At 42.5% G+C, this 121896-nt stretch overlaps 2 protein-coding genes across 3 annotated transcripts; both read right to left on the reverse strand.

The window, feature by feature from the left end:
* Window positions 1-36297: 36297 nt before the first annotated feature.
* Window positions 36298-41706, reverse strand: ADRA2A (adrenoceptor alpha 2A). The gene has a single exon (XM_081861696.1). It carries the CDS (start codon window positions 40995-40997, stop codon window positions 39636-39638), a length of 1362 nt encoding a protein of 453 aa, XP_081717822.1. The 5' UTR covers window positions 40998-41706; the 3' UTR covers window positions 36298-39635.
* Window positions 41707-70792: 29086 nt separating this feature from the next.
* Window positions 70793-121101, reverse strand: SHOC2 (SHOC2 leucine rich repeat scaffold protein). 2 transcript variants are annotated; one of them, XM_081863083.1, is made up of 9 exons: window positions 120980-121101; window positions 98737-99716; window positions 93059-93196; window positions 85182-85312; window positions 81663-81851; window positions 78384-78506; window positions 77348-77485; window positions 76447-76564; window positions 70793-75517 (listed from the first exon to the last, which is right to left on the reverse strand). In XM_081863083.1, exons 2-9 carry the CDS (start codon window positions 99437-99439, stop codon window positions 75309-75311), a joined length of 1749 nt encoding a protein of 582 aa, XP_081719209.1. In that variant the 5' UTR covers window positions 99440-99716; window positions 120980-121101; the 3' UTR covers window positions 70793-75308. The 2 variants fall into 2 exon arrangements, with proteins under 2 accessions (XP_081719209.1, XP_081719210.1); XM_081863084.1 differs by lacking the exon at window positions 120980-121101 and adding an exon at window positions 119881-120125.
* Window positions 121102-121896: the final 795 nt, after the last annotated feature.

Raw genomic sequence — 121896 nt, forward strand, 5'->3', positions numbered from 1 at the left:
GAGAAGTAAATTTACTCAGTAAATCATCTGAGGCAGACCTCCCTAAAGCAGAACACTTTTTCCCCTGTGAGATTAGCTGCTCCAAGCAGGCTCCGTATATCCTTATTGCAAGCAGATAATAAATGCTTGCTGGATTAGGTCAGTAATCTATCTAGTCCAGCATCCTGTTCTCACAGTGGCCAACCAGATGCCTCTGGGAAACCTGTGAGCAGAACCTGAGAGCAACAGCACTCCATCCTCTTGCATTCTTCAGAAACCAATATTCAAGATCATACAGTGGAGACAGAACATAGCCATCAGGGTGAGAGGCCACTGATAGCCCTCTCCTCCAGGAATTTGTCTAATCTTCTTTTAAAGCCATCCAAGTGGGTGGCCACCACTGCCTCTTGGAGAAGTAGATTCCTTCATCTGGTGAGCTGCTACTTGCATGGTGCTGTTTAAAGCTGCTCCACATAAAATATGCCAGCTATCCCAAAGAGGACTTACATAGTACAACACAAAGAGATAGTAGCAGAGGTATCACCATCAAATCCCAAATTTCAGCCCTCTATCCTACCAACAAGTCTGCACAGACTTTAGAAAATGTTCACCTAACCACTGAACTGCAGCCTACCCTGGAATGGAATCTGAAGGCTCAGAGGGCAAAAAGAGGTGTGACATGATGGGAGATCTGTGACTGTGGATTCTTTAAGACATGGACTACTTAGCAACATTGTTGAGCTTTAAACTGTAAGTAGAATAGAAAAATCTGCTTCCAGACTTTGATTCTAGATGGGCAGTCCCCTTTCTTCAGTGTTAGGTAGGGGAGACAATGGTGTAGCACAGAGGTAGTCAAGATGGTGCCCTCCACATGTTTTGGACTACAATTCCCATAATCCCTGTAAATTGGCCAGAATGGGGATGGGAGTTGGGAACCCATCACATCTGGACGGCACCACATTGGCTACACCTGGTGTAGGGAGAACAGGTTAAGCACTTCTTTCAACTCTTGCTGCACTCCGGATCATGATTCAGGGAGAGAAAGACTTGGGGGGGGGGGAGAAAGGCAATTTGGAAAAGTAGGAATTAAAGCGATGAGCTTATTCCTAGAAGAGACTATAGAGAAGGAATAGAACAATATATACAGGCCATAGCTGACCAAACAACCTGCTGAAAAGCTGTGTGATGGGCCATCTACACCTGTGGAAATGGTGCAACTATTTTTTTGAACATCAAATTTTCTGAGTTGCAGGGGAATAGAAGCTGAACAGAGGGGGGGGGTGAGAACAGGACCATGCAGATGCTCTATAAAAAGCGAGTGAACAAAATGTGGCAATTCCACTGTAAATGTCACGAGTGGAAGCAGCCTCCCAGAGCACTGTTCTTTTTTACTTTAAAGTGAGGCGAAGATTGCTGCCATTTTGATGGGAGTAGTAATTCTTGGAGATGTCCAACCCTTTCCTTCTCTACCATTTCTCCAACATACATTTTTGTTTCCCCCTCCCCAAAGAAGTTAGGGTGGATTACAAAATCTGTATTTGCCCCCAAATGAAGCTAATAGCAACATGGGGGGGATTAAGACCAGGGGGATCAGTGGGAAGACAAGGTTAAGCCCTCTGCTCTTAATTGGTGCCTCCCACATTGCTTTAAAGTCAGGAGAGCCAATCAGGGCTCTACCATGCTGTGTCAGCCTCTGACTTCCTACAGAATACTTTATTTCAATGAGTGAATCATACAGAATCCAAATTGTGAAGGAAAATGTATGCGTGTGTGTCCATTTGGACTGCAGAATAAGCTCATGGTCCATTCATCTAGCTCCGTTCAAGATTTGATTGCTAGGCTCTTCTGTATGTTAATTAAACTAATGGTGTACCAGATTTATCCACGACTTGAAGCTGAAACAATTAATCAGTCAAGAAGAAATATCACAGTGCCTTTGCTCTTTAAAGGCAGTGACAAGAGATGATTCTTCAAGGGACAGCAAGGCTATAATTTCCATCAAATTGCACAAGAATCTTATTAATATTGCCAAATAGTTCTTTCCTTTTCAACAAGCCAGGATGTCAGCTATGGAGCAGCCTTTTGAAATGCAGCATAGCAGATCCCAGAGAGAGTAGGAAACTGGAAGCAAGCAAGCGACTGAGTTTTAAGAATAAAAAAAGACAAGTGGGTCCTGGGGAAAAAATGTTGCCATGCAGAGGGGTTGTATTGATTGTTTCTATCACTCACTTCTACAGTACTCCACTCCATTCATCTTTCAACCCAGTTTTCATTGTCAACATGGTTACTTAGAATGCCAAGAGTACTGAGCATGTTCCATACATATTGAGCTCCAGCTGAAGCCCCGTTACGCGCCCGTCATGATGCCCATGGTGCGCCCAGACCCGCCACTCACCCGCTGGTGTCTCCATCCATGGCCGTGCCAGGTTTACCTCAGCAGCAGGTGGTGAGGCTTCAGATTGGCTGCAGGAACTTCCGGCAGCCAATACGAAGCCGCGCCAGCATCGCCGCCCGCCCAGAGGCATCTGTGCTTCAGATTAGCTGCAGGAGCTTCCTGCAGCCAATCCAAAGCCACGCCAGCATCACAGCCTGCCCAGAAGCCATGCCACGTCACGGAAGTCAGTCCCCACGTGGCGAGGCATCTGCAGCGTGCAGGGACTGACCAAGCTGGCAGCAGGGCCCATGAGCCAGATTTACGAGCCTGGGCGGCTGCATCCAGCCCCCAGGCATTAGTTTGCTGACCCCTGATCTAGTCCAAACCCCTGAAATGCAGCAATCTTTTGCCCAACGTGGGGCTTGGACCCATGACCCTAAGATTAAGAGTATCATGCTCCACCAACTGAGATATCCCAGAGTTCCATTGGCCCAGACAACATGACAAATGGCCAGGGATGATGGGAGTTGGAGTCCAGCAACATCTGGAGGGCTACAGGTTCCCGTTCCCTGTTTAACTCATCTGCTGCTACCTCCCCCTTGTGCTTGGATGGTGCTGTTTTGACTTCCTAAGTAATGGTGCTCACACCTGAACACTGGAAACAGAGAGAACAAGCAAGACTCATAAGAAAATGTTGCAGTGTGGAGTGCGTCTGTTCCCTGGTTGAGTTAGCCATGCTGTCCTCCATTCCATTCCGTCTCCCAGCTGTTTTTCTGTTTTTCCCCCCCAACAGCCACTGAGCACACATCCTACTCATTCAGCTATTTGGGATTCTATCCCCAAACAGACTTTGGTTATTTCTGCAAACTTTGGGTTTCCACTAGAACTGTGCATGGGTGGCACCACTGGTGGCTACATAAGGATTGGTACTCATGCCTGAACATCAGAAATGGAGAGAATAAGTAGGGTTATCAACAAAATGTTGCACTGTCTAGTACTACTGTTAAGGGTTCCAGCCACTCATGCCATTTTCCAGACTATTCCATGCCATTTCCTCTCTCCTTATTTTTCCTTCTCCCCCACTAACCATCAGTTATTCTGCAACTACTGAGCATGCTCCATTTTCACTGGACTGGATTGGGGTGGGTTGAGGTTGCTCCATTGAGGGTTCCCCCCCTCCATTCTAAGCATGTTTTTGCACTTCTGCAAACCTTCAGGTTCCCTTGAGCTTGCTGGCGCCTTTCTTGGGCATGGACGATGTCACTTTGTTATATAAGTACCAGTGGTTGGAGAATAAGTTTGCTATTAATATGTAGGATAATGTGCTCTAAGTAGAGGTAAGCTAAGAAAGCTTCTGGCTTTTATTTTTCTCTGGCATGTCAAGGGAAAAGATCAAATACATTTAAATATCTCCCTTGAAAAATGTTTGCTCCTCATGGTTGTGGAGGAAGAGAATGATTACATGCAGCTCAGTTGTGTCTCCATACAGTTAAGAAAAGATAATTATAAAAAGAATAATTTCAATTCTTAGGGAACCCACCTTAATATTTTAATCTTACTCTTTTCCTACAATGTAATTATGTGAAAATACAATGCCTACTTAAATCATACTCTGAAGATTGCAAGTAGTGGTTGAGAAATCCTCTAGATTTTTCAAAAAGGAACGGATTTGTGCCCTTCTGGTAATCTGTCCATGAAGTTCAACTTTCCAGTCTTAAATACATCAACATGGGGATTTGTCATGCCTGAAGCACCAGCTAAGTTCCATAGTTTATTTACCAAAACGACCATGTCCCAAACCTTGTTCATCTAATGATCAATTGGAGGGCCATTTTCTCTTTCTCCAATATTGCGCTACAATATTGCACCTGCTAAATGACTGCAAATTAACTCAAGGGTATTATTCTTTCAACATGAAGTTTCAGATAACTTAATAATACTACCACAGGATCTGTGGTATTGACATAAGTTTAATAACATTTTCCTAAAATTTCGCTATGTCGGAGCAATTGCATCTAATGTGTGCAAATGTATATAGCTCCCCTCTGTCATTATGGTTTGTGCAGCTTATACCAATTTCAGGACAAAATCCTCCAAGGGCTGAAGTGGAAGCATCTAAATAACTTTGTAATAGCTTTAACTTATATTAACACACATGGAGAATGGCTTCACAATGATCAAAAATTACTTCCAGGCCCCTGCTGAAACTGGCCAGCCAATCCCTTTCCCTCCATTTCTTTATGTAACCAGAACTTGCAGTAATTCTGTTACTGCAAGTCACACATTATTGACAGTCCCTGATGACTTCTTGCTGTCATTGTTTCCTCAAGCTCTGCAAGATGTCTTAGACCACGAGCCCAGCTAATTAATCAACTGACAATATTTCTGACTTTAAAAGTCCCAGGAAAAAGGAAGTCTATTATTATTCTGTTCTGTTCAGTCTTTCTGTAATGACATGGCCCTTCCAAAACAACCCGTGGTTTCTAATTACTTACGGAACCCTGAAATATTTCAACTTTTCAACTATGCATTGACTGCCTAAAACAGTATCCCCCAATCTGGTGCCTTTCAGGACTGCAACTCCCATTTCATGGGTATATTCAAGTTTTGCTTGGAGTAAGCCCTTTGAAATGAATGGGCCTAATTTCATCATGTTTATTAATTTCAGTGGGCTACTCTGAGTAAAAGCTAGTTGAATATCACCCCATATATTGCACCCACCAGGTGGTAAAAACTTGTGTAGGAACCCTAGAGGAAGCCAGTGGCGTAGCGTGGGTTGTCAGCACCCGGGGCAAGGCAAGTAATTTGCGCCCCCTAACCCATGGATTTGCGCCCCCTAACCCGTGGATTTGCGCCCCCTAACCCTAACCCTAACCCCCAGATGTTGCGCCCGGTGCGGCCGGCCCCCCCTGCACCCCCCATGCTACGCCACTGGAGGAAGCCAGCTGGGGAGGGACAATCTGAGGGTAAAAAGCTGCAGTAACAAGTGACTAGACATTTACATTTTATCACTAAGGCTTAATTGCTTTACCAAATAATACACCCAGCAGCTCAGATACAGGATCAGTACAGGGTTTTAGAAGTCCCTGTCAAAGATAAGTATAGTGCAAAATTGTGCAAGGACATTTGTTCACTGTGTCTTCAAGCTACTCGGGAGCCACACTGGCCAAAAAGAGGGTTCCCCAAAAAAACCCAAAGTCTTGCAATGCCAGAGTTACGCACAAAACGTGGCAGGGCAGCGAATGGCCAAAAGACAGAAGCTGTAGCTTGGTCTTGTCTACGAATCAATTGAGGAACTATATGATGATAATTGCGCATCATTTGCCTCATCTCTGAACATCAGTGCCAAATTATAGCCATAACAATCTGATCCAGCTTTAAGGATTGGGGCTGGGGGGAGATTTATAAAATTCAGTGCTGAAATTATGATCCAAGACAATATTACATGCAACTTTAAGACTATAAAGGTATGGAAACAGCTGTTATTTCATCAGGTCGCAATCTTTTCTTTTCAATTTAAGCAAACACTGAGCTAAGCTGAATGAATTTCACCTTTATGTGCAAGCCACATGGCAAAAATGTTCCTAGGTGGCTTGTGATTAGTGGCACAACAGCTGTGCAATGACTGCTTAATTGCACGGTCGAGCTGGCCCATTTCAGCCTTTAAACTGGGCAAGTTCCTTCCTCCCAAAACAAAGTGAAGGATGCTACAGCAGCAATGCAACCCTTCTCCTCCATTACCAATTCTAATTTGCGTCCCTGACTAATAAACATTAGTTTTCCGCATACAAAACATTTCTGTTGATTATGAATTTCAAATAATTGGATTGTTTTCTCTAATCAAATGGGCTTGTGCCATCTGTTTGCACTCCAGATCATGTTCCAAAGGAGCCAACAATGGGACATTCTAGAAACAGCTGGCAGGCACCTCTATTGTCTGCCCCCGAGCACTCTTCAGTTTCCAGGAAGTGAATTGTGTTTTCCCAGCAAAACTGAAACCTGGCACCTCTCACACCATCCCTTTTACTGCATGACCAATGTGTGAGAAAGATGGCATGTGGGGAAGGAGGGCCTGCCATGTTCCATTAAGCCCCTATGTCATGCTTTAGGGGCAAATGGACAATCAGAGCTTCAAACTGTAAAAAAAAAAGAAAAGAAAAGAAATAAAAGTCGAACAACAGCTTCATACTCTGGGAACTTTATCTCAAGTTACTCCACTGAAATTAATCGCCTCAGAGAAAAAGAACTCCTCACACGTACAGCTGAAGAGTCTGTTGTACATATGGAAGTTTTCAGCAGCTCCTCCCCCTCGTTGCCTGTCCACTGAAAACATTTCTCAGCTCACACTATTAAAAAAATATTTGTGCACCTCAAAAGTTGATTAGGAAGTAAAGAAGGCAAAGAAGTGAATAAGGAAGATTGCCAGTGTACAATCTCCTGAGGTATACAGCACATACCACATTTTTCGCTCTATAAGACGCACCAGACCACAAGACACACCTAGTTTTTGGAGGAGGAAGACAAGAAAAATATTCTGAATCTCAGAAGTCAGAACAGCAAGAGGGATTGCTGTGCAGTGAAAGCAGCAATCCCTCTTGCTGTTCTGGCTTCTGTGATAGCTGTGCAGCCTGCATTCGTTCCATAAGACGCACACACATTTCCCCTTACTTTTTAGGAGGGAAAAAGTGAGTCTTATAGAGCAAAAAATATGGTAACTATATGGAGGTCAGACATTCAGGAAAATCATAGTAACACAGGGAGGAAAGGGTTGAAATGTTTAAAGCTGCAAGGTCAGAACTGCGAAAGTGCTTTAAAGATCATGTGGTTGGCAGGTGCTCTTTTTCAGTGGCGTAGCGTGGGTTGTCAGCACCCGGGGCAAGGCAAGTAATTTGTGCCCCCTAACCCATGGATTTGCGCCCCCTAACCCTAACCCCCAGATGTTGCGCCCGGTGCGGCCGGCCCCCCCTGCACCCCCCACGCTACGCCACTGCTCTTTTTGTTTTTAATGCTTACAGCACTGGAAGGGTAGAGCATTTAGGGAACTCCATCACACCAGAGGCACAACATGGTAGATCTTCATCACACAGAGATAGCCCATCTGTATTCTATCAGCAGCAGGAAAGTGCCATCTGTGGTCTGCTTGTGACATCGCCGCCACCACTCAGTCAACCACTGAATACAGCATCAATGGGGAACCTGTGGCCATCCAGCTGTTGTTGGACTACAACCTCCATCATCCCTGGCTATTGCCCATGGTGGCTAGAGCTGCTGGGAGTTGGAGTCCAGTATCTGGTTAACCACACCTATATTAGAGAATTGTTTGGCAACCAGTTTTATGTTTCACCTCTTAATTCTCTATTTGGTTTAGTTACTGCCCAATATTTGTAAAGATATTAATTCCCCCACATTCATTGCTGCCTGCTATTTTAATAAAGAAGATCTGCAGGGTTCATTTAGAGGATATTCATAGTACCTGTTCATACAGGAGTTCATACAGGAGTTACTTGCAGAAGGACCATAGCACACTGGTGCAGCACATGTAACCATGCCCAGGTTCATCTCCAAATAGGGTTGGGAAATTCTCTTGCCTGAAATCCTAGAGGACCATGGTTCCCAAATCCTGGTGAATGACATTAACTCTGCAGAAGAATCACAGAGTGTGTGTGTGTGTGTGTGTGTGTGTGTGTGTAATATAAGATTTGAAAAACAACTAGGGATTCATCCCTAGGGTTCTCTGCCTTATTGACGGTCCTGTTATCAGCCTGTGAAAAGAGCATCATTACATCTGCAGAGTAACAGAACTGTGTAAGACATCATAAGATTTGAAAAACTAGGGATTCACATCTACTTTATGGGATTTTGGAGGGGGAACCATACAGTTTGGAGTCTCAGATTTCCAACAGGAGTTTGTAGAACTACAAGTGCCTTGATGGCTGCAGACAGTTCACCTGCCATATGTCGCTCACAAGAGAATAATAGAAACCCTGAAGCAAATCATGCTCAAAAGCCATTCTAAGCGTGAAAGGAGGAGAATTCTCCCCTCTGTTGTCCCTGCCCACCCACAAAATTATTGGTACTCATTTCAGCTGAGAGGGGCTGAAATGCACATGCAATCTGTTGTTGTTGTTTAGTCGTTTAGTTGTGTCTGACTCTTCGTGACCCCATGGACCAGAGCACGCCAGGCACCCCTGTCTTCCACTGCCTCCCGCAGTTTGGTCAGACTCATGTTGTAGCTTCGAAGACACTATCCAACCATCTTGTCCTCTGTCGTCCGCTTCTCCTTGTGCCCTGCATCTTTCCCAACATCAGGGTCTTTTCCAGGGAGTCTTCTCTTCTCGTGAGTTGGCCAAAGTATTGGAGCCTCAGCTTCAGGATCTGTCCTTCCAGTGAGCACTCAGGGCTGATTTCCTTAAGAATGGATACGTTTGATCTTCTTGCAGTCCATGGGACTCTCAAGAGTCTCCTCCAGCACCATAATTCAAAAGCATCAATTCTTCGGCAATCAGCCTTCTTTATGGTCCAGCTCTCACTTCCATACATCACTACTGGGAAAACCATAGCTTTTACTATACGGACCTTTGTTGGCAAGGTGATGTCTCTACTTTTTAAGATGCTGTCTAGGTTTGTCATTGCTTTTCTCCCAAGAAGCAGGTGTCTCTTAATTTCGTGGCTGCTGTCACCATCTGCAGTGATCATGGAGCCCAAGAAAGTAAAATCTCTCACTGCCTCCATTTCTTCTTCTATTTGCCAGGAGGTGATGGGACCAGGGGCCATAATCTTCGTTTTTTTTATGTTGAGCTTCAGACCATATTTTGCGCTCTCCTCTTTCACTCTCAATAACAGGTTCTTTAATTCCTCCTCACTTTCTGCCATCAAGGTTGTGTCATCTGCATATCTGAGGTTGTTGATATTTCTTCCAGCAATCTTAATTCCGGATAGGGATTCATCCAGCCCAGCCTTTCGCATGATGAATTCTGCATATAAGTTAAATAAGCAGGGAGACAAAATACAGCCTTGTCGTACTCCTTTCCCAATTTTGAACCAATCAGTTGTTCCATATCCAGTTCTAACTGTAGCTTCTTGTCCCACATAGAGATTTCTCAGGAGACAGATGAGGTGATCAGGCACTCCCATTTCTTTAAGAACTTGCTATAGTTTGCTGTGGTTGACACAGTCAATAGTCAATGAAGCAGAAGTAGATGTCTTTCTGGAACATCTTAGCTTTCTCCATAATCCAGCGCATGTTTGTAATTTGGTCTCTGGTTCCTCTGCCTCTTCTAAATCCAGCTTGCACTTCTGGGAGTTCTTGGTCCACATACTGCTTGAGCCTTCCTTGTAGAATTTTAAGCATAACCTTGCTAGTGTGTAAAATGAGTGCAATTGTGCGGTAGTTGGAGCATTCTTTAGCACTGCCCTTCTTTGGGATTGGGATGTAGACTGATCTTCTCCAATCCTCTGGCCACTGCTGATCCCTTCATGGATCCCTTCATGGATCACTGCCTTGCCGTGGCGAAGGGGCTTGAACTCGGAGAAGCTATGAACTATGCCAAGCAGGGTACCCAAGATGAACAGGTCATAGTGGAGAGTTTTGACCAAACGTGATCCACCTGGAGGAGGAACCAGCAAGCCACTCCAGTATCCCTGCCAAGAAAATTCCATGGACAAAGACAACAGGCATGCAATCTACAGTCCTGCAAATTACTTGATTCCCACAAGTTTTACTTCACACCCCACCCCATTAAAATACATTTTTATTTTTAAGCAAGTGACCAGTTATCAATTAGAAAACATCACTTGAGAGTTTATATGGTTGAATTTATTTTATTTAAATATATGGTTTTTCTTTTAGAAAATGCAGCTGTAAAAAGTCAACAGGATGTACAGATGAGTAAAAAAACATAGGTATGGCTATGGCTAAGTGAAGTAGAGAGGCTGTTTATAAAACCTTCAACATTGAGAAATAGATATCGGGTGATAAGTCAGACCTTACATCAGTTTGCATCAGATCAGGATCTATTAACAAAAAACAAAAAACCATCATTTGTTTGGGGAAGGGGACAATCTGAAACATGACTAGGCCAGGCAAGTAGAGAGTCCATCAGGGAGGAGGCAAATACCTGCAGAGGACCAGGTGCCTATGGAAAGCCCACAAGCAGGACCCAAATGCTAGCGCACTCTCCTCAGTTCCCAGAGATTCAGAAGCATCCTGCCCCTGAAACTGCACTTGCAAAGGGAGGCAGAAAGGATTGTCTGGTGTCATATGATGTAGGCAGCCCCGCCCACCAGTCAAAGTGGGGTACAAGGACTGGAGGAGCTCTGGGTCTGGCCAGCACTGCCTAGCAGCAGTTCTCCAGATTTCAAATAGGGGGAACTCCCAGCCCTAACTGGGGCACAAAGCTTATGCGGAAGATAAGAAAGCAAATAAGAAAAGCCTAACAGTGCTTGAGCCTCGTTTCACTGCTAAGTGGTGACTATACCCATCAGCAGCACTATTTATTCTGTTCCACGGCTTCCTACACATGCCACAGTTATAGCAATAAAATAAAGAAGCCTGTTTTGTGGTTTGAAGGAGTCATTTTCTCAAAAAACAAAACAAAAAAATCCCTCTCTTTCCCACATGAGAAGCTCTAACAAGTGACAAAAATAGAAACAAAACTCTTGTTCAGTTATACAACTCTGTTCGGGTTGTTGTTTTAATATATTTTTTTAAAAAAATCAACCAAACGGGATCAAACTTTCTGAAAGAGAGAAGTGGAGTAAATGAAGTTTGGGTTTTAAATAAACAAACAGTTCTTTAACTAGATATATATTTTTAAAAATACAGTATCCGAAGTTTATTCCAAGAGACTGCTGGCCACTTCACTATGCAAGCCTTATGTTTTCTGCTTATATACAGACCAGCTGCAGGGGAGTGGGTGGCAAAGTTATGAAACTGTGACCAGCTGTGATATTTGCATTCAATGAGTGTACAATCTGTGTACCTGCGTACACATTAGTTGAGCTGTACAAATCAACAAGTGTATACTCTTTCACACAGTACGTATGTAGAGGCAGCTTGTACCTGTGCTCAGTGTAACAGCAGTTCACCTGTAATGTTCATTAAGCATAGTCTCTGACCCGGGTACACAATAGTTGAGCTGTACAAACAAGCTGGTGTACACAATTTCATGCAGACACTTGTACATGCTTCTACCCGTTTTTGCTGTAATGCACCAACAGCTCTAATGGGAGGGTGGCAGAGTTCAGAAAACCTCTTTTGAACCCAGAGATTCCCAGCTTCTGTCCAAAAGCAGAGAGTTTTCTGGCCATCCTGATTTAAGGGGCAGATGGAAGCTTAGAAATGGGGGGATGTGGAACAAAGTAATTTAAACAACAATAAGCAGCTATTCATTCAACTGGAAACATTGCAAAGTTCCTGAGGTTCATTTGAAGAAAATGCTGGCAGGCATCTCTTCGTACTGGCAGTAAGTGAGGCATCAGCATTTGAACACTTTCCTAATGTTTTGCTACATATACTCAAGCCATCCTATTCCTGAGCACTGTTGAGAGTATTTTGGAGAGCCCCTAGAAAACTCATTCTGGACAACAGCTAAGACGCTTAACAAACCAAAGCTGTGCAAACATATAAGGCAGCAGCAGGGAACACATCTTGCCAGTGTCAAAACAACCCCACTCACTTCCAATCTGGTTAGTTCAAGACCCTGGTTTTAACCTTTCAAGCAATGATGGGGTCCCCCAGTGAGGCTCCAAAGACAACTATTTTCTCATAACAAGCACTCATGACAACAGTAGAGCTATTCAGTTCTGAGCCAACTCAAACCCTACCATGCCTCCAATCATGTTATCAAGAATACAGAAGAATCCATGTCTTCCTCACACTTAGGCTCATCCATCATCCAGTGTGGTGTAGTGGTTAAGAGCGGTAGTCTCGTAATCTGGGAAACCGGGTTCGTGTCTCCGCTCCTCCACATGTAGCTGCTAGGTGACCTTGGGCCAGTCACACTTCTTTGAAGTCTCTCAGCCCCACTCACCTCACAGAGTGTTTGTTGTGGGGGAGGAAGGGAAAGGAGAATGTTAGCCGCTTTGAGACTCCTGAAGGGGAGTGAAAGGCGGGATATCAAATCCAAACTCTTCTTCTTCTTCTTCTTCTTCCTACCTGTCATGGTCCAGTCTAGGGGTGATTGAAGTCCTGGCTGAGGAGGTTGGGACCTGGGGCAAGATGATGGGGTGTGAGCAGGAACGAGAGTCCAGAAGCCAAGGGTCCAAGAGTCGAGAAGCAAGGAGTCACAAAGTCAAGAGTCCGAGGATCGAGGAGGAAGGAGTCAAGAAGCCGAGGTCCGAGGATCAGGAAGCAAGAAGCCACACGCAACAAAGCAGGGAATGTGTTGCTGTAGCAAAGAGCCAAAGGGAAATGCTGACCTTATATCCCTTCCCGGCTCTTGCCACCAGGTGCAGTGAATTACCAAGTGGCCTCACCTGTACGGCCACTCCTTGCCTCTCCAGAACAAACTTAGGAAGGCCCCAGTCCTGCAAAGCCCTACTAGTCACAGGGACCGGATCCTGCACACACTCCTGACACTACCTGGCCTTCAAATCCCCTTCCATCACCCATCCAGTGACTTCAATCTTTTGCTGACTTACCTTGATCTTGATGCAGCAGGCGAGCAGAGATCAGGCATTACCCCTACATGTGCACTGGACTGCTTCCATCTGCAGAGGGGGCACTGTTAATAGTACCACATATGACTTGTTCTGCATTTGTAAGAAATCGATCTTTTTGTGTGGCAGAACCCATGCTTTGGAACTCCCTGCCTATTGACATCAGGAAGATGCCTTCACTGAACTCTTGTCAATGCCTGCTAAAAACAGTTTTGTTTAGGCAAATCTGTAGAACACTGACATGTGTTTTAATCTGGTTTTTAGCTTATTGTTCATTTTTACCATTTTTGGAACATTTTAAATAGTTGTTCTTACCTGCTTTTCAAAAGTTGATAATTCCATTGTGTTATTGTTTCATAAGCTGCTTTAAGAGTGAGAGCATAAGGTTTATTTGAAATCAGCAAATTCTGGGCTTGTTTAAAACAAGCAGGACTTCGGGGAATGAAAAGGTCTTCGTCTGATGCTGAAAAGGCCATGCAAGCCTCTCTGGGAAGCCTGGTCCACAACTGTGGAGGCACCACTGAGAAGGCCCTCTCCTTTCTAGCCAGTCATCTCACTTGCCCATGGTGCACAGAGCAGGACTGCCAAGCTGTGTCTATTACAGTTCACATAGGTGTGTTCAGAAGGAGACAACCTTCAATGTAACCAGTGGCGGAGCTTCATGCTCCAGCACCGGGGGGCAGAGAGCAGGCGAGGGGGTGGCTGGCATGCGTCCTGGGGGCGTGGCAGCCGCAATGGCAGCCCACCAGGATCGTGCTGCTGGGGACGGTGTGCTCCCCCTGCCCCCCTCTTCCTCCACCAGTGAATGTAACCTGGTCACAAAGAGCTTTAAATTGAGCCCAGAAACAGACTAAGAGCCAGTGAGAGAAACACACCTCACCCGTATTTAGAGGTACTTTCATCTTCCTTTCTGATTTGCAGTTGCGTAGCTCCACTACAGAGTCTAGGGATAAGGTGTGAGGAGCCCAACCTGCAGCTCTGCCCCTATGAGTCTGATTAATTAGGAGGGAAAGTGGAGGAGGGAAATCACAGCGGAGAGAAGAACTCAAAGACACGGCTCACCCAGACGTCCTTTTGTGCCTTGTTTTTAGGCATAGGCCTGTGCTTTAAAACTCTGTGTCTGAGCAGTTCCACACACACCCCATGAAAACCCACTCTTTGCCACTGAATTAGAGCAAACAGCAATCCATAGAAAACCTGAATTTTCATTTGTTCTGATTCACCAGGTTTTGTCCTCTTTCTCCTCCTGGTTGAGTTCTTCCAAGGCAACACTGAAACCAAGGAGGCTGACAGCCAATGTCACCTCCCAGACTGGTTGTAAGTAAGGAGGTAGGCAGGTTGGGGGCTGGCTGAAAGCAGACCAAACTTGGTGGGGCACTGCCCCACTTGCCACAATTGACCAGCAGTGGTGGACTATGATTCCCGGTGCAAGGCCAAAATCCACACACACACCCCAGCCTCTCGCTGCTTCCCAAAGGCGGGCAAGGAGGTGTGGGGCTCTGGGAAGAAGGTGTGGGGCTCTGGCAGGCTCCTACAGCCCTCCCACCTTCTTCCCAAAGCTGAGAAAGTACTAACTAGGCTTTGGGAAGGATGTGGGAGGACTCTAGGAGCAAGGGAAGGTGGGCAGAAGCAACTCAGAATGGCTTTGTTTACTGGAATTTGAGATGGCATCCCCTCAGCTCAGCACCCAGTGCATGCACACCACTTGAGAAGCCTAAAATCCGCCCCTATTGACCAGCCTGGACTATTTGATCCTGTAGTGCAGTATTGTCTTCTCTGCAGCTCTCCAGGGTCCCAAGGAGCTGCCTTCCCTAGCCCTATCTGAACATGCCAAAAACTGAACCTGGGGTCTTTTCTTGCTCTGCTAATTGTAAATATTTTGTAAACTGCTTTATGCCAGGTCAGACTGACTCCCTCTGCTCCACTGCTGTCTACTCGGACTGGCTGCAGCTCCTAGCAGCGTCTCAGGCAAGCACCACAATTTGAAGCTGGAGAACTTCTGCACACAATGGCTGGCTCTGAGCTGAGCTTCTTCCACCTTCCAGCTGGAATGTAAATTTTGGAGGAAGGGAAGGCGGGGCAGAAGCAACTCAGAATGGCTTGCTGAGATTCAAAGGGATTTGGGTTCAAATCCCTGAAAACTTGTTATTTCTAGGAGGAGAGGGAGTCTATTTCTAAAACGTTTCCCAGCTCCAAAAGTCGCCATTATTAATTTGGCGTCTGAGTCTGAGTGCCTTTCATAAGGCTTAATAAAGGCTGCGTAAAGTTCTGCTTATAATAGCTCCCTCGTTAATAACACCGCAGAGTGAGACAGCTGATTAGCGTGTGAGAATTAATCATGGCTAATCATGGAAAGAGGGGAGGGAGACTTCATGACCTGCTGTTTGCTTGCCAAGCTAGCATTCTTTTCTAAATTTTTAAGCAGTCAAAGCACAGCCTAAAGAGCCGCAATTCACAAAATCAGAAACTTTGTCCCAGGGTTTATTGTGCTTGGTTCAAAAGCTCCTTCCTGTAACACACAGCTTGTAGGTTTGGAGGTTTTGCACTTTGGTTTCGAGGCAACAACGCCAACGGAGCAAAGAGAAAGCTTGGAACAGAAAAGATGAGTGGAAGAATCATGAAAGAACAATGAATTTCCGGCAGTACAAGGACAAGAGCACATCTTTGGGACTTGCTCAGACACGAAGGGGCACTTTTAACAAAACTTTAGATCAAATCTAATGGATAGCTTAGTTGATTAGAGTGTGATTCTGATAACAACAAGGTTGCAGATTTGACCCTGTGTGAGGCAGCTGCATATTCCTGCATTGCATGGTGTTGGACTAGATGATCATGAGATTCCCTTCCAACTTGCTTCTATGAAATCAATGGGGTGAGGGAAGCTGTGCACTGTGAATTGATTCTAATAGGCTACTTAGTAAAAAGGAAACAGGTGCCATTCTCTCTATGAGCTTCTTGGAATCAGTACACAGAAAACACAAGATATCATGGAGGAGGGAAGAACATTATGGAAGACCCCATCTGCTGTGCTGAGTGCTACAGTCCAGAACCAACTCTTCCACCTCATCTGCCTGTTTCTTGTAGTTTGTCTCTGAACTAAAGCATATTCTCGTCCTTATTTACTCTGCCTCTATTTCTTTGTGTTGAATTTTAGATTGCATGCACATTGGGGCATGGGTCTCTCCCCTTTTACCACCTTGCACATTGTTGTTGTTGTGATTTTTTATTTTTTTTTAACCCCTGTAGATCGCATAGCAGAGCAAGGATTTAAACTGACTTCTACAAGCCAACTAAATGTAAGACTTTCCATTAAACCCTGCTAGCTTTTCTCATTACTGGAAAAAGTTGGAAACGGCAATTTCTATTAAAAAAAAGTGGAAGTATGCAGTGCAGCTAATGGATAATCTAGTAAAAGAATGCTTTGGAGGCAATCTTATGATTTCAAGAACAGTGCCTCGTGAAACTGAACATTCAGGACTGACAACAAGGCTGAATTACATTCCCCTGGTGCAACCCTACGATTAGCAAAGCTGGGGGGGGTGGTGCTGCAATTTATGTAAGTCTCTAGGATTAGTGACCTAGAGCTTTTCTTCTCTTACACAAGGTCAGCATCACATTCAACAAGGAACACAAACACCACACAATGGCCCCTCCTGGTCCTTCTTGGCTATTTCAGTTTGTTTCCGCCATCTCTTTCCATGCCAAGTAATGGCAAAAATTGAGTGACAAGAACAAACAAAATTCTCTCATGAACCGAAATATTTACATTGGGAGGAATTCTGTGTAGCACACAAATCCCTTCACACTGTTTTAGTTGTGCAAGCAGAATAGCTTGTGCAGGAGAAGGCACAGGAAGCCAGCATGGAATTCAGGGCTGGATGCATAATAGATTCTGCAGCCCAAATGCTTCCTGTTGTGCAACCTGTTGCAGAAAAAGCTTCTGCTAGTGCAAGTGTTGCACTGAATTTCATATTGTGCAACCATTGTTTTTGCCCTTATGCTAGCGCAACAGCCCTCGAGTTGGCAGTCAGAGAACATGGAATCTGAGCCATTGTTCCTTTTACCAGAGTAAGAAATACATTGGAAATGCAGATTATCCAGAAATGTGATCTGGGACTAATGTTCTTTGGCATTAACAAGAGCAAGAGTCTTCATATCCATCAACGCTTTGGGCGAGGATGTCTTGATTGCTAATGTTGTTCTTGTCATTATTTCTTAAATTTCTATACCACCATTCATCCCAAGATCACAGGACGGTTTACAATATAAAAAACACAAAAATACATGCCATAATAACAAACAACAACACAAAGTTATTGTCCCCCCCACACACACACACACACACAATTTAAAAGGCCATAGACTTTAATTAGCCAAAGACATGGGATTTTCCAGTATGCTGGACGCATTTGGAACATTGCTGACTCCAAGTGAAAGGTGTAAAACTGTGGATTTGATGGCAGAGTTTTTGCTATACTCTGGCTACTTTGCATGTATCATGTGTGCGGCATGCAAATCAAGCCAGGCCTTCTGATCTTGAGGCACATTAGTATTCGCTTACCTAATCTGTGTGCTGTATTCTTGCTCGCACTTGGGAGCAGATTTTGCAGAACCTGCTGCCTTTTCTTTCAATAGGAGTGGGATGTTCGAGAAGAAAGTAAAAGGAAACAGAAATTGCTGGCTGGGATTACTGAAAATCACAAGTGTGTTGGAATTTCATTTAGGTGTGGCCAACCTGTGTCCCTCCACATGCTGCTGGACTGCAGCTGTCCTCATCCTAAACCATTGGCCAGGCAGGCTGAGACTGTTGGGAGTTTGAGTCCAACATCTGGTCATCCACCTATTTTAGAGCAGAAGTGGACACAAGGCAGACTGCTGAAATGAAGAAAACTTGGGGAAACCAGAAATGGTTTATTTATGCATGCCAGAACTGTGAACTCAGCTCAATTCTGGTGCTCAAAACAAATTTCACTGCTCAGCAGCTGCTTAGAGGCCCTAAGTCCTTATATTCCAAGTGTGTGTCTTTTGCACCTGGCTCTGGTTGCTCGGGATCTTAGTAAAACACAAAGTAGATCCCACAAGCCTGAAGTCTTCCCTCCCGCTTTTATTTGAGCAACCAAGTGTATGCCTTGTGTTTCGCCTCCTGCTTCTGTTTGATTGTAGCTACTTCCCTGCATGCCAGATGTCTTTTGAATGTTGTTGGACTCCAGTTCCCATCAGCCTCAGTCAGCATGGCCAATGATCAGGAACAATGAAAGCTGTAGTCCATCAACACCTGGAGGACCACAGGTTCTCCATCCTTGCTGTATAGGCTCATGTATCAGTTCTCACATATTTGTAGCTATCTACGACTCTAATTCACATGCAATACAGCCCTAGTCTACCTATGTGCTATGCACTAGAAAAAACAGGTCTAAGAAGTGCATTGTGGTGTTGGTTTGCGATATGATACAATACGATATGATAATCTTTATTGTCATTGTCCCATACAGAACAATGAAATTTTAAAATCTACATCACACATTCAGAAACCAACAAGCCTATCTCAGCTATCCCAGCCTGGTTAGCCACCTAAAAACTCTGATACCCCATAATTAAATACAAGATACTCCCATAGAGACTACCTTACACTGCGTTTAAAACCAAAATCGCATTTGAATAGAAACTGTTTCTCGGGCAGCTAGTCCTAGTCTTTATAACCCTGCACCTTCTTCCAGAAGGCAGAAGCTGAAAGAGATCGTTTCGGGGGGGGGTGCACTATCCTGCACTATCTCTGCAGCTTTCTTATAGCACCTGGAAACATAGATTTGATCCAAGGTAGGGAGAGTGCACCCAATTGTTCACTCTGTAGTCTTTACAACCCTGGACAACATTGTTTTTCCCCTGACCATGCAGCTTCCAAAACACACACAGAGACCATAAGTTAGTACACCCTCAAAAGTACAGTGGTAAAATGCCATCAACAGGTCCTTTGAGAGATTATTTTTCCTGAGGATTCTCAGAAAATATAACCTCTGCTGTGCTCTCTTCATCAGGTCTTTGCTGTTTTTTCCCCAGGTTAGGTCATCTATCAACTCCATTCCCAGAAATGGAAACATCGAGACCTGTTCCACACACTTCCCCTCAATAATAAGTGACTGAATATTCAATTTACATTTCCTAAAGTCCACAATAATCTCTTTTGTTTTCTTTAAGTTAAGGAGTAAGTTGTTTTTCCTGCACCACTCCCCCAACTGCTCAAATTCCTTCCTATAGGCCGCCTCTCCCTCTCTAGCCATGATTAAACCAACCACTATTGTATCATCTGCAAACTTAATGATCATATTACTGGGGTATTTGGGGGCACAGTCAGCTGTATAGAGCGTATATAAAAGCGGGCTCAACATGCACCCCTGCAGCATCCCCGTATTCATGATGAGGTCCACAGAGACATGGGAACCCATCCTGACCCATTGGGAATGGTTTGATAGAAAATCTAATATCCACCTGCACAAACAGGTGCTATAGAATGCAAGTACTGGTCATCACCACATCCCATTTTCCTTCAGAAAACACCACATTAGAGGATTCAACGAATAGCAGAGATGCAATGAATTGAAAAGGTGATTAACCATTTGCCTGCAAGGCAGAATGACTAATATTTTTTTATTTCTGATGGTATCAGTGAAAATTTTGCTCATGTTAAGGTTGTGATGTGGAACATCAATACTGCACGCATATGATATTACAGGGCGGGGGGATTAATTGAGTATTTAGGTAATTGTCTTTTCAATTACATTGTTTGCTGCTTGGAGTACCAGGAAGGGCAGGTAAGCAATATTTTTATGTCAATAAAATATCCACATATGCTGTATTAAGATGGAGACATGGCAAGGGAGCAGTAGAATTTCTAATGTGCTTTCCTTGACAAGGGTAGAATTGCTCAGGGAGACAGATATCTAGTCATGGAGACGAGAGCTTCCATCGAATATAAGCAAAGTCTTCTTTTTTAAAAGACTAACCTACTACTGTTAATCAGATGACTCATACAAAGAAATGTTCTGTCTGAGGGGTTTAAAAAAAGATTATCATCAGATCAGCAGTGCCTGCACTAAAGTTGCTGGAGAACAATTTTCTGGCAGGAATTTCATCCATCCTAACTCTCTTCATCCCTGTTAGTGGTATCAAACTTTGGAAACTTCTATAAAAGAGAAAGGACTGAAACAACTGATACCGTATTAAGCTTGAGGCTATACAGGCCTGCACATAGCAGGAAGCATTCAACACCTAAGGCTTCATAGGGCAACTGACATTGCACCAATGGATCTGTAACCACAGCAGCATGAGTTATATGTATTTGAAGCCATACTACATGAAAAGTGAGTAGCTGGAGGAAAACAATGACCTAAATCATCCAGGCAGGCTTTCGTTTTTTGACATGAACTTTGTGCACATTCATCCAGCACTGATCAAGAATCTCATATGAATTTACACATGAAGCACCTTTTTCTTAAATCAAAACAGTGTTGACCATCTGATGCTGGTACTGCTACCATTTCATCACAGTCTAGCACAGTGAATGTGAACCATTGGCAAAATATTCCTATCATTACCAATTGGGTTGGGTTGGGTTGGGTTGGGTTGAGTTATCTTCCACAAAACTGCCAAAAATACTTTGCAGTTTAGAGAATGGCAGACAGATCAAGGGACAACTTAGGGTGGAGACGAATGATAGTTTTTGAGGATGCTACAGATGATATGAAACTGCATACTCATGATTTGCTCTTCCAAACTTCATCCATGGCACCATCCACATAGACTTCTTCTCCACAATCCGGGAGGGAGAGCCTTGCTAGCTAATCTATGGGCTGTTCAACATCTGGTTGGCATACCAGCATCAGATGATAGGGCTGGCATTCCTTTGGTTTTTATAGTGCCCTGAAGTTTTAGTGTGCCAGGTGAACTCAACTGTTTTTCCAATTCAGGTTTCCCTTATGTGCCCTCAGTCTCTGGGGGCAAACCAAGTCTGGGGTGTGGCAGAGAGAACCATTGATGTGGGGCCTTGTAAAATAATTCATACCCTCCAACATTTCTCCAATGAAAATAGGGATGCCCTAAGGAAAAGTGGGACATTCCGGGATCAAATCAGAAACTGGGATGGCTTCTGTAAATCCAGGACTATCCCTGGAAAATAGGGACACTTGGAGAGTCTGAAATATCCTTTTGCCTCCATCCACATTGGTGAAGTCTTATGGTGGGGGGTCAGAAATGTTTGCATGGAAGGGGCAGCTACACTAGGCCCTTTCCCCTATGCCTCTTTCTCAGTTTCAAATAGCTTTATAAAAAAAAAGAAGGGGCCACCAGGGCTTTTTTTACACAGAACTGCAGTGTAATGTGTAGCTTTTCTTTAAGCATTGCTAGAGCACCTTCTGATCTTCCTCATGGGGCATAAAATGTTTGATAAAGTACAAATGAATATCACTGTTTTCCACGTTGTTTATATTAGGAATGGGGAATGTGTGGCTCTCCAGATGCTGTAGGACTCCCATCTCCCATCAACCCTGATCACTGGCCATGCTAGCAGAGTCTGATGGGCGTTGGAGTCCCCCAGCCTCTGGAGGGCTGAAAGTTCCCCACCCCTGGCTTCTATCTTGAGAGTGAGCCAGCAGGCAGGCAGGCCTGTGCATGTAATTCAGGCACAGTGCCCAGTGTATTTTGAGTGCTTCTATAAATTATGATGATGAGTCTTTCAACCTAAAGGAACACTCTTTTCTACAGCCCGAAGACAGCCATCCCACTTCATGGCAATGCCAAGATGGCATTCGTGAAGGATCACATTTGGTTTTCATTTTAACTGAACTATATACAAGATAGTATTTTTAGAAATAACTATATTGGCATACATGAATGCAAAATAACCTTCTGTGTCAACAATTTCCAATATGGAAAGTGCCAGCCATGATTTTTTAGAGCTCAAGTCAAATTTGGAAGAGGAACAGCTTTCAGCAGACAACTGTGTATTTGAAATAGTGGTTTACAAGAAATGTGTGCATAGATTGCGACAGCCAGGCCAAGGTGCATCCTTTATGGTTGATAATAATTTCAATAAGCCTGGATTCAGTATCTTGTGGCAAAAGGTAGCATAATCTTTTTTTATTAAATGGCAGTCACAGCATCTAGTTTTCTCTTAGAGCTCCTTCAGCCAGTCAGGCTTCATCCTCTCACACCATTTTCCGGAGATCATATCAAAACTCCCATCCCAATGTTTCTTGTAAGGAAATGTCTCTAAATTGCTACAATCACTCCAATAATGATCAACTTTCAAAATCTGAAGTAGGTGGTAGGCTTGCTTATTATAAAGGGGGGAGGTGATCTAAAATGTGTATTATAGAGAGTAAAGATGAGAAACCCTGTGGCCTTCCAGATGTTCCTGGACCCCAACCCTGATCTCCATCCATGTGCTTTTTACCCTTCATGCTTTCCTTATTGTGACAAATATCACTAATTTTAGGTTAAAACATGGCAAAGCCATTGGTTCCAGTTTTCCGTGTCTTTTCTGAACCACCAAGCCACCTGAAATGGGTTGGCATATCCTTTGTAACCACAAAATGTTCTCTCACACTTTGTACCTTCGCTACTATATCCCATTTTCTGTTCCAGCCCCCTGATGGTTATGGTTAAAATGCTCCTAAAAGCCTCTCACTTACGTCAAGCTTCCTGTATCAGAGTCCATGACAGAGTGGTTTAATACTTGAAACAGCTCTAGAGAAGTCCCTGTGATCATTATATCTGATTTCCTATGTCTACCTAAGCTCACCACAAATTTAGCTTATTGTTAAAGCTTGTTGCCACAAAATTAAGAAATCTAAAGGCTTAACACAGTGCCCCTCTGGCTCCCAGTTATGCTTGAAAGCATAAGGGATTCCAGTGGCATGAATACTAGATGCATCAGAGAATCAGAATGCCTCTAATACCTGCTTTCCCCCTCTTTATCATAAAAATAGTGTGAAAATAGCTTTATGAAGAACTTCCTGTGGTTTTTCTTCATAACCACAAGATTTCACTGTTAATGTACAACAGAAATTAATATATCTAAAAGCCTAACAAAAAGGCCTGCCAGCTTCCCATGGCCTGGGTGGGGCTTTTCCTTGGTTTTTCTTTTGTCAGTTTATCTCACTGTAGTGAACAGCAGACAATTAATTATGTCAGCTCAGAGCTAGAATAGTTAAGGGCTCATTGTGGAAGGAATGGCACTTAAGATCCTGTAAGTCCTCAGCCACTCCTGATACCAGAGGCACCACCTTCTGTGGAGGTTGTATGTGATGCCACAGAACTTCCTGACATCACACGGAGGGGCCCTCTGAACGTTGAGGGGGCCCAGCTCACAAGGTCCTGGTAAAGAATTCCAGCCACATTTTCATTCCTGAGCTTCAGTAATATATAACCACAGCTTGAGAAGGAGCCATTATAATTTTTTCTTGGCATGCTCCAGCTTGCAAGGTCTACATTTAGAAGGGCCATTGTGTTTGACCTCTCACAAACTTTTGTTTTGAAGCAGGGGTGGTTTTCACTTGACATGAGAGCATCCTATCTGGTAGGACATTTTGTGTTCCTCTGGGTCTTATTCCTTTCCTCTCCCCTCCCTTGTTTTATCAGATTGTGAGCACGCAGACAGGACTCACCTTGTGTTTTAAATCTGTGCATCATTTAGACCTTTGAGATGCTTTGGAAATAACAGATATCTTGACATGCAATGCATACCTTACGTATCTTTAACTGAGTGCCCCTCCAAGTGTCCTTTTTACTGCACATTTGATTTGTTCCAGTGATGGTATTGGGGTGGTAATAATCCCTCTTTCAGTACTGTTTGGTCCTGCAAAAATTTCAGGATGGGTGTAATGCTTCATTTCCAATCAGTGCAACTTGATGCTGAAGTCCTGTAACTTTCTATACCACAAATGTTCCAGTTTATTTTTCACTCTGTTTTTGTTGTGCTATAGTGCAAGAGTGCCACTACATAAAGCAAGAAAGCAGTAACATTGGGGAAACATTGCAGAACAACTAATAAAGCAGAATGATGTGTGGACAATAGAAATCCACCATTAATGTGCTCTCATTGCATCAATTACACGTTGCAGAATACAGACACACACACACACACACACACACACACAAACACTAGAGGGGCTCTGAATCAGTGCTATGGCCAAATTCTGTCCTCTAGTTTATGAAATAAGAAATTTGTTCACGCTTCCTAATCTGAAAAAAGCCCATGGGAGAGATTATCTCACAATGGCTTCCACTGGGGTTTGACTGAAATGGGCTATGAAGTGCCTGAGATCAGTGCATACACTTTATTTTAAAGCAAGGTTCTTTAATCTTAAAAAAAATAAATCTGACTTCTTTTAAAATGAAATGACTTTGCTTTAAAAAAAGGTAACAATCAACAACTGTCAGGGGCATGGTAGACAGCCTCCCTGGCTTCCTACACTTACAGAAAACCCCAGCTGAGTATGTCAAGCACCCAGGAAGGCTGCAAAATGCAAATCTTCAGAGAGATGATTTGCAGAATGTAAGAAGGACATTCAGAAAGCCCTTCAGCCACCTCAAAATAAGGTAAGCACAAAACTATACCCCACCCATGAAAAGTTTACTGTCGTTTTCTCTCTCATTTCAATGCAATTTCTTTTCCCACTAATTCATAGAGAATGGTCGAAAATAATGCAGAATAATTTTTTTGGCACAGCACTGAATATGAATATATCCATAATAATGAGGTGTTCCCTTGATCTTTTTGCATTTTAAAGCAGCAAACACTACATATCCCAAAGGACCTTCTGTGTCAAAGGCAAGCTGAGAGTGCAGAGGCTACTACACTAGACTGAATATGATTTCCCAAGGCAGGAAAACTTTATCTGTAGCTCTGATCTGGATGTCAACACAAAGATAGGTTGAGGCGATGGAAACCATTGTTCCGACTCAGCCATGCATTCTTAAAGTGGCCAACTGAGATCAGAAAAGGTATGTGTAATTGCAGTGTCTGATGTCATACCATAGACAACATCAGAAATGCCACACACTAACCATCCCATCCCAAAGCAAATAAAGGAAGGAAGGCAGCAACGAGTCACATGCCCCAGAAGGCATACCTGATTACCATGCTATTCTGTGGCTTCTCTGCACTTGAGCAGAAGCTGAGACTCTCAGCTTGAGAGCATCACTAGGTGCACTTCAGGCCCTCTCCCAACCCAAACTCTGAAGTGCCAATTCCATGTCCTTAGACCAAAATGGGCATCTGCAACATCTCTCATCTCTTTTGTTAGATTCAGGAAACACCACTCTCACACATTCTTCTGCTACACAAAAATAAAATGTGTACACTTTGTTCAAGGCAGTGCTATGTGACCAGAGGTGCTCCTTTAGTTTCCTTATCCTTGCTGTTTTTCTCATCCTAGTTATAAAGGTTTTCAACACATGCTGTTAGAAAAACTGCACTGATATAAAGAAGTCTATCTCTGCCACTGGCTCTTGAACTGCCCTTTACTGCCATTAATCATGCCAGGCATGGCTGTTCTCCCTGCCCTCCTTGGACTCCCAGTTCCCTCTCTCTGCATCTACTTTTTCTCTGAGCCTTTTGGGTCAGCCATGAGGAATCCACGGGCCTCCAGCTATTCTTTGACTACAGCTCCCATCATCCCTGACCAATTATTGTGTTGGCTGAGGCTGATGGAAGTTGAAATCCAACAACACCTGAAAGGTTGCAAGCTTCCTATCACTGCTTTCAGTGATTCTGTTTATTTATCTCACTTTTCCCAGAGCTTTGTCCTCTTCTTATTAATCTTTAGAACAAATGTGGCAAACCTCAGGCCCAGAGGACAAATGATGCCCCCAAGGTCTCTCTTTCTGACCCTCAGGACTCTCCCCAGGCCCACCTCCACTTTGCTACACCAGCCAAGATGAAGCAGGTTCTTGCCTTGCCGATCTGGCAGTCCAACAGAAGCTGCTTTTCCGCTTTGGCAATACTGAAGCTAAAAGCCAAGGGAAAAGAACCACACATTCTATTTCATTACGTTATGGTTGGGGAACCTTTGGCCTTCTGGAAGTTGTTGGACTATGTAGCCTATCATCCCAGACCATTAACCCATGCTAGGTGTGGCTGATGACTGCTGAAGTCCAACATCTGAAGGGCCACAGATTCCCCAGCCGTGCATTACATCTATAGAGAAAGGAGCTGCATGTGATCTGTGCTACATAACTAGAAGCAAACTAACCCAAAAGCCCTGATTTAATTGGTTACCTTGATAAGTTGTCTGGCTGCAACTCTGAACCCATGTTTTCTAGGGTATATATTTCGTCTTTCTGAGTGAGTGGAGGCTATTCCCAAGTCAAGTGTTTTGTAGAATGCCATCTCTATGGGGTTTTCTGTGGTTTGTTGTCTGGTTGAAAAAATAAAAGTTAAGCAGCAACGAAAACAGATGGGCAGTTTTTATTTGTTAAGATACCAAGTGTGAAAGGAGAAAACACATGGAGAACACACATGTCTCTCATCCCTGGACGTAGCTATAAGTTCTGGACAGAGATGAAAAGAACTAGGAAGCCCTGTCACCTATTCTTTGTCAAAGGGTGAGGAGACAACTTCATTCCTTCAGCGTGTAAATCTAGTTCCCTTCCCTGGCTGATAATTCACATGAAAGTAAATAATTTCAATCTTTTAAGTAAACAGAAAGGCTCTGTTGATAAGGATGGAACATCCCTATTCATGTGAGAGTCCAACTGATTTGTTTGCCTGCTCTAGGCTATGAATCAATGCTGGTCTCTCATGGCTACTGGGGACAGAACTGCAACATTTATAAGAGATCTGGATAATTTTATTAAAGAGGGGAGAATCCTTATCTCCTTTATAAGCAATTGAGCTGTCTGCCAGAAAGCTTGATAGCTCCTATGATGGAAACAGAACACACTTTCTATTATACATGCCTGGGCTGAATAATGAATGCATCAGGAAGCTGCAGACAGTCTTAACAGAGCAACACAGAGGAGAAAACACAATGAGCTTTTTAGGCCGTATGAACACAATACTGAAAATGGTAGCTTCCCTGTTAAACTGCTGTAACATTGTGTGTGTGTGTGTATGTGTGTGTGTGTGTGTGTGAGCGTGTGTTTTCTTGCTTGTTTACAGGTGTCAACCCTAATAAATGACTAAGCTCAATAAAACCCAAGTTGCAGGGGCTCTGTCAGCTCCTTTTCTGGGTACACAAGAACCCCAATAATATTGGTGGCTATAAAACCTTTGCTATTTAGCATAACGTTGATCTGGTTCATGCAAGCATTCACTGCCACGTATGGTCAGTAGTGTCCACCATCCCAGGGAGATCAAAGCTTCCTTTTACTTTCCTAATATACATATATAGTACTCTAGGGTGTTGAATTATTTGTGCATAGTTGCTTTTCCTAGGAGACCTATTACATCATGGCTTGCGCCTTCCAAATAATGAAGCCCTAGATTCCTTTTCTTTAATTTTCCATTTAGGACGTGGGGAAAGAGATTTTAATGCAAGGAAATACCTTGCAATGAATGAGTGGCTAAGGTTTATCTGTGCCACACCTCAAGCCATTTGCTTTTACCAAGCAGGCATTGTGTATTGATATATACTGCTTGTCTGAGGAAGAGAACAGCCCACACACCCAAACCACAAAAAGCCTCTCAAACCAGACAGCTGACACTTTCAATGAAGTAAAATCTGAGGAAAGCAAATGTTATCAGATCTGGGTCTCTTTGCCTGAAACACAGATTCAGTGCATCAGAGATAACAAGGTTTGTTGGAAATGGATTATTATAGCCTAAGACCACATTCTTGTTTCATAATATCCTTTATGCCTCTTGCTCACTCATCCAAAGTCTGCAGTTAGAGGGTGTGGGGGTGTGCTATAGATCAGGAAATAATACACAGAAATCTTTTTTACAGTTGTGTACTGATTGTGGTTCACAAAACCTTGGCTTAGTAACCAGTTAGGTTTCATCCAAAATTAAAATAGAATTCTGTAGATACAAAGGGGAATATACCAGAAGCTCATCCAGTGAAATGTTTTGCACTACCTGTTCCTCAGCAAAAACCATGAGCCACTTTGTTGAGTGAATGGTTCGGTCATCATCTATCTTGAACACCTATAAACCTTGCTTCGCACATCCCTATGTAGCTTCTGATCCAACTGTTATACTGATGCTTGAAGCCAGGCTTCAAGCATCAGTATAACAGTGAGGACCTCAGATGGTTCAACCCACTGAGATGATCTGGATGAATGTGATTGTTAGATTACATAGTCACTGGAGCACTAGAGGGGTATATCATCTTCAGATATCAGACTTGAAAATGTAGTTCCTTTTCTCCTTGTAAATGCAAGTCTTGTATGTTCGCCAAACTCCCCAGAATCTTCCCTCTAAGCAAATAAAGTCCATTACAAAACCTTGTATGTGTGTGTTACACTCTGCTTGGGAGCTACTGAAATCCCCCATTGATTCTCTAATTTGCTGCCCTTTCACTAAGTCTATTAACAGTGACCATTCATCTGGTAACATTGCTAATCAAACTGCAACTTTACAGCAAAGTGCAAGGGAGCAGAAGAATGGTTTTAGGGAAATTACTACTTTCTCCCTTGAGATACCCTCTCTCTACTATACCCCTTGCAACAAGCAGACTCTAGCTAAGCTATAGCCCTCCAGATGTTAGTGGACTACAACTCCCATCATCCCTGACCATGCAGGCTGTGGCTGATGGGAGTTGAGCAACAACTGGAGGGCCACAGTTCAACCGTCCTCAACCCACATTACACACACCATCCTGAGGGCACATTACCTCTGGTGCAAAATCAGTATGGTGTGAAGCAGGGATTGCAAGATTTGGTTAGGATCCTGATTTGGAGCTTTGTAAAACCATAACATTCCAAAGTATGTCATGATCTGGCCAGTTCAACTCAGATTAGACTGTTTCATTTCCCCATCTCCATAACATTTCTCCCCTTTTGACAGAAGTGGATTAAATTAGCAGGCACTATGGTTGATGAAGCCTGACAAATTACAGGCAAGAGGTCTATGGGCTTTTGTGCTGGATATATCTAAAATGCTATTTCTTTTCTCAAAAAAGAATGATCTCTTTTTAATATTTTGGCAAGAGTTAGGTAGAATTTGCAGGCTAAGTCCCCACTCCTGAAGGCATGAATCCTACCAAATTTCAGAAGGATATCTGCAGAGTTTTCCTGCAAGAGCAACTAATATAGAAATCGCAAGAGGGGTGAGTTCTCTTGTGCTCGAGTCTTTCTTGGGGATTTCCTATATGACGGGCTGCTATAGGAACAAAATGCTGGACTAGATGGGCCTTTGGGATCCAGCAGGGGTCTTCTTAGGTTTAAGAAACCTGTCAGATTGCAGGCAAATAGATGCAGGGGCTTTGTGTTAGGTTCCTTTCAAGTTGAGGGAGGGAGGAATTGTGTTCCCTCTGTGATTACAGTACTGTACTTAGAAGTAGGGATGGGCAAATCTGTCACTCTTGGGTCCTCTCAGTTCCTCGTTTTTTCAGTATTAAATTCTGTTCTTCATATTTCTGCAGCAATTTGCATTTAATAGAAAATCCTTCTGAAAATTATTCAGCATGTTAGTTTGAATGTCTCCTAGTAAACATATCTTTATATGCCGTTTTTAAAAATATACACATTTTGGCAAGCATTTTCCCTTAATAATCCATGCCCTTTGAGCAATTTCAGTCCTCCTGGGGTGGGTTTTCTTTCTTTTCCCCAGTTAGGTCCCCCTTGGATATTTTTTTATGGTGCTTCTGCAAACATCAGGGTTTCCCCAAGCTTTCTGATTTCTCCATCTTTTATGTAGATGGTGCTGTTTGGGTTACATAAGGAGCTACACTCAATGAATTCACTATTATTATATAGAATAGGGACTAAAGGGCAAATGGGCAGATTCATCCATTTTAGTTCTCTGGGTTTTTTATTTTCCCAATCTTAAATTCTGCTCACATTTCTGCAACAATTTGCAATTTAAAAAAAATCATCATAGAAATTCAGTACTATTTTAGTGCAAATTTCTCCTAATAAACATATTTTGCAGGTAGCTTTGACTATTATACACATTCTGCAAACAATTGACCCTGATATAAAGTATTTTGTAGTATATTTTCCCCTAATATAAGCATTTATATGCACACTTTACCCTTTTATATGCATTGCTTGTTCACTTCACTTTTGGTACACATTGCTTGGTTGGAGAACCGCATTGCAAACTTCAGAAACATGCAAATTTCAAATGATGTCTGTGTTTCACTTTGCATTTTGTTTTGGAAAGGGCTTCACATATGAACTGAATCAAATTTGTCCCCCAACTGCACTTACAAGCTTGAACTGACAGTCAAAATACAACTCTCTTTTCACCCTTTCTTTCCCTAAACTCAGACCTTCATTTCACTTTTGCAAAGCTGTTCCCTTCTCCCAAAAGCACTGAGCCTATAGAGCACTGGTAACAGCATTCCCTCTGATCACAAACTAGACCTGTCAGTCTCAAAAGAAGCCCTCCCTCGGTCCCTCTCCTGATCCTGGCATCTTCTTTAAGCTAGAGGTCTGTTTAAATTTTACAAAGCTTCTCCCTCTTTCCCGTCCTGTCACCCCCTGAAATCAAGCTCAGAGACACACTTTTGTTTGCTACAGACAGCTGCCTGCAGTGGAGCTCTGATGTCTGGATTGCTACAAAGTACTACACGGGTCCTGCTTTCGCTTGTGCCCACCTTCTATAGATCCTGCTTGACCTTACAGTAGCCCAAAATCCCTTCCAGGTACCCCACCTCATCTCTATTCAGAATCATCTGGATCCAGTGAACACCCCTAGATTGAAGAACTAGGAACCAGAAGAGCTAAAACAGTATGTACAACCTTTCAGAGGAGAAACATCAGAATGGTCCCTGTGTGCTTTCCAAGAATGTAAAAGCAGCCCTGTTGTTGGATCAGATCAAGAATCTATAGGCAAGCAGTTCAGACAGATGCTTTCAGGGAGCCCACAATCAGGACATGAAAAGCACATCCTAAGTGTACTGTTATAGATTGAGGGGGGACCCCAAAATCCCAGAAATTAACCTGTTTGAAGGGCAGGTTGCAGGCCAGGGCCTCCTGGCATTAACATGACAAAAGGTGTTGATGGCCCATCTGAGTGGAATTTTTGGATATGGGCAGACATAGGTTGCCGTGGTGATGGGGTGTGTGCTTGAGGTATCAGAAAAAGAGTCTTTAAAGCAAGGTGTGCTGGGAAGAGGAAGCGGAGGAAAGAGAGAGTCATCTTGGGCAGGCTGGCTGAAGGCTGACCAGGAGAGATTTCTTGTGCTCCAGTGCTGCACTGTTGTGGGGAACCAGCCTCTCTTGAAACAACCATGCTGTAAGATCTAGACTCCCTCCATGCAAACTGAAGGTGTAAATAGGTGAGTAAATCCTATTTCTTAAAGCTGCAGCACTCTCTGCCATGTCTTCAATTCTCCAAAGGAGCGCAAACTCTGGGTGAGACCCTGGAACCTTACTACCACTCAGCAGAATGGGGTTAGTGCCCAACTTCTGTATCAGTATATTCCCAGGACCTGGTACTGAGAGCCCACTGCTTTTGGATGCAGAGGAGGTGCCACTGACAAGCCTACTGTCTATGAATTTGTCAACTCTCCCCTTAGACCCACCTCAGCAACTGACTCCTCTATGCTTCCTACATTTTCAAAGCTTTCTCAGAAACACAGAGATCAGCATTTGTACCACCACCCAATGAAACTGTTTCTCTGGTAGCCCAGATTGCTGTAAGAAAATTATTCCACTCTGTGCTTAGTTTTGGAAGCACAGTTATACATACAGGTCTCACTGCAACCAGCATGTTCTATTCAAGCAACCTCCAGATGTTAGCCACAGTTCAGTCCTTGACAATAAAACAAAGGTTTGAAATCAGTTTGTTACTCCTCTGATAAAAGTCATGCTCTTTGGCTATTCTAAATGATTAACGTAGAGGTTATATGACTGTTGGTTTTCACTCTCCACAGAAACATTCCCCATGGTATTGTGAGCATATGCGATAAATAATTCTGCCCAAGGCAGTTCTAGGTTTATTTGCAAAATATGTGCATGACTTCAATGTATTATTGAAAACTTCAATACAAAATAAAAATGGAGTTAAAAGGGAAGAAACCCAAAGGACGCTATCCAATTTACTTAATGAATTAATTTAAATGTAGGAATGAAAATGCTGAGTCCTTGTGCAATTTTAGAAGTGCTTCAAGTTGAGTAATTGATCTTAATTCCTGGAAAAGGTTATTTTAGCACATACAAAGAACAATCAAGTGTGGTAGAATTTCCTGCTGAAAAACAACAAAGAAGATTATTGTGGTACATTAAAGATTAACAAATTCATTATAGCTTCTGATGAAGTGACCTGTAGCCCATGAAAGTCTGAGATGTTCAATTCTAGTGGACATTTTAAAGGAACTACACAATTTAGAGAAATGAGAGACCCCCCCACCCCAGGTTTCTATGGATCAATTCATATTAATTGTACTCCAGAAGCAGAACAAAAATGTTTTATTAAACTTTCTTATTGGATGCCAAGTAGACCAAACCTCCACTAATCATGCAGTTCCCCTGGTAATCAGTTTCATGCTCAGTAATCAATTCTGTGACAATGACTGGAGCTACACAGCATAAAATGCTTAATGTTAGTTGTCAATATCCATCGGAAATTACATCCATTTCGGCAGAGAATGTCAAAAGTTATTAAGGCATTTTGGTTGAGAAATGTATTCTGTCACAGAAGTTCACTGCCAGACAGTTCAAACTCTGCCATCAACTTTGGTGGCAATTGCCCTATTTCTTCAGAAGACTTTGGGGGTTACTGGGACCCCACTTTTCTTCTGTAAGCATGATGGAATATCTGTTTATTGCCCCTGAACTGAAGCCAACAGTTTGCATGTTGCAGTGGTATGAACAATGCCATCTTTTCCTACAGGATAATGATAGGAGCTTGGCAGGGCCAGCCCAAGACAGTTTGCCACTTGAGGCAGATCCCAAAATGGTGCCTCCCTCCCCGCCATGAAAGAAGGCGTAGGTGAAGCTCTACATCAGGAAAAGCCGGGGGAAGAAAAATCAACATTGGGATCTGCTGCCCCTGGGGATCTTGCCACCTGAGGCAGTTGCCTCACCTGGCCTCATGGGTGGGTTGAATCTGAACATTGATTCACAGGAGGCTCAGGAAGCGTGGGTGTCTCCTGCTTTTGTTTCCTACATTTCGGTTTTATCCATGAGAGGATTTATCCAGCATCGTCTCTTCCTTGGTAGACATGCAAACTCCCTCTACAGCTGGACTGGAGAACCAGATGCATCCCTCCAGTCCATGCTGTCTAGTTCATTGGATTCTCTTCCTAGTGACCCTGCTCCCTGGACTGGCTTCCTCTTGCACTTCAGATCAACTTCAAGCTGGTAATCATTACTTTGAAAGCTCTTGACCTTTGAGTATTGCCATTTCCTCACCATCCCTCACGTGCTACTTCTGCTAAATCCAAGTTCATCTATCTATGCTCAACTTGTCTTCCTCTTTTTTCATTGCATTCTCAAACCTTCCAGTTTCTGTCTCTCGGTATGTATCCAAGCACTCAAAACCTACTTCTTTAACAAAAGATTGCCTCCACCATCCTAACCTCACCCTGCCGCCTTCTCCTTAGCATTTGATTTAGTGTTTCCATTTGAAAAAAGAATAATTAGTGTGTGGCGACACCATATTGTGGCAATAAATGTGGACCGTAACCCACACTGCCCCAAGATGTGAAGACTTTCCCCAGCACAAACAGTTGTAACCAGTTGATGCTACCAAAGTCTAGCAGTAGTGTTCAGATTCCACACTCTGTGGGGCACGAGCCATTCTAAGCTGCCAAAATGCAAAAAATCAGCCCAGTTAAGGCTATATTATGTACCAGCCCTGCCATCATTAGAGAGCAGATGAGTGGTGACTGAGAGGAAAGGGCTGTTCAGTGATGGCATCCTATTTCTGGAATGCACTCCTTAGAATTGCTTTCCTGGTGCCTTCATTGTTGAGTTACAGACTTTCAGTTGAGTGTTTTGTATGTGCCTGCATCATGCTGTTTCACACTATTTCATAGAGGTTTGGTGCTTGAGCCTCTTTTTCATGTTGTAGATTTGTATTGATATGCTTACAATTTTACATTTTGGCAGTCACTTTGAAAGCTTCAGATTAAATAATCATGCTGATTACAAAGAGCTGTTATAGTTTGTCCTCATGTTGCTGGATTCCAGAATATACCATTACAAATAAGGGAAGTGTCCCATGAAGTCTCTGGGAGCTTCCATCATCCATTCTGCAGATAGTCTTCATTCAGGCACTGAAAGTATGAGGCATGTTAAAAGACACATGGAACAAGTTGTTTGTGCAAGCTCTCATTCAACAGTGCCTGAAGTGAAAACAGCAAACATATTCTGAGTGGGAAAAAATCAGGGAAGTCTTGCAGAAATGTTTGATTAACTTGTCACTTGAGATATCCCTGAGATCTGTTATCTCTGATAGTCTATTCATGTTTATTGTAGGTATAGTCAAATAGCAACCAGGATTTCCTTATCATCCACTTACACTTTGATTTTTGTGTTTGTGTTACGAAGGGAAAGACAATTTCTGTATATGCTTCATCTACTTAAGTGCTATATTTTCACTGATTCTTGAAACTCAAATCAAGTTTAGCTCAAAAAATATTGAAGAACAACAACAAAAATTATGTAGCATGAGGCAAGCGGTTGGGTGGAGAGGAATCCTAGAGGAACAATAACAGGGATACTTCAGCCAAGACACTGCAATAAAGAAATAATCAACAAGAGATGAAGAGATGAATGAACAGAAAAAACAATAGGTTACTTTTCTAACTCATCCTTCACCCTTTTTCATCTGGTTAGTGGAAAATCTTAGCCAGAATCTAACATATTTAGAATTCCCTTTTGAACCCATATGCAGTGATACAGACTATGTATTTTGTACCTATACATAGTGGTACCACACTTAATTTAGACTCTGGACCTAATGGTCTTGAAGCAGACTCCAGATTGTATCAGTCTCAGAGTAGACGCCATTGAAACGAATGGACGTAAGTTAGTCATGTTCATTAACTTCAATGGGTCTCTGAGTTGAACTAGCATTGGATAATGAGCGAATTGGCCCTTCATCACCACCGGTTGTGGTTATCTGTTCAGAGTCAACCAGCTTCTTGGATTAGGAAGAAGTGTACTATAAATAATGTGCAATGCAATTTGGACATGGGAGAGACAGAGAGAGAGAGAGAGATAACTATAGATAGATATAGAAATAGATATTACACACAGAGACACAATAATGAACTATATATTCATTATAGCTATAGCACTTCACTCATGCTTCCTCTGGGTCCCTTTTGGATTTTGGTTAATCACTAAAATACTTGTGTGTGTGTGTGTGTGTGTGTGTGTGTTACTGTGATAATCAAATACAGAGATTTTATTTTGTAACAAAATTTTTCAGCTTCTGGTTGTTGTTTTTTTATCAGAGAAGCTGACAAAGGCAGAAGCCCAAATCTTTTGCCACATTAATAAAATTCCTGTTCCATTAATCACAGTAATATCTATTGCAGGGGAAATGCCCAGGAACCAACTATAAAAACCAAATTGCTGCCTTTGCCCCATTCATGGCTTTGTTATCGATTTCTGAGCAGCTGCAATCTTTTCTGGCTTGCTCTAGCATGAGCCCCCATCTCCCAGCATTGTGAGAATGTCCCTTTCCCCAGCACTAGCAGGTGCCTGGTAGAATTCAGTTTCTACTTTTCTTCCTACTCTTAATAGCTGCTTCTTGCACTTGTAACCTGGTTAGTCAACAGTCTGTCAGCGGCTTGTAAATACTACATGGACACAATATTTCACTTGAGAGACAGAGAGAAGGGAGGTGGAAACACGGCCAGCTTAAATAGGCAAAGGATAAATTGCCCACACAGTAAGCCCTAATCCTTGTTCTTTAAGAGGTACATGAATGGGTTTGCTGTGCCAGCAAAGAAGAAAGCAAAATAATATCAAAGGCTTGTTTGTCAGTCTGTCGGTGCACAATGAAGCAGACCATTGTTCACATTAACATGAGGCAGAACAATGACTTATGCAAACTACAAGAGGTGACTTCAGCAGGTGCTTTAAAAGGTCAGTTTCCCATTTCCATGTAAGTCCATAAAACCTGGAAATGGCTGAAAATACAGACAAGTTGAGATGTAACATGCTTTTTAATGTGTAAACTTTTTATTCTTATTTTTTGTAAATAAAAAAAACATTCTGGCCATATCTGTTTACAGATATAATTCTCTTAAAAAGCAAAAAAAAAATGGCATTGATGAGGTGGTTGTACCAGGTGCAATTAAAGTTTCAAAAACACATTCCAGAAAAATCAATATTATCCATTTGTTTCATGAATGCATACATTAACTTAATATTGAAATCCTAAAAAAGAGGCAATTCTTTAAAAAAAGAATCATCTGGCAACGGTTAGTTAACTTCTTACTTATGCTACTTCAGACTGGCTGTTGAAAAATTGTGATTTATTCTGCCTTAAAAACTATCAGCCCGAAAGAAGAGTCCCATGAGTGCTTTATCACACATCTGGACATGGCTCTGGCCCTGTAAATGCCAATGGTAGGAGAACATCTGTATGTGCACACCAATGGGTATGCATGATTCCTTCTCCCACTGAATAACAGCAGAGCAGCTTTGATGGGCAGGGAAGCTCCACATTTGAACTAGAACTCCATACATAAACTAAAGCTATACCGCACTCATAAGAAATCAGTTTCCAGGCATGTGTGCACAGGCTGGAGACAACTTTGGTGTTCCAGCTAAATAAGCCTTAACCACTTCTAACTTCTTCTGGATTTGTGCCTTGTGGTGTTGTGCCTGCTCTGATATCCTAAAGAAGCACAGAACCATAGAGTTGGGAAGGATTCCCTGAGGGTCAACCCCCTGCAATTGCAGGAATCACAGCTAAAGAATCCCTGACAGATGCCATCCAAACTCAAGAATCCCTGACGCCATCCAAACTCTGTTTAAAAGCTTTCAATGAAGGAGAGTCCACCACCTTCCGAGTGATGGACACCAGACACCAGACTGTGCTTTCCATTTGAAGGACCATTGAACTCCTTGCCAGCCAGAATCTGTCAGAGACTAATACCCCAGCTCAGAAGTGGCCAGTCTGCCCTGAGCACTCCTATGAAACCTTGAGAGAAGAGGCCCCATAATGTGTCCCAAATGAGGTACCTTATTCAACTAGCACAGGACATCATTGGACAGAGCCACAATGCAGGCAGTTTGCCTAAAACGGAAATAAAACTCCTCCGTATCTAATCCTCGTCTTTCTCTAGCAAATAGGGAATAATTAAGATTCAGGCGTTTCATATTTTAGTAGCTACAATGAGCGGGGAAAATCACAAAGGTTATAATGGTGGGGCCTTTCTAATTGCATCTTTCTGCAAGGAGTATTATCACACCATTAAAAGAAAAAAAGGAAGGGAAATACAAATACCAGTCCAAAACCCCTGGTTCATTTCTAAGCGTTTTCTCCCTGCGTTGCTAAAATGAGTCATCTTTGCAACAGGTTTGCAACGCCATTGTTAAGACTGCCGTTTTGTGGCACTGTGCTGGCATAGCCAATGGCATGTCCCACTGTGTAAACATACGTGTGCACCTGCACACTTTAGAAACACACCACAACTTTGTATATACCAGTATGCAGTTCTACGGAAGGGTCATCATCTCTTCTCCCTAGAAAATTGCTTCGTTTTAAAAGGAAGTTCTGTATTTGAAAAGTCAGGTGTAGCAGGCTCTCCAACAAGAAAACCATTTCAAAGCTGGGCACAAGTAACACTTTCAGTGTTCAGTGGCTACCTCTCCTTCCCTTCCTCTGGTTGTAGCATCCCATCTGACAGCTGTTTTGTTTCACTGAATAGAGCTGTCACATTCAAAGCTAAGAGGCAGCGCTGAGACTTGCTGCCTGTTTCTACAGTCAGAAGAGGACTGGTCTGAAAGGAGGGGCATCAGTTGTGTTCTGTAGAATGGAGACATTTTTTAATTAAAAAGGGCCAATTCAACTAAGAAATTTGCCTTCAAGGAAGAACTCGGGTAACCTTAGCATTGTGAATATATGTCTGTTTTTAACCACCATCACCAGCCAGAAACTATCGTGATCAGTTTTTATTTAAACGAATACTCTTTTTATAATGTTTAAATGTCGTCCCCAATTGCTTTCCCATCCTACACCCTTTTAATCATATTCAGGATGTTTGTCTTATTGGACAAGGAAGTTATTTGCCATCAGCTGGGACAGTGGGGGGGGTGGAATCAGGAAGATGTTTTCCTCCCTGTGTTGCTATGAATGTTTTTTACATATGGTGTAGAATAACACCAATAATTTGCTTTTTCTCTAGGACAAATCAAAGAAAATGTTTATAAACCAAACCTGAAATTAGAAAAAAAAAATGAAAGCTGACATGCTTATGGTTACTCCAAAATAATAATAATTTAAGAATTCCATACCCACACTGAAGTGTCCTTGTGCACGAAAGAAGGTTTTCTTGTGCAGACACCTTGCACAAATGAAAATGTAATCAATGCAAATCAGGTAACACTGTAAAGTAAAACAAAAAGGCTGCATCTATCATTTTATCTATTTACAGTCACAGGTAGGGGAAATAAGTTAGCATTGAACACAGTCAGTGGAGTAACTTCAAGGGAAGAGCACCTTATCTTAACCCTTTAAGAACCCAGTTGCTCTTCAGCATCACAAATCTGAAAGGAGCTCATCCTTTTGAGAGGTACTATGCTTCTCAGTTGTGAAACTTTTAATGCTTGTTTCTTTCAGCTGATGGGAAAAGAGGAAATAAAGCTTTTTAACAATACTGCATAAACAAAAAACATAAACATTGTTGTTTTTTTAAAAAAATACATATAGGGTGTATAATAAAACACTGGCCATGGTCAAGCTTATGCTATCAGTTTACAAAGCCAAAACCACATTGGAAATCTTAGCATTTAATACTGTCATTTTTAAGATGGATGAGATGGCTCTGAAGGTTCATTCTGATGTGTCTTTGTTTATTTTTCCCCACCCCACATATATTTCAAGTTCTCAAGAAATATTTAAAGTGGTTTCAAAGCTGCTTTCTCCTACAAAAGTTAAAGATGTACAGATCTCAAAGATGCAATACTGTAGTTTTGCAAGGATGTCAGGGACATATCGTCCAAAGGGCAAAAATAGAAAGAAAGTGCTTCTGAAATATATGACTTATATTTTCATCTTTGTTGCTTCCCTGGCTTACACACTCCAATCAGTTAATTTCAGTTTGCCATAAGCTCAGCTTGTAAGCGTATAGAAACAATACCTACAAACAGGTCTCTAGAGCCATCACTGGGCAGAAACATCTCCACCTGGGCCAAGGCCAAAGTCACCTGAAGTCTTTGAGAAGTCAAAGGCCAGTCACTGGATAAGACACCACCCACTTCCAAAGCCTGGCCAGAGCTGAGCCTCTCTTCTGTAAACAAGTCTTGTAAACAAACTTGAGTCCACCCCTCACACAATCCTTTTCCGGTCTATCCTGCAGAGAATCTTTTTAAAGGATCTCCTGAAGTCATGGTTGAAGATGGTGTAGATGACAGGGTTGAGGGAACTGTTACAATAACCAAACCAGAAGAAGAACTTGAAGAGTGTATCGGGCACGGGGCAGCTCTTACAAACGGCAGTCAATGTGTAGGTGAAGAAGAAAGGGAACCAGCAGACCACAAAAACCCCAATCACAACCGCCAGCACAAAAGTGAAGCGTTTCTCTCGGTTCTGCCTGCCTCTCCACCGGGAAGCTTTCGCATCTCTTTCCTCATCAACTCTGTTTGGCAAAGTGTCCCCAGGCTTAATCTGGCTTAGCTTGGTCTTCCCCTTGCCCCTTTGCGGCCTCTCCTGCTTCCTGGTCTGATGGCTCTCATTGTGTTCCGATGAAGAGGTGTCCTCCAGGTCTATACCATTGACTTCTTCCCTCTCCTGGCTTCCTCCTGCCACGGCTGCCTTCTCCCCATTGAGCTTGGTCATTGCGGGCATGTCATCCTTATCTGCCAGACCATTCTGCCTCCTCTCTGCGGCCTCCGCTCTCTTGCCAGGAGGCACCCGAGTCCTCCTCTTGGCAATCTGGTAGATACGCATGTAGACCAGGATCATGATAAGGCAGGGAGCAAAGAAGGAGCCGATGCAGGAAGAGATGATGTACCACGTCTCTTTGTTGATGCTGCAGCTGGGTTCCTTGCTCTCTGAATTCAGCTTCGCTTGCTGACTGTCAGGGTCGCCCTGTTTCATGATGGAGATGAGGGGTGGGAAGGAGATGACCGCAGAGATGATCCAGACAAGGAAAATGATGCTCTTGATGCGGCGCGGCGTGCGCTTGAGGTTGTACTCAATGGCTTGGGTGATGGACCAGTAGCGGTCGAGGCTGATGGCACAGAGATGCACGATGGAAGAGGTGCAGAAGAGCACGTCCAAGGCCAGGTAGATCTCGCACCACACTTTGCCAAAATACCAGTGGCCCATCACCTCGTTGGCCAGAGAGAAGGGGATGACCAAGGTGGCCACCAGGATATCGGCCGAGGCTAAGGAGACCAGGAAGAGGTTCTGAGGGGCCTTGAGCGCTCGGCTGGTGAAGATGGCAATGATGACCAAGACATTGCCAAAGATGGTGACGAGCATGAGCAGCGTGGCGAGGGTGATGAGGGCCAAGGTGGTGTACATGGGGTAAGGGAGGCCCCCTTTCTGCCCACCGTCGCTCCCATTCAGGCTCCCGTTGCCATCCATGTGCTGGGAGTAGCTGCTTTCCTCCAGCAGCGGGTGGTGCAGGTGTGCCAGGGAAGAGATTCCCCCCCTCTCGGTGAACGGGCTCCCCAGGTTAAACATCAACCCGAGCTCGGTAGGCTGTTGGCGGATGTGACCCTAACACACACCCTGCGAGGAAGGGGAGCTCTGGCTGCCCGGCGGATCAAGCAAGTCCGGTCTGGGGAAGTCAGAAAGAGCAGCCTTAATCCAGTCAGCAGGAACAACCGCTGCCTTCAGCTTTCCCAGTCCCCGCTGACGATAACCGACGAGAGGAGGAGCAGCAGCAGCAGCAGCGATCTCCACTGGGGAGGGAACCGGCTCCGATTCTGCCGTCTCCGGGTCTCCCTTCGGCCAGGGAAGCGCGCGGCTCGCCTCTGCCCTCCCAGCCCTCGCTAGCTCATCTCCGGGCGGATCGACGGGACGAAGTCGACCCCGTCTTCCGCCTCTCCCGCAAAGTCGCCAATAAGTCCAGCCTAGAAGGGAGGGGCTCCTCAGGAAGCCATTCAGAAGCCGCCGGGGCCGGGAGACGACGAAAGTCCCGCTTACCTTCGCCGGGAGGGTCCCGGAGAGTTGAAAGGGCGGCGAGGCAGGTAGGACCTCCCCACCCACGAGGGGCGGCTTCTGCTCCCAGTCGCCGGCGGAGCAGATCCCAGACGGCAGCGAGAAACGCCGCGCGGTTCGCTGAAGCCAGTCGCGGGGCGCGAGGGAGGCGGAGGAGGAGGCGGCGGCGGCGGCGCAGGGGGCGCGCCCGGCAGACTCTCGTCGGTGGCGGAGCCAGCGCCGTCCGCAGCCAGTGGCGCCCGCTCGAGCACTGCCTTCCCCGCTCCCGGCTCGCTTTATAGCCCGGGCTCGGTCCGGTGGTACCGAGCAGCAGCGTCAGCGCCACGTGGGGACGGCCCCCTGCGCGCTTCTCCGCCTCTGCCTCGCAAGAGCGCCGCGCTCCTCGCTCGCTCGCTCCCCAGGCGGAGAAGGGAGAGCAGGAAACTCCGACGGGCCACTGGCAAGACGCGCGCCCTCGCCCACCTGCGCCCTTCTGAGGGCGCTCCCGCGGAGCCCAGCAACTTCCCACGGAGCTGGCTGGACGCGAGCGAGAGCGCGCCCCACCCGCTCGGCTACAGAGACTTCTCGCTCTCTCGCACACTTTCGAGCCACGCACACACCCAAAACAGAGCTATCTATCATCTATCTTTCTCTCTGTCTCTCTCACACACATGCACCTGACAGCTATGGATATCCTCCCTCCACTGTGCATAGCATTCACCGGGGTACAGTGCCGCCGTCTCTCTCTCTCATATGTTCGTCTCCCTCATCCAGGGAAAGTTAGGCAAAACCAACAAGTAGTATGTTGCTTACACTGGCTCTTGAGGAACTGGTCTGGGGCCACCACACAACTGCTAGCCTACACAAGAGCAGCATGCACCTTGCACAGCCATTGCACAGTCACAAGTCCCTCCTTGGGTCACTTCTACCACCTCTGTGCACAAAGACAGATAACAGCTGCAGAGACCAGCACAGGCCACTTGCACCCCTTGCAAATGCACACAGCACCTGCCCTTGGCTAAGGAATGTCTACATATCTCCCCATACAAATAGGCACCTATTTATTCTGTACACAAAGATCCTACCATGGGCTTAGCCGGGATTTATTTTGGAGGGGCAGCCTTTATGTGGGAAGGGGCAGAACCGAGTTATCTGCGATGCAGTTGGTCAGTTGAGTATTTTTATTTTTTTACTTGATTTAGGGGGGGCAATTGTCCCCCCCCCCGGCTATGCCCATGGATCCTACACCCACTGCTTACATCAGGGCTAGCTAGCCAACATGACACCTAACGGATGTTGTCAGAGTCCAAATCCCATCATTCCTAACATTGGCCATGTTGCCCGAGACTGATGGCAATTGGAGTTGTGGGTAAACAACATTTAGAGGTCACCATGATAGCTATTCCTTGCCTTACAGTGTCCCCATTCTCCACTCAGACATACACACAAAGGACAGTGCTAAAATAAATCTATGCACATGCATGCGTGCGCACACACAAACACATATCCAGATTATGCATAGGGATTCCCAAAAGACACTCAAGGCCCAATTCAGGAAAACGTAAGCATTTTTGTAAAGTCCCATTGATTTCAATGGGGAAATTTAGCACTGACTCGTGGTTTTTCACTAGGAAAAGCCATGTTAAGTTCTTAATTCTCCCACTGAAATGCATGAGCCTTTAAAAGCGTGCTTAGCTTGGGTTGCATCAGGCCCTGTGTTCTCAGAACTAGCCTACCTTCCTGGTTCATCACTGAGCATCCCTGTTTCTCTAGAAAAACCTAGTAATCCCTTCATAATCAAGGCCCACCCACACCATATATTTCAAGCATATCCAATGCACATTTATAGTGCATTACGGTCTCCAGAGGTTCCTGGGAACTATAGTTACGGATGCTGGGAACAGTAATTGTGTGAGGTGGAAACTGCTGTTCCCAAGGATTCCTGGAGGAAAGTCTTGCGCTATAAATGTTCATTGGATGTGCTTTAAATGCGTGGTGAAGATCCAAAGCTTCAGTGTCCACTTATTCTCAAGTATGACCTGAAGAGATGAGACTATTCCCAAGTAAGCAGCCATCGCAGCCTTAGTGTGTCCTGTTGAATTCTACACGTCTTTCCTCTGTGTAGACATGTATAGGACTGCACTCCCACACTTCCTGTTGCCTCCACCCCAACATCCCATCTCACCTTTCACAGCAGACTGAGCTTGGGGCACCCCATTTAAGCCTCTGGTATATACGCAAGTCAGTTTGTAGGCACAGCAAATTGTACTTATGGGTTAGTGAATAGTCTGCCTTCAGTTATTCTGGCATGTGCAGGGAGGCTGGGTGAGATGCTGTTTAGGTCCATAGTCCCTTTCCAATCCTGAGGTTCAGTAAACTGCATCAAAACTCTAAACAAACCAGTGTTTCCCTGTTCACAGACGGTCCCTACAAGAAAGCCTGTTGCATTACAAGACTCCCCAGAACACAAACACACCCACCTGCTGCGCAGCTTGATGCTTTGAAATAAATATGTCCTGGTTTGTTTCAAGGAATGTATCGGCAGGGCTTCCTCCCAGGTAAGTGGGCTTGTACAATCATTCCTACCTTATGTGTGACTTACTTCAGAGTAGACATGCATAGGATTCTGCTTTACATCTTCATTGCACCTCTCTCTTCCTCACACAGACACATCGCCTATATCCCATCCACTCACAAAACTACAGGTTACCTGGGTCTCAAGCATTCTGTATTCATATTACACGAATCACCCACTTAATTTTTTTATTTTAAAAAAGTGCAAATTAACATAAAAAGGTGATACACAGAATAGATAAATATAGTAAAGTAAAGGAAGACTACAACTGGATATTGGCCAGAAAGTTACCATTCTGAAATATTAAAATGAACTCATTCTATAAATTTGCTTGAACTTTATACCTTCTTTCGTCATATGTTCGTAAACTGTATTCCATATTTTATTAAACCAGCATTTGGGATTTATCAGCCCACAGTTCCAAATCATATTAATTTCAGTGAGATATTAACATGATTAATCTGACTCTGGATTGTAGCCTTTGTACACCTGAGGATTCCAGTGCCTTTAAGAGCCGTGAGCAGGCTTTTCTCATTGTAGTACTTGTGGTGATCATGATCTTCCCTCTCAAACAGTGATTAAAGATAGAGTTTGGATTTGATATCCCACTTTACTGCTACCCTAAAGAGTCTCAAAGCGGCTAACAATCTCCTTTCCCTTCCTTCCCCATAAGAAACACTTGTGAGTGAGGCTGAGAAACTTCAGAGAAGTGTGACTAGCCCAGCAGCTGCGTGTGGAGGAGCAGGGAATCGAACCCCGTTCACCAGATTACGAATTCACTGCTCTTAACCACTACACCACACTGCATAACGATGCAGGAGATGCCCTTCAGACAACACACAGGAAGGTATTAGAGCAAAGATGGGGGGCCTGCAGCCCTCCCAATGTGTTGGATTACAATTCCTATCATTAGCCATGCTAGTAGAAGGAGTAGTAATTCATTAATACACCATTTAATGCCAAAACAGACTTCTAAGTGGTTTGAAAGTACTGTATAAAAACCAATGGTGTGATGCTAAACATTTAGTGGGTACTCACAACTATCTTTAAGTGCGTTGTTTAAACATACATGGTGGGGTTACTTGGAGAAGGGCCACAGCTCAGTAGTGCCAAATGCTGTTTTTATCTCCCAGAGAAAGGATTCGGCACTTGTATGAGTATGCGGTTCCTCTTCGCATGCAAATATTGTGCTTTGTGCATTTTGTCAGGCAGGATCTGCTCTCATACCATTTGTCACTTGCTTAGGCACTTTTTCTTACCTTTTCTGAACTGCTAATCACTGTGGTCAAGATTTACAGAAGGGTCTGGGTTCAGATGGGCAGGAGAGTTCTTGGGCACTGAAGGATGTTCAGCCCACTGTTGCGCAGGAGCCTGTCTGGACCAGGATCACAGAGAGAGAGCTTCCGTGTTTGTGTGTTATTCACAAAACCAGAACTTTATTGGAAGAAAGGCCCAGCCTCAGCCATGCAGCTTAGGAAGGTAGGTGGAAAATGTGTCATATTTGCTGTGGCAAAATATGGCTTTTGACAGGCATTTGTGCATGTGTTAAGGACAAGTGGATTTTCTGTTCTGTTCCTTTATTTCGTGGGTTCACTCTGCCCTCTGTTTCACTCTTCCTGATTTCCAAATTTGTTCCAGAACAGGAGCATGCAATGCGTGCACTTCCATCTCCTCCCCAAACACCCCCTCTCTGTGTTAGTAATCTACTCAAACACATTATGTATGATTTCGTTCCGATTATTTTGTGCTTTGCCATTGTGCAACCTTCTGGGTGAACATCAGTAGGACAGCCCACAAGCCAGAAAAAGAATCGTGATGCAAGCGGAGTAAGTGGATGCTCGGTTGGCTTTTTCGCCAGTGCCCACACAGCTGCCCATCAGCGACATAGAATAGAGGAGAGAGATGCCAGATTGCACAAGAAGAGTTCTATTTTTCAGAAACTGAAACAAACAGTGTATGATTTATAAAGGGAGTGTGGACCATAGCCTAGTGTTGCAGTAGCTGCCTTGCATGCACAAGGTCTGGATTCAATCCTGGGCATCTCTAGGTGGCACTGGGTGAGACCCCTGGTTGAAACCTCGATGAGCTGCTGTCAGTCAGTGCAGACAATACTGACCTAGATGGGTGGACTCTGTAGAAAGCAGCTTCCTGTGTAGGATTCTTAAAGCACCAGAAACACAACTCAGTCATCTGAAACACCAAAATCCAAGGAGAAAGATGGAGGGGAATTTTCAAAAGCATCTGTCGTATGTTTGTGTTTGTGTGAAAGATAGATAAGAAAAAGAAGGGGGTGGCAGGCAGAACTCTTCATTTGTTTGTCTGATCTCCAAGAAGAAAATCAGAAGCAAGGCAAGGTCAGGGCTATGGCGTTGATGCCCTTGGCTCAAAATGTTTGATGGCCAGGATTGCTTGCCTAATCATGAAATGTTTTATCTTTCCTGAAGAAGTAGTTCCTCAAACAGGGAGGTAAGAAAGTTCCATTTCAAATGTCTGTGCTATTCTCTTTATAGATATTTGTCTAACATCAATCAAGCCTGATGCCTCTGAGTGCCATAAAAAGGCATTCAGGTCCTGTTGCCGTGTGAATCATTGAAAGATCCCGGTTAGGGGAGCTGCTGTGTACAAACTTTGCCATCAAAGAGAGTTCCTTCGGCATCCAAGCTTTGTATGTTTGGATTGAGCAAACCAGGTTTGCTCTGATTGCGGCAGATTTCATGTTTTGCTGCTACATTTAAGCTCAGTTACAAATGGGGATAAGGCGCTTTGGCACAAAACCCCACACATGTCCATTTGTATACCCCTGTCCACTTCCACTCTTAAGAAGGACAGGGGTGCATTCTTTTTCAAATATTGGACAGAAGAGAATGAACTGAAATCAAAACTCACACTTAGAGTTAAGGCACTTTTAGATTCCTAAAGGGTGTGCTGGGAAGACCTTTGAGAGGCCCATGACAAATCCTTGAGTGAGGGCCAATGTGTAGGCAAAGTGTTAGTGTCACTGGCATTTATCCAGCACATCACTAAGTAACCATCCCATCAGCGAAAGGATTTCCATTTGCGCAATGGGACTTCCCTCCCATCACTTGCCCTCTGAATCTGTTCTGGGGTGGTCGTCCCCAAACCGCACACCCCACAGAGCAGATTTGGGGAGGGTGCAGTGGGAGGAAGTTCCACTGTACAAATAAAAATCCTTGCACTGATAGGACGGTTACGTAGCCCTCCATTGGATACAAGGGACCATAGACATATCTCCAGCATCTGTTTCCATTGGGAATGTGTCACTTGCAAACACTGTTAGCGTGAGAAAACAGCCCATTTTAGTGTAGGTTTCACATCAGAATTCCTGACACGGGGAATTGTTTGGGGAAGAAATCACCTGTTAAAACAAGTTCCCACAAGATGTAGCCATAGTCACAAACTCGTATATCTTTAAAAGCGGGTTGGACAAGTTTGTGGAGAAATAGAATGTGAATCCACTATGAAAATGGGATGCTGGACTGGCCTGGCCTTTGGCCTGATGCAGCAGAGCTCTTCCTATATTTCTGTGTTCTTAAGTTGGACATACAGTCAACTCCATCTCAGCTCTGATTCTGCTGTTGGCCTTGAAGGTTGACCTCCTCTTCAGCCAGAGTTCTCACTATCTCTATATTGGTGACCGAGTAAAATCACTGTAAGACAGTCCCTCATCCTCTCTCTTCCTGCCTCCACCTAGATAAAGTAAACTACATGTCCTCCAGGGAGGAGATATGACACTTCTGCATCCAGTTCCATGGCCAGTAACAATCTGTACAAAACTATTCTTTGATATTTTTATTCATTTATTTTGACCATTTATATGCTGCTTAAATACAATGGCCTCTTTGCAGTATATAGCAACTCAGAACAAAGGAAATAATAATGAGGTAAAGCTATAAAGTCAGAATCCAATTAAAATGTCTGCTGAGATTAAAAAGAAGAAGTCGTCGTCTTCAAGGGGCAACAGAAATTCAACCAGAAAGGGACCTGTCTAACTCTGACTGGAAGAGAGTTCCATTAAATTGGCCCCACAATACTGGCATGCATCAAAGTCCCTGGGGGGCTACTCACAGTGACTCCCCTGAAGATCTCCATGCTTGGATAGGGAAATAAGGAATTGGGATCTCTGATATATCCTGGACCCATGTTGTCAAGGGTCTTGACAATTAATACAAGAAACCAGAACCTGTCCCATCAGAGTATGGGCCGGACTGGAATTGTGTACTGGAAATAGTTTGTTCCTATCAACCCTCTAGGTTTCCGTCAGCTCGAGCCTCCAGAGTAGGCCCAAGTATAGCCCCACATAGAGCACATTGCAATAACTGAGTCCTGAGGTTACCAGTGCCTGAATCACCATGGCTGTCCATGAATGGTCTAGCCATAACTAGTAAATGGCACTCCTATCCAGGAGACTTCCAAACTCCAAAACTCTTCTTTCAAAAGGAGTGTGACCCCATCCAGGACAGGCACAGGAACCATCAACCCACAATGCCTCCATCTTCCCAGGGTAGTAATAGGAAGACCAAGTTTCTAATTAATCCTGGGTGTCAGTGCTAAAATATCGCAAGGTCTGAGAGAATGGGGTTATTATGGGAAGCCCTAAACAAAATAATGGCGGCTTATCCTATTAAGAACATCAAAAGAACATCATTTCTAAGCCCCTCTTACCAGCTGACCATGTCTCCTGTAAACATTAATCCATAATCTCAGGTATTTTGTAAACAAAATTAACTAGCTAATTAACAGTGCAAACCTTTACTTGTCTACACAAAAGTAAGTTCCATTATGTTTAACTGCTCAGCACAGGAAATTCATAGTTAAAATATAGAAGAGTTGTGTTCTAAAGGAAAATCCCCTCTATAACAACAACAACAAATTCTATTATGAAAGAAAAACTCAACACTGGAGCAAAAACTAAAAAAGAGTTGAGCTACAGAAAACGAAGAGTGCAAGGGTGCAACGACACCTACTGGTAGTATTAGGTCACTGCAGTTAAGTTTACCAGCGCTGGGATGATTTTTTATTTTTTTCCTAATTACATTGCAGCCAGAAGGTAGCAAGTCTGTTACATCCATCTGCAACTGATGGTTACTGACAGGCTCATGGTAGGGAAGTGACAATCAGAAGTGTCAGGGATTTGAAGAGCAGGCGGTGAGCAATCAGCAAATTTGGTGCTGCAAGAGCAAAGTACGTCGATTTTGAAATTCACAAGTGTATTCAAAAGTGGCTTGGTGGGTTTTTTTGTTTTTCTAAAATAGTGCAGCATTTCAAGAGGCAAAGAATTCTGAACCAGGATTAAAGGCAAGGTGATCTGGCTGTCTAATATATAAAACTAGATGCAACCTATGCCCCAATGTGATTTATGGCTTGAGAGATGACAAGCGAATGACTCCACAACAGCACCAAGAGAGAAATATTTTTGCAGGAAAGGAGAAAGGTGGGAATTAATCAACCACCACCATGGATCAAAGAGCTGTGAAACCCTTCATGACGGCACAGAAAGGAATTGATGACAACCATTCACAGGGAGACGGTTAAGACTACTTTTCAAAAATGGATTTATAGCCTGATGTTGTAAATCCATTTTGAGCTATGGTGGCTCAGCCAGAAGCAGCCAGAGAGCTGGAGTTTCCCTGTGTTCCTCTGCTGCATCTCTACGCTTGCTTACTCAACGGTAGGTCCCACTGAACTGAGTGGGCCACTTTTAGGGCTTTTAATAGTGCTGTTTTAACTGCCTGCATTTTAATACATTTATTTTTATGTTGTTTTTTTATAATTTATTTGCTTTTTAACTATTATCTTGTATATGTTTTTAGCTTTCTGTATGTTATCTGTGTTGTGCTAGTTTTTTTTAAGCTGCCTTGAGTCCTGGGGAAAAGGCAGGATATAAATAAATATGAATATAGGTCATCATAATAAGTACAGTAGCAGCTCTACCCTGTCAGGTGAGCAACCTCTGTCCAGTCCTGTATTTTCTGCACACAAGGTGATGCCATCTTTCCTCACTTTCCCTAGTGCCCTTGGGACCATGAGGATCACACAGTGTGGATTATCATTATGAATGGCCCCGCTGGACCAGTGCCACCCCCCAGTGGGTGTGAGGTAGGGAGCCCAACACTAGATGCTTTTCAACATCTACATGCAGCCGCTGGGAGAGATCATCAGGGGGTTTGGGCTGGGTGTTCATCAGTATGCGGATGATACCCAGCTCTACCTCTCTTTCAAATCAGAACCAGTGAAGGTGGTGAAGGTCCTGTGTGAGTGCCTGGAGGCGGTTGGAGGATGGATGGCGGCTAACAGATTGAGGTTGAATCCTGACAAGACAGAAGTACTGTTTTGGGGGGACAGGGGGTGGGTGGGTGGGTGGGACTCCCTGGTCCTGAATGGGGTAACTGTGCCCCTGAAGGACCAGGTGCGCAGCCTGGGAGTCATTTTGGACTCACAGCTGTCTATGGACGCGCAGGTCAATTCTGTATCCAGGGCAGCTGTCTACCAGCTCCACCTGGTATGCAGGCTGAGACCCTATCTGCCCGCAGACTGTCTCGCCGGAGTGGTGCATGCTCTGGTTATCTCCCGCTTGGACTACTGCAATGCACTCTACGTGGGGCTACCTTTGAAGGTGACCCGGAAACTACAACTAATCCAGAATGCGGCAGCTAGACTGGTGACTGGGAGCGGCTGCCGAGACCACATAACACTGGTCTTGAAAGACCTACATTGGCTCCCAGTACGTTTCCAAGCACAATTCAAAGTGTTGGTGCTGACCTTTAAAGCCCTAAATGGCCTCGGTCCAGTATAGCTGAAGGAGCATCTCCACCCCCATCTTCTACCCAGACACTGAGGTCCAGCTCCGAGGGCCTTCTGGTGGTTCCCTCACTAAGAGAAGCCAAGTTACAGGGAACCAGGCAGAGGGTCTTCTTTGTAGTGGCACCCGCCCTGTGGAACGCCCTCCCACCAGATGTCAAAGACAACAACAACTACCAGACTTTTAGGCGACATTTGAAGGCAGCCCTGTTTAGGGAAGCTTTTAATGTTTGATGCATTACTGTATTTTAATATTGTGCTGGAAGCCACCCAGAGTTGTTATTATTATTATGGAGCCAGAGGCAGTGGGAGGCAGAGCCAACTAATTCTAGCCTCCTCTTCCCTGACAAATTCTACAAAGGCCACATGGAGACTAAGGAGGAGGGAAGCTGGAAGCAGATGGGAGCTGGCTGAGGGCTAACTGAAGTTAGCAGTGCAGTGTCCCAATTGCACTACTAGACCAGCCTGCCCTCTCACCTCCATTATCTTAAGAATCCTGCTCGACCACACTGCTATGCAATGCTGCCACAGGAAGATAACCTTCAGCCTAAGCAGCCTTCACCAGCAGTGCTGACCAGGGCTGATGGGAGTTGTAGTCCGACAACATCTGAAAGGCACTGAGTTGGTGAAGGTTGGCCTGCAACTTCCATGACTTGATCCAGACTTCTTTCCTGAAATATTAAGGGCCTGAGAAACCAAAACACCAGGCGACAGCAGAGTCTCCTGTGCTGGTGCTTCAAAGATCCACTTGACCCATATCCCACCTTTCCCCAAGGAGCTCAAGGTGGTGTGCATGGTTCTCGTCCTCTTCATTTTACCCTCACAATGACCCTGTTGACCCTGAGAGATTGTGACTGGCCCCAGGTCACCCAGTGAAGTTCGTGACTGAGCAGGTCATTGAACCCTGGCTTGCGCTTAACCACATTTAATCCTGAGCCGCCAACACAATGCAGTGGATCGTAAGAATCAGCTGTGCCATTTTATGAGCAACGCCCTGTGTAACATTGGGAAATTGTCCTCCTAAGGGCATAATGGGGTTGGGCAGTTAACAAAGGATAGTTATTCAAATTAGCACCTATTGCCTGCAATACTAGAAACGTCAACAAGGATACAGTGTTGAATGCAATCCCAGAAATAAATCCCCAACCCTGCCCCACCAGGTGACTCTGAAATCGGAATTGAATCCAGCTTGCGGGATGGGGGGTGGGGGAGGCAGCCAAAGAATGAGACCCTTGGAAGGAAGAATCAAAAGAGCACAGCCCCACCCCTCATGCCAACAAACACTATACACATCCAGGAATCTTTTGCCCACTGTGGGGCTCAAACCCACAACAAGGGGCTCCGCACTATAATCCTCACAACAATCTTATAATGTAGGTCAGTATTTTTCTATAGCAGTGTAGGGACGGAGACAGTGGCTTGCCTAAGGGCAACGAAAGAGTTAACAAATGATGTGAGATGTGAACTGCTCAGCCTCACAGAAGCCTTTGGGCAAAGCAGAGCTTTTGAGTGGGCTTTTACAAACTGTTCTCAAATACGTTTCTCTGGTAAGGTTGCTTTTTTTAAATAGTTTATTGAAAGAGTGATTTTGTTTGTTTGTTTTTAGGATGGTTCAAGTGTCTTGCATTTGCCCTTACGAAAGAGAGAGGGTGCGGGAACGAGATGATCCTTGTGGTCCCTTCCAACTCTACAATTCTATGAATGCTCAAAGCACTGTATCCAGGGTGGCCCTCCAGGTGTGATTGGGCTGCAATTCCCATCATCCCAGGCCACTTTCCATGCTGGCTGGGGCTGATGATAAGCTGGAAACCAAGAGCATCTCAAAGGCCACAGGCACCCCATTCTTGCACTCTCTAAATGCTCATGGTTGCTACAAAAAAAGCTGACCAGCCATTATCATGAACAATGATCTTCAGCATTGTATTTCCTTTTTAATTGAGCATTTTGACAAATGTTGCCTGAAAAGGAAGGTTGGCTGCCATTTCCTCCCCCAATAATTTGTGTACATGTTTAAACCCTTCTCTTTTCAGCTGTGCAAGGGGGAAAGCTAATCCAGTACGGCTCTATGTCAGTGCTTAGAATCATTCATTTAACAAGACAGTCTTTTCCACGAATTAATTAACTGGATGTTCCCTCTTTCTGTTCCACCAAATATGATGGCTATTCCTCATTCAGCAGCATGAAGAGTTTCCTCACTGTTGCCTAGCTTCTAAAAGTGCAGCCCAAGCAGATGATCGTTCTCAGAGAGTGGAGGTGAATGAGGGCAACTGTCCTACATCTGACCTTGAAGAAGGGAGCATGACAAATAATATGTCTCAGCTTGTCTGACAGATCTTAATTTAATGAAATAAAATCCACAGCGCATGCTAATAAACCCTGGAAGCTATCATAATTCTGACAGTAGGTAAGAAAAATATTTACACACCAGCAGGTGGTGTTTGCACAACCTGTACTGCAAAACACTCGTCTTTAATGGATGCAATTGCAAAGGAGAGGTAACAACGGATATTTAAAGGCAGAGAACAAAATAGAAGAAAAGCCCTGCGGGATCATACCAAAGACCTGGCTAGTCCAGCAATTTGTTCTCAAAATGGGCAACCCACATGATAATGAAAAGCCTGTAACCAGGTCCTCAACACTCTCCCTCCTTGTGATTCTCAGGAACTGGTATCCAGAGCCATACTTCATCTGAGAGTTGAGGCAGAACATGGCTAGTAGGCACTGAGGGCAAAGGTTTTAGTCTTGTTTCCTGCATAGATATTATTCTGACAATCTTCACTTTGCTTCTCAATCCAACTGTGTCACCGGAGGCTCAGGTAGCCTCAGTGCCTAGAGCTACCTTTTACCAACTGCGGCTGGTTCCATAGTTACGGCCAATCCTGGACCAGGAAAGTCTGGCCACAGTAGTTCATGCATTCATTACTTCAAGACTGGATTACTGCAATGCACTTTATGTGGGACTTCCCTTGCACTCAATCCAGAGGCTGCAGTTAGTGCAGAATGCTGCAGCATGATTGCTGTCAGGAGTGAGGCCTTGTCAGCATAGAACACCTGTGCTCAAATATCTGCACTGGTTGCTGATCCTCTGCTGGAACAGATTCCATGTATTGCTATTAGCATATGAAGCCCTTAACAACTTGGGACCAGTTTACCTATGAGATCACCTTACCCCACACGTGCCCACTTGACCACTTCGATTGGCAGCCACAAGCGCCACATAATACCCGTTCTGCATTCATAAGAACTCAATCCTTTAGTGTGGCAGCACCTGCCCTTTGGAACTCCCTGCCTATTGAAATCAAGCAGGCGCCTTCACTGTACTCTTTTTGGTGCTTCTTAAAAACTTTCTTGTTTAGACAAGTCTTCCTAGATGCCTAGAAATGCTAGGATGAACTTTAATCCATTTTAGTATTTTAACTTTTGTATGTTTTAATGCAAAAAGTTTCCTGATTTTATGGTTTTATCTTTTTGTAAACTGATTCGAGGCTTTTCTCTCTCTTTTTTACAATCAAGTGGTGTATAATTTTTATGAATGAATGAATGAAGGTTCCATCTGAATGACCCACTGGCACTAACCTAAAAGCAGCCCTATACTGTTGTACCTTGGTAGTCAAACACCTTAGTTGTCAAACAAATCAGCTCCCAAACATCGCAAACCCGGAAGCGAGTGTTCTGGTTTGCAAATGTTTTTTGGAAGCCAAACGTCCGACGCAGCTTCTGTGGCTTCTGATTGGCTGCAGGAAGCTCCTGCAGCCATTCGGAAGCTGCGCCTTGGTTTTCAAACCATTTCAAGAGTTGAATGGACTCCTGGAACAGATTAAATTTGAGAACCAAGGTACTAATGTATATTCATTAGCTTTCAGCTTTCCTTAGAAGAGAAATATTGTGACATCTTGGGAAACAATTAAAGACCTTCCCAGATTCATAGTCACTATTACTGAAATACTGGGGACTTAAAAAAAAAAAAATACATAGCAAGGCAACTGGTAGGTAGATGATTCAGTTAGGTAGCCGTTGTCAGCATCGCCCTTGAGCCAGTGTCACCAACTGGACTCATGCACTTCAACCCCGACTGGGCTAGGCGAGCTGGGTAGCACTTCCAGAGACCACCTTTTACACAGGAACAGGTCAAAGTGCTGTGGACTCACAGCTTAGAGTTTTGAGCACCGGATTCACTTCCACAATACAGTCGTCGCACAGCAGAGTATAGCGGAGTCTGGCAGTGTATAAACAACTCGGAGAGCAGCTCTGTAGAATATCTTCTTTTATTCTATAACTACAACTATAATACAAAACTATATACAGAGCTAAATAGGTCTAAGCATAAATGAATGCTACACTGAGTGTCTGCAGCTGCTGTTAGCAGCAACCTTATCTCTACACACGATCTCTAACACTCAGTGTCTCTCTCTCTCTCTCCGACACACTGACTGACTTGGTGCTGGAGCTGAATAAGTAGAAAGCAAAACACTGCTCCTCCTCTCTGGAGAATCAGCAGACTCGTCAGGAGATTCTTGGATATGGGAGGGGTGAAATCTCAGCCGTGTTGGTCTAACGCAGTCGAAATATATATATATATAAAAAGAGAAACATTAGAGACCAACTAAGTAAAAGGTAACTTTCGGGGGGGTATACATATGTGTCTCACTACAGGAGAACACATACCCAAACCTTCTAGCTGTATGTAACATGTGAGAAGACCATTACTCTTTCTTGCACAGCAAAGCTATCCTCCCACCTTCCTCTTGCCAGTTATGTGTAGACAATCAGAATGCCATGTTGTTGTCCTTGAAAAGACAATAGACACTCCCTGATGCTGACAAGCCCATGGAAAGCAGAGAGGGCACAAAGGATCCATTAGCCAAATCAGTAAAACAAGCAGAGCCGGTTAAGGAAACCAGTCTAGTCCCTTCAATTAAAGCAGCTGTGGAAGGTTAAAGGTGGGGAGGGGAGAGGAACTAGCTAGAGAATTATTTCTGGACTTTATGTTGAAAAAAGTTTGCCTGTGGCTTTCCCACAGGTTTCCTTTTTTCAGCTGGAATAGGCACTCTCATAGACCCAACAATTTGTATTGTTTTCACGACAGAGGCTGGTGCACTAAAAAGCATCACCTTATTAGCCATAAGGTACTGCATATGTAACTATGTCCTTTAGAAAGCCTGGCGTGTTCCTGTATCAAGTGTGTGTTCTTTCTAGGTGCTCTGTGTATTCTTGGAAACAGCTGTTTGTACACAGCCTTCCAGCTCGGGGTGCCGATGTACATTTACAGCATGAAAATGAGTCATCCCGCTGGGGATTCTAAGAAGCTTTCCATACCGGTTCTCCTTGTTCAGTATTTTGCCAACCTTGCAAATCACAGCGAGGTAGACAGATTTGAAATTCTCTCTCGTGTCAGTGCTCTCTTCAGCTTTGCAATTAGACAGCCCACAACCAGACACTTCCACATACATACATTGATGGCCAAGACCAAAAGGAGTGGGTGGGTAGTTTCTTGGGATAATTGTGCAAAATTGTAAGCTTTTCCAGAAAGCAGACAGCTCTGGAGCCATTTCATGAGCTGAAGAGGTGACCTGGCAGCTTGTTAGAAGTGCCTTGTCTGCACCCAGTTATTATTTCATCACCGAGTAGCATGCCAGGGAGAGGTGGGGGGGGGGAGAGTTACTTTTGTCTATCACACAGAAACTTTGCTTGTAATTCTTTTACAATGGTACCCAGTTGAACCACTGGGTGCGATCCTTTTGTCCCACACCTCTGCATAGAGGGGCTGAGGCATCAGGGCAGTACAGGGGTGCCAACTTGAATAAAATGGGGGGGCAGGTAAGCCCCACTCTGCATAATCAATCACAAGACGTGGCATGCACACACCATTTGAATGACAATACCCATCAATTTTTTTGGGGGGGTGGCCTCCTCAAATATTTTATTGGGGGGGGCAAAGGGACCAAGGCCTCTAGGAGCTGGCTCCTATTGGGCTGTCACTGTCTTCTCTTCTGCTTCTTCACACCCTTAAGAAAATGTTTAGAAGACATATGACCTAAAGTCACATTTGGATTTATTCCATAAATGTGTGCAACTGGTTTTCAATCAGTTCGTTATGTCCTTACAGCTCCCACAGGCTGACATGATCACAGGCAGCTCACACTAAAGTCTGCCCAAGAGTCTCTGGCACATCACTGTAAGAAAAGCAGCTCTTATTTTGATATGCTTTGTATTGACTATACATCCCGACTTCACTTGGGGGGAGGCATCCTTCACATGTCCATAATTGCTTCGTCTTGTGGGCGCATGACTGGAAGTCTGCATGGGCAGGTGGAGACCACAGCTGCCATGTACAAAGGAGCCGGTGAGAATGAGTTCAAGCTTTAGAAGAAGAGCCAGCTGGTCAAAGGTGTGATGCCTGCTGAGAGAGCCACAAAGCGGAAAAAAGGAAAAGCACAGGAAGCTGGCCTTACTCAGAGCCAGACCATTTCTCCAGCTAGCTCTAGGTTGTCTGCACACTGACTGGCAACACATGTCCAGGGTTTCAGGCAGCAGCTTTCACCCCAGCCCTGCCTGAATGTGCTGGTCCCAAGGGTTAACCGTGTGGCGAGGTTTGGGTCCAGTCCAAGGTCAAGTGTGCGATATGGAGGCTGTCCGTCAAGGCTGAAGCGGGGTCCAAGGCAGGGAGTCGGGTGAGGTAAGGAACTCTGGCAGAGCAGGACAGAGTGCAGGAAGGAACAGGCTACCAACAATGTTGCTCCTGAAACCTGGGAATGGGGCTGGCTGGCTTTTATCTGCCCCGAGGCATAGGGTGGCCCCGGTCCACAGGTGACTCGCCTCTCCTGGCCTGGAGGCGAGCACTCCTCCTGCGGGAACTTAGTTCCCTCTGCCCTGAGCCTCTGCAGCTCAGGAGAGGCTGGAGGGTTACCGGACCCAGAGGCAACCCCAGCTTCCCCTGACGGGGCTGAGAGTGGAGCACCTGCAGGCAATGGGTCCTCCATCACCTCAGGAGCCAGAGCAGACTCAGCTGGTGCCTGCACCTGAGGATCCAGCACAGATGAAGACCCTTCAGACTCAAGCCCCAGCCCCGGCTCAGCTGCTTCTGGAGGCGGGGACTCCTGTGCAGGCTGGGATTCCTCAGGTTCAGCCTCCAAGTCCAAATCCCAGGCCATCACACTGAAATCTTCAGGGATTGAACCTGGGGGGGGGGGAGGTTGCATGGAAAACGTCTGCTTAGCCACTGAGCTGCAGAACTTAAGATGGCTAGGCTAGGCAAGGCGGCAAGGCAATCCACCTTTGCCTGGACACTTGAAGGCAAATCAGACCCTGGAACGGTTTGGCACAGGAGATGAAAGAGTGGGGGGCTGCCACCCTTTCTGGTGGAGCTGAAAAAGCTTGGCCACAAAGGGTGTGTGTGTTCTTACCAATTACATCTGCACTTGGATATTTATCACTTTAATTTCTTTGGAAAGCGGGTATTTTGGAAGAGAGCCTAGTTCTTTGATGACAACATGGCAAGCTGAAGACATGTTCACAGTTTTTAAAGCACAGGGCTTAGAAACCCTTTTTCTTAAAGGGAGGACATTAAAAAAACAAAACCCTCTACATTCTCATGTGACAAGATCTTGCACAATGTCAAGGTTTCACTCTTGCCTCAGTGTAGCCCATCTTGGCTGTTGCATTAGCTCCTCGTGTATTAGCATTACATCACCACAATATTGCTCATTTCCAGCTAGGGTGGAACAATCTGTGACCTGCCCTGTATAATTCCTTAGAACAGCAAATGCAATGCAGCAGTTCTTGCCCATCCCAGAGGCAGAACATAGAAAGTGTTTTTTACTCATGCAAAAGGGAATCGTCTTTTTGGCTTCACGGCACTTTCTCCCATAAAGAGCCTTGGAGGCTGACTCAGTGCTTTGGGCTTGGCTGCAGCATTAGTGAGTCCCTGCAGATGTTTATTGCATCACAAATCGATAGGAAGAAACCTTCTGAAGACAGAGAGGCCGCAGTGTTTTGAAACAGCAACTTCTTCCTAGCTTGGAATCCTCCGTCAATTTGGCTGAGGCACAACTTGACTCTGTCAAATGCACCTTTTTAAAAGGGCTCTGCAGTGTAAATCCAAGGGTACTTCTGTAGGGCTGCCACTATGATCTGTTGCTCAGCCACAAATGGTGGAGCCAGAAAGAATCACAAAACATCCTTTGCCATTTCCACAGGACACCCCCATCTTCATCAATTTCCCACTGGCCAATGAAGGCCCCTCACACCACTCAAAATGCTGTTCTCAGGGGTTGAGGAGAGCCTTTGGAACAGTAGAGGATATGGTGTGACCTGCAGACCCTAAAGGAAGATTGGGGAGAATCAAGAGACATGCCCTGCACAAATGAAAGTGATTCCCCCTTTTCTTCTAGGAGACCTCCAGACCAATAATACAAAGCTGGCATGCATGTGGGCATATGGACCTCTTCAAATATTGTTTTATGTGTGAGCATGCCTGCCCAAGACTATCTTCAAATTGGTTCTGAGAAGATCATCACCAATTGATGCCAGAATGACCTGTGTGAAACATGTTCAAAGTTCAGCACACACACTATATTCTGATTGGGGTCTGGAATTGTTAGGGAATTGTCTTAAGATGTTCAGCATTTAGCCTTTGAGAAATGTTATCATTTCAGGGGTCAAAACATGCCACTCCTCCTCTCTTGAGCCATGATGTGAATGTGATCTATACCCCCAACACATTACATAGTCAACCTACCAAAAAGTCTCTCCAGCATTCAGCACACAGACTTTGAATGGATCTCCTCCTCCTTAAAAGGGACAGTAGCATAATTGTTGACCTGCCGCAGCCCAAGTGGAGCATATCTTTTTCTCCCAGGCCTGTAGAAGAGTTGCTTAGTCTGCCCTGGACTTTTCAGCTGCCCTGTTGCTATTGTCTCACTGTTGCATTTTCATTTTAATAATCTGTATTGATATTTTTACTATTACTCAATTTGCTTTGAGACTTTGCAAAAAAAAGAAGCAGTGTATACATTTCTGAGGAAGGATCTAACATTATTTCCCTTCTTTGCCTTTTCCATGAGCTCATATTAATGAGACGACTGAAAATACAAAAAAAGAAATGCTGAAACCCGTTCCTCTAACTGCATATAGGTGAACTTTCCCTGAACTCAGCTTTCAGCAAGTTCAACATGAGGGGTGAACAGGATTGCAGATGTATTGGAGTGGAAATTGACAGATGTTGTCCAAGTGTCATTGGAAACAAAGAAGACAGGGAGTAGCAGAAGAAAGTAAGAATGTTTAGGATAAAGGGAATCCACCTTGTCTCTCACACAGGAGTTCAAAGGAAAAGTACATAAAAACAGAAATATCCAAACTACCTGCCAGTTCAGATGAGCCAGGTGAGTTTCAACTGGCAAACTTTGCTTCACTGGTCATGATCCATCCAATAAGGATTGGGCAACCCTTGCAAATTATGCGCTTAATTTCATCCTCAGCAAATGAGCTGGATATTGACTCTGCCCAGCAAGTTTTGTAAGCCACCTGGTTGGACAGGATAGCTTTGTGGTTTTTTCCATTATTCTCACACGCAGCAGAAGCTCCAGCTCTCCTTTGCTCAGAACCACTAATTTTCTCAGCTTCATGTGGCAATTGTTGTAAATGGAGCAGTGTTGGAAACACCAGCTGCACAGACTATAATCACCAAATCCTTCTTGAGTCAGTCAGATTGCTGGCACCTTTCCATGGTGGTCTTCTCATAGGTAGTGATAAGCACAAACACAAAAGAGAAAGCTGTGAACAAAAGAACTTGAAGTGGAAGAGGACAAGCACATAACTATTGGACCTTTCTTCACACATTGCAAGGAGGGGCAGAACTCAAGTGTTGCCAGGCGTGGCATTCTCAGCCCTCATGGGAGGCAGATCTTTTGATTTTTGAAAACAAAATCATTACAGGTTTTGCTTGTATGGTACTCACTTGGACAGCAATTCCTAGAGTGGCCAGCAAGAGGACAAGTTGAGCAGGAGAGGTTTGTTGCCCAAGGCAAAGGGCAAGATGGCATCTCCCATTCCAAATACAGAAGCCCAGCAGCCTGGCAACTTATTACTCAACACCAGCAATGCGGCAGCATCCTCCACAACTGAGACCAGCAAGTTGGCGTAGGCAGGATGTTTGGTGCATGCAGCTTTGTTCTTGAAGAGCGGTATGACCAGGGAAGCTCAGTACTGATGGCTGGAGTTTTCTGCCAGTGTCCCCTCTCACCCCTCCCCACAATTAATGCCTGAGGTGGTCGCCTTGCCTCTACAAGTTGCTAATGTGGTGTCTTACTTTCATCAACAAGCTCTCCTTGAGCATATTTTAAAAGAATATATTGTAACAGTTTATAATCTTACAAGAGCTAAGAGCCAAACATTGTTTCCCAGATATACCGTATTTTTTGCTCTATAAGACTCACTTTTTCCCTCCTAAAAAGTATGGGAGGATGTGGTAGACTGCTGGAGAAAGCATGAGTAGTGCTACGGTTGACTCTGTGTTGCAGGGAGTTTAGACCCTGCATTGCAGGGATTAGATTACCCTCAGAATCCCTTCCATTCAGTGATCCCTTTTTCATTGTCTAGGTACACAGGAAAAGCTGGCAAAGTTTAAGTTTGTTTCTTGATAGGATGGAAGCTGGGGGGGGGAGCACAGAAGGGGAGATCACTACACCACTTTAAAGTAGGTTGTTGCTGCCTGGGGTGAGGAACTGACATCACTGCAGACCATAGGAGCTATGCTGCACCTTAGCCTTTTCCAGAGAAGAGAATTGCAAGAGAAAAAAGTGAGGCAGATTGACCTCCCACCCCCACCTGAAATGGAAAAAAACAAGCAGCTCCAAAAGGATTCAAAGTCAGTATCTGGCTGCCCTAGTGGAATTGAGTATGTGCAAATATCTGCCTGTGTAGGCTTCCAAGCTACAGAAGCCAATGGGCTAGGGTTCTTGCAACGGACCTCTTGGAACGTGTTGACATCAAGCTAGAAAGGCAGAAACACAGAGACAGTAGCACATTGGGTTGGGTGGAGACCACGATAAATCACCTCATCATCCTGCCTCAACCTGGTGCCTCTCCAGGTGTTACTGGACTCTCAACTCCCACCAGCCCCAGTGGTCAGGGATGAGAGGAGTTGTTCAGAACATCTGGAGGGCACCAGGTTGGGGAAGGCTGCTCCACATGGACAGCTTTAGCCAGAGAACACCACCTGATAACTCACAACATCAGTTGTATTGGAGATATCCTGGAGATTTGTACTGGAGACTTCCACAAAGTTTCAGTTTTAAAAAAATACGTATTACTTGTGGCTTACCTGATGGTAGAGGAATAGGCAACATTTAACAAATGTTCAAAAAAATCCAGGAGAGTTTAAAAAGGCTTCGAAGTATCAGGAGGTCAGCACCTACAAACTTCATTCAGGCTGCAATACTGACTTTACCCAGAAGCCCCATTTAACTCATTCTACATGTGTGCCCTTAGCCCTCCTGCTGACATTTCTTTCTATGTCAAGATGTACTCAATGTTTTGCAGACGTCACCTTTCAAAAAGAGAAAAAGCCTATCTCAGTGTGCATATTTTCCTTTTAAAGACTTTATCACCTACCCACAAATGCCCGTGAGTGCCAATCACATTTATTAAGCTAAAAAAAAGTCATTGCTAATGTTAGTTTAAGGCCTGTTAACAGCAGAAGGGTTGAGTTTGTGAAGCTTGGCAGCTTCTGTCCCTTTTACTGAAATCTATCAGATTGGATGGATCACAGAGATCTGTTAAAAGCCAGTCCGCATGAAAATAGTCATGAGCAGTGCAGTAGAATTAAATGGCACAGCCTGGAATAACCATCTGCTCACTTTACAGATTAAGGAGCCCTAGCACCATTACTTGAATGGCATTGCTTTCAAATGTCCTGTCAAAACAACTCGCATACTACAAAATGCCTCTGAGCAAACCACAACAATCATCAGCCAGATTCTTGGATTTATGAGGGCTCCATCTCATTCCCCTGGCACATGATGTCACGGCTATTCTTTTTCCTGTTTTTAAATCTACGTCTCCTAGCTTGTTTGGTGGATAGGCCTCTACAAGTTGCTAATGTGGTGTCTTACTTTCATCAACAAGCTCTCCTTGAGCATATTTTAAAAGAATATATTGTAACAGTTTATAATCTTACAAGAGCTAAGAGCCAAACATTGTTTCCCAGATATACCGGTATATTCAGCAATCCTAAAATTGAAATGAAAAACAGTCAGAGGAGGCTGCACATTTGCATGGAGGAGTGGCAGGAATATGCTGCTGAATGTTTTCCTCTCCAACCATTTTAATGACCCAAACCCAAAGTTTGAGTGCAGGAAAGGGATAAGTAGCTCCTTAAGTTCCTCACTTTATGTGCAGCCCTCCAAGAGATGATTTTATATATATATATATATATATATATATATATGCAGGTTTTGGTGTCCTCGGGTGTCTTCCCGTGTAAAAGTTGGGGTGTCTAGGCGACGTTTCGACGAGGTCTCACTCGTCATCTTCAGGCTGGTGCTTTCGGCTTCTTGTTACTGGAACAGAGCAGGATCTCAGTGTTTGAGTTCCTATAAATACTGTAGAGGGGGTGTGGTGTATAGCCTCCAATGTTCTGGGCAGAGAGGAAGTTCCCAGGCTAGTGTGCCTTTTCTTCTTTTGTTCCTTAATTACTTGAGAGATATCTTGAGTGATTTCTTGAGTGATATCCTGAGTACCACTTAGGTGGGTCATTAGGTGTGGATTAGTTGTTAAAGTCTTTGTGTCTTGACCTCTTGAACTTTGTGAAGAGTTTTCCTGAGAAGATGGCTGTACTGTACTTAGTTGTGCTCTGGCTTGGCTTCGTGTATAGGGGCGAGCTGTGGTTTTGTGGCTTGTGTCAGCCAGATCTGTGTAGGGATTGCAGGGGGGTGCAGCATCCGGAGGTGCCACCATGGATTGGCTACTGGATGGTGTCTGTAATTCATCTGTGGAGAGGGTCTGGGTTTGGGTCTGGTGTGGTTGATTGGTGTTGGCGTTCTGTGTGCCTCTGGATCTGGTGTCAGTTTTTGTGGGGAGGGCTAATTTCCAGATGTCTGGCAAGCGGGATGTGTCGTCACGCTTGTTCATGTTGTGAGGGTGTTTCTCTATCTCGATGGCTTCCATGATTATTCTCTTGTGGTGATGTTCCGTGTTAAAGAGCAATTTGGAATCTGCAAAATTAATTTCGTGTCCTGTTTCTTTCATGTGTTGGAAAAGAGAGGAAGTTTTTTCTTCTTTTTTGACGGCATTCTTGTGTTCTGCGATACGTGCATTTATTCGTCTGTTTGTTTGTCCAATGTACGTGGCTGGGCAGACTTTGCAGGGTATTTCATAGATCCCTTGGTTTTCCAACTGGATTTTATCCTTGGGGTTTCTGAGGATATTGGCTATTTTTTGGTTGGTGCAAAAGGCTGTTTTGATATTGTGTTTATGGAGGATTTTGCTAATTTTATCTGTAGTGCCCTTGATATAAGGGAGGAGGGCCATGCCATTGTTTTCTTCTGTGTCTTGGTTTTTGGGGGGTGTTTCCTTTTGGATTAGCTTCGTAATCCTGTTTTGCTGGTATCCATTGGCAATTAACACGTTTGAGAGATTCTGTAACTCAGTTGTCAAGTGGTCTTTGTCAGCCAGGCGTTTGGTTCTGGAGATGAGAGTCTTGGCTACGGAGTTTATTTGTGCAGGGTGGTGGTGTGATTGTGCATGTAAGTAGCGGTTGGTGTGTGTTTTTTTCCGGTAGATAGTGTGTCCTAGGGAGCCATCAGGTTTTTTGTAGATTAGGACGTCAAGGAAGGGAAGTTGGTTGTTGGCTTCTATTTCCATAGTGAATTGTATTTTGGGGTGTAAGTTGTTGAGATGTGTGAGGAAGCTATCCAGTTTTTCTTTCCCGTGTGGCCAAATTACAAAGGTGTCGTCAACATATCTGAGCCAAAGTTTGGGTTTGTGTTCTGACTTGTCTAAAGCATTGGTTTCAAAGTGTTCCATGTACAGGTTTGCGATGACCGGTGAGAGGGGTGATCCCATAGGTGCTCCTTCTATCTGTTTGTATCTTTGTCCATTGTGGATGAAGTACGTGTTGGTTAGGCAGTGGTTGGTCAGGTCCAAGATGTATGCGGGGGGATTGTATTTGTTTTGAATAGCTGTCAAGGCTTCATTAATGGGCACTTGTGTGAAGAGAGATACAACATCGAAGCTCACAAGTAGGTCATTAGGATGTAGGTTTTGCTTCTTTATTGTTTCTATGAACTGGAAGGAGTTTGGTACGTGTGAAGAGATGGATTCTGCATAGGGCTGAAGTTGCTTGGCGAGAAATTTAGCGAGATTTTGTAGAGGTGAGCCTATGGAGCTGACTATTGGTCTGAGTGGTGTTCCTTCTTTGTGTATCTTGGGGAGGCCGTAGAGTTTGGGGCATCTGGATGATTTTTCTCTGGGGATGATTCTTAGCTGGATTTCTTCACTGATAGGAGAGGCTTTTATTTTGGATTTGGTGGTTTTTTCCAGGTAGGTGGTGGGATCTGTTTTTATAGGTTTGTAGGCAGGATCTTGGAGTAGATTTGATAGTTTTGCTTGGTAGTCCGATGTGTTCATCACCACTGTGGCATTACCTTTGTCTGCTGGGAGAATGATTATGTTGTTGTCTTTCCTCAGGTTGGTGAGTGCTTTCTGTTCTTCTTTGTGTAAATTGCTTCTGGGTGGTTTGCTGGAGCAGAGGATGTTGGTGACTTCAAGTCTGATTTTATTGGCTTCATCTGGGTTGATTTTGGTTAGGCTAGCTTCGACTCCGCATATGATGTTTTCCGTGGGGATGCGTCTCGGGGCGACTGCAAAGTTGAAACCTTTGGAGAGTACTTTGGTTTCAGTTGTGGTGAGGATCCTGTCTGATATGTTATGTACTGTTTGTTTCATGGGTTGCTGTGGAGGGTGGCTGGGCTTCTGGCGTTTCTCTAGTTTGTGGAGTTTGTTGGTGTGTGTGTCTGTCTTATGTGAGGTCTCCGTTTCAGCTCTCCAGACGGCTAGTTGTTTGCATTTGTCTCAGTACTTCATCCACAATGGACAAAGATACAAACAGATAGAAGGAGCACCTATGGGATCACCCCTCTCACCGGTCATCGCAAACCTGTACATGGAACACTTTGAAACCAATGCTTTAGACAAGTCAGAACACAAACCCAAACTTTGGCTCAGATATGTTGACGACACCTTTGTAATTTGGCCACACGGGAAAGAAAAACTGGATAGCTTCCTCACACATCTCAACAACTTACACCCCAAAATACAATTCACTATGGAAATAGAAGCCAACAACCAACTTCCCTTCCTTGACGTCCTAATCTACAAAAAACCTGATGGCTCCCTAGGACACACTATCTACCGGAAAAAAACACACACCAACCGCTACTTACATGCACAATCACACCACCACCCTGCACAAATAAACTCCGTAGCCAAGACTCTCATCTCCAGAACCAAACGCCTGGCTGACAAAGACCACTTGACAACTGAGTTACAGAATCTCTCAAACGTGTTAATTGCCAATGGATACCAGCAAAACAGGATTACGAAGCTAATCCAAAAGGAAACACCCCCCAAAAACCAAGACACAGAAGAAAACAATGGCATGGCCCTCCTCCCTTATATCAAGGGCACTACAGATAAAATTAGCAAAATCCTCCATAAACACAATATCAAAACAGCCTTTTGCACCAACCAAAAAATAGCCAATATCCTCAGAAACCCCAAGGATAAAATCCAGTTGGAAAACCAAGGGATCTATGAAATACCCTGCAAAGTCTGCCCAGCCACGTACATTGGACAAACAAACAGACGAATAAATGCACGTATCGCAGAACACAAGAATGCCGTCAAAAAAGAAGAAAAAACTTCCTCTCTTTTCCAACACATGAAAGAAACAGGACACGAAATTAATTTTGCAGATTCCAAATTGCTCTTTAACACGGAACATCACCACAAGAGAATAATCATGGAAGCCATCGAGATAGAGAAACACCCTCACAACATGAACAAGCGTGACGACACATCCCGCTTGCCAGACATCTGGAAATTAGCCCTCCCCACAAAAACTGACACCAGATCCAGAGGCACACAGAACGCCAACACCAATCAACCACACCAGACCCAAACCCAGACCCTCTCCACAGATGAATTACAGACACCATCCAGTAGCCAATCCATGGTGGCACCTCCGGATGCTGCACCCCCCTGCAATCCCTACACAGATCTGGCTGACACAAGCCACAAAACCACAGCTCGCCCCTATACACGAAGCCAAGCCAGAGCACAACTAAGTACAGTACAGCCATCTTCTCAGGAAAACTCTTCACAAAGTTCAAGAGGTCAAGACACAAAGACTTTAACAACTAATCCACACCTAATGACCCACCTAAGTGGTACTCAGGATATCACTCAAGAAATCACTCAAGATATCTCTCAAGTAATTAAGGAACAAAAGAAGAAAAGGCACACTAGCCTGGGAACTTCCTCTCTGCCCAGAACATTGGAGGCTATACACCACACCCCCTCTACAGTATTTATAGGAACTCAAACACTGAGATCCTGCTCTGTTCCAGTAACAAGAAGCCGAAAGCACCAGCCTGAAGATGACGAGTGAGACCTCGTCGAAACGTCGCCTAGACACCCCAACTTTTACACGGGAAGACACCCGAGGACACCAAAACCTGCATTCCTGTACCCGTGAAAATCTACGAAAGCAAATATATATATATATATATATATATATAACACTGGGAGACTGTTACTTACAATAGTGAATTAGGGCTTAAACAAGATTGGACCAGAGCTCTTTATTTTAAAAAAATGAGTTCTGAAATTTTTCTACCAATCATTACATTGGTATTTTCAAATACTGTACTACCAAAGATGTTTGAAAATGGTTTTCTGTCTTAATATATTGAAACATGGAATAGGTCTGTTTTTGCTTTTTAATCACACATTCAGGAATGCAAATTGATGAGCGGGGAACATACCAGATAAATGCATGGCTGCTACGTTTAGTAAGGGTGGCAGCTACGGAAGAAAGCAATTGCAAGGAACCCACATCTGCTCAATGTGGTCTTTTGGTGTAGCCTTATGAAAACAGAAAACATGCCTCTTTCTTTGGTTGCCTGTGTTTTAATTTGAACAGCTGTGCTTGACTACATTGTCTTACCTGATCACAGAGTGGCAGAAACTGCTTTGTCAGTGGATCTCTGCTTTTGTGGGGTATCTGTCCGCTACTGCCACTTTTCAGTTCAGGTGTTATTTTACCCGGAAAAATACCCAAGAAACTTGCCTCCACATTGCAAGCAATTTAAGCTCTGGCTATAAATATGTTCAGCGATTTACAGCTGAATCATTGCCATATTGCAGTGAGTCCCCAAGCTCATGCGCACACCTATCAGGGATGCTGGCCGACCAGAAATATGGCGACTGATAATGAAATGGCAGCAACCCACATAGTGCTTGGCTGGTGGTGCAGAGATCATTTGTTAGGGAGAGTGGTTGAAGTACACTGTAGCCTTGAGGTCAGAATATGGCCTGAAAGCATACATGACAAAACTCAGGAGGATATACATATGAGATGGATGCAATAAGAACCCACTGGATGGCAACTGCGGGTGGCGCTGTGGGTTAAACCACAGAGCCTAGGACTTGCTGATCAGAAGGTTGACGGTCTGAATCCCCGCTACAGGGTGAGCTCCCGTTGCTCGGTCCCAGCTCCTGCCCACCTAGCAGTTCGAAAGCACGTCAAAGTGCAAGTAGGTGAATAGGTACCGCTCCGGTGGGAAGGTAAACGGCGTTTCCGTGCACTGCTCTGGTTCACCAGAAGTGGCTTAGTCATGCTGACCCGGAAGCTGTATGCCGGCTCCCTCAGCCAATAAAGCGAGATGAGTGCCGCAACCCGAGTTGGCCATGACTGGACCTAATGGTCAGGGGTTCCTTTACCTTTACCTTCCACATGAAACACACATGATAAGATAGACACGTGTGCATTTATCACATTGTATGCTGTATATGAAACTACATGGAATTGATATTCGGGGAGGGGGGGAATCATTGTAAAGTGGCCCTAACAGGGACTATCTTTAGAGATGTATAGTAGGAACATCTGTACCTTAAGTTCTACCTTCTCATCCAATAGCTACGCAAACAGACTTCAACAGGGAATTATGCAAAATAAAAAGTGTGCCTATAAATCACCCAGATTCGATCATAATAGCCAGATTATCACACAGAAGAGCTGTTCAATTCACCTTAAGGTTTGCAAAACAGACATAGCTGATCAGATGATCAGTTTGCCTGAGCAACAAGCAGCTGTAGGCACAAGAAAAGAACAGTCATTGAAACATGCCGCTAAGAGTAATGATACTTTACAATGCCTTGGGCTTCTGGAAACAAGAACCTGATGTTGCTTTTTCTCAACTTTCTCCAGCTCCCCATATTAAATGAATGCAGAAGACAGATCAGAATAATGTAATTTGTAACTAATTTAATCATAAAAAATAAATCACTGCTGTGCGTGATTTTTCATTGATAGTTTTAATCCGAATCATAATTCCATAATAGGATTATTTTCCATTTATATAACTCCTTTCCATGTAGCACTCATCTTTCCAGTCCTTGATAAGCTTTAATAAATCCTCACAGCAACCCTGCATTATCCTTATTATATACCAATGAGGAAACTGACAGAATAGATTTGCAAAAGGCCACCAAGGAGGTCAGACCAGCACAGGGAAACAGCAGCAAAGACAAGACAATGCTATTAATAGCAGGCACTGTCGGCTGGCTTTACACCTCAGCAAGTGTAAAGATCAGAAATAAGCTGGGCTCTCATCTTAAAAGTGGTTATAGGAAGAAAAAAAAACCATTTGGGCAATATTTAAAGCAGCACAGAAACTCTCGAAAGTGGCAAGGCATTTTGTTGTGTTTTTGATAGAGGAAACACAAAAGGAGAACTTAACTGCATATTCTGTTCCTGGCATGGATAATCATGTTGAAGCCCTTTGTTCTGCAACATTCTCACTTGACCTTCTGAACATTCCGGCAAGCATCTTGGCTTGCCATGTGGAACAATCCCTTCTCTCCTACCACACGTAATGCTCTGGGGGTTCTCCTGGACCCCACCTGCCAGTCAGCTACAAGAGCAATTGGGGGGATGGGGCAATTCCACAAGCAGAGGGTCTTGCTCAGGGCTACTGTTGATGGGACTCATCAGTTGAATCCTTCCCCACATGCATTCAGAAGTCCTGTTGAATCCAATTTGCTTGATTCCCAGTTATACAGGGTTAGGGTTGCACTTTTGTGATTATTTGAATTGTTTTGTAGTTATAGGTATTTCAGGAAGCAAAGCATGAGCTAGTAGTATATGGACTGGATCCAAACTACCAGAAATGATATAATGCATATGAGAAGTGGAGAAACTACTACAAGAAAAATGATTGACCTCAGGTGATTTCCCATCTTTTCAATATAAGATACATAAAATGTACCAAAATTCTTTGTCAACCATTGTTTTTTGTTTGTTTGTTTTTTTGATTACCAAATGTATTGAATACCAAATGAATTGCTTACACTTTCAAGGCTTACTGATCAAAAAGGAAGTAAAGGGGTTTTTTAACCAAGATTTCCTTTATAAAGGTCTGCATTTTTACACAACTGCATTTGCTTGCTTTTAGACCAGTTACTATCATGCAAATTTGGTAATAAATATCAATATACAATAAACCTTATTTTATACTGGAGGGATGGGTGGGACGAACTCTTTGAAAAAGGACAGAGAGAATGGCAATCCAAAATGTCAATCATCTGCGATACTGCACAGATTTACAGACAAAGTTAAATTAAACTTTACCACTAGAAAATGCCCAAAAGACTCAGTGGCAGCTCATTTACAAATATACTATTTATAATGATACATTGATACAGAATGACTTATAAAAAAGCAAGGCAATCTTTTATAGACATAACAATCAACATTACAATAATTCAGAAAGTACAGTTTTTGTAGACCGTTTTACACGCTTTCATTTTCAATCACAAATTAGTGTGGTCTTGTATTTAACAGGCAGAATCCTGCACTGTCCTGCTTAAGACCTAAACACTGAAATAATAAACAGAATCTTCAGATCTTTGTAGAATAAAAAAGCCATCAGATTTTTTTGCAGATATTATCATTAGTAATTGCCCTACATGTGCCTTTTAAAGTTGGTGTGTTGTGCAAATTACTGCCAAGTGTATACCTAATTAAAAGCAAGTTCTGACATGCTGATTAAATATACAATGGAAGTGCAATATTGACTATACAAATGCTCTGCTGCATCCAGGTTCTTGAATAATCAGGAAGGCATTATTCCTTTGATATGTGAAGAATACAAAACCATCCCAATGCCCCCGTTCCAAAAATTGTCCAGGTCAAAGATGCTACTTTAAATTTCGCCTGCCATTTTGACAATAAGTAGCTACAGTTTTCTCTTCTTAGTACTACTATACAAAAACATTTCAATGAGCTAGAATCCCTCCTAAGCTTAAATATTTGCCAAGATAAATTGTGTAAATGAAGTCTGAAACATCAAAAAGCAAACTGCAAAATTTTAGCAGGAAACACATTAGAAAGCCCCCACCAGGGAAGTTGGGTAAAGATATTTAAAGCCAAATTATGGAGCCAAATTAATTTACTGCCATTAATGTAACATGAATATTATACTAAGATATATACACTGGTTTCCCAAAGAGTCAATGCCAATTATTCCTCCTTTGCAAATCAGTGTTGCAACTCAATCCTAAGAAGTGGAGGTTAGATTTTTGTAACTTCCTTAACTGTGGCAGAGCTGTACAAAGTGTACTTTGCAGCCCATCTAAGGGGTTTCTTCAGCAGTGCAGAGGGTGGTTTGTGCTCATTGCGCTAAAGCAGCACATGAGGCAATTCCGTCCTACTTGCCATTAAAATTCTGTTCTAACACAGAGGCACAGGGTTACTCCAACGAAGCACAGCAAGGGCTACATTGACATCCATATGCATCACATCAAAGTCATACAGGTTTTATCCCTTTGCTATACAGCTGCCAGAGAACAACACAAGAACAGCAGCACTGATGGTGGCACCCGCATTGGAGCCAAGGTGATGACCTCGATGGACATGGCATCTGTTCTTGCACTGGGAAACCCATGTACATGATTCTATGGGGAACAGTCTAATAAGAATGCTCCAAATATATTTGCTGTTGTTTCCATGATGAACTTGGGAGGATATGCACTGACACTCATCAAAACTGCTTGAGACCTGAGAGGATTGTCACTAATTCTGAAGCTTCGCGTAAAAAGGTAGAACTGACTTAGTAGAGCTACTAAATGTGTAGTGTTACAAGAGCAAGGGACACACTTACTAGACATCCCAAAAAGAACTATCTAGATATATGTATCTTCTCAGTCTCACAAATCCCGGAATTTACCCCAAATTTCTGATTGGCACAGATTCAATTTTTAAATTCCAGTTAATACATCCTTGCTAGATTTAGGTGGACATTTCCTAATTGGTTAGAATCCATCATTTTGCCAAGGAAAGTAAAGATATTCTGGGACACAATAACTTTCTATCATGAGAAATCAAATTCAAAATTTCAGAAGACAATCAACTGCATTATGAAAATATTTTCTGATTTCTTTTTAGCCCAGAATTTATTGCTACCTCCGTCTAAATTTATTCCTTTTGCATCCTGTGCTGATTGTGGAACATAAACTTGGATTCGGGAGTCCTGTAGATTCTGTGCTTAACAGACTATACTTTGACTCCACTTTACATGTGATACTGAAGTATAATTGATTCACCTTTTTTAAAAAAAAATAGTTCATTTTTAAAATGTTTTAATGAATGAATAAAACCAGTTTCCAACATGCAAGTGATCTTTCAGAGAGAGAGAAACAGTCAGTCACATAATCCTTGCAAGATGAACAATTGTATTAATATATTTACAGACAAAACTACCAGTTCCATAAATGCAGTTCAACTTCATCTACCCACAACTCCACAAAGTGGCAGAAGAACCCAACCTACTAGAAGCATCCTATCCTACATAAATTCTGAAAAATCTTCCAGAGATACTATTCTCATTTTGCCTGGAATAATTTTCAATACATGGCTAAACTCTGGCTTTAAAAGTAACAGGTACAGACAATTGATTATAGAAAAGATTATCTCCCCCTAAAAGTGCATATGGGCAGCATAAAAAGACACAGACTGAGTTACTGGGACAAGTTTACAGCTTCAGCATAAAGTGGACTTTCACCTTTAAACCACCACTTTATATTTTAACACCTTAATGCTCAAATGGATAGGCTTTCACACAGCTGAAGCTATACAATTTTATAAATCTAAACTGAAATAGCATTAGATTATTATTTTTCAGAAGACTGTAGTAGATATTCCTTTGTATATCCAGTGACATCTAGACTAGTTTTTGCTACCAGCTTAAGCCCGTTAAAGGTTTTATGTATCTTACCTGCCTTTCTTTCAAAAAAATTCTCCCTCGCTAGTGAGAAAACCAATCAATAAAAGCTATAATTCATATCAAAGAAAACAGAGCAAGGCAGTAAGTTATGATGGGCTCAACCCAAAGGAACTCAGGCACATCCAAATCCCACTACAGCCTCTGACACTTGCAGAGCACTCTTAAGCATCTTTACTCAGAAGTAATTCTTAATTATACTGCCAGGAGTGTGCATCTTACTTATTTACATGGGACAGGCATATGTGATAATCTCTGGTTTGTACTGCTTAAATGGCTCTTAGTGCCAGAAATAAAAGTTCCAAAACCTTCAATAGATGAAAAAGATTCCTCTGGCTTCTGTGGTGCGTACAACTGGTTCAAAAGACACAGCACTCTCTAAATTCCACAATCTCAGAAGCAAACCCAATGTAGTGAACTGACATTGAAAACAACTGCCCAGAATGCAAGATGAGTGCACAAAAAAACTAGAAATGGCACTGCAAGTGCTAGTGGCAAGTGTCTGTTTCACTGCAGCGTTATTAGCCCTTCATACAGCCACGAAAATGACAGTAAAACTGCATGTGAACCACTTTACTGTTCTTTTTTACAGAGCAAGTTTTAAGTACAAATGAAAAGGTGTCCTTTTAAAACAGACCAGTCTTTAATACTGAGATTGATAGGATGAAGCTGAGAGAATAAACCATGGTACTGAACTGATTACTTTGAAGCAAGTGTCCCACTTCTGCAGGGAAAAGTGCATTTAGTTCAGCAGCAAAACAGCACAGCATGAAGATATTGTGCTTGGATGCAGATGCTCCGTAACAATGGAAAGATGTACAAGGCAAGGCAAGATATAAAGCCAGAGTAACACTGTCAACCAACCATAAATCTTACATATACTGCAGTGCTTTAAAAGACACATTCATTAATTGTACAAAGACCGGGGGAGCTCTTACACTTGCCTGGTGTAATATATATTCATTCCTCGTCAATGCACTACTAGACCTTAACAGAATGTTGCGGGTTTTCAAATATATCTGTCAATTTACGTATCAGAATATGGTGCTTGCACCAGATGAGGCCAACCGTAAAATAAGTGGATCAAATAAGATATGCTTACAAACGATAAACTGAAAAACGCCTAAATTCAAGCTTTTGTTGAACTGCATCTTTTCCTGCTTATGCTTTTGTTTTAATATAAAATCAGACAATAAGAAGCCCTCGGCAGAAGCATATAAATTTTAGATATGAGTATAACAGAGCAAATCCAACAACAATAATAAAAAATAAAAATAATCCAGTGATTTACTCTGACTGTAAACAAATACAACACCATTTGTTTCAAATCTTAAAATAAGTTAAAGAATCTCCCCAACTAGAGGACAAATCACCCGAAAGGATTTTTGACACAGAGAATGTGCACAGAGGGGAATGATAATTAAAAAAAAGTTTGTGTAATCAAGTTGCTTGTTTTTCCCATAGGAAGAGGGCTCCATCTAAAAATGTTTTGTCCCTTAAATTGTTCAGCAATTAGTTGGCCATTGTTTTCAGTGAACTGGTATCTCCAATTACCCAGACATCCATCAAATTCGGCAAAGAAAACTTAGACAAGCACTTTACAAAGAAAAAAAAATCTAAATGGCTATGCTTCCTCTATTAGCAGAAACACATAAACATGGTCTTGAATTTGCCTGTTTTATATTATTTATGCTTTATATATAATATAATATACAGCCTATATATTATATTATATATTCACACATACGCAATACCAGTAATGCTCTTTGCATTTTGTACAGTGTATGGAACAATCCGACTTTTATCAAACCCTGGCACCATGTGGCCTAGATAATATTATGTACACAATGATACCCTCAATGCAATTTATATTTTGTACATCTTTAGGGCAGATATCCATCAGACCATGGAACGATATGGTCCCTGCATTTTGAGAAACTGGATGATAAAGGAAGGTCCACCTGCAACAATTTGAGCTGGAAGGGTATTGAGTGGGCAGTTCTCAATGCTCATTATAGACAATTTACTGCAGAGGGCCAGTTCAAAAGGGAGGCTGTTCAGATGAGGGTTGTCATTTAGATACAGTTCTTCCAGATTCTCCAGTGTACCTACAAAAGCAAGAATTGCCATAATTAGCACTTAAAAACACCCTTGGCTGAAACTAATTTAGACCCAACTAGTGTCCTTGCACTTATAGAAGGGCTTTCTGCCTAAAGGGAGGATGGGAGCCTGCTGTTGTTAATTCCCTCTCCCCATGGCAGTACTCCATATCACCTTCTATGCTGTTCTGAAGGATTAGACAACTGATTGGAGCAGATTTCTGGAGGGAGAGTGCAGGGGAGAGGATCACTCAATGAAAGCTCCCTCCCTTCCTCTTGCATCACGAGACACATCTGCTAGATCAAAAGCCTTCCCATGAGCGTGAGGGTGCCAACAGAACTCCACACACCACCCAGAAAGAAGCTCTCATTAAGATATTCTCAACACATAAATAGTTTGTTCTTCTGTCAGTTATCACAGTACGGCAACCCGTTTTTCCACAGGATCCAAACAGATGCCTTAAATTGAAGATGCATTTCTCATCTACTGCCATTTTCTATTGTTTGCATGCCAAACGAAAAGCAGTATGAAATTGAGAGATTGCGACTTCCCCTCATCAACTGAAGCCCATTGTAGATAATAAAATTGTCTTATTTCTTCCTTTACTGTCTTCCCAGCTACAAAATCTTGAACTCCTAACTCCTACCTTCAAGAGACTTCATTATGCTAAAGGTCTTCTGATGAGGGATATGCTAGAAGAGACTCCCCAAACTGGCAAAGTATCTACCTAGTGCTTTCCAAATGTTACAAGAAATATAGTTCTGCCCACATTTTAAGAGAGTGTGTAGCATCCCTGGGACAATCCTGTGAGCAGGACACAACTGGAATATAGCAAATACTGCAGATCATCAACACCAGTAGACTACATCTCCAGCATTTTACTGGTAGCTAAAACAAAACCACATCATTCTATGTATGGGTAAAACAAATATCATACCAATTTCCTCAGGAAGTTGTGTAAGAAAATTCTCTCCCAGTCCAAGATGTGTCAGATTGATGAGGTGGCCAATTCCTCTGGGAAGGGTGCTCAACTGATTATTTGTTAAGATCAACCTCTGGGAAGAAATATGCATATGTAAGCATCAAATTAATGCCATCTTCAATCACCCAGAACAAAGATGGGTAACACTATCCAGTCATTCGAATCACAGCCTTCCCCTCCCCGGCAACCATAGGGTTGTAAGAAAAGCCTGCTGGATCAGGCCAATGGCCCACCTTATCCCGCATCCTGTCCTCACAGTGGCCAACCAAATGCCTGTAAGAAACTCGCATACAGGACCCAAGCAGAAGGACACTGTCCCCACCAGTTCCCACTGTGGTTTCCAGAAACTGGTATTCAGAAGCATTACTGCCTCCAACCATGGAGACAGAGCATAGCCATAGTAGCTGGTAGCCATTGATAGCCTTATCCCCATCCAAGTTTGTGCTCATCACTGCCTCCTGTGGAAGTGAGTTCCATAGTTTAACTATGTGTTGTGTGGAGAAGTAGAAGCCTAGCATGGAATTTGTCTTGTTCACAATGGCTGCACACCAGGCCAACGTCTTGATCGAACCATCCACTAGGACCTCAAGGTCTCATAACACATCAGTTACCCCATGCAACATGTCATGACCCAGAATTTAGGTTTTAGCACTCTGCAATGTTATCTACCATACACAGAAACCGGGACACTTCTATAAAATATCTCCCCACAATGACTTCTCCAGATTATCCACCCTCCTTACATGGCAATGCCACATACTGGTGAAACGTGTGTACAAAGAGGCACCCCTAATACCAAATCAGGCAAAAAGACCCATTGATAGAGGTTCCGTTTTTATGTGGTACAGATAGGTACCTGAAGTTCCCGAAGGTACGCTATTTCATTGGGCAAGGATTCCAGCTTGTTTTCCTCTAGATCCAATTCTCTTAACTTTCGCAGGTTCCCAATGCCATGGGGAAGGTTTCTTAGAAGGTTGTTCGACAAGACAAGAACCTGAAGAAAGATGTATGTTGAACTTTGAATAAACCAGCAGGTTATCGGCGAAGTAAACTAAGGGTTTACTTTAAACTAAGGGTTTCAGTAAACTAAGGGTTCTTCAATTAAAAAGCTGGAGATGGCTTAATTTCGCCTACAAATGCCATATTTCAGGGGTGAGGAAGTGTCCCTTGGCCTATGCCAAACTCCTCACTAGTTCTGCTTAGCATCCTCCCTGAGTGCTTCTGCCTGGTGGGAATGTGTCCTTCAACTGTGATAACGCCTCTAAGATGGATAGAAAGGAGTGTGTAGAAATATCAGAGTTTTGCAGAGTGGATCAAACGTCGCCTACTGTAGAATTAACTTTTGTCTCTGGTCCACTCATCGCTAGCATGTGGCTCTGAAAAGGTTGCGCACAAGGGAACACGGCCACTCAAGCTGAAAAAGGTCCCCTACCTCTGCCACACTGACTCCAGCAAATGAGAATCATGAAACAGCTCTCTCTCATCGACAGCTATACTTTCACATTTTTTCCAGTCAATGTTTATTTTAATTAGGACAGTTTAGCAGGTTTTGCAAAACAAAACAAAAACCCCAACCCAACAACACACACATAAAGTAGTTTAATCTTCAGTTCTAAAATTAGTTAGAGCAAAGACTGAATAATTTTAGCAACCATTTAGGAAAAAGAAACAGTACTGAGAATTAAAGCAACCTTTCCCAGGAAATGTTTACAAAATTTCTGTGTAGCTTTTTGTGAGTTCTGCATAAACCTGTTTTCTATTCCACTATATTATTATTATTATTATTATTATTATTATTATTATTATTATTATTATTATTAATTAGATTTCTATACCTCCCTTCATCACAAGAGCTCAGGGCAGTTCACAAGATCTCAGTGTATGCCACTCACCTCTAGGGAAACAAGTCCAGACACATCCTCAGGAATCTTGTTGAGTTGATTTGTAGCTAAGTTCAGTTCTACCATGCTGGTCCATGTCCCAAAGTCCAAGGGAAGCGACGTCAGCTGATTGTCCTGTAATTTCATATGAAGAAGGTTTAGGAATGTGGTTGAAAAAGTAAAAGACAACTACTTGAAAAGGTCATTAATTGGGTACATGAGGAATAAGATCTCTTTGATTCTGACTTTAATAAAAAATACCACTGATCTGCTGCTTTAAAACTTTTAAAGCAGGGGCAGTCAACATGTTCCCCTACAAATACTGTGGACTAACACGCATCAGCCCCAGATATGTCTTCCAATAGCCAGGAATTATGGGAGTTGCAGTCCAAAAACATCTGAAAAAGCACCAAATTGGCCACATCTGTTTTAAAGCTTTTTAGTTTTGTACAACTGTTTATTAATATTTTTAAAAGGTATCTTTACATTACAGATCTCTTTTAACTTACCTTGTCCAATTGTATTTTACTATTTTTAATATAAGCCACTGACTGTTTTCCCAGAAAAGCAGGATAGAAATATTAAACTGTCAACATGACAAGGACAAATTCATAGAATCATAGAATCATAGAGTTGGAAGAGACCACAAGGGCCATCAAGTCCAACCCCCTGCCAAGCAGGAAACACCATCAGAGCACTCCTGACATATGGTTGTCAAGCCTCTGCTTAAAGACCTCCAAAGAAGGAGACTCTACCACACTCCTTGGCAGCAAATTCCACTGTCGAACAGCTCTTACTGTCAAGAAGTTCTTCCTAATGTTTAGGTGGAATCTTCTTTCTTGTAGTTTGGATCCATTGCTCCGTGTCCGCTTCTCTGGAGCAGCAGAAAACAACCTTTCTCCCTCCTCTATGTGACATCCTTTTATATATTTGAACATGGCTATCATATCACCCCTTAACCTCCTCTTCTCCAGGCTAAACATGTCCAGTAATGTAAATGTAATGTAAATTCTGTAATGTAATGTAAATCCTGTAATGTAAATTCATTACATTACAGGACCTGTGTGCAAAATCAATGCAGCTGTACACATCTATATAAAATTATAAGAAAGGGGATCCAAGATGCAAAGTGCTACTAATTGTATGGATTCACCTTAACCTTCATTTGGCTGAAAACCAGCTAGAGTACAGCCCAAGGAACAGCTTCACACTGTGTATTTACAGAACATACACAGCCATAGTTTAAGGGGGTAATCAGGTGTGGAACGACTGCTCCATTTACCTAATGGTTGCTGCTACATATCTGGTGTGTAAACACAGCATGAAATCATCCCCATCTAAACAAGGAGATAATTTAGAATTTGAATAAGCAATTTGTTTTTAAAGGTGGCCAGGGAAGATGGGACTACAGGGTGCACAGTCCTTCCTTCTCCATTGCTGGACAGAGAGGCTTTGCAAATAGCACATGCTGGCAAAACCCAGTCACCCACAACCAATGTCTCCTCTCCCACTGATAAAAGATGTGTGCAATTTACTCCAGCTACTCTCATGGATTTCCTTCCAGATAGTTTCCATTACACCACAGCTGACACCTGACGCAATTCCCCAACACCGGCTGGTAGAAGGATCAATACAGAGTAAGTGCTTGTTGACTGCTTCACGTGGTGGCCACATCGACATTTCATAGAGAGAAATGTGATGCTACTCTCTCCTCCATAACAATGTCCTACCAATATCTTAAATAAAAAATCTTTTGAAGGGTATATACTGCCTTTCTCCAGAATGTGAACACATACGTGTGCACCAAGTTTGGGTTTTTTACTTAAAAATAAACACACAGATTTCATATACAGCAAGGCTGTTCTCTCACATATCAAGTTAGAATAATATTGCAATCAAGGAAATCATAGCACTATTGGGAAACCCTAATAAGAGACCAATAACTTATAAAGAAAATAGGATTTCTTTAAAGCATTATAGCTAGGAAGTCATACAAAAGAATAGTCAATATTTATGCAAGGTCTACATTTTCATTAATGTTTAAAGCACTGCTACACTGTGCTTATTATTTGAATTCAAATCAGAACAGTATATTATTTGAAGTATGTATTGTCCTTGCCCAGATGATACACTGTTTAAAAAAGCAGGTTGTGGCTAGTATTTGTGTTAACTGGAAGTACAACTTATCTATATATACGAGCCAGTTCTCTGCAAGTAAAAGACTCACCACCTGCATTACAAGCAGCAGCATTTAATAAAGTTGGCAATACTCAGATCCTCTGTTTTAGACCATTATTAAATGAAAGAAATTATGTGTTGCAACGGAGTTCAGCTAGACTTCAAAGAAGTTGACAATAAAATATTTGCTTTTGGCAATTTAATATTCAATTCAAGTATAACCAAAAATGTTTCCTACAATGTGAGCAGTCTACTTATATGGATCTAGGCTTGAAACACCTTAACATCTTGTTCCAAATACCCAAAACCACATTTATAGTATGCAATGATCTGAGTCAACCTATTTCACCACCTCAGCAACAACTTTCAGCAACAATGGAAGCAAGCTCTTCCATTTTTTCAGACTGCCAACATTTGAAACAAATTTTTAATTACAAGTAATTTATGGATACTTGTTTGTATCCAGTGGTGCCATTCTGCTTGTGCAACAGGCTCCTGTTTGTACTAAAGAACTTGTCCCTGCTCTCCAGCTCCCAAGGCACTCTCAGAATTCACTCCGGAGGATTGGAAGACAGTCTAGAACAGATTCCAGGGGGCAGGGAGCAGAGATGAGGGGCAAGTGTTGTGTGAGTCAAACTCCACCTGTGCAGCTTTGGGGACAACCCAGTATGCGGCAATGGCCCATTTCTCTGTTTACCTCCCCGTGCATTTGTTTTTTAGAAGAAAAAGGAGCAAAGACATAAACATGCTGCCTGCTTGGGCTCAGTCAATTTTAAACACTGATTATGCTTAACAGAAGTTCTCTGTCTTTTGCAAAAGCAGTAGGGGGAAAGGAAGGCTTCTGCCAGCTTCTAAAGAACAGATATTCAAATCTGCATTAGAAAAGAAGTTTGTGCTCTATTCATTTTATGCTATTCTCATCAGATATATGAAAAAAGAAGCATCAAATCAACAAAGGCTTTTTTCCAGTTTTATACTTAATATCTGACAACTCATCCCCTACTGTCATGCATACCTGGTTATCTTGCACCTCTTTACTTAACTGCACTTAATGTTTGGCAACATTGGCAAGCCTGGAAGCAAAACAGTTCCTGATAGTCAGCGATGTCTCACCTTCATGTTCAGCTTACTCAACACTTTTGCTCTGGAGAAAATTCCAAAAGGGATTTTATTGATGCGGTTATGCTCCATATTGAGAGCGTAGATGGTAGAGAACTGTGAGGGGCCACCCACTGGATATGACTGGAAACAGTTCCTTGCCAGAGTGAGGCTAGTCAGATTCACAAGACTGGATAAGAGACCCTGGGGAAGCGAAATAGAAGCACACAGGTCTAAATACAAACTTGCATGAACTCTGAACACCAACATACTTGAATTTTTCTTTTCTCTTGCATGCTACCTATGGTAATCTCCATCTTAGTGTGACAACATATGGGTTTCTGTTATTTTTGCAAAAATGTTAACTTCACGCTTTTAAAAAAACAAATACCAGTAGTCTGAACTAAAGCACATGGAAATGTTCACAAGAGCTTCCATGTATACTTCAATACCAGGGAACAGTTTCATGTGCACAGTGGGAGTGTGCGTGCAGAACTGTCGCCAGAACTGATGGGAAGAGGAAGTATCTGCTTGCACAGAACTTGTACATACAGTGCTGTAATTGCTGATTCACATGTGTTTAAAAAAGATAAGCATGTCATTTAAAAAACCCCACTCATTACACCGGTAAATTATTTCCCCAAAGTAATGGCTGAAAATAAACTCTGGGCAACATGAAAACCTTAGAATTAATTCCAAGTAGTGAGGTAATGTCTAGATAGCTCAGCTAATTATAGTACTTTCACACTTTGTAACAAGCTCAGCCTATGGAAAGGGAGAGCCATGTAATTCATGGCTGAGGTTGTGCCAGAGATTTAACTTATAGTCACCTTACCATTTATTGTTGCATCCTCATGTAACAGGCATTATATAACACAGCATGGCTTATCTCATTTTTGTGGAAACCAGTGCTTCCATAACACCTGTGCTATGGTTTCATTTGATAGGCACAATCAATTCTCCATCCAAATAGCTGTTGCTGCATCCATTGCTGTCTAAAACTAGAGTACTTTTAAGTGGGGTTGCAACTTTTAGTCAAGTAATCTGTTAGATTAATAGATGAAAAACTTTCAGTTAACTAAGAAAGAACCCTTTCCCCAATTGAATTGGCAAGATTTAAGCAAACTGCTAATACTTTTAATGTAAGAACTTACCACAACTGTGGCAGCAGGCACCATCTTGGAAGTTCTAAGATGGTGTCCACTGTAACATGCCCATACATGAAATAGAAGCATGCATGCTTCTTAGGAATTATTTCTTTATTTAAATGTAAATTTATGCCGAAGCAATAGACTAAACTATCTTTAACTGGGTGACAGCCTTACTTTAAAGATAACAGCTTGGATCCTTAAAAAGGAATTTCACGGAAAGAACGCTTCCTATCTCTTCACACCCTGCAGGCATTTGTGTCCAAGGATACCCTGAACAATGTGGGATGGGGAACGGAGGACAGCTGAGGTACACAGGAATTGCTCCAAATTGGGCTGGATTTAAGGGGAGTTAGCTTAAGCAAGTTCATGAAAACAAAGTTTGCCATCCTCTCCACAGACACCCTCAAGGCCACAGTATTCAGGAACCTGCCTGCGTCACCCAAAGAGGACTTTTGGGGGACATCAGATGTTGCAGGGAGAACGAGGCAACTGTGAATTTTTGTTCCATTAACTTAAGTTCCAAGACACTATGTGCTCAGATAAGGTACGTACCATATACTGACATAATCTTTAGGATTAACAAGTTTGGGGCTTTTAACTGCACCCTCAATATTTTTTTAAGTTTAGGCTTCTGACAAATAACTGTAAGTAACGATTGAAACAAACACAAAACAGATTCAAACAGATTATATCATTCACCAGGCAAGCTGTTATATATGAAAAAGAAAAGCACCTGAAGACAGGATTGGTTTTCTTTATTTACTAAAATGGTGTCATATTCCTACTTTGTAATTCGGAAATTACAAAGAGTAGTATTGAACAGTAATGCTCCACCAATGAAAGGAAATTACTGGTCATTGACCATAATAAAGAGATTGATTGATGGAAAATATCCATTAATAGACTGGGGAAGGGAGACCATTTTTTGGAAATTTGACACAAGCTCAGTCCGCTGGGCCCAATTTTATGCAGGATGGAAACCCAACCAAACAAAATGGGGAGGCATGGGGGGCTGCAAAGGGGGGGGGGATTGCAGAACATTGCCTTTTCCCCTCTTCCACTAAGGGATGCCTTCCATCAACAGAGTAGCACCATGGGATATCACTGAAAGTTTCTTCTTCTGGTTTCTTATGCCAAACTTTCTTTCTGATGCAATTAATATTGCATCATGGTGCCTGTAATGGTGGAATACTGGTAAACTTGCACAAGATTAATCATTTTTAAAATTACAGCAATACTGCAAGGTGCTCTCAAGTACTAGTTATAGGAATTTCCATCAGTAAACTCTCAAAATATCCAGCAGTAACCACCCTCCAGCAGAACATATTTTTACTGGTGCAACAGGACTTCCCCTTCTTCTTTCTCCTGCAGCCCCAAGCCCACCCTCCCAAAATCTGTTTCAGAGTGCTGGGTTACCTCCAGAGCAGACTTGGGGAGAGCACAGAGAGTGAGCAAAAGTCTGCATGTTGCCCTAAACTCATAAGGTATTTCATATTAATCATATTTAAGAGAGTCCTTCATGCCAAAGATTGCAATGGAGCTTTGGCACCACCGACTTTTCAAAGAATACTGAAATCCGCAAAAGCTTGATGCTGAAGGCTGTCATAATAAACTCAGCCACATAGATATTACATTTTTTAGCCATTTTCAAACACACTGTTTTTTTTTTTTTGTTTGTTTGTTTGTTTGTTTTTTTAGGGATCAGAGAAGAGGCTGGATAGTGAATGTACGGCTTCGAAAAGAAACAAAGTACTTACTATTTATGAATATTGTTGGACAGCTGCCTCTCCCAAACTAGTCTTTTAAGATCTAATGTTTATTAGGCATTGCATCATCATGAGCTTGGTATATTTTGCAATTCTGCAGTTTTCTTTACAAATGTTTTCTTTCTTCTGCTGCCAAAGAGGCTTGCTTTAATGGATTACCCCACTACACTAACATGCAAGTGGCTCTTTTCAGCAACAATTACAATTTCTACACAGACTAGCACTTCTGAATAAACCATTTTTTATTTGTTAAAAGAGTTTCTGGATTGGGAGCCAAACTTATCTTATGATAAAGCAATCTGTTTTGCTGTCAGTCTCCTTTGTATATTTAATTACACTTGAGTAACTTTCATAATGCGCTTGGGAGGGGCAATTCAGCTTTGTTCTTAAAAGCTTCCAGGCAACTTTCTCACAGCAGCAACTTCTTCAAGCAATATCCATTCATTCCCACTCAATTAGTGCTAATGCTAATAGTTTACATCCAATTTGGCAAATTTCAGCAGCCTTCCATTTCCAGGGCATTTGTCTTCAATAAAACTAATGCCGGTTCCAGTGCTTTAGAGCAACATTTAAACAACATTAAGCTGCAATCATACAAAAACTGTAGAGTGCCTCACCTCTGGTAAAGCAGAAATCATGTTGTTCTCCAAATTCAGTTCATCAAGTTTACTGCACTGTGCTAGAGACCTGGGTATTGCTGAGAGCCTGTTATACCTCAGCCCAAGGCTTTTCAGACTGGACAGGTTTCCTAAAAACAAAAGAGGGTTAAGAGAGATTTGCTTTAGAAGCTGGAAGAAGGGGACTCCCACTGGTTGCATTTTCTTGGAAAAGAACCAATTCCTAGAGTTTTTATTTTTCAATAAACACATTCTTTCCACAATAATATCTCTGCATATTTTGAGCAGCAGCATATTTTCAAAGGATTTCCCAAGTATAGACACAAACACTGGTGAAGGATTCAGAATTCCAGCTATGTCCCATTTTGGTGTAATCAATTTACACTACTCAGCTTTGCTTTCATCTCTAGCTGCCCAGCAATTCTCTCAAAGCCTACATCTAAGTTCTTTTGTTTCTTTCTTTTTAAACATTACTGGCCACTCATCACTCTAGTACTTTAGACCACTTTACACATTTCATATTACAAGGGTAAGCATTTCTGCAAGAACAGAGGAAGGGGAAATTAGCAGACGTCAAAAGCAATACAATTAAGGACATAAAAACCTTGCATGTGAGCTGCATGTGCCAGCGGATAATTAATGAAAAACCTGCTGCCATCTCCTAATGCTTTCTGAACTTAACCCATGAGACTATATTGCAAATTGATATATCTCTCTTGGTGCAACACTGAGCATAAGATCAATATTGCCAGAGCAAGCTATCCATTTCGTCAACAGAAAGCCCCAACACTTGTCAGTCTATAAAACTTCATGAGATACAAAATTACAGTTAAATGTTTTTTGCTACAAGGTGCTCTTATTAGGTGTGGGAGATAAATTTCTTAGGATTGGCAGTTTAAACAGAATTCACTGGTGAAGAATAAAAAACTTTGTTACTGCAGAAATATATTTATAGTCATGATTACAAAAAAAATTAATACTAGCTTTTTATGACACCTTTGTACATATCCATTTTTATTACCAAGCTTAGCTATTTCTCAGACCAATAAGAAGAATGATTGGCACAGAAGCTTTAAGTGTAAATTTGCAAGCCACCATCACACTCTGCAGCACCTTTGGGCAGAATGACATCCCTCCCTTTTCCTGGGAACATAAGCTTCGCACTCATAAAACATACTAATCACAATTCTAAGGAAGTTTGCAAACAGACCTAAGCAAGGGGTGGCTACCTATTTTGCCAATGGAAAACTAGATGACACAAAGCAATCTAATCTTATGTGCTCTGTATTCTGCTATGCAGACAATTTTTGTCTGCTACGTAGACACAGACATTTTTTTTTTAATCAAGTATCAGAGTCTTGTAAATAAACTCACAAAAGTTAGTAAATAAGGTAAAGGGACCCCTGACCATTAGGTCCAGTCGTGACCAACTCAGGGGTTGCTGCGCTCATCTCGCTTTACTGGCCGAGGGAGCCGGCGTACAGCTTCCGGGTCATGTGGCCAGCATGACTAAGTCACTTCTGGCGAACCAGAGCAGCACACGGAAACGCCGTTTACCTTCCCACCGGAGCAGTACCTATTTATCTACTTGCACTTTGACATGCTTTCAAACTGCTGGGTTGGAAGGAGCTGGGATCAAGCAACGGGAGCTCACCCCGTCGCGGGGATTCAAACCGCCGGCCTTCTGATCGGCAAGTCCTAGGCTCTGTGGTTTAACCCACAGCGCCACCCGCGTCCCTACAAAAGTTAGTAGCTTGCACATTTTTTGAGTAGCTTGCTAAGAGGCTAGTAGCCTAGGTTTACATGCTGCCTGCAGTGGGGAGGAAATTCTCCCCTATTCCAGCCCAGAAATGTAGGATACTAGCCTCTTAGCAGGTGAGTTAAAACAACTGGCTGGTGGTGAAAAAACAGGACCAATAGACAGATTTCCTTTTTTCTGTAGCCACAATGGAAACAAAGTAGAGAGACACAAGGACGAATGGAGACGCTCTGGCCTTGCTAGCTAGGGGTGATGAGAGTTGTAGTTCAACAACATCTGGGGACCCACATGTTGAGAAAGGCTGGCTTATGGGTACCAGGTTGATTTAAATACAAGCCTTAAGTAACAATGAGAAAGCAACATGGCATTTATGTTTTTGTAGTGTGTGTGTGTGTGAGAGAGAGAGAGAGAGAGAGAAAGAGAGAGAGAGAGAGAACATTACAGTGGTACCTCGGGTTACAGACGCTTCAGGTTACAGACTCTGCTAACCCAGAAATAGTACCTTGGGTTAAGAACTTTGCTTCAGGATGAGAACCGAAATTGCGCGGCGGCGGCAGTAGGAGGCCCCATTAGCTAAAGTGGTACCTCAGGTTAAGAACAGTTTCAAGTTAAGAACAGACCTCCAGAACGAATTAAGTTCTTAACCAGAGGTACCACTGTAAATCAATGGCTGCGAGGAACAGAAAGGGGGCATAGAGAATCTGTTTTACTTCTGTGATATCTCTTTTTATTAAGAAGGCTGCAATAATATTTTGAAGGTGGCCGAATTCACACCATACATTTAAAGCACTATGATGCCACTTTGAACAGCCATAGCTTCTCCCAAAGAATTCTGGGAGCTGTAGTTTGTTAAGAGTGCTGAGAGCTGTTAGGAGACCCCTGTTCCCCTCAGAGCTTTTGGTATGGCCCCATGATCAAGTGCATCGTCCTGGATTTTATAATCTAGGGGGGGGGAACCAAGTGGATCTTGAAGCTGGCATCATGGGTCAGAACAAGCTAAACAGGAGCTGCGGATCCCAAAGACAAAGGACCTAAAAGCTTCATACAAATTGATGCTTAGCCACCTAGCACAGCATGAGTAATACAGAAATAGACGAGGTACCAAATTACAGTGATGCTTGTAACCTTTGCCCATAACAATTTTTTGCTCATAGGCGTTTAGAAGATGCTTGTATTGAACTTGCCTGGATTTGTTTCCAAAGTACAGGACTTTACATCTGCATTTACATCTGCATTTTCCTTGTTACACAAAGCTTCCCACAGAATCAACGCTCCCTCTCTTTCTAAGTAAGCTATTCATAACTTAAATTTTGAATTACCGTATTTTTTGCTCTATAAGACTCACTTTTTCCCTCCTAAAAAGTAAGGGGAAATGTGTGTACGTCTTATGGAGCGAGTGCAGGCTGTGCAGCTATCCCAGAAGCCAGAACAGCAAGAGGGATTGTTGCTTTCACTGCGCAGCAATCCCTCTTGCTGTTCTGGCTTCTGAGATTTAGAACATTTTTTTTCTTGTTTTCCTTCTCCAAAAATTAGGTGTGTCTTGTGGTCTGGTACGTCTTATAGAGCGAAAAATACGGTAATAAAGACCAGAATGATGAAGATTATCATTGCTTACGCCGTCAACGAGGTCTAACAAACACACAATGGCAAGATTAAAAAGTTGGACCTACAACTTTAACTCAGTTCACCTAAATGACTAGTTTAATAACAAATAGGCAGTTTGGGGGTGACACTTAACCTTTCAAAAATAATGCTGATAGTCAAAGCATTTAGAGAAGTCCTATGAGGATATTAAGTTGCCCAGAATGCAAGAAGAGGCCAGGGTAGAGAGCACAACAGATACATTAAGTCTGTAGCAAAATCTATTTTCCTGTAACCTCAGTGGATCTTAGTAGGAAGAGTAAGCAATTGTTTTCTGAAGCCTCTTTAATATTTGGAAACTGCCAAGATAGCTCCTCTTAGGAATCCCTGCTAGCAATGGATCAAAATGGTGAAGGTTACAGAAAAAGGCCTATGAAAAGCTTTTGAAAATTATTCAAGTTAAAGCATATGTATCCGAATACAGTGGGACAGATTTCATATTGCAGGGCTTGTGATCCACCTACCATTGAAGTCCTTAACTCTCTGTTTACCCTAGTGAACAGCAGTGATAAGTTCGTATGAGAACTACTTGACTCTCATCTTCATCAAGGAGCCACCATCTTAAATCATCCACAATAAGTGCAATAGGGATGCTGGAGTCTCCAGCATTAGCAAGGTACCAGGCTATCCTGGAGAGTGTAATGCTTTTTTGCAAGGAGCAAGTCTACACACAGTACAAGCTATTTAATTATAGGAAACTCTTCCTAGAAGCGTTTTTCTTTTTTAAAAAGATAGGCTACAACCTTTAATTTATGTACCTTTTTGATTAGTTGGAGATATATATACTAAACCAGGAAGATGATGTTTTCTTAACTTTGCTTTCATACAGGTTATTTACAAGAAGTACAGAGGCAGGACTTGGGCAAGTGTCTCTTTTAATGCAGAAGGACCTGCAGCAATAGGCAACCACCTCTCCAGTAAAGATAAGGATTGATGGTTAATTTAAATGAAACAAATTTAGAACAGTATCTGGGTTGGTAATGACTTCGGGGAGAGATCAATTTGGGATTATCTGGATAGGGTATGGGGAACTAAGTAGGGCTTATCAGGATGTAATTTGAGGTTATTAATTATAAAGGGAATGATTTTAAGCAGAATCTGGGAGTGAAATTAACTGAAGGAAAATAAATTGATGAGGAACTGATCTGGGGTAATTTGGGTGGGATATTAATTCAGCAAATTAAATTATATTAAGGGAAATATGGGCGGTAATTGTGATAGTTTTTAAAAGCATTTATACTATTTGGTTAGTTCGTTAGTCACTTTGTAAAGGTTATTTGCTTGGGAATGCAGAACATAAATACTTAGATTTAAAAAATAAAAATATAATGAGCTAACAAATAAACTGAAGCTCTCCAAACAACTTGTTCACATCCTTAGACACAGGGATCCTCTAAAGGGAACCACCACCAAAAATGCCCCTTTACAAACAGTAATTCTATATAAGAGCTCAGCTTCTGTCAGCTTGATTTCCACTATGATGATACATTGAGCAAGACCTGAGACACATGAAAAGAAGTGCCGTAGGCTACATCTCCTCCCAAACCTCAGAACAACCTCTGAGAGCTGCCCCAATACAGTGGACACTCGGGTTGCGAACATGATCCGTGTGGGATGCACGTTCGCAACCCGTAGCATTCACAACCCATGTCTGCGCGGGTTGCAATTCGGCGCTTCTGTGCACGCGCAAAGCATGATTTAGTGCTTCTGCGCATGCACGACTGCCAAAACCCAGAAGTAACCTGTTCTGGTACTTCCGGGTTTCGGCAATCCATAACCCAAAAAAACCACAACCTGAAGCAGCTGTAACCCCAGGTATGACTGTACACAGGAATCAGAAATAAAGCAGGCTCCATGTAAAGTAGTAATTTGGGAATATCAAGAGCTGCCACATGTTCAGATCTAATTTGAATTTAAAAGTAAACAACGCCTTTAAAAAAATGAAGAAGTGCTTATTTGAGATTAAGGGCCAAACAATAAACAACATTGGTCACATATTTAAACAAGGGTACTTAGCAAGGCTCCTTTTATTTTGGATAAGAAAACAACCCAATCTGGAACATGCACCTGGTTTGGAAGGCCACTACCAAGGAAGGAAAATCACTAGTGTTTTTGGTTTTAAATCATTCACTGGTTTTGTGGCATTTATGCATTTGAATTGATTTTTATGTTATTTGCATGTGCCTTTTCTATATTAGTGCCTCATTACTTTTTTTAATAAATGATAACTATGTGATGCTTCATCTCTGAATTTATATTTATTTAGCATTCACCAGTCTCTCCAGGGTTGCAGCAAGTTAGGCCTGGAAAGGTGATAAAATATTTTTCCTGCAGATAGCTTGGCAGGAACTTAGCAGCTCTCTTACATGGAACTGAGTGTCCTTCCATGTATGGAAGTTTCTTGTGAACTGTGCCTCTGAAGAACAATGAAGAAGAAGAAAAAGAGGGAGGACAGAAATTAAAATCTAAAGACAAAAGCCTGTTTCAATAATTAAAAACCTATACTTATCTATAGCAAACCACTCCCAAAAGAAGGTACAAAGGGGGAGAAAAAGCACAGTCGGTTGAGTTCAGAGACTGGTGTGTAGTTCTTGAAATAACTAAGAGGTGAGTGACTGCTACAATCTGCTTGAAGATGATTACATTTAATCTCTAATTGAAATGAAACAAAAATTCTGCTGAAGACTGAAGTTAAAGACAGACAGGCAGACTTTAGGACCACCAGCCCATCTACTCTGTTGTGTTTATTAATTTCAAGATTTATGCCCTGACTTTCAGGCAAATATTTCATGCTGCTAACAATTAAATTTTCATGCATCTAATGCACACGTATGGTCCATTGGAGCCAAGTGCTGGATGTTGTAAGAAAAACTGTTCTCAGTTTTCACACACACACAAACACACCCTTTATGATCTTTACAGAAGTCTCTGGGAAGGCATGTTGAACCTTAACGATGGGACATCAATAGTACCTGGAATGATGCCTGAACACACATATGATGGTGTCAATATCTAAGTTACGGTAATCATCTGCAATGGCAAAACCTATTAGCAATTTCACTATTCAAAATCCTTGTGTGGGCTGCGATCTAAATCTGACAGGCAGAATCTTGCCTGCAAAAGCTAATGCCAAACAAAAGTTATTAGACTAACCTTAGAGTTACAAGGGAGTAAGTCGATCACTCCCTTCCTCAACTGATCTGTTTGGATCAGCTGAGTTGGGGGAAGGGGAGCTGTGTACTTGTACCATGTCCAAACACACATGCGTCTGTGTGTATGTGTTTGTGTATACATGGTGTGTTCATGCTTGCAAGAGCCTACATGGATGAGCGTGGGGTGGTCACACCCACCGCTGGCATGTAGCCTCTGGAGAGCTGGTCAAGTGTGAATGTGGCTCTTGAGACAAAACCATGTCAACCACCCCTTACTCTACAAAGTAGATGGAGCAGGGGATGCAAAACCATGGATGTGGGGGAGGTATGTAACAACCTGAGTTGAGCTCTTTAAAATATATATATATTGTTCATGTATATTCAGTTGAATACGACATCAGCCTCCTGCAGGTTATCCCCAACCTATTTAAAACTCAGATTAAGCAGTCCAAAGCCTTGGCAGAAAAAACAATGTCAAAGATCTCAATATAATTAGAGCTGATGCAAGGCTTCTGGATATGGTCTCTGGAGTTGCTAGGCTGAAGTCTCTTTGCTGGACTTCATCAAAATTAGTGCTTGAGGGAGCTCTGAGAAACAGTTAAAAACAGTCCTTCTAGGGCTCTGGAAAACCTGGAGATGGATCAGGATTCTAGGACATGGGTTTTTCCCATAAGGGCAAAATACTGTTCATGGGTAATGACACCCATTAAGCTTTGGGATTTGTTATTCGTGTTGTCTACATACAAGTTTGAGCAATGAGAAAATGTCCTTTGGGGAAATACAAATTTCCACTCACAGGAAATAATTTGTACTAAATCAATAAATGGCACAAATTAACTAAATAACTGTAATTCACTACACAGGCAGACATGTGGTAACATGGAGTTATTAAAGCAGTTTAGAAAGAATATTCATTCCATTCATGTTGAAGTTTACAAACAGTATTTCTATTTAGGTGGTAGCAAAAGGTTTTTCAGAAATACAGCTAGATTTTTTACAAAAAGATAAACTTTATAAATTTCAAAATGAGTAAATTTTAGCAGTCACAGAGTGAGATAATCACAAATCTTGTCAAATCAAATTTAATTTTTAAAAGTTACATTAAAAGCATGTATTTAAGCAACGATAATTACTGTTGGTCATCTTTAGACTAATTAGCTTCTATATTTACCTGCCTTCAATACTGATTCTCAGCAAATGTGGCTAGAGATTTGGGCACAGAATGGCAAGGGATAAGTCCAAATGCCTGCATTGGATTACCCTGGACTAGTCACGCTCCCCAAAAGGTGAAGCCAAAAAATAAAGATATTTACATATTTACATACCTATGGTGTCTGGAAGGTCCAGGAGCTCGTTGTGCTGTAGGTCAAGTTTGGTGATCTGTGTACAATTTCCAATCTCCTTTGGAAGATGCTCAAGCTGATTGTGTGCTACATCCAGTGTTATGAGGTTAAACAACTCACCTGAAAGTGCACAAAGATACAAGTATGAATAAGTCATTGTTCTGCCCAGGACTAAACAGTGCAGACGCAAAAGGCCACCTTTAAGGCATGCATGGCATTGTCAAGTTTCAACCTCTAATCCCAACCCACACAATTTCACAATTTCTATTCTCAATGTAATGTAGTAAAGTAGGAATAAGAATAGTAATTGTGTGGTGCTGGTATTCTTCCTAATAGAAGAATCTGCATTTTAAATTTCTTTTTCTGTTTTGCACCAACGTGGCTGCTCTTATACCTAGTACTTTTCACAGTACTAAAATTATCTTGCTAACATGGTATTTATAAGGACAGTTTTCCCTAAATTAAAAACCTGGCAAGAACTGATTAATTCTAAATTAAGGCAGGAATTCGAGGCTGGAATTCTTTGCTTACTTACCTGGAAGTAAGTCCCATGAACCTAATTACTTCTGATAAAACAACCGATAGAGTGCTTTTCTTAAGAATGTTATAGAAACAGATACAGATATTAATTCTGTATAAGTAGAACTCTAGCAGAAACAGCAAATCTACCATTTCTCACAAGATGAAGATGAAAAACCTGTCATTTATATATTTTCCCTTATTAAAACACACACACTTTCTCCTATATACAGGCTGCTTAATATTGTCGTGCTTTCATTTAAGGAGGGAGGAATCTCACATCTCATTGAGATGAACAGATACGTGGAAAACAGTAATGTTCGGGTTTTTTCTTCACTTGAACCGAATCTCCAGTTGAGCTTACAGTGGTACCTCGCAAGACGAATGCCTCGAAAGACGAAAAACTCGCAAAACGAAAGAGTTTTTCGTTTTTTGAGTTGCTTCGCAAGACGGATTTCCCTATGGGCTTGCTTCGCAAGACGGAAACGTCTTGCAAGTTTGTTTCCTTTGTCTTGCAAGTTTGTTTCCTTTTTCTTAAAACCGTGCATTCACTTCGAGGAGCAACTCATAGCACACGGTGTGGTAGCCTTTTTTGAGGTTTTTGAAAACTTTGGTGATTTTTGAAGCTTTTCCAAAGTCCGTGCTTCACAAGACGAAAAAATCACAAAACGAAAAAACTCACGGAACAAATTAATTTCGTCTTGCGAGGCACCACTGTATATAAAAAACAACTGATTGCTTTTAATTCCCATTTCCCACCTACTATGAAACCTTTGTGTTTCACCTAAGGATGGAGATGGATCCAAGTAACTGCTCAACTTTATCTTTTCAAAGATAGGGGGATTAATCATCCTATTTTCTTTCCAGCAGCCTTAGATACAACCTGAAACCTGCATATCACCTAGCCAGCCCCATCTGAAGGTCTGCCACTCCTATGTGCCATCATAAGACTATGACTAAATGGAGACTTTATAGAGTTAGCCTGTTTCCTGTCCATCCCATTTTGTTTACAATCTAGCCTGATGGAGCATCTTCCAGAACCCAAAAGCTGGCACGCTACTTTGAGACACTTTGGATGGGCTAGTAAAGGTGTTGCCATAATGCAGATTTTATAATTTTTCTTACAGCCATCATGGCTACCTTGACTTTTTGTGAACCATGTATGTATGTATGTACAGATGTATTCTTCCTGCCACAATTAACTTGGTGGAAAATATTTGAGACTGCAAGGATGATATGCAACTGTCCTGACCGGCTGCACGCTCTGGCTCTCTCCGTAAGCAGATTGAAAATTCTAAAACCCTTTACATCATGATAAATCCTGCAGCAGATGACAAAGGGAATGCATAGAGACCTTTCCCTGGGCACATACGGGAAAGGAACTTATGAATATTAGCAATTCTAGATTTTTGCTTCAATTAGCATTTGTCTTCTGACCTCTTCTCTGAAGTCATCTCCTCTCAATTTTTCTTAAGCTGTGCTAGCCCACTGAGGAGTATTATGAGACCTGCACACATTATCCAGCATACTGATTGCATTAAATAAAATTTTAGTAACAAGCAGATGAGTCAAACCAAGTCAATACAGAGCAGTCAATGACATACGTGTATGTCTGCTAGCAACAGTGTTTATTAATCCTCTTCTAGACTCTCTACCTACATAAAAAGGTAATCTAAATTATATTGTTATAACTCCTAAGAATTTAAAAACTTGAAGTATTTTTTAAAATTCTGGCATTGAAAAATATTACTAAGCTTATAGTAAGTACTGTACTGGAATTTCTATTCCCTGATTGATTTTTAAAGTGCCAGTACAGTGGTACCTGGTGTTAAGAACTTACTTTGTTCTGGAGGTCTGTTCTTAACCTGAAACTGTTCTTAACCTGAAGCACCACTTTAGCTAATGGGGCCTCCCGCTGCTGTCGCGCCGCTGCTACACGATTTCTGTTCTTATCCTGAGGCAAAGTTCTTAACCTGAGGTAATATTTCTGGGTTAGCGGAGTCTGTAACCTGAAGCGTATGTAACCTGAAGCGTATGTAACCTGAGGTACCACTGTATACCAAAAACAAGGAGCCTTCATTTTTTCCTTTCCTGCCAGCTACCCATGTAAGAACAATTATCTTATGAATTCTGATCAGGAGTCCACTAAGCTCTTAGAAATCCATTCTCATTTCTCTCATTGCTAACATATACAACAGCAAGCTGTCTTACTGGCTCTGGGTTTACCTGGAGCACTGCCCATCAATCATATCTCATATCTACAATTCTATTGCTGTCTTGTGAAAAACTCAGAAGGTAGCAGAGGTTACGCTCATCTTATAGAAGAGCGGGAAACAATTTCTTTTAATTAAATTAAATAAGCTTTACATCTCTTGGGCATGGCAACCAACAACTCCCATTACACACCATCCACCCCTTACTTGAAAAACCTGTCCAACAGGGATGTTCAAAATATGTAGGTCAGCCTTTATTGCAATTTCCCCAAACCACCCCAAATTGAATTATTTTAGAAGCATCTGCTTTCACCTGCTTTGCTACTTATATGTGCATATCTGTGAAAAATAGAGAAACCTGTCACCATTTCAGTCAGTAGTTTTATTAGAGAATGCATGCATTGAATAATAAAGCTATTTTGTGTAAAAATTAAACTAATGTATGACGTGCCTCTAGAAATGAACATGTACAACAAACTAGCTATAAAAGAATGCATAAGATAAACCTAAGATTACAAGAATGCATTGGATTCAGTCAGAGACACTCCCATTTGTTTCTTCATATTTCTCATGCTTCTTCTGTGACTCACTATAATTTTGAATTTTATCCCACTCTTCACCCTTGCTTCAATGGAATGGAAGATTTCCTAGAGAGATATGGAAAATAAGCTAGATCTACCTTAGGCAATAGGGGATCCCCAATGTTTTCTTCAGGAATGCATAATTCTTAGCATTAGCTGTTGGCAGGACTTCACATTTTTAATACAGTGCGACACCTCAGACTAAACAGTTCAGAGAAGAGAAAAATAAACCTCCTTTGGTGGTTTCTCTGGAGCCACGGTGGATATGCAAAAATACACAAGCACTGTGTAGTCCTTCTCCCAACAGACAGCAGTATTTCCAATTGCTTTCCTCAAAGGTATCACACAAGTCAAAAGGGCAGCAGCAATAAGTCTTGTTCCAAAAGCAAGACAAATATAAGCAGCTACCAATAAAAGTGGTAAAGATTAGTCTGATATCACTGCGCAAAGGCAGAGATTAACAGCTAAAGTAAACATGAGCCATTTGTGAGAATCAAGTTGTTGCTTGTTTCTACTGTTCTTTAAATTGTCCACAGATCAGTTCACACACTTTATACAAATTCAACATGACCTAAGCTGAGATATGCTGCTGCCACATCAAACATCCCCTAACGCCTAACCATTTTTACTTATTTTTGCACTAGATGTGCACCTTATGCCCTTCAGCAGCAAAAAAAATTACACTGTATTTACTTAAAGAAGCTGCAGTGGGCAAAGGTCGGCAAAACTAATACTTGTTTCAAAATTATACTAAACAAGTGAATATATTAAGTTCACTCCAGCCACAAAAATGGAGGCACACACCCCCCCACTGAAGTTTTAGAGAGTAACTTGCCCTAAGGAAGAGTCTAAAGCAATAAACAGCCTTCATAATCCCTCTCCAACTGTTTCCAAGTACAAGAACTGTATAGAAGCATACACTGCGTGAACAGGCAATTTTTTGAGTGACTTCAATAATAGAAATCCCATACGAGTGTATCCTGTTTGCATACGCTGCTTTACTTGGTCACTGTATCAGGATAGAGTGCATGGATGCATCTTGCCTGTGTGGATTAAAATTAAATTTAAGTGTCGTAACATTGTCTTAAATCAGAACCACCAGTTTACTTATTAAAACAAATAATAGAATGAATAAAGGAATTTTAAGGAAAGAGGCCAGCTGAAAGAAAGCTGAATTTCTTGAACAAAATAAAATAGAAGTATCTTGAAACACTTTAAGACTAACAAATTAATAAACTGCAATCCGAAAGTGTCAGGCACATATACACATCAGCAAGTGGGAAGAAATGGAGGGGAGTAAGGTTAGAGGGAAACAAGAGACAAAAAAACCCACAGTGATAAGTAAATAAAAGTGGAAAAATTACAGCAACAAAGCAAAGTAGGTGATCACACATATATCCTGTTGCATACATTTGTATATAGTTACGTAGCTATTTAAGAACTGTTTAAGATGTACATAGTTTAAATGTGGAAATTTTTGCTCTGCATGATACTTCTTCAGGTCATTATCCTATCCCCATATGGTCTTAATTCAAGAGACCAGCCAACATATTCCCTAAACCTCATCCCTCCTAACAGTACTGTCAAACGATCATAGCCTTTTCAGTATTACGGCTTATAGGAAAGGAGTTGGAAAGTTATTGAATTTCTATAGGCAATTCATAATGGAATCTCTTGACCTATTTTAAAAATATTAAATTTACTCAGATTCTTAGTTAAAATACTAGCCATGCCATTTTTGAAACTTAATCAAGTTTCCACTCCTGAAAGAAATGTGAATTCATGATTCAGTGGATTCAGTGTTACATTTATGAAAAGATTAATTGCAGGCATACTGATCAGTAATTAGATAGCACCAAAACTGCTTTCTCCTAAAGTGTTGTTTGTGCCCCAATTCTTAAGAAGGCATTTCTAACTTTCTAGACTTTACCCCCAAACAATACTACTACTTATGTCTTAGGCAGCACAGATACACAATCCTTAATATCTAACACTGTATCTGGGAGCCAAGAAATGGTTGTATTCCTTCCTCAAGAACTAAGCCTAATTCATGGAGTCCAATATGAAAGAATAAAATTTGTGGGACAGTAGCTGAAAACCAGACAAATATATGAGGTATGGTTCAGTGCTTTAGGAATCTAATGGCCAAATGGCATGCATTAATTTGGTGAAGCCCATCCACATTAATTGCACAGCAGATTGAGCATTAGCGGACACTAGAGAGCAGATTTGGGGGTCCTAGGGAGCAGGAGTTCATTTCTGCAAAGGTGGCTCTTGCCCATGGATAACAATTCAATCCACTGTTACATAATAAGATTTAGTACAGGGTTTTTAAAATCACTCTTACCAATTTCTTCAGGTAGTTGCTTGATTTTGTTCTCCCGTATGCTGAGCATGATGAGTATTGACAAGTTTTTGATATCCTTTTCCACAGTTGTGATACGATTAAAGCGTAGATAAAGTGTGGTGAGAGACCTTAGCCTGTACACCACTGGAGGAATTTCTCTCAGTTTGTTGTGTCGTAAATCAACCATGCGAAGCTGCTTCAAGTTATCAAGAGAGTCAGGGAGGCTGGTAAGTGAGTTCTCGTTCAGGGCCAGTGTCACCAGATTCACAAGACAGCCCACCTCAGATGGTAGTGACTGCAGTTTGTTTCCATATAAATAAAGTTCCGTCAACTGCGTTAACTCTTTGACAGATGGTGGGAGTATGTGTATTGACCTCTTGGCCAAGTCCAAGCGTACTGAATTTTCTTCCCGACATTTGTTTAGCTCTTTGATCACCTCGGCATTGCTGGATTTCTTGCGAGCACCTGGAGCTGGATTAGGTCGTTTTATTGTATTGTCCACTGAAAAAGCCACACCTGGCTGTGCACCGCTGGAGTCCTTCTTCCCATCTTTGGCTTCTTTCCCTTTGGTCTTAAGCTCTCTCTCTTTGCTTTCTTTCCCAAATCCACCAGAAGTCTTCGCCTCTTTCTCCCTTTCCTTTGCTGAAGACCCTTTTGGGTCCTTCTCCTTACAATCTTTTTCTTTCCCAAGATTACTACTCATGGTTCCTCAGTTTAACAAAAAACCACGTGAAATCCAATTTCAGTTTCTGTCAACGAAACTCATTCACCACCCAAGAAATAAGAATCCCTAGAATGATTCTTTCACTGCTGAAAGCACAGGGAAGTCTAGAAGACAAACACCTTGGCCAAAAGCAGCAAATCTGACGGAACAGTAGCTATCTGCTACATGTTGGTTTCAGAAGTACTTTCTCCCAGCTTTGATATCCGAGGATCCAGCTATTAGAGCTCAGATAATCATAGGATCTTCATTAGAAGTTCTGCAAAATAAAAAGGTAGAAAGGGCAGGTAATATGTTGAGAATTACAAAAAATGAGAGACATGAAATAATATCCCATTACCAACTTTTTCAAACTGGTCTACTGTAAATGAGAGTATGAGTATGTGTACTTCTGCAGTTGTCCTACTGCCTATCTAGCAGGTTTTATTTATTTATGGAGGTGCTTTTATCTTATGCTGATCTATGACCATAATAAAGATTTGGATTGGATTGGATTGGTTTGGAAACATTCTAAAGGCAAAGAAGGTTTAATATATTTCCCGAAGGTGTAAAATGCAAAGAAAAATACTGAATATCTACAGTTCTTAAGCTGATTTATCAACTAGAATGCCAAGGAGGTTGCCCTGCCTTTTTCTGAGCTGATCTTTCCTACTGTTACAGTGTACCACAGTGCTCTGAGAGTCAGCTTGGTGTACTACCTTTAAAAATGTAAACATCTGAAAAGGCAACTGCAGATATATTTGGGATGCCTAAGATGTTATGCAACTAAAGTTAGATTAAAAAAACAAATATTTATTCCCCAAGCAAAAGCTACCTAACCACCTATTTCAAATGTTCTTATAAATTTGTAAATCAAATTACATAAAGGATATGTTGAAGAATACTATTTGTTGATGTTATGGAAGAAAAAGAATGTGGGAAATGTTAAACAGCACTTTGTGCCTCTCAGTATAAACACCAAATTTCATTCTTTTGACAACAGAATTTATCACCACTTTCTTCTGCTATGCCTTATCACCAATATGCTTATCTACGATGCTTAGGAAACAGGTTTGCTTCCTTAAATACTCTTAAAAACCCTCTGCTACATGCATGCTAAGGAGCAGTGTATCTCCACCCAAGTACCAAACACTAGGAACAAATAATGGAAGCCATTTTTTATACTCTTAGTAAAAATTCTAGATACAGGTAGGTAGCCGTGTTGGTCTGCCGTAGTCGAAACAAAATAAAAAAAATCCTTCCAGTAGCACCTTAGAGACCATCTAAGTTTGTTATTGGTATGAGCTTCCGTGTGCATGCACACTTCTTCAGATACACTGCATGCACACGAAAGCTCATACCAATAACAAACTTAGTTGGTCTCTAAGGTGCTACTGGAAGGATTTTTTTTTATTTTGTTTCGACTACGGCAGACCAACACGGCTACCTACCTGTAACTAGAACTATGGAAGGCACCACATTGAGCTGCATGAAATGGAAGTCCATCAACCTCACCAAGAAACTTGCACAGGTACAGACTGACATCTTCTTTCTGACTAAATGCAAGGACCTGGACATTATACCTAAGGGTCTTAGAATTAAGAACCCTCTACAATCCACTTATCCTACCGAATATGCAATCACCCATTCCCACCACCCTTCTGAGTAATACTCCTCCCCACCCTCTCACTATCTACAGAAAAAGAGCAAATATATAACCTTCACAGACATTCCACATGGCCAACATGTATGTAAGTGTATATATCTCCATCATTCAATTTCAAACCAAACATGTAAATATCTACTACACATACGGAGCAAGCATTTCAGACACCGGAGAGAAAAAACCAAACAAATAAATTATATATCTGGGAAAGGAAGGAGAGAACACGAGAAAAACCATGTCCTACTTTGTTGTTGTTGTTTTTACTCACTGCTCCTGTCCGTCTGTTCCTTCCTCCCACCTGCATATTTCAAGAAATGTTGGAGGGATGGTACACAGAAAGTAATAGTCTGGATAAAACTAAAATCTTGCTCCATTTTAAAAGGATACATAGGCAATTCTAACCAATGATATTTCTGGGGGGTTTTCCTGCCTACTTTTCTACTAAGCCATAATCAGGCCATGTGTATCCTTCCAAATAATGTCTCCATATCATTTATGTCCCCAGGATATTAACACACAAAGATGCCTTCTCCTTGAGAGGTCCAGAGGGTGGCAACACGAAAACAGGCCTTCTCTGCAGCGGCTCCCTGTCTGTGGAATGCTCTCCCCAGGGAACTTCACCTGTCGCCTTCATTATTCACTTTTAGGCACCAGGCAAAAATGTTCCTTTTTAACCAGGCCTTTGGTTGATTTGATTGACATCCTATGCCCTTTTAAAATGTGGGGTTTGGGGGGGGGAGAGGGGTTACTGGATTGTTGTATTTATTTTAATTATATATTTAGTGTTTTTATATTTTGATTTTGTTCTGTGAATCGTCCTGGGACCTCCGGGTATAGGGCGGTATATAAATTCAATTGAAGATGATGATGATGATGATGATGTTACACTTCAGTTTCTGCCTCCAAATTTACAAATCCCAAGTTATGCAGAACACAAGTAATTTTGCCTGCCAGTGGCAGCAAATTTATTACAGCAGAGACTGCTTAACTGCAGTTGTAAGTGAAAACAGTCAGGATTTATCAGGACATTCACAATAAACTTTGTCAGTATGTCCACTTTAGAATTTAGCAAATACTCTGTGAAGCAGTGTTCAGATAGCAATCCTTTTATTCTGCATTATCTCACCTCTGGTGATTGGAAACAGTTTGTACACCAGCCCATGTGGTTCCTCAGCACGTACATTTTTTAGTTCTTTATCACTGTTGTCATGGCAATTTGTGGTGTATTGCAATTTTGCATAATCTGTAAAATCTTGAAAGCCATAAATTGCTCTGAGTGATGGTCTTAGCTCCATCTGATAACACCCATGTTACAAAAATGCTAGCTAGCACTACTAACATGTTTGTTGATAAATGGGAGTATATGCAAATGTTGAATGGCTTTGGAAACTAAGTTACACTAGTTTAAGTTAAATATGTGCTAAAGAGTATGGTGAGCAAAAATAAGAGAAAACTGACACAATCCAAAGGAGTTTCTCCCTTATCCTGTACGCGATCACAAGAAGAATTTTCCACTGGCATTACTCCACAGGATCTCAGCAAGTTTTTGGACCCACTCCCCAATGTTTCATTATTGGAATGTTGATAAGGAGAACATGTGTACCATCACAATACAAAATATATTCTTAGAATAACAGAACTGGAGAATGAGGGTGCTGGGAGGGTGAGAGAATGGGACAAAAGGAAAACTCAAAAATTACAAAATCCCTAACAGGGCAATAACTTCATTAGGACCAAATAAACTCATTGCCCAGTTGTGGGGGGGTTTGCAGTGTTTTTTTCTCCTTATGGACTAGCATGGCTACCCTTGCTTTTTATGTAAACAAAGTAGTAAGTATGATGGGTATATTTCTACAGGTAACTGTCAATATTTTGAGGTGCTTCGTGGGTAACTAATGGACTCTGGAATCGTAACACGGGGACAAGCAGAAACTCAATTCTAGAAAAAATATGGATCTGTTCATGATAACTTTTTACTTTTAACTTGCTTCCTGTTCCTACGGGGCAGAGCAGACCAACCTGACCCTCCAAATGTTGCTCGACTCCCAATTCCCACACCCCCTCACCCAGCACAGCCAATGGTCGGCAAAGAAAAAGCAATGGCCTCCAGAAACTTATCACCAATCAACTGTGCAAGGTTATTACAGTTTTTGTGAGTATGCGTTGTGGCTGCTCTTGTAGTTGAAAGCGTTTCACCCACCACCCCTGAAGCTACTGTCACAACAGCATTGTGAATGTAATGTCTTAAGCACAAAAGACAGAAAAAATGTTTCATGATATTTTGTCAATTTTGGTACACTCAAGGCTTATTAGGGAAGAGCTGCTTAAATACCACAGACTGCATAGAATTAAACAGAATGCTGTTCTTCATCCCCATGGCTTCACAAGGGCACAGAATCACAAAAGTCTACCAGGAAATTAAGTACACTTACTGGGTTAACAACCACTATTCCTCTGCCTTCCCATCTTCTCTGCTACAAATACAGTAGGTGGCATTTTATTACTGACTGATTTTCAGTAGTTGGGGTTTTACTTACATGAATGCAACAGTCAATACACAGTTCAACTATATTTTATTTTCCATTTTGCACACTGGGAGCACATACATGTTACACAAATGCATCTTCTGTGCAAAACTTCTAACGTCCTTCCTTTTGTGGCTATGTGGAAATTATTTTTGAAAGGCCAAAGCTGAGTTCCATAATCAGAATTGTCACAAATCTCAAGAACGCCATGTCATTTCTAAAGAGGCATTTCACTTGCTACTACAGCCTGGTTTGCTGCACTAAGTACACAGGATGATATCCAACCATGGCATCCCAACTGTTTAAGGGATTTACGCTGTCTCTCTTCCACCATGCAGCCCCCTACGTTCCCTCAAACTCTGCTCCAGAGGGTTAGCAGACTCTCCAGAGCCGATTGGGAGGGTGTGGGTGTTGCAGGCAGGAAGAGAGCAAGGGAAGTCCTGCTGCAATGTTGAATCTCACTCATGGAACCTTCCATCCAGTGGTTTGATGAGTAGAAGGCAGCTTCTGTGGTTTGGTGACCCCCATTAACAGTGGAACTGTGTTGCACAAGACTGCAATGATAGGGAGAAAGCACCATTGGGTGTGGGGATAATGCTCCAATGGCCACGATATCTATTTTATCCTGATCTGGGTGGTTTCCCCTTCACATTTCAACCCATACAAAACAGCTGCCACTGTTCAGGAGGGCTCCCCAAACCTCTGAAGTTGGTCTTAGGGGAGGAGGAGAGGAAAAGAAAATTGATTGCATAAGCAGCTTTCAATTTGCACAACCACTGAATACAGCCCACACTGTGAAAGGACTCATGCAGTGGATTGGTGCCAGGGGAACTATGGAAACTTGCAACTCCCGTGTGTGTGTGTGTGTGTGTGTGTGTGTGTGTACATATATACATGTCTTCCTTTCTCAGTATGTGTTTACTGCAACAATCAGCAGCACAGCCTGGAGAAACAGGACTGCAATGTGAAGAGTGAAACAGCTCTGCAATGGAAAAAGAGCCTATGCTGCAGATCACTTGCTCTTGCAAGGAAAGGGAGGAAATGTTAAGAGATGTGAACATGGGTGAGGAAAAGACAAATGGTGAACAATCCCAGGCTACATCTGTGACGAAGAGCTGTAAACATAAGAATGAAAAGGACTGTAATCCTGTTTTAATTATGCTCAAGCTACCACACTATAGTAGATTAAGAGTGGAGCAATGTTCCCTAACCCAATTACCAAGTATATTGGAAGGGAGGCTTACCCAAACCAAAATCTGTGGGCAAGGAAGAAAACAACAAAGATGTTTTGGAAATTTCTGTGATACCAGGAGCGCTGCATTTCTGGTGCTATCAGCAATTTGCAAGCATAGACTTACATAAGGCAGCTACACCAATTGCTAATTACGATGGTATATAAAATCCCAGGATCACTTTTTTTTAAAAATAAATTATGCTGCAACTGACAAGAGTACTGGGACTCTTCTGTAAAGTTAATTACATCACTTTACTAGAGGACACATCAAAGACCACAAAGACGGTCACAGTGTTACACCACAAGGCATGGTCAGCAAAAAAACAACAACCAGGAACTCTTAATCACCAGTTCATAAGGAAACTTCTAAGACAACAATACATATCTTTTGACAGGCTAAAAGTGTTCAACATCTCTGTATTCCAATGCAAGACAGCACAGATCCAAACAGGAAGAGGCAAATACTAGAATATAGGTAGATGTAACATCATTCATGCACCCCCATGAATAGTTCTCTTATAGTAATAATATGGAGGCTGCCCACAAACTCAGATCTTCCAGCCTCCCTGACTTAACAGCAACTGTCCCTGCTGCCAACTCTGTAGAATATGAGAAGAGAAATGCTGTGTGTGTTTGTGTGGCCAGTTTCATAACAGTGATACTTGCTAATGTCAAGCACCTTCACTCAGAATGAAATGTAACATATTGAAGGAGAAAGAATCACTGTAACAGCATTCTGAAGTCAAAGGACCTCAGGTGCAATATAATTGTAACGGAATTGTTTCAGATACATTTGTGTGCCGCCTTCCCACAGTTCAAACCATGCTCAAGGCAGCTTAGAACATGAAAATAAGGGGTGCATCCTCTTCATTTGGCCTTTGGTGCTGCTACCTTCTTTGTGAACAGAGCCTACATTATTATTATGTTTGCTTGGACTGCTGTTTTATCTCCAAGTGTATTTTTATATTCTATTTTGATCTGCTATTTGAGCTGAGGTGTGTCACCTTCAGCCTCAAAAGGTGACAAAAATAAATAAATCATCTCAAGAAAAACTGAGCAGCTCCAGAAGATCTTATCCCTGCAAGAGGGGAGAAGTGGGGAGGTATTTTCCAAACAGATTCTACAAAGTCTGTTTAAATGATGTATCACGTTTTTAAACACATGCACTCAATGACATTTCTACTGTGGGGGCTGGGGGCTGAAAATCAGACTCTCACCATATGCTAGTTAGATTCTATAGTCTTCAGAACATTTAAGTTGCAAGAGTGTATAAGTGCTTTATACATGTGAATTACCAAAATTCCCCACAGAAAACAAATTAAGCCAAGATTTAATACCGATCTGTTTTTATGTGTCATGAATAAAAGTGCTTTAGATCTCCATATTTTCAAATTAAAAAGGAAGGGAAGCACATATTGACTATTACAAAGCCACAAGCAGTTTATTGTTAAACAGATCAATGCCATTTGTATTAAACACACATATATACCTATTTGGTCATTAATAGGTATTTTCAATTTTTTGCACTCTCTCTTTCATAAATGTATATCTGGAATTTATAAATCTTCATGGTGGGATTAAAAAACACTCTGGCAAAATACTGCTTTTCTGTTATCTCAACATATTTTCTGGGAAAATATGAGATAAGACTCATATCTAATCAGAAATGTATTTTGGTCCATGACCAGCACAAAATGCATATTATAACTCAATGCTAAACATTGCTAGCATGATTATTACATCAGATGCTCCAAATCCAGGGAAGTTAAAACTGCATACATTGAACTTTTCCACACAGCAATAAGAATTTCCAGAGGGAGTGCAAAGTAACCCTGTAACAACAGGCAGAATCTCTTAAAGTTCTAGCCTTAATGTAATTCAACATTTAGACAACAGTTTTCAGTATTCAAAATGCCTTAAGACAAGTTTTCAATAATGCCCACAGCAGACCTGTAAGACAGGTCAGTATGAGAGGACCACAAATATGATCACCAGTAGTGATGTTACATTTAATTCTGGCTATCACATTGCACCATCCACAGCATCAAGAGGCAGAAACAGAGCCCTCAAAGCCTAGCAGAAAGCACTGGGTTGGAGACAGTGAGCAGTATTCTACTGAATAGTTGTGCTAGCACAAGAATTATAACTTGCCACAATGGGATTCCCCTCTCTCCTGCCCCTGCACATACCCCAAATCTGCTCCAGAGGGTTGGGTAAAACCCCAGAACAGGTTTAGGGGTGCAGAGGAGGGAGAAGGAGAAAATGTTTGGGCAGGAGAAACATGTGTGCTGATGGAGCAATATGCCTAATGCTGTATTGAATACAGCCTATCCTAAATTACTTGAACTTAATTCCTATTGAAATCAACAGGAGGCATGCTTAACAATCTATGGTCTTTTAAATTGTTGGTGGGGGTTATTGCTTTTGTTTGTTATTATGGTATGTATTTATTGTGTTTTTATGCTGTGAACCACCATGTGATCTTCAGAGGAACGGTGGTATAGAAATGTAATAAATAACAATAGTAAGAATTGTTCTGTTCATTTCAACTGGAACTAAGTTCAACTTAGTCTGGATCCAACCCTCTCAGTTTATTCTGGGAGCAAGAGGCAGCACAGCCCACACCTACCCTCACATGCATGCATGCAGAGAACTTGGGGAAAACGCAGGCTCTCATGTCTCACTTTGCATAAGACATGCCAGGAAAGCTAGAAGCACTGAGGAAGACCTGTGCTGTTCCTGGCCTTCTCCAAAACCAGTTAAAATGAGGGCCCAGTGTGAGGGTAGGGGGAAAGCAAGTGTTAGCAGTGATTGTAAATAATGTCTGGCTTCTAAATCCTGCAAAAGTGTGTGGACTGCTGCTCAGTATTATCCCCATACCACTGACAGGGGGCTAACTCAAATATAATGGCTTTCATAACATATTTGAACTTAGAACTGAGAATTTCTGACTCCCCTCACCGTGATTATGCAACACAAACTTTCTCCTTGTGCAAAAACATCACAACTGAAGTATATGCCAGGTGGGAACTGCAGCATTCACAACTTCTAAAGCCAAACTCTTGCAAAACAACAACAACAACAACAACAACACACACACCTTTTTCTTTCTGCTTCGCATATTATGTTCCTATCACAATTCATGTTTCTCTTTCTAACATTCCCCCAACCCCATCTCTCACACACAAAAATCCTGATTCCACATTTTGCAAATGCAGTCCACAGCACCCGCACCCATGTCTCCCAAGCTCAATTATCCATTAAGAACTCAGAAAACAACTAGCTTAGCACAGACATAGCTACGTCACCAAGTGAACAGAGATGCTTATCGCCATGGAGACCTTTGCACTCTCTCCTCTGTTCCCACTATAATTTTAGAAGATAAACATTGTACTAATAGGAATGCTTTTGCTGGTTAAAAGAACAACTTCCAATTCAACCAGAGCAATTCCATTCCAACAAAACCACAGCAGAATTCCCTTGACAGTTTATCCCATACTAAGAACTCCCCTCCACCAGCACCTTGACTGGAATTACATGCTAAAGAAGAACATATTCTAGACTGAGATCATAGAATTGTCGAGTTAGGATCATCTAGACTAACTGACTTTGATGGATCTTGGTCTCTGGGAAACATGTTGGCCATTTTAAATAAATAATCTTATCACATAAAAAGACAGCGTAAATCAGATTTATTAGGATAACAAACAGTTCTAAAACTAAGATGGAACATGCCTCAACTGGAGGCCAAATGAAACATCATTACAAATGTGGGAAAGTAATAACATTATTTTATTATAAGAATAACTGAAACTGATCCTGATGTTTTTAAATGGAAAATTTGGCTGATTCGTGTTTTTTTAATGGACTATTGTTTTCATAAAGTTTCCAGCATCTCATTTAAACATCTCCCTACACACGTGTGAAAACACACATGTGCACACACATGGAATAAGGAGAAATTCTCCTGTGCATGACTTATAGATCAGGCAAAAGAGCCCAGGCAATAAGGTTAATAATGTAAAATCATTTGCAGAATTAATTTTTAACTGCAATATTATATCTCGGTTAAGGTTTTTCTCTTTGAATCTGCAAGTATTTACACTTCAAACAAACTTTTACTGTCCAAGCTATGAATTTGAGGTTTACTGTACTCCAAATATACCTTGAAACATTGTGTTCACTGTTAACTTTTTTAAAATTAAGGAATAAACTTTAATTTAGACTTATGTGAGAAAAAGCAGACAGCGCTTGTTTAGACCGATTGTGATAAAGCAAAAGAAAAACCGATAGTGAAATAGTGTATTGCTAGCGTGGGTTGAAAAATACCATCTGCTGCAATTACAATTTGCTTCCCTTACTTTGCAGTAAGAGCTTTTAACTTCTTGGTTCCGGTTTCTGTTTTTGGCTTCATGCTAATAGATTTGTTCAGATCAAGTACACTCACCCAAGGCAGAACTCAATTGCAACTGCAAACATAAAACTGATAACTATTCTTTCCATATTTCTGTATATTATTTCACATATGAGGTAAAGTATCGTGCCAATTCCTAACAAACTCACTCTAGAGGGGGCAAAATCAGCTTCTTGCTCCAAGCACTAGAATTGCCAAGAGCAAGCTTAGCCCCCTCCTCAGTGGTGTTAGCCCCCTCTTCCATAAAAACTAGAGGGATGTTTGAAAGTGCGGAATGGGAGGAGGCAGCAGTATGGACTATAACATTAGTGACACTTAATATACAAATGTTACTCAAATATCTGAAGGGCCTTCTCGGTAGTGGTGCCGCCCTGTGGAACGCCCTCCCATCAGGTGTCAAGGAAATAAGCAGCTATCTTTAAAAGACATCTGAAGGCAGCCCTGTTTAGGGAAATTTTTAATATTTAATGCTGTATTGTTTTTAACACTCGATTGGGAGCTGCCCAGAGTGGTTGGGGAAACTCAGCCAGATGGGCGGGGTATAAATAATAAATTATTATTTATTATTATTATTATCCTTTAGGAGGAATTATTGGAAATACAACACAAAGCTGGGCCGATCCCCAACTGCATTCCAGTACAACATTAAGATACAGGAAGGGATACAGAAGCTGATGTGTTATATTTAATACACACACAAAATAGACACATATGAATACACGTAGGTAGGTAGGTAGGTACATACACACACACACACACACACACACACACACACACCTTAATGCCAAAATGACTTCTAAGCAGAGGAGCAAGCAGCAATGCCACAGAGAAGTAGGCAGGAGTGCAGGTCTGACTTCATGCTAGAACCAGACAGCCTTACCTCCACTATTTAGCATAAATGATATCTGAGAATATTGTTTATTTCACCAGGCTCCAAAACACCAGAATATGTGTTCTAAAAAACTTTTACTGCAGGAGTAAGGAAAGTGTTGGGTGCAGCAGATTGCTACGTACTTAAAGAGAATTTTTCACACAAACAAAAGCAGACATCCAAAATAATGTTTTGAGGCATGTGGATATCTATTATTTCAGCAAGAGTCATATACTGAGGGACTTGAGCCATTAGACTTGTCAGCTGCCTCATACCAATTCATCTTGCAGCCTGCTAAACTTGATTCACCGCTTTTTCCAGTGTTCATGTAGTGGCAGACCTTCCAGTATACACGTAGCTGCCCTCCAATTTATGCAATGCCATACATTTTGGCTTCTGTTTCCTTGCCACCCACTGTGTCAAGGCACATCAACCTAGTTTGTAAAGTGAACTTCTTGTATTGCTTTAATTATTAATAACTGGGAGAAGCTACAATGTAGTTCCACAAGTCTCCCGAACACCAACACACACAGCCCACCATTACACCACTGGAGCTTTAAGCATTCAATATCAAAGTTATCACTTTTATCGCCTTTTTGGTCATAAGAGCTTCATTCATAGCACACACAAAAAAGGCAATAAAAGTGGTACCTTTGATAGATCCTAAAACTAACCTATGTACCAAGGGTGTAAGTAAGTAAGTAAGTAATTTTATTTACGGCCATAGGCCCATACAGGTAAAAACGACACATAAATATCAACTTGTGCACGCAGGGAAAAACAGCCGCTAAGGCACCACTATAACAATAAAATACTATAAGATAGAATGGCATACTACGCCTTAGTTAGCTTGTAGTGCTCCTTGGCGTCGCTTTTGGGTAAGGACAGCGACCAGGAACCTTGCCACTTTCAGGGTCGTATGAGTATCCTTATCCTGCAAGATTTGGGCAAGGTAGAATTTTGGTGGGGTACCCTCTAGTTTCTGTATGATTGATCCCAACAAATTTGCCCGTGGCACATTGAACAGGGGGCAAGTGAACATAATGTGCTGGAGCGACTCCGGTGTCTCCTTATCACATTCGCACATGGCGGGGGCTTGGCCCTTTGAGAATCTATGTCTCAGGACGTTGGAGGGAAAAACGTTGAACCTGCTTTGGTGAAGGCCAGTCTATGGGCAACAGTCGAAAGGGAGGAGACGTATGATGGAACGCAGTAAGTTAATGTGATACCAATGTTCTGAGGCGAACAAACACCTCCCCCCAGCATATAATTTCGCTGTAGATCGATGTCATCCAATCTTTGGCGGATCAGTCTTTGAGCAGTAATTTGGTCTAGTTTTAGGGCATCTGAAGGAGAGATTCCATAACTCAGGAGTTTGGCATGAATTCTACTAGTCCAAAGGCTAGAGAATTCATCTCGCCATAAGCATTGGACAAGGTAGTGGTTTGGTAGTCTATGCCACAATGATAACCAATAATTGAAGACTTGCTTCCACAGGCAAGTTTCTAAGGATGCGATCTTCAATTCTAGTCGCAGGGTGTAAGAGTCATTTTAACCATCATGCTAAGGAATCTTTAGTAAACTCTAAAGTATTGAGGAATTGAATCAATGATTGCTTGCAAAAACTTTCCTCTATAGGCACACACATTGGCCCCACAATTTACATAGGCAGCAACCATGTGGTGAATAGCTTTTATATCCCAGTTTCTAGCACTGCTCTTGGAAGGGAGAATGAGCATCAGTAGTTAGCCACCCATCTTAGAGCCATTTACTGCTATTGGAACCCCAACAGCTGGAGCAAGGAGTTTCTTTAAACAGCTTTGGCCAGTACATCAGCAATGGCTATTCCTAGACACCTTGATGTATGGTCTGGAAGCTGAAGATAATGCAGAATGATAGAACTGTGCTGGCTGCTGATTTGCTACCAGACCAGGTATTAACCTACAAAGCCTAAACAACTTTGGGCTGGGCTATTCATGTGAATGCCTTCTGCAATACTGACCAGTCCAGCTACTGTGATCATCATCAGAGACCCTCCTGGTATAACCAACTGCATCTGGCAACAGCTGGCAAAAGCCAAGAAGAGGACCTCTTCTGTGATGGCAGCCTTACTATGTAATAGCTTCCCCCTGAAATAAAGTATGCCTTGACTTTGTTGAACCATAGGCACATGCTGAAAATGTTCTTTTTTGCATCAGCATCTGATGGTTCATAATGCCAGCCACTATAATTTTAAGACTCACTACTGCTTGTGTTGTGTTGCTGTTTTTAGTATATTGTATACATGTGCTTGACTGTATTTTACACCACTTGCATGTTTTACATGACAGAAAGCATATAAATATTTTAAGATAAATGCTGGAGCTATATTGCCAGACAAACCCCATAGACAGAATATGTAACAATAATGACTGAGACAACTTTGAGGGAAGAGATTTTCAACATGACATGCCTTAGACAGTACTCAGTTTATGAACGGGGGTCTCCAGTTTTTTCCAGAAACATTATGCTTGCATAATATATATCCTCCAAGAGTGTACCATCTAAGGAGATTCTATATACCAAGAATTCAAGCTTTCGTTTAAATGCATGAACCATTCCTAAAAGCACATGTCTTTTGATATTACTACCAGCAGGGCTCTGCAACAAAATGTTGCAATGCAGAACACTTCTGACCAAGGTTGCAGCCACTCATTTCATCTCCCCACCCCACCCCTACCCTCAATCAAGGTAGCATTCTGTGCCCACTGAGCATGCTCAGATTCATGGATCCCTATCAGCGATTCTCACTTCGGTCCCTAGGGACACTTAAAACAGATTCATCATGTGAACTAGAATATATCAAGATAATGAGACGGTTCTCTCTTCCCTTTTTATCTCTATGTGCCTCTAGCTCAGGCCTCCTTTTCCAGTCGCCCCATTCCATCATCCTCCCACTCCGTTTTCTGTTTTTTCCAGTCTATGTTAGTCAGCAATGTGTGGCCACATCGGGGGGGGGGGGGTAGAGGCAGAGGAGAAACCACCATGGGGTATTTCCCTGAAGTTTTTATACTCCTGTTATCCTGAGCCTCCTGATACCTCATTCTTGTGGGTGGTGCATTTCTGTCTACCTTTGCACGAGCATGTGAAGACTTGCATCAGAAATAAAGAGAACACTGATAATCTGTGTCTAAATATGAAAGAAGTTATCTGGAGAGAAAGCTCTCTAAAATTGGCTTTAGCTCTCTCTCATCACCAAATCAGGATGATTTTCATTGCATAAATTTGTTTTTAAGTCGCCTGAATGTATCTTCAAGTACTTTCAGTCTCAAAGTTATTTTTAATTTCTCCGCAAGCATTCATTGCAAAGGGCATAGCACAACAGACTTGTGTTTAAAACAGCAAGCTGGTACAAGTCCAACTAACATTAATGCTGCATTCTCAAGAGGAGCAATTTCAGTGATTGGCCCAACTTTAAATAGCCATGTAAACAAAAGAAGAAACTTCATGACATGTCATCAGTGACAAATTCTTTGCTTATGAAAGCATGAGTTTCTTCCACTGCTCCCAAACTAAGCTTGTTCAGCATGAATAAATTCTGTGTTTTACAACCATCATAATTTCTGAAAGAAATTGAAAAAACACACCAATTTTTTCACATGATCAGGATTTTTACTAAACCCTAAACAGTCTTAGAAATACTGAATTGCAGAAGCCAGTGATGAATATTCACTTCTAGATCGCAAAATAATTTTGAAATCACTTTGAGCTGTGCCTAATCGCAGTTTGCCTAGTTTCGTCACCTTGCATTTAAATCTGTGTACTACATGTTTTCATCCCCTTTTTATATATACAATTAAGGAGGGAAGGGTTCAGTGGAGGCTACAGATTGCCAGCATGGACAATAGGAGCACAGGCTAACACAAAAAAGGAAAGAAAATAGTACCTAGTTGGTATTAACCACTCAATTTAAAGACACATGGATTTGGAAGGAACTGTGCTGCTAGAGGAAGAGGGGAATATTGTTTTACACCAAGAATGTTACCTCAATAGAGATATGATTGATCACTGATCAGTATCAGCATGCTAAATGAGAACAAATGAGAGGGAGAGGGAGAGAGAGAGATCTAAGCATAATTTACAGAATTCTGTATCTTTTCAGTAACACACACCACCACTACCACCACCAATTATTTCAATAATTATTGATCTTTCCAGTCAGTTTGAGCTCTCTTAAAGTATGAAACAAATTGTATATTATTGTCTTTTTAGAAAACACAATTAAGGGAGGGCAGGGTTGGTGGAAGCTACCCACACTGATGGCCACTGTGGATAATAATGTTATTGGGGTCATGGACTATCAAAAAAGGTCATTTCATTTAATCCTTCCAGATGGTACCAACCATCCTTTCTAGTCCATAGATTAGGAATATATGGAAGAGAAACTGTACTCCCTAACTGTCAGCAACCTTGCCTATTAGCAGTAACATCCTGCACAATCCTCTTTTAATAAAGCACACTGCCAGCTCTGAGCAAATCTCCATAAACATAATACGGTATATTTTAGCATCAACAGTTAGACAGCAAGCATGAACTCAGCTGTGCAGCAAGCAATATTTCGTAAGTCATGAGAGTACAAATGCAGAAGATATTTCAAAATTTACTTGCATCATGTAAAAGGCATTGCTCCTTTATAGTAGGGGTAGGAAATCCTTTTTCTCTCAAGGGCTGCATTCCCTCAAAGTAGTCAAGGGTTGCATGCTGGTGTTTGGTGGAGGTAGGGACAGCGGTGGGTGTGGCCAGAGCCAAAAGTGGGCAGGGCATCCCCCATTTCTCTTTCTGTCACGCCCTTCTCTTTTGGCCTCTCTTGACATCCACATGAGGTTAGAAAGGAGATGGACTTAGCTGCCTCAAACTGCACAAACTTCCCATATAGAAGCCAGTTCCATTTATGAAAGTGTGCAAGTTGCATGCATATCATCTACCCCACTGAACACACGTATGCTGGGAAACGGCAACTGGTCATTTGCACAAGCATCAGAAAGGACATACATATTCACAAGGCTATGGATACATTGTCTTCAGAGATAATGCCAATCTGAGGGGAAAGCACATTATAAAAAACAACAGCAACATGATAATGATAAAAGCAATTACAGTGGTACCTCAGGTTAAGTACTTAATTCGTTCCGGAGGTCCGTACTTAACCTGAAACTGTTCTTAACCTGAAGCACCACTTTAGCTAATGGGGCCTCCTGCTGCTGCCGCGCCGCCGGAGCACGGTTTTGGTTCTCGTCCTGAAGCAAAGTTCTTAACCCGAGGTACTATTTCTGGGTTAGCGGAGTCTGTAACCTGAAGCGTATGTAACCTGAGGTACCACTGTATCATGTTTGGCACTGCCTTTAAAAATAATGTGACTGTTAACTAACATAAGTAAAGGCAACTTCCTTTACAGCCCATCTTGAGTTCCATCTTGAGAGACCAAAGGAAGAAAGGAAAGAATCAGAAATTACATAAAATTCGCTCCCTTTTCACAGTGATCTGACAGGTAAGTGCCCCCACCCCCACCCCAGATCCGGTCCCTCACATCAGGTCTACACAATTAACACAGAACTGCCTAAAATCAGTACAGTTGCTTCATGAGATAATGACTGGAAAAACACATAGCAATGATATTACGCTGAAAAGAATGTTATGCTGGAAAATACTTCTGCTTGAAGCCAGATTGAGTACTTTAGGCGTGTCTAATGGAAAATGAGCTCTAGGCAGTGCAGGTAAATGAAACAATGTTATCAACTCATAGACACTTACCATATCAACAAAATGGAATTTTAAAACAGAAATAATAATATAGCTATCAGCCACAGCAATTCTAACACAGAGACAAGTGTTTGGGTCCTGACACACTGAAGAGGGTTTGTCATTTATTCCTCCATGTCAGCCTTTGCTAACTTGATGCCCTCCCTATGTTCTGGACTATTAGCCCCACCAAAAACATCTCGAGGGCTCCTGGTCGGCAACAATCTACTTCTTCATACACACAAACTTTTATTCTCCTTTTTCCTCTCTGGTCCCTTATTCTGTTTAAATAGTTGAAGTACCCAGTCCCAGAATTGAGTGGAATCAGTTTCAGCTTATGCAATCAGCTGATGTGGGCAAGGTACTGGTGGCAATATATGGGATTGGCAGAGATGACTGGCAGAATCCGGGACCAGGAGAAAGAGACAGTGGAAGAAGATTGGGAGAAATTCAAGGACTATCTTAACAAACATTGTAAAATTAATGAATGCTAGAATGACGTGGGTTTAAAAGTCAAGTGGTTTTCAGCGGTATTGAATAAGGAAAAGGAAAAGAAAGATCAAAAAATTATGGAAAATAAGGGAGAGGATTTGCTGATTTGACAATTAGAAATTAGAATACAGAAGGGGGAGGTATGAGGAGGTCGGGGAAACAAGGCTTAAGAAAATAAGGTTTAAATTATACTTGTTTTTGTTTTTGTTTGTGTATGTTTGTATTGTTGTTTGTGTTTATGTGTATTACTTGAAACTTTAATAAATATCATTTTTTTTTAAAAAAAAGGTACTGGCGGCAATATATCCAATCACATGCCCTCTTGACCCCTGTCCCTCCTGGCTCATTAAATCTAGCAGAGGTGGCCTAACTGGTTGGGTCCAGAGCATGAAAAACATTGCATTGCATGAGGGTTCCTGCCTTGAAAGAAAACAGTGGTGCAGCACTCCTAGATTTCTTAGACTAGAACTACCAATGAAAAACACACCTTTTGGGGAGAAGGTGGTGATGAGGATTGTGGTGCGGCATGACACAGGCTATTTAGAACCATTCCAATCTGGGTTCAGGCCTGCCCATGGGTTCCCTGATGGATAACCTTTGCAAAGAGCAGAGCAAGGGAAGTTTGACCTTGCCTCGTGATCTGTCCTCAGCTTTTGATGACACTGACCATGGTATCCCCCTGGACCTGCTCTGGGGAACAGGAATTGGGGGCACTGTGTTACAGTGATTCCAATCCTACCTCCAGGGCCAAGTCCAGAGAGCTGGATAAGCAGAGTGCTTTGTAGCCCCTGGCAGCTATGTTATGGGTTGCCACAAGGTACTATTTCCAATGCTATTTAATATCTAGATGAGACCCCAGGAGATCTGGGGCAAGGTCCCATCAGTATTCTGATGACACTCAGCCCTATTTCTCCATAACATCTGAATCAGGAGATGCTGTGCAGTCCCTGGACCAATGCCTGGATGAATTGAGGAAGAACAAGATCAGATTGAACCCTGGCAAGATAGAGACACTGTGGGGGGGGGGTTCCTGTGTCCGAAAAATTAGTCAGTTGGCTATCCTGGATGGGGTTGCACCAAAATTCATACTGCACAAAGGCGTTGTATGGCCGTGACAAGAGGAAGAACTTGCACAAGCTTGGCTTGTCATACATTAATCAACACAGAAGGAAATAAAAGTAGCAGGGAGCAAGTTTTGATGGAGAAAGATACATAAAGGAACAGCAGTGAGCCATCAAATATATAGGTGAATATAAATGAAAACCTCTATTTGCCATTGCCTTTCATCTGAAAAGAATTATCTGATCAACTTTACCACAAACAGTTTGGGCAAAACCAGCAAATAATATATGAGCTGCCCTGAACCTTTAATCTGTGTCCAATGCTTACACAGCATTTTACAGTGTTTACAGTATTCAAAAATCACTTCAAATTCTTCTTGCAAAATTGTCTTCTCATGACAGTATTTTACAAAAGCCTTTATTAATTTTGATCCAATCTAGAATGTTTATCCGTATCAGTCCTTGGACATATTTCTTAGAACTGAAACATGATAATGTATATGAATTTTTGACGGCTGATCCTATTTCTTTTTGATATTGTTTTATGGAACTGTAATGTTATATATGCTGTAAGCCACCCTTGGTGGACAAGATATTACTGTTTTAATAAAGCAAATAAATACCACCACACATATTGAATTTATTCCCTCACAAAATTAATATCTGTCAAAATGAAACTGTTGCCATGGATGAGCTCACTAGAAGAATCATCAAATGAAACTGAAGGAGTGCACACAGAAAATATGAACACATCCATAAATCAGTATACCCAGAAACTGTTGCAGAAATTATACACTTGTGCAATGAAAATTTGACCATCTCACTCAATTAAAACAAGAACCAGCATGATAGTATACTGTAACTATCAAGATAATATATGTGCAAGCCTCTCCCTGCCCTCTATGACATCTGCAAACACTGGAAAAACTGTAACTAGCAGCAGCTCTACACACAGTGACAGCACTGTTTACAAACCTTACTTCTATCATAATCCATAGCACAGATAAGGAAATCACTTTCTACATCTATAAACTACTGGGAGCATGGGAGCCTGCAGACTTTCATGTAATTCCAGCCATGCTTCTACATTTTAAAGCTATTGCAAGCGGAGCTCCAAGTACAAAGTAGCCCCCCCCCCCCCGAAAACCTGCTGCTTCCCCAAATCATATGTAAATAACCACGGCCTGTTAATTTCACTTGCTACATCTACAGAAACTCCAAAGCTCAACAAACCAATTTACATGTGATGATTATCACAAACTAAAATGAATCCAGCTGCCATCTATTGGGAAATCTTACTTGCTAAGAGCTCTTGGGATAAATCACTGAGACAATCTAAATATTTAAACCCATGTCAACAGTAATGGAGTCTGAAAAATCAGCTTATCTAAAATATGACACTAAACAGAATAAATGTATTGATAAGAACTAGGTGGAACTCCAGAGATCAAGAAAGTATTTATGCTTAAAGCATGACTGCATATGTTGTGTAACTTCTAAGAATGCCAAGCATGCCTTACAGTGCAATCCTACACAAGTCTACTCAGAAGCACCGTAACTTCACTGGGTTCAATAGGACGCACCCCCATATGATTGCTGATTGTATTTCCCCTTATTTTTTAATCCCATTTTAAACTTAAGGCTACAATCGTGTGTGTTTTTTTTAAAAAAAACCTCTGTTGAAAATGACTAAGAATCTGCGTCAACTGTGGGAAATGCTCTTTTAACTTATGTTTGAGCGATTTTATAGTTCCAAAAGGCAGGCTATGATATACAATTAAAACTCAGCCATAATTGCTATTTGCCTGTGAAAACATATTTCTTCATGCGCATATGCAGTTACTAAAAATGAATGATTTTACATACCAGTTTAAGCTACATTTTGAAATGTTGCACTGAAAATGCTGAATTAAAAGTTTGTCTTTTAAAAAATGCATTTTAAAATCTTTTAAAATAGTCTTGAAAAAATCAAAACACCCAATAAATGAAAACAGATTTCAAACTACTTTAGTGTTTATCAAATGGCAATCACTAAAATCAAATCCTTTAAATTTGATAGCCAGATGATTAAAGACAGTAGAATCATATACAGAAAACTGAAATATAATCACAATGAAATAGGAAAAGAATTACATACACGTCCTTTAGAAAGGAAAGCAGGGCTTTTCAGAATCAACATCCAGTGTTAAAAATGGAAATACAACAGTGGTGCTGATTACAGTCAAAATCCCTGAAACAACTTTTCCCCTTGATCTTCATGCTTGATGAAAGACAAGCTGCCCATCTCTGCTTCTGTAATTGACATCACTCCTCCACAGTATATACACACTTTCTCTTGACACCAGACATTTTATCTTAGAGCCAATAATCCAACTCTCACCCATCTGAGGACACTGGCTATACCTGCTGGGAAAGGGCGTCAGTGCTTTGTGCGTTCAGGGCTTCCTGCTTCTTCTCGCGACTACCTTCTTCTGCTGCTGCTGCTGCTGCTGCTGCTGCCGCCGCCGTTTCTCCTTCTGCCTTGTGGCCTCTTAGGCCCAAACCCCTGCCTCCTGTCAGCAGCACAAGCAGCAGCCCCAGACAAGCCTTGGATCAGAGGCTCCTCCACCTACACCCTTGCAGCAGCAGCCAGCAAAGCAGCGGCGCACACGCGCACAGGCTCAGGCACACGCGCGCCCTTTCGCCAACCACCTCCCGAGCCCTTTCCCCTGCATACTCCACCCACTGCCCGAGGTCGACCCGGAGGGGTCCCCCTTGCAGCCTCGCCCTTCTCCCTGGGCCACAGCAGGGAGGCTGCCTCCCTAAAGAAGGGCTTCCATTGCACAGGTGCAAACAACAACACCACCCCCGGCTTGGGAGGGAGGCAGGAGGGGCCTTCGCTTGCCACTGCGTCCCCTCCTCCCCCTCCTCCCCCCTTGGCACCCATCGCCCCCTTTCTCCACACACGCCTTGCCTTCGGAACCTCCCCCTTTTCAGCTGCTCTCCTTCCTTCCCCTGCAGCTCAACCTTCCCCTCCCCATCCATTTTCCCCCTTGAAAAGGCGGGTTCGTGTGCGGCTCCCCCCCCCCGACAGACGCGCCCACTGCCCGATCCGGAGCCCCATTTCCTCCCCCTCCGCGCTCACCTTTGCGCAGAGCCCCCTTCGCCCTCCCTCCCTCCCGCCGCCTCCCCTTTCCCAGCTGCCAACAACAGCGCCCCCCCCCGCCTCGGTTGCAGCCCCGTCGACCTCCCGCATTCCTCCGCCTCCCCCACCCCGCCCTCCAGCGAAGGCTCCCGCCTCCCTTCCCAAGCTCCCGATACCCCGCTCGAGCCGCCCGCCGCCCGCCTCCCTCCCCCCCCCCCGGCTGCCCTTACCCCTACAAGACGGCCGCCCTCCCCACTTCCCTCCCCTCCCTCCACATTCCAGCTGCAGCCCCCTAGCTGCCCCCTGCCGCCGCCCCCTAGCTGCCACCGACGCCACCCCCCGCCCTCAGGCCTTCTTGCCCCCCCGAGCTTTCCTTACCGTGGAGGCTCCTCCGCCATCCCCTCCTCACAGCCGCTTCCACCGTCCGCCTCGCCCGCCCGCCTGCCTGCCGCCGTCACCGCGCACCGAGCGGCCCGTCACGGGACTCCCCGCCCACAGACCTCCACGGTAACCATAGAGAGAGGGAAAGTGGCAGGTGGAGCGGCGCGCCGGATTCAGCGCCCGGACGCCGCCATGTTAACCGGAGGCAGGGAGAGTGAGGTGGGGGGGAGGAGTCTTCGTCGCTATTGGCAACGGGCGAGCACGACTCAATGCATTAATGGCGGAGGGGATACCGGGGCAAGCACCGTGATGCGTGTGCATATAAATAAAGTCTTTCCTTAGGACCCCAAAGTCTAACAAACGAAGTTGGTTTTATTAAACGTGACACAGAATAAAGCTGCCCTCGCTAGGTAGGCAGCCGCGCTGAGGGTAAAAATGCCGCCCTCTCCTCCCCCTCGTACCCAGAGGCATGGCTGTCCGTTTGCCGCACAAAAGGGCGAGGACGTCGCCGCTGCCGTTCGCCCGCTTGCGCGCTCGCGAGAGACCCCTGGGCGAGGCCGAGCGCGCGGACGGGGCGGAGACCAGCCGGCCTGGCTCCGAATGGGTTTTAATCGCGGCGGATAATGGAGAAAACAAATAAGGAAATAAAGCTCCCTTGCGGATTGAATTCCAAGTCAGGATTCCGTCTTCCCGCCGACACCCATTTTAGCGTGTCATCAACGTCAGGAATTCATTGCCACCCTATAGAATAACCATAGGTCCTGGAGAACTTTTTTTTACAGGCAAAAGTGGGGGGTTGACACCAAAACACATAGGAAGCTTCCTTGTGCATGCATGCATTTTGTTAACTGGGGGGCAGGGGAGAGAAGCAAAGGAGGTCCATGTTTAAATCAAAGAGAATTGTGCAGTGGTGG

Source organism: Podarcis erhardii (genome assembly GCF_964252035.2).
Source record: "Podarcis erhardii genome assembly, chromosome: 5".
Classification (NCBI taxonomy): domain Eukaryota; kingdom Metazoa; phylum Chordata; class Lepidosauria; order Squamata; family Lacertidae; genus Podarcis; species Podarcis erhardii.

Coding starts and splice junctions, on each gene's coding strand:
- ADRA2A (XM_081861696.1), bottom strand. CDS start 40,997: ATGTTTAACCTGGGGAGCCCGTTCACCGAGAGGGGGGGAATCTCTTCC.
- SHOC2 (XM_081863083.1), bottom strand. CDS start 99,439: ATGAGTAGTAATCTTGGGAAAGAAAAAGATTGTAAGGAGAAGGACCCA. Junction 93,197..98,736: donor GCAACTACCTGAAGAAATTG/GTAAGAGTGATT, acceptor GTGCACTTTCAG/GTGAGTTGTTTAACCTCATA. Junction 78,507..81,662: donor TGAGTAAGCTGAACATGAAG/GTGAGACATCGC, acceptor ATGAAATTACAG/GACAATCAGCTGACGTCGCT.